At 34.8% G+C, this 121,896-nt stretch overlaps 3 protein-coding genes across 10 annotated transcripts; 2 read left to right on the top strand and 1 right to left on the bottom strand.

Annotated features, from left to right (window-relative positions):
• Positions 1–7,033: 7,033 nt before the first annotated feature.
• LOC131804586 (uncharacterized) lies at positions 7,034–10,321 on the top strand. Its single transcript, XM_059127645.1, has one exon. The coding sequence runs from the start codon at positions 7,034–7,036 to the stop codon at positions 10,319–10,321; it is 3,288 nt and encodes a 1,095-aa protein (XP_058983628.1).
• Positions 10,322–23,253: 12,932 nt separating this feature from the next.
• Positions 23,254–76,507, bottom strand: LOC101894668 (protein dead ringer). 4 transcript variants are annotated; one of them, XM_059126823.1, is made up of 11 exons: positions 75,584–76,507; positions 52,863–53,017; positions 52,635–52,791; positions 52,287–52,566; positions 51,985–52,085; positions 39,200–39,272; positions 33,396–33,579; positions 28,175–28,322; positions 27,615–28,108; positions 25,409–26,028; positions 23,254–25,340 (listed from the first exon to the last, which is right to left on the bottom strand). In XM_059126823.1, exons 1-11 carry the CDS (start codon positions 75,656–75,658, stop codon positions 24,967–24,969), a joined length of 2,661 nt encoding a protein of 886 aa, XP_058982806.1. In that variant the 5' UTR covers positions 75,659–76,507; the 3' UTR covers positions 23,254–24,966. The 4 variants fall into 4 exon arrangements, with proteins under 4 accessions (XP_058982806.1, XP_058982800.1, XP_058982808.1 ...); XM_059126817.1 differs by having other exon boundaries at positions 25,409–26,031; positions 75,584–76,450; XM_059126825.1 differs by lacking the exon at positions 75,584–76,507 and adding an exon at positions 59,581–59,598 and having other exon boundaries at positions 25,409–26,031.
• Positions 76,508–109,644: 33,137 nt separating this feature from the next.
• On the top strand, positions 109,645–112,712 carry LOC131804247 (uncharacterized). 5 transcript variants are annotated; one of them, XM_059126831.1, is made up of 5 exons: positions 109,645–109,917; positions 111,795–111,907; positions 111,974–112,176; positions 112,237–112,387; positions 112,447–112,712. In XM_059126831.1, exons 2-5 carry the CDS (start codon positions 111,850–111,852, stop codon positions 112,593–112,595), a joined length of 561 nt encoding a protein of 186 aa, XP_058982814.1. In that variant the 5' UTR covers positions 109,645–109,917; positions 111,795–111,849; the 3' UTR covers positions 112,596–112,712. The 5 variants fall into 5 exon arrangements, 2 of the variants coding, with proteins under 2 accessions (XP_058982814.1, XP_058982813.1); XM_059126830.1 differs by having other exon boundaries at positions 109,645–111,907; XR_009343019.1 differs by having other exon boundaries at positions 109,645–111,907; positions 111,974–112,712.
• Positions 112,713–121,896: the final 9,184 nt, after the last annotated feature.

Below are 121,896 nucleotides of genomic sequence, written 5' to 3'. Positions count from 1 at the left end.
TTTTATGCGAAGAGGTTCTCTACCCCCTTAGAAACAAAGATGCCAAAAATAGCTTAAATTATACGATGGTTACATAAATATGAAATCGAGTTGTACCCTTATCCGTGAGTTATGATCGATATCATGACCTGCAAAAGCGATTTAAGGTATCCTGAATGTTTGGGAAGAATTTCTGGAAGGATGAAAATCTTTTTCTTAGTAAAAGTCCCATTCGCTTTACCATTTTGCACCCTTTATATGTGGTATTTTATTGATTGTACTCCCAAAGAATTTTGCATTTTGAGGTCTCATTGGATGGATTATTGTCAGGTGAAAGAAGTAGGTCCACGCTTTGAAATGAGCCCCATTAGGCTTTTTCGGTCGTTTTTCTTTTGTTTAAATGTGTTCGCAAGGGTAGATGTCAGTTAACATCCTATTTCGCACTTATTTCACTTTTTTTGGTGAAAAATTGTATATAGTGAAAAATTATTCTTTAGTTTGTTCACAAAAAATCCACTGAATTCAATATGATAATACAAATTGAAAAAAATGACAAAAGAAGAATATCAAATTGAAAAAATCTTCAACTTTTTGCTGATTTTATACAGAAAATGTTTAAAGATCCTTACAAGTTTGTCAATAGAATGTACTATTATTTTAAAATTCGATTCCATTGAATTTTTTTTCGATTTTTTCCCGATTTGAGAATTTTTGCAATAACCTCTCTTTTTGGTGATTTTTTAGCGATTTTGAAAAAGTAATTATCTTTTCACTTTGGTGTGACCGCTTTAAATTATTTCGAAATTATCCCGTTCCGCCACCACATAATTCGGTACTACACTTCCATGCAACCCGCCATCAAATTCAGTTCTCAAGAAATCAAGTCAATTAAATAAATTGGTTTTAATATTCGAATTCAAAAATAAAATATAAAAAAAGACTACAAATGTACATTAGAAGAAAGTAAGTCAAAATGGAAAAATATCATGCAAAATAAAACATTACTATTGTACATTTCAAAAGTCAGAATGAAATTGTTAATATATCACATTTTTACGCGATTTTTTTGGATATTATCCTTTGCGGAGAGGATAATATCCAATCTATCCATCTGGCTTTCAACTCCAGGACCTTCATTGTGCTTCAGCTGGAAGATAGAAACACATTTTAACAAACAGCAAGTAAAAAACACTAAGTCGGGCCAAACTTTTTATAATTTTATTGAATGAAAGCAAGAAATGTCGCCTGTCTGTTATCACGCTATCTTTCGTCCGAATTGAGTGAGATGTCCGCTTGTTCATGTGAATTTGTCATCACGCAGTTATGACGCCATCTTCACGAAAATTTGGATTGAATTAGTGTCAGAATTTAGGTAAAGAATTTAGGGATTGAAATTAACTAAAATATTTTCACCTGATTTTGCATCAAACCATGTTAAAAATGAGTAAAGTTACCTACCACAACCAAATTTTAAGACCACATCACCAATGTGTGACCACATGTTTAAGAAAAGTGGGAGTGGTCGATCCATCCAAAATAAAATATAAGGTCCATTGCGAAAGTTTCACAACATAGTAGACAAATTTCATTTCCGAATGTTTTTTTGAACATTTCAGGACATCGGTTTAGCCGCTTTCGAGTCTATAAGGAACATGCTAACATAATAAAGCATATACAAGTTAAATAGATCGATAGATAGATATAAAAAGTATTGACGGAAAAACTTAATACCCAAACCAATATGAGTCAAGCCCCTGATCACAATTGAATAGACTGGGGAATAGAAATAAACTGAAAGCTGCATGATCCGTTCACGAACTCCACCTCAAAGTACACTAGGGTCCCAATTTGCGTCGATTAGAGTTGAGTAGATTTTTAGAAACTGGCAAAATCCGATTAGCGGTGTAGAATTTCAAATTATGATTGACTAATCAGTTTTCAGCAATTTTATAACGTTAAACAATACTGATCGTCACCTGGACCTTAAAAAGACGAAAGGAATTTTCTTTGTTATTATGTGCTAATTACTCCGACCTTAAGAAAGATAATGCATCTACTTGAAAATTTCCCCCCATTAACTTGATTTCAGTGTATGGGTATCACATAGTCGCCCCCCGCTGCACGAAATTACTGTTTTAGCTCTTGTCTGTTTTAGCTAATGATAAAAAAGTAAAAAAACATTAAGTTCGGCCGGACCGAACTTTTTATACCCTCTGAGTGACGTTCTAGAACTTTTCGCAAATTTATTAAGTGAAATGCAAAATACTCTCGGCTACTGCTTTTTTTTCTCACAAATCTTGGTATTGTTATTACAGAGTAACTGTTTGCTTTGTTGAAATGAAATACAAATATGAATTATCAATAAAATCGAAAACACGCGAAAAACTGTTTTCTGAATAAAATTTCATCTAAAACATGTAAAAAAGCAGCTAATAATACACTTCACCATTTGAAAGAACTTTAAAATTTTCAAAAAAAACTTCCGGAAACTACCATTAAAATGAAAACTGTTGTATGAAGACTATACGAAGGCGTGGACGTGCGTACGAAATTTTTTGTCATAGGCTGTAGTACCCATTACGAACATTAAATACGAAATTTGAAATAATTCCGGTAAATAATGTCGCTGAAATCATGAAAATACCGAATATCGGGAGGTACCGATATATGGGAGATATACGAAGACGTGGACCAGCATACAAACAATTTTGTCATAGGCTGTATGTTTGAATATAGATACCCTTATATATAAAAATGTTTTCTTTAGCTAATGATGGAGGGTATTTAAAGTTCAGCATAGTTAACATGTCGAAACTGAAGGCATATCGGCCGATAAGCCTCGCAATTTTCTTGCTCAAAGCCATGAAACGGACGAAAATGAAGATCAGTATAAACCTCTCTACACAAGGCTGTACACCACATTGAGAGTACTTTCGATAAGAAAATGTACATACACACCTGAAATGTGCATTGATATTGGAGGTACCTTCAACAACGTCAGTGTCGATTCGCTTGTTAGTTATATAATAATCATTTATGTACACATATAGTCTGTAAGGAATTATCCATAGACTAATAGAATAAATAAAGAATAAAATGATGTGATTGCGGTGAAAGAAAGAAAATAGAAAGATTTGAAACACAAGTAGTTATTAGTATTAAATTCTAAATTGCTTCATTCTATATTGGTGTATTATTCTCTTTTATATTACAACAACAAAATGACCTTAGTAATTTGGGGTGGCGACAGAGGACTGGCCAGTATAACCGTGAACGAGGTGTTGGCGCGGGCAAGTGCAGACTTCGACCACAGATTATAGCGGAGATCGGATGGTTGTTCACAAGAAGGCGCTTATTGACAAAGTTTTCCACGCTAAAGGGAAACTACGACTGGTGAGTGGAAATCTCGAAACAATTTTCCCAGCCGGTGGTCTTCTGCATAATGTCTGGAAGGCGCGAATTATTAACGAAGAGGGTGGTGAAAAGATCCCGAAACGTGGGCCAAGACATAAAATCGCCATCGATATCAAGAGGAGGTGCGGAGAAACTATAATGATTGCTAAAAAATATTAGTAATGGACGCGTTTACGGTTGGAAAAGCAGACTGCACAGCAACCGGCTGGACCAAATTGTCCAAAACTAACCGAGATGGTGGCGCTAACGTAGAACTATTCGATATCCTAGGCGTTTGTCTACTAGAATATGGAGAATTTGGTGATAATTGAGGAGCTATATCCAGTGATGTATTAACTGAGACGGGTGATTTGAGTCGATCAAGATGCCGATTTATTGTGGTCAAATACCCATCGACATCAAATTTATCCAACTGAGCAGTCTGGGATGTCGTGAGGTAAGCTTTGCACTCATCATATGTGCACTTGACCTTGTCCCACATTTTTGGAATTTCCCAAAGACAAATTTCGAGATTGAAAATCGAAAATCAACTGTTCGAATGATTCAACCGATTTAGTAGCTATAACAAAACGAGTAAATGGAGTAATCGACATTATGCAACTAATTAGAATTATAGAAGTGGAAATTAAAAGATCAACAAATGTTATTTTAGAATTGACAATTGAAGGAAACTTAAGAACAACTCCTTCTGGGTGAGTTATACTAAGTGTCAAAGGGTGAGAGCGGCCACAAAATTTAAACCGCGCAAGCCAATAAGTGATGGAATCACTAAAAAGTATAGCAAATTCAATAATTTCTCCAAATATTTATTATTAAGGTGGGGAATATGTTAGGGAGTATATACCGAAAGTAGGGTGTATTCTCCAAAAAAAAAAAAAAAAAAAACCCAAACACTACGAAGACTCACAAATAGTACAAACAATTTTTAGTTAATTACCGAAACAATTGCACAACTAATATATGTTGGTAAGGTGGGATGTAGTTAATACTAAATGTTGGGTGAATCTGTCCAAAAAAAATAAATTCTTTAACAAATTACAAAAATTCACAATTTATGCTGTTTTGCACAGTGGGTCGTACCAACAATGGATATCGCACAAGGAGGAATAAAACACAAGCGAGGTCGGCAGAGAAATGACTATGCATAAGCAGCTACGCACCCACGCAACATGCAACGCACCAAACGATCCAAAATTTGTTAGTGTTTTAACTAAATATCAAATCGACGCTTAAAATGGCTTGGGGAACGATGGGGAATTCTTCTTGAACATTTTGGCAATGCAAATTCTCAAGTAAGAATTGATCGATGTTTAAAAACTCGAACGTATATTGAACGTTGGTGAGGATGACAAATAACCAAACGATGAATAGCCGGACGTTTATAATAGAAATTCTCACAAAAATGAGAATTACTAAACAAAATAAACGAATGGACTAGTAACAACATCAACGTCAAATGTTTTTGGTTAGGATTAGGATATTCGATTTTTCATTCTTTCAACATTCTGAGTGAAATCTTTCAATTGCAGAAAAGTAAAAATGTTCAAATTCCAAAATTCGTTTAGTTTTCGAAATAATAAACAAGAATTGAATTTGTTTTTATTAAATTGGCAAAATTTGCAGTTTTACAATAGTAGTGGTTTTTTGCCAGTAGTCGGCACCATTTTTCAATGCTCGGCATGTCTATTTGCCAGTAGTCGGCATATGGTATTTCAGTAAAGAAAATATTATTTTGTATATTCTTTATATTTCAAATAGTATAAAACAATGCTATATTACTAATTCACAGGTTAATCCAGAATTTGAAATTAATTTTGTTTTTAAATGGTGTTTTATTTAATTATCATTCTAAACCAAATATAGGTAAAAAATCAAAAATAGTATTGTTACCTTCAGTAACGCATGGATTTTCAATTAAAATAAAAATGAGACTAAATAAAAACAGAAAAATATTTCTTTCTTATATCTGGAATTCATTTTGTCTTTCAAGCTAGGTACTGTTTTTAATTCATTTTGGTTTAACTTATACCTAAACATTAGGAATAAAATCAGGTAATGTTAAAACACACATAAATATTTTTTTTTTTTTGTTCTATAAACATACTTTAGATTTAATTACCAAAACAAACAATAAATACAAAAATCAAGCACACCTACATATTTATAAGTTTTAAACTGCTTATACAGCATTATTATATCACATATTTGGACTATTTTATTGTTACAGTTAATTTTCTTTATTTTAGTTCATTGGCCATTGGTTCATTCACTTTTGCAATGTTTTTAAGTTTCTTTAACACATTTATTTATTTTGCTTACATAGCATTTAATGTCTACTAGTAACCGACCTACATTACAATTAATTTATATCAGCATTTATCAATAGCATTTTAATTAATTATGTTAAGAAATTATGTATATAAAGACAGCCAGAAATAAAGAAAATTCAGTCGTCTTTTGTAGTGACTAAACTAAGAGTTTTAATTACTATCTAGGCGGCTTCCTTCAAGTTCATGTGCTTGCAAGGAAATTAATTTGGATACTAAGTGTCAGTTCAAATTTATGTGTTTGAATTGAATCGCTCTAGATCCTACTACCGAAACATTTTTTGGTGACCCCGACGTGATCCTGACGGTAACTAATCCGAAACATTTTTTGGTGACGTTATCCACGAGGTGTGAGGACGTAACGCACGCGTACCAATTTCAAAAACCCCCTTTTGGAGCTCTGGAGGAAAACCAGGAGGAAATTGCCTGAAACTAATCATCATACAACAACTGCTGCTACTCGCTGATAAATCAACAAACAATAATGGCAAACGTCCAAGAGCTTATTTCTCAGCAAGAAGAAAGAGGCAGCAATTTCGAAAAATTCGTCTCTACTATAAAGAAGGCACCTCTTGAAAGGAGAACGGAAGAGTTCTACAAGAGCAAACTTGATGAACTAAGGCTGTTATGGCAGAATTTTGAGAAGGCAGAAAACAGAATTCGCGATGATCCATCATTGTCAGAGGATGATCCGTATATTGCTCGGAATCTATATAGAACGATTGGAGAGAAGTTCAGCTCAACAATGGAATATATAGACGCGGAAATGAAGAAACTGAGGTCAGCCAAAAGTAAGCCAGTTCCCACCTTGAGAGAGAAATCGACTGAAGTTGTCGCAGGAGACAAAATACCTTCCCGTGTTGATGGGCTTGTCAGAATGATAAATGCTCGAATGAGTGCCCTTAGTCGTCACTTGCAAGGCTTGGGCACAATCGAAGCGGAACAGCCGAAGCAATTTTATAGCATCAAAGAAGATACTATAAAAAAGCTATGGAATCAAATAACGGAGCTCTACGATGAAATATTGCAGCAGATTGAAGATCCATCGAAAATTGGATTAATTCAAGAAAACTGCGATATGCTGGAAGATTCGGTACAAGACAACTTAATAAAACTAGCAGTCTTGAAAGACAAATGCAGCGAAACCGTGACCATTGCACCTCAATTAGGGAGTGACATTATAGCACATAGTTCACTCCCACTACCAAAAGGTAACAATTCCTCAATTCAATGGGGATTGTTTGAAGTGGCGTCAGTTCTATGAACTTTTCTTGGAGATGGTAGACAAACAGTCTCTTCCAAGTGTTCAAAAAATGTGGTATCTCAAAACCAATTTGTCTGGCGAGGCTGGCAAACTAATCAGTCATCTATCCTTGACAGAGGATAATTACAAAACGGCATGGATGTTGCTGCAAGAACGTTATAACAATAAGCGGGTTCTTGTTTCCACTCTAGTAGAACGGATTTTGAGTCAACCAAATGGAACAACGGCCTCCATCAAGGCTCTGCATGACACTACAAAGGAATGCATGCTAGCCCTCAACAATCTTCAAATCGACACAACGTCTTGGGATGCTCTATTGATTCAATTGATCACAAAGAAATTGGATCACGCTCTGTACATACGATTCATGCAATCACTGGCGAATCCGAAGGAAGTTCCTACTATGAAAGAGCTGTTTTCATTTTTGGAACTGCAATTCGAATCAATGCAATCGATTGGAAAAGCGGCATCTACTCACAAGGGTTCAATCAAAACTGTTTCGTCCGTAACATCAGTGGAGGATCACAGGAGTTGTAAACTATGCAAGAACGACTCCCATCCAATTTATCATTGTAAGAAGTTCTTGGCAATGACAGAAGGTGAGCGATTGAAATGGATACAGCAACATAAATTGTGTGTAAATTGTTTCAAATCGGACCATGCAGCAAAAACTTGTTTTTCTGGCAACTGCAAAATATGTAGTAATAAGCACAATACATTGCTACATTTGCCAAAAAAGTCTCAACCGTCGCCGAAGGCCTCAAATCAATCACCACCAACAAAAATCGATATCGCACCAGTCAACGTTACTGCAGTTTCTTCGGCATCAGCAGAAGATCAGAAAAGGGTAATCCTAGCAACGGCTAGAGTCATCATCAAAGCGACTAACGGTATGTCAGGCGAATTTAGAGCGCTGTTAGACTCGGGTTCGCAAGTGAACATTGTGACGGAAAGACTCATACAAAAATTGTCACTTAGAAAAGCAGATGCCTCTTTATCTATTTCCGGAGTCGGAAGGATTCAGAAGAAGGCTTATCATCGGGTAAACATACAAATGTTATCAAGCAATTCTGAATTTTCCACAAATTTGGAAGCATTTGTTTTGCCCACAATTATACCTCCGCAACCAAATCATGATTTGGATATACAAAACTTGCAAATTCCCAAGAATATTAGATTAGCAGACCCTAATTTTAACGTTCAAGGAAAAATTGACATTTTACTCGGAGCTGAGTTTTACTTCAGTTTAATGCAACCAGGCACGATAAAACTAAATGGTCATCAACCCATACTCCAAAATACTGCGCTTGGCTGGATGGTAGGTGGTTTAATTCAACAATCGTCAACGGACGACACATCAGCAGCGCTAACATGCGCAATTTTTAGTGAAACATCACTGGAACAAGCTATCGAAAAATTATGGAAACTTGAGGAAGTGGAATCAACTGAAAAGGTCATGTCTCCATTAGAAACCCTTTGCGAATCTCACTTCAATCAACATGTTAAGACGGATCAGAATGGTCGTTTCATCGTCAGCTTTCCGTTTCAAGAATCTCCAACAGCATTGGGGAAATCACATGCAATGGCTTATAACCGATTTATGAGCCTTGAACGCCGACTTCTACAGAAGGAAGATATCCGAAGTCAGTACGTTAAATTTATGCGAGAATATGAACAATTAGGACACATGCAAAAGATTGACGTGTGTACCGTATCAAATCCTAAATATTTTATTCCGCATCATTGTGTTCTCAAGCCCGATAGTACAACAACAAAACTTAGGGTTGTATTTGACGCATCAGCGAAAACTTCATCAGGTCAATCGTTAAATGATCTAATGTATACAGGACCAATCGTACAAAGTGAATTGTTTTCTATTTTGCTGAGGTTTCGATTGCCAAAATTCGTCTTCACAACCGATATTGAAAAGATGTACAGGCAGATTTTAATGCATCCCGATGATCAAAGGTATCAGCTAATTATCTGGAGAGAGGATCCATCCCATCCAGTCAGTTATTACAAACTTAATACGGTCACATATGGGACACGTTCAGCACCGTATCTGGCTACAAAATGCTTACAAAAGATTGCAAACGAGAACATGGAGCGTTATCCATTAGGCTCACAAATGCTGAAAGATAATTTTTATATGGATGACGGTCTCGTCGGTGCAGATAGCCTAAGTACAGCTATTGAAATACAAAAGGAGTTAATAGCAATCTTGAAAAAACACGGCTTCATTCTAAGGAAATGGTCATCCAATACACCAAGATTGCTGAAGGACATACCACCTAGCGATCGAGAAGTGAACCTGGATCTCAACGAATCTCAAACAATAAAGACGTTGGGATTATATTGGATGCCGCAAGCAGATCAATTTTGTGTAAAAACGAACATTGATCATAATGAAATCATATCAAAACGAGTAGTTACGTCTGAACTAGCAAAATTATTTGATCCGCTTGGTCTACTTGCACCGATTGTGGTGAAGGCAAAAATATTTATTCAGCAGCTGTGGCAACATACATTAGATTGGGACGAAGCATTACCCGAAAAACTTTGTGCCACTTGGAAAACATTTCGGAGGGAATTGGAAGGTCTCAACAACTTTAAGATACCGCGACATGTATTCTGTGGGGAGATCCCGACGAAAATCCAGTTGCATGTGTTTGCCGATGCATCGGAAAGAGCTTTTGGCGCGGCTATTTATATTCGTTTTATTGGAAAAGATGGACGAGTAGTTGTACGTCTGATCTGTGCTAAATCCAGGGTAGCTCCTTTGAGAAAACAAACTCTACCGCGATTAGAGCTATGTGCCGCAGTGGTAGCAGCTCAACTGGCTACCAGGGTGAAAAATGACCTAAGGCTTCAGAATAATCCGATGTTTTTATGGACTGATTCTGAAATAGTACTCGCCTGGATAAAATCAAGGTCCAACGTATATAAGACTTTTGTGGCTAACAGGGTATCCACCATACAAAACTTAACATTGCCAGAACAATGGAACCACGTTAAGTCAAAAGAAAATCCTGCCGACATTTTATCCCGAGGACTCTCGCCAGCTGATCTTTCTAAATGCCGATTATGGTTTCATGGTCCAGTTTTTCTTCATGGAAAGGAAGAACTATGGCCGACCAAATTCTCTCCGCAAGAGGATATAACAAATAGCATGGAGTTAAAGACTGCAGCTACGACGTCAATAGTAGCTTCTGACATGCATCTAATACATATGATCGAGCACAAAAATTCATTCAGGAAGTTACAAAGAATTTTGGCATACGTGCTTAGATTCACCAGCAATGCACGTATGCAAAAGGTGCACGTAATGCACGTATAAAACAGGTGCATAGGTATCAGTCTTCCCTAAGGAGTTTTAAAATTGATGTTTAGCTTTATTTTATTATCATGCTTCGCATATAAACTCTAGTTCAATAATTTCATCGTATCGACGATTTTTAAATTCGGTACATTCCAAAGACAATAAATGTATAGTCTAAAAAGTTGTCTCATCTGTTATCTACGAAAAAAGTGCTTCAATAGATGTTGGTCATGCTGTGAGAGAGCAAAGACTATTCACTCAATTCTCTCAAAATATTGAATATTTTTATGATTTGTTATTATTTGTCATTTGACTTTGTTTACATTTAAATTACCCAACTATGTCGTGAAATATTCAAAATATAAAACTTAAATAGGAGAAAAATGAATAAATTATTTTCGAAGTAGAGTGATTTCACTAGCCCTGAGTGGCTTCACTGGCCCAAGATCAACCATGTTGTTATTGTTGTTGTAGCAGTTTTACATGTCCCGTTGTTTTTTCCGACTAATCCGGTTCTTTCTCAATGTCCAGGTTTAGGAATTCTGCTACCTTTGTGGGTTGTAGCCATGGATCCTCTGGACGGAGTTGGGTAAGTTTGGCTGGACAATTAAACATCTGCATTAGTATGAATGCTATTCAGACCTGCTTGATAGGCTTCATGATCTAGGGGCTCTCTCTTATATCGCTGGACCGCTCTCTCTAGATCGTGCAGGTCTTTCCTGACACGCCTGGGTGGGGGAGTTCCATCCACCATATGGTGGTTAGGGTGACTCCCACGATAACACCCAAGCAGGTACTGCAACGAAAGCATATGATTATGCTGACGTAAGGGAAGAACCTTCGTCTCCTCATGTAAATGGTCAACAGGAGTCATGAGGAGGCACCCTGTTGCAGTGCTCAGGGCGGCAGTCTGGCAGGTCTGAATACTTTTCCACTGCGTTGCACTTGTATTCGCCGACCCCACTGGAGCCGCATAGCTAACAACAGACCGACTTTTATAACAAGATTTCCTTATCCGCACCCCAAGAGCTGCCGGCTAACGCCTTGAAGCTGTGGCTTGCGCGTATCCAGTTGCTTCAACATTACCATTGATATTTTGTCCGGGCCCAACGCTTTAGCATTTCTGATGACATTCGCAACATCACCCATCGACGTAGTACTCTTCGCCTCGCCCTATCACTCTTGGGGTGCTCGACAAATTGGCGGTTAAAATAGCCAGCGCACCTCTTCGGATCAGTCACAGTTACGTCGTTAAATGTGACTGCTGTCCTATCATCCTTTTTCCAGGGTTCGAGAGTGACTTTACCGTTACCCACAGTTTACTCAAATCGGTTCCAATGTTGCAACACTTCAGATGGTCTAGCCACTTTTTCCGCTTATGCTCCTGTACCAACTGGTTGACTTCCACTGTCAGTTTACTGACTCTGGGATCAGTAGGGTTGGTACGTCGGAGCTCATCACGCTCATTCGCTAATCCCGCTGCCTCTGCTGGGAAATTTGGTCTTACTTCGGGTATTCGACCAGCAGGTATATAGCGAGCGGCTGCAGCTTTGATGATGTCCCGGAAAATCCTTTCAGCTACCCGAACATCAGAAGGATTGGGCAGTTCTCTGAAGCGAAGGTTCGTGAACTCTCTGAACTCGGGCCAGTGGGCTTTACCATGGTTAAGGAAAGTGCGGCGTTCAGAAGTTATGAAATCGGGCGATCTGCTGATGGAGACGATTATCGGGAGATGGTCTGAGCCAAGAGAAATGACGGGTTGCCAAGTCACGCCATTTATCAGACCGGGTGACACGATGGTTAAATCTGGCGAACTGTGACACTCTCCTCTTATTCGGGTGTGGGCATCCTCGTTTACCGTGCAAAATGAGGAGCAGTCAATCTGCTCTGCCAACGCTGATCCCTTCTGGCCATTACCTAGGACGGAATGCCACAACTCATGGTGGGCATTGAAGTCCCCTAGTACCAGGCGGTTATTGCCTTCCAAAAGTGGGCTTATATTAGGCAAGTAACGCTGTTCACAACTATTAACCGGCGGGATATACACATTAAGCACATCTACCTCGGCAGTACCACACTTGACTGCTACCCCCATACACTCCATGTACGGGTCACTAGAGACTAGCTCAAGCGAGATAGGTCTGTATTGAACAGAATGGTGTAACAGGAACGCTAATCCCCCACCTCCACTTCTGGTGCGATCTTTCCTCAATACGTTGTAACCATTGCAACGTTGTAAGCTACAATTTTCATTGAGCTTGGTTTCCTGCACCGCTGCGATCTTAATATTCCTCCGATTCATAAAATCCTCTATCTCATCAATTTTACCTCGGAGTCCGTTGCAATTGAACTGCAAGAATGATGCATTGTCCGGAATTGGAACAGCAACATGTGGTGTCAGGTGCTGCGGTAAAGGTTGCTGTTCTGGAGACTGCGGGGGAGTTCCATACTCCGACGACGACTCGGAAGTTGACGACGAGGTCGTGGACTCACTGGGGACTACGTTGGTACAGCACGAAGCAACATAGTCCCTATCGCTATAGTCTCGCAACCGGGTTAAACCGGAACAATTCCTAAAATGCACCCATCCTCAGCATCCATTACATCGCACCGCACAGAAAAATAAACAAACACGAACATGTATACACTGGGTTGGCAGCCGCTGGCCGAAACTGGAGTGTTGTTGTTTCGGGTCAATCCGGTGTCGTAGAACCCGCTGCCGTGGGATTGAAGATCAACCATAGTGACATCTGCCGGAAGGGGTAAATTTTAAAACTTTTTAGTCTATACATTTATTTGTCTATGGTATAACATCCTAATTTTTTTGAGGGCATCGTTTTCCGTATCACTGTCACGTTCATCGATGCAAGAACTACATATTTCCCTTTACTTTCCTCTTTTTTATACCATCAGCCATATGGCTACAGAGGGTATATATCATTTGATACGGTCAAAACGTGCAAAGTCGAAATAACGGTTTTAGACCCTAGGTCTCTTTGGACCAAATCCGTTTCAGAACATTTGGAGTCGATCTAGCGATGTCCGTTCGCCCGTCTGTCTGTTGGAGATGGGCAATATGGGTCCACTCCTTCTGGTACCTCCCCCACAAAAAGTCGAGATTTCCAAAACAATATTTTTTTTTGCACAGAAAGTGAAAGGATAATCCGATTTTGCTCCAACTTTGCACATCCTAATATTTGCGTCAGTGCTAGGTCAGGTGTGAAAATGGACAATATCGGTCCACTCCATCAAGTACCTCCCCCACAAATGGTCAAAATTTTAAATAATTACAATTCTCATAAAATGTGATGTAAGAGTCCGATTGTCTTCAAATTTAACAGATCCCAATATTTATATTAACCCAAGGTATGGTGTTAAGATGGAATATAGCGATCCACTCCTTCTGGTACCTCCCCCACAAATGGTCGAAATTTTCAAAAAAAAAATACATTTGTTTTGCACAGAAAGAGAAACGATAATCTGATTTTGCCCTAACTTTGTAAATCCCAATATTTGCATCAGTGCTAGGTCTAGTGCGAAAATGGACAATATCGGCCCACTCCTTCTGGTACCTCCCCCACAAAGGGTAAACATTTTAAATAATTACAACTCTTATAAAATGTGATGTAAGAGTCCGATTGTTATTAAAATTCACACATTCTGGTGTTAAGATGGAATATATCGGTCCACTCCTTCTGGTACCGCCGCCACAAATGGTAGAAATTTTCAAAAAAAAAAATAAATTTGTTTTGCACAGGAAGAGAAACGATAATCTGATTTTGCTCCAACTTTGCAAATCCCAATATTTGCATCAGTGCTAGGTCTGGTGCGAAAATGGACAATATCGGCCCACTCCATCTGGTACCTCCCCCACAAAGGGTAAACATTTTAAATAATTACAACTCTCATAAAATGTGATGTAAGAGTCCGATTGTTTTCAAAATACACACATTCTGGTACCTCCGCCACAAAAGGTCGAAATTTCCCAAAAATGTATTTTTTGCACAGAAAGTGAAAGCGAAAAGTGGAGTGTATTTAGTGTAATGTAACGAATCAAAAACACACGCGAAGTGTAATTGAAGATCGACCAGTGCTGTTACTTGGAAAAAACTAAAACGTATGCACTAACAACCGCGTGCAGCTCACTTCACAGGAACCTGAATTTACGTACCCGATTGTTAGTTTGTGATTATGATTATGAGAGATAATCCAAGTAATCTCCATGCAAAGGAAGCGACGACAAAGGAAAGGCAACAGGATTCTATTCGTTTAACAGAGGAGTGGAGGAATGGCAGACAGCGGCAACAACAACAAGATCTCCCTAGAGTTATTATGTGACGTAAGAAGTGAGGGTGATTCGCGTGTATGCTTATTGCGGTGAAGGGAAGAAAATACAAAAAAAAAATAAAACACAAGTAGTTATTAGTATTAAATTCTAAATTGTTTCATTCTTTATTGGTGTTTTATTCTCTTTTCTATTACAAAAACAACATTACCGTAGTAATTTGTAATGGCGTCGGAGGCCTGGATAGTATGACCGTAAACGAGAGGTTAGCGCGCGATAAGTGTACACTTCGACCACTGAACGCAGAAGTTCATGCAATCACAGAGGATCGCGGTGCTCGTCGAGGATCTTTGTCGATTACTACTAATAACAAATAATCCAGTATGGGAAAGGGTAAAGCAAGGAGAGCAAACTCAACAACCACCGTGGTGCCAATCAGCAGCCATGATAGACTGGACTCGGGAAGTTGAGGTGGAACTTATCAAACTTAAACAAATTTCCATCGGATTCTGACTCATCTAATTCTCGAATAAACTGAATTGACGTTTATTATAATCTACAAATTGGTGCTGTGTGTCGTATCTTTTTGGACATTTTTTGTACTTACAATCCACTTTGACGGTGTTTAAAATGTAAGATGTAGCCTTAAAGTGTTCCTCCAATTGCTTTTATATAAATTAAAATCTTTTAACTCCTCGACAGAATAATGAAATTATGGGACCACCCGGTGCGCTTCGCTACCCCTTTTGATTTTATATGCCTTCAAAATGTTATTAACGAATATATGTTGGTGTGCATAATGTGTAAATAAATAAAACCATTAGAAAAGCAGTGACATGACATGCATACACAAAGGGTTTGTCCTTCGGATTTATTTATTTCATAGCAAATACCTGCAATCTTTTGAAGTTGAGTGGCATTTCTATTGCAATTAGTGAATTCGAGGTAGCAACATACTTCCCTGTAATAAGCGTATTTCAAATTAATTGCTGTGTAGTTTTTTACTGTTAGCCTAAGGCGTTGTGTGTCAATGGTTCTTAATAAAATCATATCCCAATCTGATCCGATTTAAATATGATTTTAAAAAAATTACTTTTACACCAAATTCCGTCACACCTTTCATATTTCATTGAAATTGGTGCATCGAATATGTGAAATCGGCCGAGAATATATATGGGAGCTATATCCAAATCTTAACTAATTTCCAATTAATTTGTCACATTTATTATTGTAACCAAATTCCCCTACACATTCTGAATTTCATTGGTATCGGTCATATATATCGTGTTTGGTGCATAGCATGTATGAAATCGGCCGAATTATATATGTTAGCTAAACCCAAACCTCAACTGATTTCAATATAATTTGGCAATTTTTTCTTGTTCCAGATTTTGCTTCTCTCGCTTTGGGTGCATCAAATATGTTAAATCGGCCGAGAATATATATGGGAGCTATAATCAAATCTGAGCATATTTGAATGTAATTTGTAAATTTTATTTTTGTACCAAATTTAGTCACCCATGGCGAATATCATTGGAATCGGAAATACGTATTTTGTGCATCAAATATATGAAATAGGCTGAACCGATTTTAATATAATTTGACTAATTTATTTTCTAATCAAAATCCCGTTACATATTCCAAATTTCTTTGGAATCGAACATACATATCGTGTATGGTGTATAAAATACATGAAATCGGTCGAAAGTATATATGTGAACTATATCCAAATCTGAACCGATTTTAATATAATTTGACAAATGTATATTCGTTTTAATTTCCGCTACACATTCCAAATTTCATTGAAATTAGAGAAACATAGCGTGTTTGGTGCAGCAAATACATGAAATCGGTCGAAAATATATATGGGAGGTATATCCAAATCTGAACCGATTTCAAAATAATTTGACAAATTCATTTTTGCTCCCAATTCCGTTACTTATTTTAAATTTCATTAAAATTTGACCTACATATCATGTTTGGTGCATCAAATACATGAAATCGGCCGAAAATGTATATGGGAGTTATATCCAAATCTGAACCGATTTCAATATAATTTGACAAATTTATTTTCGGATCAAATCCCGTCATACGTTCCAAATTTCATTGGAATCGAACATTCATATCGTGTTTGAGGCATCAAATGAACGAAATCGGCAGAAAATATATATGGGAGCTATATCCAAATCTGAACCGATTTCAAAATAATTTCGCAAACTTATTTTTGTTCCAAATTCCGTTACGCATTCCAAATTTGGAGACTGTATCTGTAATCGATCAATAGATATGTGCACATAAATTCTAAATTTTTGGGAGGTACCTCCGATTCTGATGCTATATCTCCAGTTCCAAGTGGAATTTCAAAGATGTATATAGCCTATGTTACTTTCAGGCGATGTTGCAGTATACATGGAAAATAAATTACAAACAAACAAACATACAAACATTTTCCTCTTTTGGAAGACGCGTAAATTGCGAGACCCACATTAAAGCAATTCTCCAGTTTTATCATGAAATTGAAAAATAGAACTGTTTAAATCATATTTTTGAAAGAAAATACAGACCTTTCATTCATTTTCCCGCTGTTTAACTGAATTTAAAAATTAGGAAAAACATTGAGGGCATAGCCTCAGGGCTGTATTTCCGTACTTTTACGAAGCTGCTTTACCTCCTTATTGTACCATGGTATATATAAACTTATAGTACAGTACTTAACGTATATTTGAAGAACAAATTAAATTACAAAACGTCGCATCGAATATGGCTGATCCAGAAATGTTGTACCGGAGTCTTAGGCTGCAAATACATAAAAAGCTTGAAGTCATGGCTACGCATATTAATGTCAAATTATAATGAAAAACGCCGGCAGGATTTTAGTGCGGCTCTGTAATCCCGTTATGAAATGTATGGTGTATGGTGTATAAAATACATGAAATCGGTCGAAAGTATATATGTGAACTATATCCAAATATGAACCGATTTTAATATAATTTGACAAATGTATATTCGTTTTAATTTCCGCTACACATTCCAAATTTCATTGAAATTAGAGAAACATAGCGTGTTTGGTGCAGCAAATACATGAAATCGGTCATGTTCTATACATGGTACAATGAATTCAAGGTAGGGCAGAACTACCATATGATTTAAATTTTTTTATTTTTCTGGCTTAATATGTCAACTTCATTTGTTTTTGTGTGCATATTCTTTTCAATAATAAAAAATTGTTCAGAAAATATTCAAATTCGGGTGTTTTCAAAATGCTTATTGCAACATATGCATCGACAAAGTCTACAGTTTTTGTCGCGAAATAAACCATAAGAGATATATAGAACATGATTTTGAAAAGAAATGTTGACCTTTCATTCAGTTTTCGCGGTTTTCAATTATTTGTTCAAAATTAATGCAACAAGTTGTTTGATTTTTTATTGTTTCGATACTAATTCTGACATTACAAGCCAAACAGGTAGACCTCTATACTTGCAATTTTTTCAAAGTTGACCTACCTTCTCTTCATTGTATCATGGTTCTATATATCTCTTATGGTTTATTTCGCGACAAAAACTGTAGACTTTGTCGATGCATATGTTGCAATAAGCATTTTGAAAACACCCGAATTTGAATATTTTCTGAACAATTTTTTATTATTGAAAAGAATATGCACACAAAAACAAATGAAGTTGACATATTAAGCCAGAAAAATAAAAAATTTAAATCATATGGTAGTTCTGCCCTACCTTGAATTCATTGTACCATGGTTGTAATGAAGAATTCGCCCTAAATGAATGCAACAACAAATTTGTTTATGTTGTCTTCCCTAAAAGTACCTTTTTATAATATTTCAAATAATTTAAAAGCAAGTTAAGAGTGAAACCAGTAGAAAAATTAAAAGAAAATGAAGGAAGGAGGTTAGAATGGAGTGCAGCTTTAAGAATTAAGTTAGCCTCAACATCTAAGATTCCCAAAGCACATCACGGGAAGTAGTGCAAGAATTCGACTCTTGTCATTTGCAGTTTCGGAAAACTTTCGGTTTATACCAGTAAAATATAGTCATTATAAGTTTCTTGGTTTAAAAAATATCGCAATACTACAATTAATACTTATTTTACTCTTATTTGTTTTACAATAAAAACTTTTATTGCGACGTTCGTTTACGACGAGAGGCACACAAAATAAAATGTAAACAAACACCTCGTTTCTGATTGGTTGAAACAAATTTGCCGCAACCTTTAAATGTCATGGCGAATCTGTGTTTTTCGCCTTAGATGCCAATTTTGACATTTGAGGGGACCACAAAAGTTGCTTTATTGTAGCAATTCGCCGATGCGGTTACCTGTTAGATCTACCTTGGCCTAGCCATTACTTCAAGCTTCTTATGTACTTAGCCCTTTATAGTGTCAAATAGACTTTTAAAATTGTAACAAATGGTTTTGTTTATTTTATATTTTTTACAAAGTTATTAGATTGGGAACCTCATAAAAAACATGAATGGAATCTTGGTGTTATTCCACAAAAATTGATCTAAACTGGTTGGACACATGACATAATTACAGAAGATGGAACAAATTTACCCCCTAAGAACATTTTTGTGCCCCTATTCTGTCTGTGTGTGCATTGTTTTGAATAAAAAATTGGATTTAGGAGGTAGCTTTGTTCTACCTTCAGTTCAGTGCAATGCCATCGATTATGAAACAAAGAAAAATAATTTACCGCACAGAAAGAGAAAGGATAATCCGGTTTTTCAACTTTGCGAATCCTAATATTTGCATCAGTGCTAGGTCAGTTGCGAAAATGGACAATACTCTCATAAAATGTTATGTAAATGTTCGATTGTTTTTAAATGACACACATAACAACATTTTTATTTACCCAAAGTCTGGTGCGAATATGAAAGATGGAATATATCAGTCTACTCCTTCTGGTGCCTCCCTCACAGAAGCGTCAACATTTTGAATTTCCATGAAGCTCATCAAACACGAAATTAACATCCAATTCCATTCAGACTTGGCACATCTCAATATTTATATCAACACGAGATCTGTTATAAAGATGATAGAGATCGAACCATTCCACACTATATTCTTTATTAACCCAAGGTCTGGGGTTAAAATGGGATATATCGGTCCACTTCTTCTGGTGCCTCCCCCGCAAAGGAATCATTGAGTAAATATTCAAATTCAGATTAATCAAAATGCTTATCACAATGTTCTATGGACAAAAATTACACTTTTTGTAGCGAATCTTTAGAAAATATAGAACTTAATTTTGAAAAGAAATTAGACTTTTCATTCAATTTTCGCGTTTTTTATGTGATTTACATATATTATGCTATGTTTATATTAATATATGCTATACAATAAAGCGCTTCCTTTCAGATAACAAATTGTGTGAAGTGTCTCAAAGTATGTTAAATGGTTAAGAGAAATGTAGAAAAAGTAGCTTCAAATAGGATTGTAACACTATGTCTATACCAGCCTTTACTTGCATGGGTCTACTAATCACAATACAATCATATACGACCAAATTCGATGAGCACCATTTTGGAGCTAGAGTCTTGTAACTACAAAATTTGAAAGAAAATTGTATTTTCAGAACCTGCTTTAATCGTTGTTCCAATCCAAAACTTAACAATGTATTCCACACAAGCGCTGTAATCACGAATTTCAATTTTATGCTTTGTTCCAGTACCAGCAAGAATCTATTTGTTTTGATTTTTTTTTTTTTCGATATCATAAAGGGTTATCGTAGTAAAAATGTTTACATTATTGAAGTTCTGGAACAGGCCAATGTTTTGAAAACATAAGAAAATGTCTGGAGTTTTCCCCATTTAATGAATGAGAATCACACTTTTCTATATTCTTCATCCACACATGGTACATATTTATAGCCTCCACCTTGGAAGGGAGGGTATATTAACTTTGCCATTCCGTTTGTAACATCCCTAAATATTCGTCGTAGACCCCGTAAAGTATATATATATCTGCATAATCAGCATAAAAATCTAAAATCACGATTCAACTCACATTATTTGACGTAGATCGCACATCAGAACAATTTGTATTGTGTCTAGGATGGATGGTATTGAAAATTATACATATCGGTCCACGTTTTGGTATAGTCCCCATATAACGGTACCTCCGAATATTCGGTATTCTGATGATTTTTGCCACATTTTTTCACGGATTTGTCTGAAAATTGGTATTTGTAGGTCATAATGGGTCCTAGTTCGTGTGGCAAAATATTGTATGTATAGGTCCACGTTTCGGTATAGCCTATATATAATGGTACCTCCCGATATTCGGTATTTTGATGATTTTTGCCCCATTTTAACACGGATTAACACGGAATTTTGAGGGGTTTCCACAAAATCGAATCCAAGATAAAGGGACAATATTTTTATATTTCAAAATTATCAATTTTGTTGCCCGTTAATGTGAAAATGATGCATTTCTATTGTTCCAGCAGTATCGATCCAGTTCCATAGTGCGGGGTCGACCATGTGATACCCTATGTATGTACAATATGTTGGAAGATAGTGCTTTGAAATAGTGTTATAGAGCCCTGCTCAAACGTTACGCTTATTTACGCACTCCGCTGTGTTGTTATGTATTCGAAATAAATTCACAGAAGTCGTGGTCCCTTTTACAGCTAAATATAATGTAATGGTCATCCAAAATGCTGAACTTTTCCCTGTACCTAACTCTCTCCTCAGAGCGATGGAAAATCAGAAAAATCTTACTATTATTATTTTTTTGTCCATTTCCACCCCTATATTTACATATCTCTGATACTAACGCTACCCCATGCAAAATTTCGTGAGAATCGGACGATAATTGCGACCTGTATATAGTACCTTCAAGACATAGTGTTGGGGGTGTAAAAAATTAGAAAATGTACATTTCAAAATTGTAAGTCAAATTTAAAATATCGCATGCGATAAAAAATATAACAATAATTGAAAAAAATATTACAAAAAATATTCACTTTTTAGCATTTTTGCGACTTTCATAGATTTTATCCTTTTCTGGCAGGAGACCATTCCGAATGGTCCAGAATTCTTTGATATATGAGATTGTAAATATTTTGCTTTGGATATGAGCATCAATGTAACGATCAGAAGTGACATTTTCGTGTATTTGTGATTTCGTCAGGATTAAAAATATTAGAGGTTAAGTGGAAATTTTCGTATTTTCTTATATAAAATTTATGGTATATCTTAGCCGCTAAATATGGTCCGATGACCATCCAAATTAGTAGGCTTCTGCAAAGCCCTTATGCAAAATTCCGCGTCGATTGGTCTATATTTGTGGCCTGTAGAGCAACAGCAAAACCAAGAATTTCTGTTTTTGGTCCATTTCAACCCCTAAATATTTTGCGATCATCTCCAAAACCAATAGGGTTCTATTCTGGCCCTAACCCCACCTCTCTCTTTCGTGAGGATAGGGCCATAATTGCGACCTATACCTTGATTACAAATTAACATGGACAGACGGACTGGCGGACATACATAGCTAGATCGACTCAGCTCGGCGAGATGGGAAGATCCATATATACTTTCCTATGTGGGAAATCAATATTTCGAGGTGCTACATCATTTTTGGCCCAATCAAACTTATAGTACCCCCAACACGTAGTGTTGTACGGTATAACAAGTTAAAAAGCATTAAGTTCGGCCGGGCCGAACTTTGAATACCCTCCACCATTTGGAACGAATTTTCATAAAATAAACTCCTTAAAAAATTCTGTTAAAATTTTAAAAATACCGAATATAGCCGTTTTATTGGGGTCTATACGACGTGGACCTACATAGGCATTGTTTGTCATAAGCCATTAACATATTCAAATTCGAAACTTGAAATAAACGGTAAATAATGAAGCTAAAATCATCAAAATATCGTATATAGGAAGGTAACGTTAGATCGGAGCTGTGCGAACACCTGGAACAGCATAGACAATTTTCTGCCACAGGCTGTAGCATCCATTACGAACTTCAAATACGACATCTCAAACAATTTCGGTGGGTTTTGTGCCTAAACTCGTCAAAATACCGAATATAGAAATGTACTGAAATATGGGACCTATACGAAGACCTGGACCTGCATAGACAATTTTCTCTCACAGACTGTAGTTCCCATTACGAACTTCAAATACCAAATTTGAAACAATTCCGGTGAATAATGTCGCTATAATCAACAAAATACTGAATGTCTGGAGGTACCGTTATATGGGGGCTATACGAAAACGTGGACCTACATGACCCATTTACGAACTTAACCTGCCTACTGGAAAAATAAACATGTGTGCAAAATTTTAGCCTTCTATCTCAATTCGTTCGAAAGATAGTGTGATTACAACAAACAGACAGACAAACATCGACTAAATCGACTTAGAATTTTACGCTGATCAAGAATATAACATGACATGAGTATTTCGAGGAATTACAAACGGAATGACAAAGGAATACCCTCCATAGTATGGTGGAGGGTATAAAAACATGAGGTAAAAACCCATATACATATCAATTCAAATTCTTTAAAATAGTTTGAAAATTGTTTTAATTCCACAATAGATGTTGCATTTGCCATTCTGCGGAATATTAGAGTTTTGAACAATTTCGACTTGTGTCTACAACATTTTTTATATAATTTAAATGAATACAAAGGGATTTTCAGTATTATATTAAATACAGTTTATTGCTATTTTCAATTATTAAAACTACTAAAGTTTAAATAAAATTTATTGTACTACAGCTAAATATACTTTGTAGAGCTTTAAATGTGTCGAATATATTTACACATACGATGAGAGTGTGAAAGGAAGAGGGCAGGTAAAGGGATAAGATCTTAAATGACTATATGTGGAAAAGGAAACTTAACCGATTGGTCAATCGCACGAGCGTTACATGTTCGCTGACAATTGAGTAAATTCAAGCTAAATTCATAAGGAAACTATTTCGATCCTTGGGATGGCTGGCATTTTCACCGCCGAATTCTAATAAAGGTATGTTTTATGTATGATAAGATTATTTGTTTTACTTACAACTTTAATTAATTTGAAATTAATATTTAGTTTGAATATACCTAAATAAGTGTCTTTTCTAGTTGCTGTTTTCAATAACGATCATGATGATGATCAAGCAGTATATTCTATATAATTCAATCTATATTGGAGACCTATATATTTTATTTTAGAAAACAGTATATTTTTTACTTCAGAACAACACAGAAATGGAACGGGACAGAGAAGTAAAAAAAAAAAAACAAAATTTAACATTATCTTCAGTGATTGTTTGTTCATCCCTTCAATTTAAACGTATTTAAGAAAACGAAAGCAGATGTAGAATTGAATAATTCTTTTGTCCTGTAATTTGTCTGTATAAACTAGAGGGGATATATACTACTTTTCCTTCGCTTTTAAATAGCAATAAGTAAATACGTTAGTATGGATGATATCAAATATAAATGGGAGTCTATCAACGATACATTTAGTCTTGTATGTATCCGTTTGGCTGGGTATATCTTATGGCTCCTTACATCTTAATACTTATTTATAAATATACATAAAATGTAACATTAACTTATAATTAGTTAGGTATATGTCGGCAAAGACGTGGGTGTGGAGAAGAATGTGTGTTTACCTGGCCAAGCAGTTAACCGAAACGTCGGGTGTCTGTTAGCGTACGTTCTTGAAACATTTTATGGTTCTTGTCTTACACTAAATACAAATTGCATCGTTTGATTGTTCAAACAAGTTTAAATATTTACAAAAATCGTTGAGAACTCTCGGTGTGCCACTAAGTAGGCTCGCCGGCTTTCTATTTATAATGGACTATGTCTAAATGAAGCTGAAGGTTTAATCAAGTTATTGATGTGGTAGTGTATACGTTATTTATTGCCGTCAACGTCTCCTTTGCTGAGTGCTACTTATAGCTGAGTCTGGTGGTGCGGTTGGATATGTTTTGTTTTCGCCTCCAAAGTAGTATTTATGTGTGCGTTTACGAACGTAGAACTAACAGTTGTAGTAGTTTTCGTTTGGCATGTGGCATATTCAATCCTTCCTTCCGTCATCTATAGTTGAGTAGAAATCACTGCGGTGTGCTAAGCAAACAAAATAATGAAACCCAATACACTTATAGATGTGTAGGATCCTTAGCAATAAGCTAGTAGTTTTGACATCTAAGGTGCTTTCGATTTGTGTCAAAACACTGATAGACAACTGACAACTTGCCCTTTGGATTGTTGTATTTTAACTGTTTTCTATTTACAGGTATTGTTATATCTTTTTAAGACGTTTGTGAGAAAATGGAAACGACATTCAATGTTTCGCTTCATCCCTATTCGACTGGACTCGTGGTAGAGTGGATAAATAATAAATTTGCCTATGACGTCATCACGGTCGTGTTAGGTCCGTTACTCAAAGCAGGATTTATGTGTTTCGACTTCGCGGGTAGAGTGTCAGAATCATGCGTTGTAAATTCATGTTCTTCAGCTGCCGCTGTATCCACAGCCTGACATTTTTCCAAGTTATGTGTCAAGTGTGGAGCTGGACTTGCGTTATCTTTTCTTGAACACAGGTCACCAATGTTTCCATTTATGTTGTCATTGGATTCTTTATCTTTGGTACTGACTGTAGCTGGGGATACCACCGCTGGCGGCACGTTGTTGTTTGTGTTGGCAACAAGGAGTCCCGAGTATTTAACGCCATTTAATTCAAGGTTAACCACCAACTGTTGTTGGCCATTTTCGTTGGTACCTACATTGAACAAGAGAAGGTCATTTGAGTATTTGTATATAAATCGTGCTTCAAATTGATACACTTACCGTTGCGTGTGACGCGGAATTGCATTCCCGACAATAAATTTAAAGCATCGAAGGGATTCAATGAGGAACTGACAGCTGAAAAACTGTTTTTGCCATCGCAAATGTCGCTCGATTCACAACTTTGATGTTGACTATGTTGTTTAGACAGGTGTATCTTTTTAGTAGAGACTGGAGAAATGTGTTCATTACCACCACCCGACGCTGCAGATGTGGAAGGCGAATTTTCTATCGCCGAATCATCAGACTTATCATTGTGAACGCTGCTGTTGCTTCCGTGGTGTCGAGGCCTTACGGACATGCCATTCAATTGTTGTCTTTCCAAAGGGTCGTCATGGGATGAATTAGCCGTTGTATTGTGGTCACCTTCCTCGTCATGTTCATCTTCGCCCTCTGCATCAGAGTCTTGTGGATTGTCGGTTTTATAATGGAAGTTAACAGCCGCTGCAGCAGCGGCCATGTTAGGTGGTAGATAAAAGTTAGCAGGGAATCCGGCACGTTTCGCTGGAGGAGGTTGGTGGTGAAAATCCTGACGTTGAGTTATGTCTGGGCTAGGCTCGCGTTCACGTTCGCGCTTTATAGTAGTTACACCTGGTGGTGAATCCGATAGGTTGAGAGCTTCGCTACTGAAATAAAAAAGCTTCGTTAATTGCCAATCGTAACATGGGAATTCTTTTAGTTTTTAATAGATGGAGCAGATCAGCACTACCACAATACCATAGCAACATTGTCGCGTATTAAAACAATGTCGATGAGACATAATTATTTAAGTTATTGTAAAATACATTATCAAATTCATATTTTTGCGTTTTCAAACTTCTGTTGTTACGATATTATGTCTGTCCGTTTTACCTGTCGGTCGGTGTCCTATAGTTCTGATTACTACCAATTCAAGACTAAGACTAGACTTAGGTTGTCACTTCAATGAATGAAATTTGTTGTCAAGATTATCAATAAAAATTTAATACGAAAATCAAAGTCATGAACAAACTATTACGTATGTAAAATTCACAAATTAGATAGAATATTTTTGACATTTAATATTTCTAATGAAGTTTTTCTTATCGTCACCACTTTTTGATGCAGCAGTGTGTTTAATCTACTCGTGATGACGAGCGCCATCTATATGTTAATCTCAGACCTGTAAATATTTCGTAATTTTGGTCTTTGACACGTTTCCCCCAAAACAATGAGCGACATCTACTGTTTCGAATTGTTCGAAACGAAGTATCGAATTTGGTGAATATGTTGAATTGGATGAGAGACATCTATTAAGAAAAAAATTCGTTAGGCAATGTATTGTGATAATTTAAGCCAGCGTTTCGATAAGAACTTTCCGTTGCCTATATTTTCATTTGTCTATGCTTTTACTACCACCACCAGATAGTAAAGGGATGGAAGACTGGTAAAATTGTCAAAAATAAACGACAACCCTTTAAAATAAACCTATCAACTAACCAGAAGCCGACAATAACGCTTGTATTTGTCTTTAAAAAGTAGTAACAGAGAACATCATATTTGTTTGTGGCCAATAAATATTTACGTCCACGAGGGTATTAAAAGTTCGGCCGGCCGAACTTATTGTTTTTTACTTGTTTAATCTCCTGCGTACTATAGGGGGTATTTTAGCAATTATCACGATAGACCCTACAAAATACATATATTCTAGACCAGCGTAAGATTCTAAGCCGATTTAGCATTGTCGTCTGTCTGTCTGCTGTCTGCTGTCGTCACGCTATCTTTTGAATGAATTGAAATAAAGGGCAACAACTCGAGTTCACTTTTTCATACGACCCCCATATAACGATACCTTTCCGTGGCATTTTTACGATTTAAGCCAAATTTCCTAACTGAATTGTTTAAAATTCGGTATTTAGAGTTCGCAATGGGTTCTACATTGTCTACTTAGGTCGGCGTTTTCCTATAGCCCACATATACAGTACCTCAGTACCTCAGGTTTTCAATTCCCATCTTTCTCAAAAACTCACATTAATAAGTACTAATCAATACGCACTAAACTATTTATTTTTGAACTTTTAGTTGTTAACGCTGACAAGTTAAAATCGTTTCGATAACTTTGAACCAATGATAAAATCATACTACTTATTGGAAACTAACACACTGTCAGGTCATCACGGGCTAATTGCAGCATTTCAACACAAGCCTATTTACATTCAAAAGTCTTTATTATAAAATCTGTGGGACTTACCTGTTGTTCAACGTGATTTGCTCCTTTGGTTCCGATGCTGGGGGACTGCTGTTGTTGTGATACATTTGCCACAGAGCAACACGTGACATCTCCAAAGCATTCAGAGCTTCTGTCGGACTGATCTCTGGGCTCTGTGAACGCTGTCTCTGCTGTTGCTGGTGTTGTTGTTCTCGCTGTTGTTGTTGTTGCTGATGTTGTTGTTGGTGCTGTTGATGATGCGGTGATAAGCCCATGCCAGCCGATCCGTTGGCCATTGCATTTTGCTCTTTCTTAACTTGTATCAATTTCAAATACTCGATCATTCGCTGTTCGATTTCCTGCGTCACCAAATTTGGCACTTGACCAAATGTGGGTGCCATAAGTCTGTGGTGTGCCGCGGCGGCTGCTGCAGCTGCCTGTGCTTGTTGATTGTTAGCCGCCGCAGCATGTGTGACCAAAGCCAGAGGAGACATTTGTTGCATTCCGCCGGGCAGTGCTTGCCGTCCCAATGGAGGCTATAGTAAAAAAATCATATTATTTATTGTAATCCAAATTTTGCCTATCCCACATTTTACACTCACCATTTGCATTTGATTGTGCATTGCCTCATATTGGCCATAACTGGAACGACGACCTTCCCGACGGTTGCCATCGATGGCTGCCTGCAATTCAGCCGGTGTGCTTAAATTCTTCTTTTCGCATTCGTACGGATACAAGTATTTCATATACCTGCCAATGGAAAAATAAAAACACAAAAGATAACACATTAGTAGACCAGTTCCAAGGGATGATCTAATCGTGGATATATCTTATATTCTGTTGGATGGATGCGAATGTGGTGTTGCGGTATCGGTATTGATTGATTCAATGCATTAATTGACAACAAAGGCGTAATATTTAATGTCAAGATATAAGTGGCTAACAACAGCATCGATGCTGGCCGTCTGGCCGGCCAGCTTCAGTATAAATAGCTTGAATCGCGTACCACCTGTAGAGCACAAACAGAACTCACATCGTGGGGCCACTAAATACGGCAATCATAGCAGTTAATGGCCAGAGTTGTACTTGCTCTTGGACTTCGAAAAATACTAATAATTTTCGTGTAAAAATTTCGGAATGTCTAGAAGTAGAGACGTTCGTCGTGTGTCGATACCGTCGACATCATCTTTGTTGTTTGTTTTTCGGCATCTTGATCTACAGATGATATGAGCATTGAAAGTCCATGGGTATGTCCGTATATACACTTTGGTGTTGTCGTAGCTGTTACCACTGTTTATAATTCATCAACACATGCATGCAATATTTTGCATTTAATTCAATAAACACTCAAGAACTCAATCAATAAATAAAGTGGAGAGCAGCAGATATGTTGGCGGTAGGAATTAGTAGGTATGCTAAAGTTAAATGGAAAAAAGAGATGAGTTTATGTGCAAAGCTCTGTCGATATTCCAGCAGAAAAGGTATGTAGATTTCAAACAAATCTGATTTTTTAAATAACGACATCCCTACTTCAATACAAATTTACGATATGCTTGGATTCACATTCATTACCTGCACGGACTCGTTATGTGCTGTTAAACATAACTAAGGTACGTTGGCGTATTAAGATCCTTTGTGTGTCTGTTGGTTTGCTGGCCAGGCGAGTCCGTATATAAACACATTCTGTAAATTATCAAGTAAACATCGCCTTGCATGCCGTGTAATGTAAAAAACAAGAAGAAATAAGGTTTCATCCCGAACTGATGGCATTGTCCCAAACGCCAATAACAGCTAGGCATGATGCTAATTATTACAAGCATGATTACAAATGAGTTGTACCTCATCGTGTGTCTTTGGCAATGCGGTGCGCGCAGCATGATGGACTTGGGAAAAGGTGCCACACGATTCGGAAAAGGTTTTTGTTCACTGAACTTGTTGGAATTCTGAATTGGTATTCGTGGAGACCCGAGAAAACCCAAAATGTGGCAACAATAATAATTGTCCAATAACGAATTCATTGCAAGAGCATTAACTTCGCCTAGACAACTTTTGAAATTTACATTTTCTTACCTACCTATTGTTGGCATGTGAAGAGTCGACTCACTTTCCACAGATGAGTTGTGTACACACAAAAGCAGTGTTCCATTAGCATTTTTCAATTTAATTAACACAATTCGAAGTCAATATTTTTATTGAAATTTATACATCCACCTCTTTCATGCATACATGACCAGAGAAGGCAGGAATGATAGCGGCAGTGATCTACAGAATTGCATGTGCATTGTGTACGTGTGTTAGTCCTTAAAGAAGAGAAGAAGGCCACCACAAGTACGACGTCCATAATAACAGTTCTATTAGCATTTTGTTGTGTCACTTCATTGTAGAGAATGTTTTTCATATGAATTTTCAATCAATGCCTATCAAAATATTTACATTTTTGTTTTAAGGTGAACGTAGGGACTGCAACAATATTTGTTCAAATCTGACGAAGACTGGCTGCGGCATAACAAAAGTTAAATGGCTAACTCTTCTCCAACTGCATGAATTAAAACCAATTGAGATACACTTAAAACTGAAAATCGATTCTAAATTATGTTTCCATATAAATAGTCGCTTCAACAAAAGGGATGAGGAATTTAACGAATAAAATGATAGATGTTCTCATTTTATTTAATTTAGTTTTGAATTATGAGGGCAACTATTTTTTAAAATGGATCCACAGCGAGAGATGAAAAAACTGCAACCAATTTCAGACTGCTGTCATTTCTAAGCCTCTCGCCCGACAGCTGTTAAAATTATTCCAGTGGCATCTCATTATATTGTTTACAAACGTACAAAAGCATTTCCAGAAAAAAGTTATTCCTGATGGAATCCAAGCGTGATAGTGTGATTTCTTTATATTTGGCTGGTGGCTATCGTTAGAGCACTCCAGCATTTAAATGTGAATAAATCTTTCGTACCATTGCTCTTTACCGTGATACTGGTAGCGTAGCCCCACGTCAAGGAAGTGGACGGAAGAAAACAGCAACTTAAGCAGTAATGGTTCGAAAAGTAAAGAAGCGACTTGATCAAAACCCGCGTCGCAGTGGCCGAAAAATGACTCGTGAGATGAACATATCGCAATGTTCCATTCAGCAAATATTGAAAAATGAGCTCGTTGTCCAGCAGTTTGTAAACAAACAAAATGATCGTGTTTACTTGGCAAAGAGGTCAGCTGAAAATGTGCACCTTCGGTTGGACACCAGAACTCAAGCGCCGGCCATGGTGATGGTCTGGGCCATAACAGCCAATGGTCGTTCTCAGTTCAGTTCATCAGTATAAATGCCAAATATTATCGTGAAAATATTCTGGAGGGTGTATTAAAGCCTTGTGTACGAAAACATTTAGGCCGCAGACCTTGGGGACTCCAACAGGACTCAGCACCATCGCACTCAGTACGCGCAACAAAATGAGATTCCTCGCTTCATTTCCAGCGCACAATGGCCACCAAAATCTCCGGATATCAATCCGTTGGACTATTGTGTCTGGAGTATTGTGGAATGCAAGGTTGGCACTAAAAAATACCAAAGTGTCGATCACCTCAAACAAGCGCTTCGCCGGGAATGGACCAAAATACCGCAGAGCAACATTCGGACAGCGTATGACGGTTTCATTGGCCGTTTGAAGGCCATAATTCGTACCAAAGATGACCAATTCGAACAAATCTAAATGTATTCTAAAATTTGATGCTATTTCCGAAATTTTTTGTTTCCATTCAATAAAATTGCAAAAAACCTCACCTCACCCTGTATATTTTCATATTTCACCCACATTACCATAGCTACTGTTTTTTTTTAACGTTTAAAATATTTATATTTTTATCACATTGAAAAATATGAACGTGTCTATATTTGTGTTATGTTTTTTTCCGTTTCACTTTAATAAAAACGTGTATGTGTACCATAAACATATAATTTTTTAGCCGTTAAAAAATTAGTATGTGCCTATGTGTATGGCTGTGTATTTAAACAAATGCGCCATATTTAACACCTTTGGATACGCGCGGAGAGCTACACAACAATACAATACAAATAAAATGAAACTTTTTCATTTTGAATATCAATTGAAGTATCCACATTGAAACCATACTGCAGTATCACACGTAGTTGCGTTAGTGGTTGTTAACCCGGCATCTATGATTGTGAGAAAGCTCAGTTGTACTCGGACTCACGATACGATACACTAACTGTTTTCCAAGCAAATACCAATCGCATGGGAATTCGTTGTGAGTACCCCCCACTTGAGAGATACCCACACACCGCACAAACATTCACAATGCACAGCCCCCACCACTACAATTTGTTTATATTGTTTATTAGATTAACAAATAAAAGTGTTATTTTGCACATCAAGCACAACCATTGGTTGGGCCCCGTCGTCAAGACTTGTGTGTCTCTATGTATGTACTTGGTGTCTCAGAAATGTACGAATTGGACGGGTTAAAAGTAGACGCCATTTTTATTTGCTTGCAAAAATCACCGTTCGTCGTTATAAAATACAATTAAATGCATTTGCGATATAATAGCTTGCGTGTGTTCGTACATACATATATACATACATTTACACATATGGCAAAGTATCGTTTTTATCGCACTCTTACTAATGGTAGTACGAAAGCTTAAAATTAATGTAAAAAAATTAGTCGAACTGAAGCCATTGACATATGCATCATTCGTTCCAGCGAACGAAGCGTGTGCTTGGCGATTATTGGATTAATAAATTTACGGGTTTTCCTACAGAATATGTTTTGTTGACTTTAAGGTGTTGGTCGTGGTGATTTGGCACATTGTGAGGCATAACATTCACGACAAATATGGGATTCCAATGAGATTGACTGTCAGACGGATTGATGGCCGGTGGATCTTGAATGCAACGCTAGCGTCGCCATTCATGCACACAGACGCACAGCAAATGTGTACACCCGAACTTTTCCAATTTGCAAACATTGTATGCTCGCCATTCCGCCACAAGTACCAAACAGCTAATAAATAAGAAACGAATAAAATCTACATATGAACATACATATGTACGTGTAATAGGTATCCGGTTTGAAAATTATATTCCTGTACTCCATACGTGCTATTCGGTTCAGCATAAAATAGTGGCAGTAAAAGCATTACAAGTAACCAAACAATCGTAGTAACAAAATGGGAATGGCGAATATAAAAAAGTACGGTCGAATCCGTCACCAAAATACAATTTGCGACTAGCAACGCCCATGACGAGAATAACAAGCCAAAGCATTTCCCAGTCTTTCGCCTCTCTCGAAAGACAAATTGTCTGGCAAGGGATAGCCAGTTGCTGGGATTTGTTGAATGGCATTCGTCATGGCTCCGACGTTGGTTTTCATTTTCTTGTATTCAATATCTTTATTGCTGTCAATAGATGTGGTCTTGGTTGCGCTATACAATTGCCGTCTGCTTAAAAACCAATTCCACTGTGGTTCGGGAGAAACCCCATAATAATAATAATAATAGCTAGACCCAAACAATTCTGTTGTAACATTGACATCAGTACGGAGCGCGTCTGCATAATTTCTCCCCATTATAGTTGAAAATAATAAAATAAGGAAAACAGCTAATAAAATTAAAACCAATGGGAAGGTAATAATACGTATGTATGTGGACATAGTCCATATACATACATACATGGTCGTGCACATTGACATTATGATTCCAAAAGGCATTTCTTAGTACGTCGGCGCACATACACACATCCATACATATGTATGTACAATACACCATGTCATATTATCTATTACTACACTAATCTGTATATACTTACTGTGTTCTTAGCGTAAAAGCAGCACTTGTAATACTCGATGGCAGATGCAAGCCTTTTATGATTTCTTGCCACAACTTCTTGTTAATAACGTCGACCAAACCACCGCGAGCAATTACCAGGTTATATAACTCATAGAGATCCAAAACGGACTTGGCCATAATTGGCAATCGATTGATGGGAGTACCTGAAATAAAATTGGAAAATATGTTTACTATGCTGAAAATATGCAGCTAAAACAAAGTCAATAAATCTACGAATAATAACTAATTGTTAAAGTCGATCTGAAAATTTAAGGGTGATCCTGGAAAATGTTTACAACGCTTAAAAAAAAAAAAAAAAAAAAAAAAAAAAACAATTAATACTTAATATTATTAATTTCCCCCTGGTGTTGCCCTGCGTGGCTAAAAATACAAAGCGGCCAGAAGGTATATATCTGAAAATTATATAAATACGATTTATTAGACTTTTTGTGTATGCATTGTGGGATACTTATATTTACTCACATCGTTTATCATGATGCGTACGTGGTGTCTAATTCCCGACAATTATTTTTGTACTCTCAGGTCGTTTACGAAAGTAAATGTTTGGCTCGATTTATGATGCAATTCATCAATTTATCGATTTAATAGAAATGATTTTTTAATGACCTTTAAGTAGTGATCTCTAAACACCCTCGCGCCGAACAATTTGTAATAAAAAATCTAATTTGTAGTTTCATAATGAATGATTCTTTTATACACTTAGTGTGCCTTTGCTTAGTTGCTGCTGCTGCTGATGCCGCTACGTCGAAAGAGGATTTTATTGATTGTTTTTCTTATTCGTACATATTTTTATTTCTTTTTCTTGTTTGGCTGTACTGCAACCTGTATCTCGTGTTTCCAATTTATTTTCTTTTTGTTTTAGCATTAGCATTGCGATCGGACCATTTGGATGGGTAGAAATGCCCCAAAGGTATCAATCAAAATATTTACTCGACATTCGACAAACAGTACTCTGGCACATACCAAAACAAAATAAAACTCAAACGGCAATGATGATGGACATGTTGATTGTGGAGTGTAACAGCTATACGGCGAACGAAAAAAAAAAAAAAAACAGAAAAGTGCAAAACCAGGGCGAAGACCAAACAATCCATATCGAGAATTGTTTATGGGTAGGTATAAACAATAAGGTTAGCCCTTTCATAATGACGATACACGGCAAAGGGGAAGTAGTTTAGTAAGAATACTATTTGCATTTGTGAAATGCAACTAAGAACCGGTAGATCATTTAAATTGAATTGACTTTGAATTGAAGGAGAAATTCTAGGACTTCATATTTTACACTTTTTTGATTAAAAATGGAAATTTAATATTCTGTTATAGTCGATAAATAAACATGTTCGGGGACATTGCTGGATTGTATTTCAAATGCATGTTATCGTAGGCAAATGATGAGCGACACTAAAGATGGATGAATGAATGAATTGAGGTACACGTTGTTATTCATTTCAATGAGTATTTAACTAAACTGCTGTCATCATTACCTTGGTGGCCCAACAAAGGGTGGGGAACCCTGAACTACATAATGGCATAAAACAAGATGTGAAACATATGTTTTAGAGTATCTTTCATACGATACCAAGAGATGCATTTGTTACTCGCTTATATTCGATTTTGATGTGGCACACACATCAACTATTTTCTCGGAACACTAGTTTGTATCACCGAAATTACGATGGCCTCTAACAACGTATACAACACAATGCATTGATGATGTGCGGCTCTTTGTCATATCGATCGAAATGTCAAAATGACATTTTGATAGGTGAAAATAATTTTGGAGCTATGACTTGGGGCTGCACCATCAAATAATGCTCTTTCGTCTTGTTTGCTGAGACCGGTGGTCCATGTTTTCCACTTAATGTTAAATAATTTAATCTGCGACACTACGCAATAAACTATACCACAGTTCTTCTATTACGAAAATTATTTTCAAATTCATCAAATGTCATAAAAATTTCAAGATTTTAGAAATAAATGTTTGTGATGTGACACACCAACTGATGGATGCAACATTTAACGTCTGCTGCAAAACGCTGCCATGGTACGCACTTACACGACGACATATGAAACTGAATGGAACATGAAATTAGAGATCAATTTTGTAGTGGATGTAGACGAAACTGTATGTACACATGTCATTTTCTGGAAATTAGATTTTATGGTTCCTCGTTCTAAACAGCAAAAATGAAATAAAATTGAAATCTGTACAAATGATAATAAAAACTGCACACAGTTTGTCAACTAAATGTTTGCAAAGGATGAATTTTTATTTAACCGTTATGCAATGCGACAGAAAATAAATGCAATTGGTGCAAAAATCAATAAAAAATAACAACAAGTAAGTTTGTCTGATTATTTGAACAATAAAATAGCAAATTTATGAGTTTTATTGTACAAAGAGAAGTACACCTAAGTCTGTTTTTACACGGTCTTTTTGTACACGGTTTTGATATAACACGGTTTGAAAATTGAATACTTTTAATTTATTTACACGATTTTATTCCATTTAGCACGATTTGAAATTTTATGTACTTAAATTTTTTTGTCAAATTTAATTTTTGCGAAGTATGCTCATATCACAAAAAAGTATTTATGAAAGAAAAAAAGTCTGAAACCATCGATAGTATCGATAGTTTGCGAACACTAGCTTAAAGATTTAAGTGAATTCCTCTTTAGCGCGTACAAACAATTTTTACTGGTCAAAGCAAATGTGAATAGCACTATGTGCATACAATAAAATTTACTGCTCAGAGCAATTGAAACGTGTTAATATTTTGAGAACTGTTAATGCAATAAGACGTGTTTGGTAAAGAAAAAAATAAAACTTCTTGTTTTTCACTCATTTTAATAGGTTTTAGAGATTAGGAACAAATCACCCATTTTTGTATAAGATCAATGTCTTTTTTACACGGTTTTTTTTACACGGCTTCTTCTGGAACCAATCTACCGTGTAAAAACAGACTTAGGTGTAGTGCCTTTGCGAGTAATCGAATAATTAACTGTCGTGGGTGTGACAGCGACTTTATATTTTATGACGCGAAACATATTTCGGGTAATATGCAAAAAAATGAACCAGGAACCTAATAAATAAATTAGAAATCTATGATAGGCACCATGGTACAATAAGGAGGTAGAACAGCTTCGTAAAACTACAGAAATACAGCCCTGACGCTATGTCCGCTTCCTGTCAAATTTGCACGTAAGAAGTTGTTTCCATTTATTGAATATTTTTCCTCATTCTTAAAATAAGTTAAAGAGCTGGAAAGATGAATGATATGCCGGGATTTTCGATCACAAATATGATCTAAACACGTCTATCTTTCAATTCCATGGCAAAACTGGCGAATAGCTTTACGCGTCTTCCAAACATTGATTTTGAAAATTTTCTGTTCTTATTTTCAAAACAATAAATACATACATAAAATTGGCAGAAGTCGGGCACACTTAAAAAAATTGTAGTCAGCTGGTAGCTCTACCCTACCTTTTTATTGTACCATGGATAGACCCCAGACCAATACCAGAGCACCGGTATAAGCGAAATTTAGGTTATTCGATTACGACGGCTCTCAATAGTGTGGTGTCATGCGTAGGTGTTTCAAACGACAGTTTTTACTTTTTCACATTTTTGTGATCTTCCGGTATGCATTTCTGAATTGTTGGTTAGTTTTCAAATATCTGGGACATCCACGTAGTGTCGCAAAAAACCAGTTCAAAAAACCGAATATTATTATTTATTGACAAATTAAAATTCATTATCTCAAAGATCAGCAAAATTTGTTGAAATTAATACACAATCTTCTACAACTGTATCTAAAGTATGGGTATGGAACAATTAAACGATATCCATCTATAAGGTTCGTTTCAAACATATTCTCATCTTAAAACTTTCCACTCAAACCTATCAGTCATCTCCAGACAAATCGAGACGCTAGTCCCAACTAGTAGGAACTGTAAAATTACATTAAAAAGTAATGATAAAAACACTATTGGAATGTGATGTACTTTAACATGTTTATTTAATTCCAAGACGTTTTAAAGCTGTATCCGAAGCTGAAGCGAGAATACTTTCAGATATACATGAACCAATTGTACAATAAGGAGGTAAAACAGCTTCGTAAAACTAAAACAGAAATACAACTCTAGGATTAAGCCCGCATACTTTCAGAATAATTAATTATAATATGCAACAAGTCGTTTTCATTTATTTGATATTTTCTCTAATAATAAAAAATAAAACGCCTGAATTTTGTTTTGAAAATTTGATCTAACTGTTCAATCTTCCTACCTACCTCCAAATACAATTTTTTTCTTTTGGTGCCCTTGTTCTGTCAATATAAGAATTGTGTTAAAAAATGAAAAATAAACAAAACCAACTGTTGCATATTTAAAAGTCTATTTGACATTATAAGACTTCAGCACAGAGTTGAATTTTTCTAGTTTCTTTGAAGTTGAGCAATCTTTCTTATTGAGCCATGGGTACACTTAGAAAAAAATTGAAATCGTCTGGTAGCTCGAACCCAAATAAAAAATACGACTTTTTATGTGGCTTCTATAAAATTCTATTGACTTGGAGAAGAAAATAATAACAAATTTAAATAATTGAATTCCGAGTTGCGGTTCTTAATAACTTAACGAATATTTTCCACTCAGAATTTTCAAATGCCACTGTGTATTTGTACGAAGATCGTTCATTTAAATTTGATTTCAAAATGTGAATTTGACATTTAATTAACATAATTTGTGTAATTAAAACACCCACGAAGACAGAAAAACAATAAATGGAGAACGACGTTCCTGATTGTGTTTTCTTTATTTTCTGTTTATAGTCAAAGTGCCACCGTTCACAAACTGGGTGCATTTTCGGTTGGCTGTTATGTTAAACGCGCTGCCATGACAGGCAGTGGCAGTGTGTACGCTTGTGTTTTTATGACATGCCTTGTGAAGTGACGAATCGTTCAAGTGTTGATCATGTCATTAGCAATCATTGTGACGTTAATATTCTTGAGAGTTTAATGAAATCGTAAGACCGAGCCCCCTTCCTCTTCTTCCAACAGATACCATGAGCCCAATCCTGCCTGTCGCCCCAATAATGATGGTTTGATGAATTCAAATACAAGACCAAAAAAGATCTTGCGGGGTAAGAAAGCCATGCTGCATATGACCAGAGTGGTAGCAGTCATGATGTTGATGATGATGATTCGTAAATAATAAAAGTGCCCCACCACAGTCACTGTTTATTCGATGTCGTTGCGATGCAATGCAGTAGTCACTCGTGTGTCTTAATATGTGGCTGCGATGTATGGTTTTCGAATGCATTATGCGGTCCTCCTTAGATGGTTTTTGTTTATTGTACGAATGCAACAACAATAATATTTAATGTATTTATAAATAATTTTTATTGCCAGTCATAACACTCACAATAAAAGTCCAAGAAATGCTTCAGAAGACGCCATTAAATAAACAACATTAACGTTTACTCATATTGATATTTCCGTGACATCACTCCCTCTGCCTCCCTCCCATGCTGGCAATCGGTCTTTTTGACACTTTGTTGACAATTAATTAAATTAAAGATTCTCCGTCACTCAAAATGTTTTATGTATGTCGAAAAGCCCCTCAACACGGCCATTGTGTAAATCTATGCAAAGATCTGATACACAATATTACAACAACGAATGTTGGACAGACATTGAACTCAATACTCTCGTGTACACTACGATTCTATTAGTTAAAACAATATGTTTATTAGCTTTAACTTACCTCTTTTTTGCATAAACGAAAATAAATCATCAAGGAACTCTTTACGTTTTGGATCATCGCTGATTTCGTACAACTGCAAAGAAGGAATAAACAAAAAAAGAGTATTATTCGAAAGAAAATAGGTGCAATTCAAATATCGAAAAAAACAATGCATTCAAGGGAGGGCCCAAAACAAATAACATTTTGACACTACGTTAACATCCTCCATAGCCGAAAACAAAGACTTCATAAATCCCAATGTGTTTATGGGTTTGAGACAATGAATTCACAATGAATCGGCATTATCCGTCTCGATTTCCTAACAAGCTAAGCCGTCGTTGTTTATGCCGATAACAAAGATACCTATCAATCGGAGTGGCATATAATGTGTGGCGTGTGCTTCAGGTTACATTGTTTGTGCCCACAAACACCCAGGGTGGTGTTGATAATAAGATCTTGAATAGCCAATGTCATAGCATGAGATCATCGCACCCGGCACAGTATAGGACACGGAGATCTTTCATCTCGGTTGGTTGTCAGCAACGAATGTCTCTCAAAGGATAATTATGCATTCAATAACAACATTATTGTCTCTAATTAGCTGTGTGTGATATTCGCCACTGTCGGCCTGACCAGTGTGGTACGATCTCCCAGGTACAAATGGTTTATTGTGTGATAACAGCGTTTTAAGAGGGATATACAAGATTACCAGCCCAGCCACAACACTCCACACACATATTTGCATTTAAAAATTTGTATACTTTTAACACATGGTACTGATTCCTAAAAAACAATTCATGTGGCTCATTCTGTTCAACAAAATCGAAAACCTGTGCTTAGCTACTGGTCATGAAAAAGAGTTGGAATGCACGCACATCATTATGTATATTCAGATGACTATAATTTTGCAACCAGTGTTTAAGTTAAAAAAAACGTACACTCTTCAACAAAAAAACGTACAATCTTCACCAAAAAACGAAACAGAAGACAACAACGACGAAACATGGCATTGGGCTAAGACCTTTCGAAGCGCCAATAAAACGTAAAAAAGATTTTATATAAGCGTTTAATGACGTGAAAAACGAAAGTATTTAAGCAATTGTAATTGTTGTACAACTTCCATTTAATTAATTTGATATCAGGACCAGACGAAGGGAGTAAAAGCGTTCATAAAGAATTTTATCATAGTTTTCTAGTCGAGATTTAAGCCTTTCTCACTCCATGTTTAAAACAATTGTTCACTATTATTTTGAATAATACCAAACTAACAAATTAAACCATGTGCTCTGAGTATTCATTGTGTTAACGACTTAAGATGGATGGCAAATGGTTAAGAAATAATCAATATGGAGGCCTTAACGGATGAAAATAAATTAATCAAATGTAATTTTTAACCGGATCCCAGACCTGAACAAAAGAAACGTTCAGTTCTAATCTTCAGAGTGCCTTTGGGTGGAGTCATCGCATAAACGGCTAGATGTAGAATACCAATGAAGATGCGTTGGGAATTTAATTAAAAAATGAAATAAAAATGCTTCCACTGCCTTCAGGAAAAAAGTGTGTATGGGCATGTTTGACTTGATCGATCGATTGCTGGCCTGTTTGCTTGCAGCCGCCATATTTAGGGTTAAGAAGATCAATAAAACATTTGAGTGTAGTGGAACGCAAAAATATTGTGCCCATGAGGACCATCGTTAGAGCTGGATTTTTTAGGCGAATGATTGAATGCTTTCAACTCCCTCTTAATGATTTTTTAGAAAAAAATCCACAATTTTTTTAACATGTGCTTTTGTTTCCTCGCCTTAGCCCAATGTAATGGATTCGCAATGCAAGAAAATCGCTTAACATTGTTGAGGTTGTTCCGTCTAGACCACAGCATAAAACGTTATTTATTTAATGCACCTCAAAAACTGCATCTGCCGGTGTAGATGATAGCCATAAAGCCAAATGCAGTTGATGAGAAAAGTCTGGATGTGAATCCCAGTCAGATGGATACAGAATTTGGCCGCATACGCTCGCAAACATCGTTTTACTTCTGTTGGTTTTGTTTTATACATTATTTTTACTATTTACCGGCTACATATCCTGCTTTGTAGGCGGAACAGTGTGATATCAATCAAAAGTGGGTAAGCATCCATCTCATTCGAAAAATGCTCCAAAAGATGTTAATGGTTTGGATGTGCCCCTTTCTTACCTCTTGAATTTGATCCTCAGATATCAACATTTTGTTTAGGAGAGCTTATTAAGGTTTTGGAACAATGGAGTTAATATAATGTAAATCCAACAAAATATAAAAACTTCGCGCCTGGTTTTGCTTAATAACTGTGTTTTTTCTTCTCCTTCTTCTTGGTTAAATGTAAAATCACATATTTGTCCAATCACTTAAGTCAATCAATGTCTTTTATGCACCATAACACGAATTTAATTTTTTTTTAACGTTTGGCTTATTCGCATCACTTGGTGATGCTCTCAAAATATTCGTATTTTTATTTATTGTCGCGCGATTGTAGTATTATCCGCTTTTAATGGTCCAATGATGTTTCAATATCAAAGGTCTTTAATCGACTAAAAATAGAGAGACATACGCACAATCAACCAAATATCACGATGACGACGTCGACGATACTCTCAGTGCCTTCAAAGAGCAGGCACACAAACACATTCACACACACTTTAATGAGCGCACGCACTTTCCATTCGATACATAACCCACACACACACTCGCATGTTTCATTTTCTTTCTAATCGCACACACACACAATCGGACAAACTGAAAAATATTCATGTTTGACCTGAGTTTAGTTGTAGTGGTGTGAATTTATCGAATCGAAACATTATTACTTATTACTTTTTTTTAGGAATCGACGATGGTAACGGACAAACAAGCAGGGGACAAATGATATTAATGATCTTGCAACAACAACCCCTGTTGTATGATAACGACACACTAAACCTGCTTTTGAGTACAGAGTATGACATATCCCAACAACAACAGCAACAACAAAGCAAACAAAATAAAAAGAGCAGAGAGGATTATAGCGACAACAACAACAACGATTTTATGTATCAGAGATAGGGGAAAATTTAGACCAATCATAAACGAATCAAGTAATAAACGTGTTGATTGTGTGTATGTATGTTGCATATATGTGCCCACCTCTTACGTATCTAAAGGGAGTTATTGTTGTTATTGGTTTCATTTCAAAGCCACTGTTGCTACTTAACCACTCAACCAGACAAACATCGTATATTTATGTGTATTAATGTACAGCCGCTAATCTGGGTAATTCGCCGCAGAGGATCAAGAGAAATATTTAACCATAAATGTGGTAGATATGAATATTCTTGGAATATTCAAATAATAATCCCGTTTGCTCAGTCTATTTATTTTTTATTAGAGCCTACCTACTCTGACACTCTAGGTTGTTTATGTACATATGTGTGTACATAAAATGGACTCACGCACATGTTATGGATTTATGACCGTTTGCTCAGTAAATTAATTGATGTCCATATATGTATGTACCTACATATCCTCTAGGGGGTTGAAATTTTGTTACTTATTTACACACACACACAATGTTTGTTAGATGTAGATCGTCATGTATTAACATGTGTCATTTGTGCATATTTATTACGCTTTCATACGAATTCAAGTAGCAAATTGTTACCATTCCCTGGAAGTCAGTCTGTCCGCCCGCTCATCCTTGCAGTAAGTATTTGTTTTATGTTTTCAATGAGCAGAAGGAAGAAAATAATCAGCAATGATAGCAAGGAGTGGGAAATGTGTTACAAGATTTTGTCAGTAAATGACCAAGTCCGCCACTTCAACAAGATCATTTTACCCGTACAGATTATCTAGACAAACATGTGTTGGATATGCCTTGAATCGGAAAAATCTAATTTCAAAAACATATCACAATCATTCTCACTATAATGGAAAATTGAGATCATAGAAAGTTGTTATTGAAAATTCCAAAGGTTGTTGATTGAAATTCGATATCAATAACAAAACTCAGCAAACTGTAGTTCACTTTAAACGTTTTATTTATTGGGTTTCCTGCTGCTGATGATGGTTCGGCCGAAAGTTGTCGGCAATTCAAACAATATGTAAAGTTCTATGGTCATTTTGTATTGTACCTTTATCAAAAGCTTATGGTTGTCATAATGTGTTCACGTTACTGAAAATTCACCGCTCCTCAATAGAATGTTTTAAAGCTACGATTTTAAGAATTTGAATAAAATTTGAAATAAAATTATTTAAAATGTTTTGTCAAATTTTATTTATTTTTAATTTTGGCAGTTTACGTGGGTTTGCAACCAAATCGATAAGAAATTATAGTGAAATTTGAAATTTCAAAATGTCAATAGATCACTCACTATTACATATAGACTAAAGTAGTCATTTTATTCTTGCAACAATTCAGTTTTTTTATGCAACAATAGCTATATTCACATTGTTAATTTGACAAATTTGGCACAAAATTAAACATTATTTGTGGTATTTCCACTGGTTCAAAAAATGTTAAATATATTTTCATAAACTGAAAACATCTATTTTATTTGGTTCTTCAATAGGTTTAAACCGTATTTTGAATATACATGTACAAATATACGTACATTAGAATGATTACTATAATTATTAACCCCGTGAATTTAGCAGAAGAGAAAGGGTACCTTACAATTAAATATTAGCGGTACAGCCCATGGAAATTCCACGTAAATTCTTTGCTATTTTAACAAACAGACACTTTAATGCAAATGTACATTCTAAAGACCATTGAGGAAATTCCATATTTTATAGAGATAAGTAAACAAGTTAAATTTGTGTAAATTTTTGGATGTATGTATTTAAATTTATTGGCTGTTTTCGTGATTACAACGTAAATGACAAATTTTATTTTTATGACAATTTTAAATTGTAAGGAGTTGTTCAACTCGCCCAAAAAACATTACACCAAGTTAAATTTGTGTAAATTTTTGGATGTATGTATTTAGATTTATTGGCTGTTTTCGTGATTACAACGTAAATGACAAATTTTATTTTTATGACAATTTTAAATTGTAAGGAGTTGTTCAACTCGTCCAAAAAACATTACACCAAAACCTTTTTCTAAATTTGTACATATACATTCACTAATGCGTGGAAATTTATCGAACAAAAGTTGAATACCCGTAAGACGCATAACCGTGCTCGCTACAGCCCACAAAATGTTCGCGGAATTTAAATCTATCCACCATTTCTGAATTCTACTCAGTCTAATGCAAGTGTTCACCAAAATGTATTGAATTTTAAATCATTTGAATCTATATATTGAACAATATAATTAAGGGGAAACATAATGTATGTACACATATATGTACCGTGTGAGGATGTGTTGTATATGTGGAATGGGGATTCAAAACTGGAATACTTGCGCACATAATTACTCTGAGGCAACAAAGAAATGAATAAAATATAACAATTGACATTGATTAATGAAAGTCAAAATCTAAAAATAACTACGAAAACAGAAGAACAATGCATATTTCAATGGGCGGCGATGACTAAATGGATGACTCTTTCATAGTTCTCTCCCTTTGCAAGATTAAATATGAAATTTTCAATTCAATTTTACTAAACTTCAAAAAAATCAACTAAAAATAAGTAACACGACAGATCCAGGGACAGACATCGAACCAATGCACAGTGGTCCCACTTGCATATGACATGAAACTTGAAAAATATATATTCACTGTAGGTCCACGTCTAGATATAGGCCACATATAGGGGTGCCTTGTCTATTTAAGAAACTTTGTATATCTATGCCTTTTTAAATTGTCATTTATTTCCTAGGAAAGTACCGTTTTAATTTTTGATAACAATAGTGATGGGTACGCTCATTTTCAAATACAGATAATCGTGCTTTTACAGGCGGGAAAAGCAATTTACAAAGAATTTACTTTCAAGGAAGATATAAAACGAGCTATTATTATAGTTTTTTGTGCAGTTACGTTTCCAATTTTGTATAATTTCACTCAGGAACTATTTTACGTTGTTAAGGCACTGCATTCAAATCACAACTTCTTCGATTCAGCTTTGTTGAAAAATTAATACTGGATATAGAAAATTTATTGCATTTAGAGAGAATTTATTTATTCACTGTGCAATGCCGTCAAAAACAATGGAAATATGCGCTGTCTCAAACATATAACAGTGCACAAGTGAAAAAAGCGATGTAACAACAAACAGAAAAATATGAAAGAAAGATGTATGAATGTATGTATGCGTGTATCTCATCCAGGACCCAGCCCTTTGCATATAGAATTTGCAGAGCCATTGAACGACGATTTCAAGATGTACGTGTATTTGTTTTGCCTGTCCCCGCCGCTGTGATTGCCGTATGCGAATTTTTAATTTGCAATGTGCCAAAATAAATAATAATGCAGAAATGAGACTCATATTACTTTTGTGCAATTACAGAGTGAGATGAAAAAACTGCAACCAACTTCAGACTGCTGTCATTACTAAGCCACTCGTCCGACAGCTGTTTAAAAATATTCCAGTGACAGCTCATTATATTGTTTACAAGCGTACAAAAGCATTTTGGTGAGAATTTTTCAAAAAAAAAGTTATTCGTCACCTCAAGCAAGCGCTTCGCCGGGAATGGGCCAAAATACCGCAGAGCAACATTCGAGCAGCGTGTGACGGTAGTATTGGCCGGGTCAAAGGTGACCAGTTCGAACAAATCTAAACTTATTCTAAAAGTTGATGCTATTTCCGACATTTTTTGCTTTTATTCAATAAAATTTAAAAAAATTTGAAAATTATGGAGTTTGACTTTGTTGCAGTTTTTTTTATCTCATATGAATTCATGGCATATTTTTTAGAAAATGCTTAGGCACAAGGGACGTATGCAGGTTTATATGATTGAGGGAAGGAATAAGTTTCCTATATTGCACTATTTTTTAACATTAAAAATTGATCTTTTCAAAAAAAATCGATAGTAACTCGAACTTCGGAAAATTAAGTTTACACTCTTTTATATGTGGACCAAGTCGGAAAGTGCATTACCACGAGGTTTATAGGATGCCAAATATTCTTAATACCTTACATGATTTTTTTTTTATTTTTTATGTATAAAAATTGTTTAAATCTAGCGGACATTACAAAAAGCCTCCAAAAACCTCATTTGTGTATTTTATTGATTGATAAATCAAAATGTCTAATTAAAATCGATTCGGTTTAAAAAGATGGCTATAACTGGATATTTTAATTTGTCAATGCATCGCCATACTATGGTATTTTGAACCAAATTTCCAACCAATCTAGTTTGGTAATTTCCCGTTTCGGTATGAGATAAACTAAAAACTGATTTATAACACTGCGAGATAACTTCAGGCTCTCCCGATTGAGCGTGACAGAAGTGTCCAGGAAAATTAATTAATAAAAATGTTTCAATAAAACACTACATTGATGAAATTTTAAATTGTGGAAAATGGTTTAGGAGAGTATGATATGCTTATGAAAATACTTTTATTTTTTAAGAAATAACAAATCATATTAGAATATTATGCACAATGGAGCACATCCATCGTATTTTGGCGCAACCAGAAAAATGAGTTGACGCTCAAATTGATTTCAAACACAAAATAGAGAGACAAAAGACAAATTTCAAGTCATGCGTTCCCGTGCACAGGAAATGTCATCATTAATTAATTTAAAGTAGTTTTAGTTTTGATTGATAAGTTATTTGTTTTAAAAAAGCAACCACGGACACAAAGAAAAATTATAAAAAAATAACCAGAAAAATCAAACTAAGATGAGCATGGAAAAAGTGCTTCAAAATTTTCCCAGCGTTCAAATGGGTTATTTCCCCCATCCCCCTATAACAACGATGCTAAATGACTTTAGGCTCTATTCGAACATAATTAAGTTTATTTTTAATATTTGGAGCACTCGTTCGTGTGAATAATAAACATCCATGACATTAGACTACGAACGAGTCAGTCACTCATACCAAATACCAAGTGTATGTACACACATACATATACATACATATGAGTAAATATTAAAAGATGAAATACGAATAATTAATTATGCGGTAACGCCTTCAAAAATAATTTGTTTGTGATCGACGTACAATATGTTTTGTCAATGTATTCGTTGTATATGTGAACATGCACACATACAGACATATTTTATTTTTTGACCAACCGGTCCGGTCTCTATTGAAAAGAGCCGAGTGTATATAATAATTAAGTTGAGAGACTTATACAGTCCTTTTGGATTATTATTTTTTTCAGTATTCATTAGACTGTGGGTAGCCTCTACTTTGTACTTTGTAAACTACTTCAAAAATATCACCCCTTATTTCTTAAAAACAGTAATACACATTTTAAGATTATTTAAAATACCAACCGCTTTTGTTCAAAGTAAACAATTTCAAAAGTGTGTAGTATGATTCTTCTCTAATATTTTTTGTTATTACCGATAAAAATCGGGAACTTTCATGCAAAAGTTGAATAAAAAGTTGTTAACTTTTGTTATTTAAATCAGTAAGTCTTTGCGACTTCTTCTTTTATCGAAATAACAATTTAATAAGCAGTAAGTTTGGCCGGGCCGAACTTTTAATACCCTCCACCATTTGGAACGAATTTGGAAATTTTCAAAAAATAAAATCCTTAAAAAATTCTGTTAAAATTTTAATAATACCGAATATAGCCGTTATATTGGAGTCTATACGACGTGGACCTACATAGGCATTGTTTGTCATAAGCCATTACCATATTCAAATTCGAAACTTGAAGTAAACGGTGAATAATGTAGCTAAAATTATCGAAATATCGTATATAGGGAGGTACCGTTATATGGGGTCTATACGATGACGTGGACCTGCACAGAAAATTTTCTGTCTTCGGCTGTAGTATCGGACACGGACAAGAATATATACTTTGTCGGGTCTGACATGAGTATTTCGAGGAGTTACAAACGGAATGATAAAGTTAATATACCCTCCATAGTATGGTGGAGGGTATAAAAAGCAATTGGACTTTTTTGTGATCCATAATTGTCATTAACTAGTTACAGAATCGCACAATTGATCTAATGAAATCTGAATAGTTCCTTTATGCTATGTATTTTCATTAATTATTAAGTTTTGCTGACTGATTTATCCTTCAGCCTATGACCGATGTGTAAAATGTCGTGTAAAATGTGTTTTTTTGCTTTGTGAGTTTTATGGCTGAAACACGTTAATAAGTTTCCCAGATGAAGTGAACCAATGTAGCCCATCTTCGGATGTAGACCAGACAGACAGTTGACCGAACTTGGATTCAGACTACTTTGACAAAAATATGCTAGATTCACGAATGTTCAAAAATTTGAGCTTTTGTAGGGACATTGAAATGACCTTCGGAAATTGCATTTTGTGATATCTATTATATTTAACAACTTCAGTAAATCTGGTTAATATTAAGGTTAATGTTATTCTGTGGAAATACAGTGCCTTGACATGAGTCTCATGGTTATAACTCCAATATGATTTAATCAGTTTAGTCCGCCACCGTAAATTTTTCTCGCAAATTATGTTCACAGAGTACTCTAAAATACCCTCCACCATACATAGTATGGAGGGTATATTAAGTTCGTCATTCCGATTGTAACTCATCGAAATAATCATTTTAGACCCAACAAAGTATATAAATTCTTGACCAGCGTAAAATTCTAAGACGATTTAGCCCTGTCCGACCGTCTGTTGTAATCACGCTACAGGCTAAACGAATTAAGATAGAAAGCTAAAATTTTGCCCAGATCTCTCTTTTGTCTGCAGGCATGTCAAGTTCGAAGATGGGCTATATCGGTCCACGATATCATATAGCCCCCATATAAAGGTACCCCCGATATCCGGTATTTTGATGATTTTAGCCACATTTTTTAATGGAATTGTATGAAAATCCACACAAGCAGTTCTCTAAGAGCAATTTATCTCTTGGCAGAGAATTATCTACATAGGTCCACGATATCGTATAGCCCCCAAAAATAACGATACCTCCCGATATTCGGTATTTTACTCCCTGAAAGAGAATTTTCTATATAGGTCCACGATATCGTATATCCCCCATATAACGGTATCCCCCGATATTCGGTATTTTGATGATTTTTGCCACATTTTTCAATGTAATTGTCTGAAATTCTACACAAGGAGTTCTTTGTGAGTACTTTATACCTTTGGGGAGAATTATTTTTGTAGGTCCACGATATCGTGTAGCTCCCATATAACGGTACCCCCGATATTCTGTATTTTGATGATTTTAGCCACACTTTCTAATAGAATAGCCCGAAAATCCACACGAGGAGTTATTTGTGAGCACTTTACCCCCTGAAAGAGAATTGTCTATATAGGTCCACGATATCGTATATCCCCCGTATAACAGTACCCCCCGATATTCGGTATTTCGATGATTTAAACCGCAGTTTTCGAAGGAATTGTCTAAAATTCTACACAAGGGGTTACTTGTGAGCACTTTACCCCTTGAAAGGGAATTGTCTATATAGGTCCAAAATATCTTATAAACCCCATATAACGGTATCTCCCGATAATCGCGATTTTGATGATTTTAGCCACATTTTCCAATGGAATAGTCTGAAAATCCGCACAACGAGTTCCTTGTGAGCACTTTATTCATTGAAAGAGACTTATCTACATAAGTCCACGATATCATATATTCCACATATAACAGTACCCCCCGATATTCGGTATTTTGATGATTTTAGCCACATTTTTCAACGGAATTGTCTGAAATTCTACACAAGGGGTTCTTTGTGAACACTTTACCCCTGACAGAGATTTTAACAGAATAATGAAAATGTCCTGATTCGTTCCAAATGGTGGAGGGTATTCAAAGTTCGGCCCTGAACTTACTGCTTTTTTACTTGTTTATATATTTTTAAATATCACAATCACTTCTGGCACTTTTTACAGAAAATGTCAACAATTTTTACTAAATCTTGGAAATATAATAACGTAATATTCGCCAGCGACGCTTTTCAAAGTAAACTTCATAATTCATGTTCTAATTTTCGCCTCTTTATTTAACTTACAGCCTGTTTTTGTAACAAAAAAGTTACTTTCGAATCGTAGTATGGGTTTTCATAAAAATTGTAAGAATTATTTTGTTATTTTTTTATATAATTTAATTAAGAGTTGTGCTGATTGTGCCAACCCCAATAAATAATAATAAAATAGAAACATATTGAGTAAATATTTAAAGAATATGGTCCTACAATATCCGCTAACAAAAAGATTTTTTTCAACCAGCCAATTTCTGTTCAAACCAATGGGTCTTCTCTTATCGTTTGTTATTCTGACAGTTTCGTTACAAAAACCAAAAATACAAGGGGAAAAAAGGTTTATTGTGTTTTTCACTCACAGAAAAAAACATGCACTACAAAAACCTAAAATATATTTTCTTTCGCCAAAAATTCCAATCGAAAGGAAAACTACTGTTACAAAAAATATGAATTGTACACATGCTTGACATCTTACAAGGGAACTTACTAATTTTACTTTCTTTATTTTACATCCAGGGCCTCAATTCTTGTTCTATGAAAGTGAAATGAAAACTTTTATAGAGGAAAGAAATGTCAAATGAGAAATATTATAAAGGAAATATTTTTCATTTCATATTTTCATAGAACAAGAATCCAGCCCCAGGACACATAGTTCACATAAATGGATACATTTTTATGTACTGTCTCTTTTACATCAGTGGTTTAAATGTATTTCGTTATATTTCGTTATTTTACAACATTTTTTGACATTTTCAAATGATCTCAATTACTTTTCCTTTGATATCATGCCGCCGTATAAAGGAGTACTGTTATATTCTTGGTATTGTGAATTTTGTTGAATACTAATTGAATGTAAATAAAGATTCTCCGAATTATTTATAGTCGACGAAGACATTTATATCTGTTTAAAAATTAACTCACAACCTTAAAAATGCAACAGTGCAACAATTAACGAAGTCTATTTAATTGCACATCAGCTACATAAACCGTTATATTATCCTTGATTTGAAATAATTTATTTCCTACCGACAAGTGTTGCAATAAACGAAACCGATTTGCCTCGCTTGGTCTTCGATGTCTTTCACATAGGCTGAATGGCTGACTTTTTGTATGCGCAAGCTGCTGTGGTTCACACCATTTATGCGTAATTTTATATGCGGAAAATTGGAGAGCGTAATTGTGTTTGTAACAACAATTTGTATCTCGAATGAGAACGATAATAGTTGCAATAGTCCTCTAATGATTAGGGAAAAGCAATTGGAAACTTAATTAAAACAGGTGAAGAAATTTTTGGGAAATAACCTCAAATTACTTGGCCAGCAAATATTCGTAGAAATGTTAAGAGCCAACAAAAAGTATCTGAAAGAAAATTTTCATAGACAACAATTTTTCTTTTACTAAATCGAATCGTATTCAACCCCTTTATGCCAACTTGCAACGTGGATGCAAATAGCTGTGTGTGTTTCATTTATCACGCTATTAATGACAAACAGACGGCACATTTAGATGTTACAGATTGTGAAGCTGCTGGTCAAGGAATCCTAATGAGCGTGTTTCCATCTTTGGCGTGGCATTACTGTCTTCAATAATCAAAGAAAATTTGACAATATTTCCGGTTTTCTTTTTCAAAAAAAAAAAAAAGAAAAAAAATTGACATATTTTAAGGAAAATAATGCTAATGATGATGCTGGCTGATGACAAACACCGCACAATTATGGAGGAATAAGAAGCTAACCGCATGAACTTCACTTACCTGGCGGACTTGTTTATACTGCTCCTCAAAACTCCATCCGTTGTTCTGCTGCGATGAATTTGAAGTTTCACTGGATGTTGACGAATTCGAGGCTGGATTTCCTATATGAAAGGACACAAGAAAGCAAATACAAATATTCTGTTAATGAGAAGAAAAAATAATTAAACACTACAACGGGGCGTCTTAAACGAGTTAGAAGCTTTGGAGAATTTGTTTATGCTTTTGATTGAAAATTTCGTTGGGATTCGAATGATTTATTAGTCATTGAAGATGTGTGTGTGTGTGTTTGGTGTGTTACTTACCGTCTTTTGGATTCGGCACCGTAGGTGAGGTAAACGAAAAGTTGGAACTGTTATTGTGGTTTCCATTAGGCAAGCATCCGCCTGCAGCAGGCGTTGAAGCTGTCGGTGTACTTGCACTCAAGTGCGAGTTTAGGTTATTGTTAGCCTGTGCCGCCAACGTCTGGGCGGCATGCGTAAAGGAAGCCATTGTTGTGGGTGGCAAAGAAAACGCCGAATTAATTGGCGAGGACAACACATTTGCTCCAAAAGCTGCCGCATGTGCAGCAGCATATTCCTGATCCTAATGTGCGGGGAAGAGGAAATATTTACCGATTTCTTAAATCTTTAAACACCACCTTCAGTTCTTACCATCAAGCCCACTTTCATGTCACGCACTTGCATTTTTAGCTTTTCCAATACATCGTTGTGCTGCAGACTGGGTATTCCATGCAAACCACCCATACCCATAAAATTGTTGAGAGCGTTCAGAGGATGATTTGCTGGAAACTGATGATGGTGGTGCTGGCTGTGGAAGTGAATAAAAAAATTTCGACGGTCACAAAAATCAACAACAGAGCTCTCTTAAAAAACACAAACCTCATTTGCATATCGCCGGTGTGTTCATGACCACTGATGTCAGCACCGCCATTGCTAGTCATGGACGCATTTAGGCGAGATCGAACTCTTGTCATGTGGTCTCCTTCATCGGAATCGCAATCGCGCAGTTCATCATCCGAGTGGAGTTCATGCGACTGTAACAAGCAAGAAACAAATAGAGAAATGGTTTCAATCACAACTGCAATGACAATTGTACAAAAAAAAAACGCGATGCAAATGCAAAGCAAAGCAAAATGAGCAGTATTTGTTAAGCAACACTATGCCACACTCCATGCGAGATCATGCGTTTCGCCGATATTCCGATGTTTGGCATATGTATGTGAATAGCTTTGGTTTTAGCTGAGATAAAGTATTGATATTGAATAACAACAAACAGGCTCATAGCCAGCTAAAACCCGTACAACACGACACTAGTAGGCTCTGTCATATATGCTCCCTTCATCGTCCAGCTACACAGCTGCTGACTCAAAAATTAAATACATATGTACATAAACATGTACGAGTGCATGGTATTTGCAGAAGTTGTAAGTTTTGAAATTATTTACTGTTATGTGTCACATTGGGAGCAAAACGTGCTTATTGCTGAAATTGATTTGGTGGCAAATCCAAGTGTGCGACCACAATTACTAATAAAATTACTTAAACATTTATGTCATGCCATGTTGATCCATCCAAACGCGCTTGTTCAGAACATTCGAATATCAGTCAATAGATCTCCTATAGAGCAGGGCAAATTCTTGATACTATCAACATCTACTAAAGGTGCTGAGTCTGCAGTTAACACATGACGAAATGTTTGTCTGTTATGGATCGAAATAAACGCAATTTCCGCTATATCGACTCTAACGCCCGTTGCTCTTAATGTTGATAACGAGAACGTGTTCACAACATCATTTCCTGGCCGTTGAACTTTTTTGGCAGTTCCTATAGTTTGAACAAAACAGACTGCTGGCTCGTTCGGTTAGCTTTGCGGTCTGAAAAGCTATCCATTCATTCATTCATTAAATCGATCAAATAGATGATCGATTGATCGCTTACAAATGTCGATGCCGATATTTGTGAATGGTGTTGTCGTTTTCATAGCCCAATTGATTCAGTATTTGCTGCGAAATGTTCGCCCATTTGCCATTTCATTCATCCATCCATCCATCCATCTCTCCATTCATTTTGACTTAAGTATGAATGAAACTATGATAAATGATTCCATCGAACCATATTTCTTAGATTTCGGTATACTTTTTCTCAAACTCAATCCAAAATTGTGATTGCCTTAAAAACATACACATGTGCACGTACATACAGACAGACAGCTTTGACTCTGATGATATTTATTTTCTCCGGGGCATGTGAATGCTTTTGATTTAAATGAAGACTACACCATTAAAAAAAAACATGTTTTGACCCGTGGTCGTTTATAACAACCCAAGTATATCGCTGCGAACAATTTAACCAATCGCCATAATTTTTAGGAATGTTTTAAAAGGTCTCAACACACATATACGTCCATTCCGTGAGCGCTTGTATCTTATAAATTCAGCTTAAATATTTAATTATGATGAACGTGTTTTTATTATGCTAAATTAATGAATGCACGGTTCGATGTTTGGATTCAGATATTTTCCAATTAGAATCGATGCTAGCTGTAGCCAATAACGGGCCCAAGCATTTACCATTAGCGACTGCCGTTCACTGTATTTAACTAACGATTTGTCAAAGATTCATATGGATTGCTGCTTTTCGTCGTATTCTTGGTCGAGTAAAGGAAGCCAAACAATATTACATCGGTTTGATTGCATTTTTTAACAATAAGAGTGCAATGAAATTTCTTAGTAACAGGCAATAGGGACAAGACAGGATAGAGGACAACTATTAAGGGAAAAGAAGGAGCAGGTTCATTGTCAACATGCTCCAATAAAATAAAGGTAACCCCATTTCAAATTAGCATTCCCAGCTCTGCATTTTTTTGTAATTTACCTTGTCAAATTTCAATGCATAAAAAACAGTTCCATCTCTGATTTTTGACAATGAGATGTTGCCAAATGCATATATTTGAGAAAATTGTAAACATATGATTACATTACTTTACCTTCTTAGTTCTTCCCCATGGTTCTACCCATGGAAGAACTAAGAAGGTAAAGTCATGTGACTATATGTTTATAATTTTTTTCAAATTTACACATTTGACAACAGCTCATTGTCAAAATCCATATACATAAATCCATTGTATACACACAAAATCAGAGATGGGGACTGTTTTTTATGCATTGATATTTGACAAGGTAAATTACAGAAAAGGCAGAGCTGGGAATGCTAATTTCAAATGAGGTTACCTTTATTTCATTGTACCATAGTTCTACCATGGTAGTCAGATAGGTACCAGCATCTTCGGAGTAAGTAATTGAAGTTACTGATATTATAATATTCGGTGGTTTCACAAACTCAACAAAAAGGCTTTCATTTTGCAAGTATGCATAGACCAGATTTCATGGTCCCCTATTGAGGCGAGTAGGACAGACAAGATCCGTCCCCAAAAGGCTATCTTCTCCATGGCCATAATTTCGGTATTGAAGCACGCAGCGGTTCTTGTTACATAGCTCTTTAAGCATGAACAACTGACCTGAAATCCGGTCCGCCAAAGTTACAAAGTGGTTGTTATAATCATAAAACAATCAACAAATGCGGATGACACGGATGAGATGATCATATACAATATTTTTGCACCTTTCATTAAAGTTGCATTTGTAGAATTTGTTAATACAGATTGATTTTTGAAATAGTTTTTGATTTTGAATATGAACAAATTGCTTAGATTTGTTCGTTGGACAGTTAGGTAAATGTGACTAAAATCATAGAAATTCAAAATAAGAGGAGGTACTGTTATATGGAGGAAATGGAAAAACGTGGACCTATGTAAACAGTTATATGCCACAGTGGTTAGTATATATTGCGAAAAACAAATATCAAATTTGAAACACTTCCGATGAAAAATGTGGCTAAAAAACCCGAATATTCGATTGTGCTGATGTATGGGTGATACAGGAAAACGTGAAACTAAATAGAAAATGTTATACTGCAGAATGTAGAACCCACTACAAATTTTAAATATCAAATTTTAAACGAATCCATTAAAACATGTAGCTTATATCATGAGAATACCTAATATCGGGAGGTACCGATATAGGGGGCTACAGCTAAAAGAGGAACTATATAAGCAGTTACTTTCCATAGTGGTTATCTATTGTAAACATGAAATGCCCAAGTTGAAAATACACAATATCGGGAGATACCTTAATATGAGGGCTGTAGAAGTATGTAGACAATGTTCTGCCTTCTTTTGTAGAAACCACTACAAACTCTAAATCGTCACAATACCGAATATTTGTGCGGTGCAGTTATATGGGGGTTATACGATAACGTGAACCGAGATTTAAGAAGTCGTGAACTTTCATGAGACTGTCGCCTAATAGTTCTTTACCTTTAGATATTGGGGACACACGTTACAGTTTTTGTGATTGTTCTGTGCTTCAGAAATAATGCCGTACATTTTATTCTTGTTTTTGTTGCAAATTTCATATCGTTATTTAAAAAAAACCTATAATATTTAATAATTCATTAAAAAACTCATTAAGTAAACTCGTCAGCATTTTTATCAAAAGTATATAACTTCAGTTCTACCTATAATTATATCTGTATTGTATATATGTTTAAGTGCAATAAACCTTGCAAGAGTAATTACAATATAATGTCATTCTGGCTGTTTAACGTCTATTACTGTCATACATTTGAAATGCTATGCAATCTACAAAATTTTACAGACACACACGCGCGCAAACTGCGTTCGACCTGCACTTTTTTAACAGCACGATACACCAGCCTGAATTTCTCAAATCAAGAGATAGTACTGTAGCTAACCGACATATGAATACTTGTTAGGAATATTTGTGCGGTACGGTACGCCTGCCCTGATAAAGCAATTCGTTTTGAACAATGGTGGCAGCCACTATAAGTGGTTGGGCTTGATTGGCACAGTGGCAAATATGAAAAAGAAGTGTGTGTTTTCTTCGCGCTTACCACTGCGCTACCTGCAACTTACATAGTAAGAGTGCAGAACAACTGTCAATCTTTAAAATATATACATACCTACATTAAACCCGCACCGTTGTCTTTACCTAATTGCATGTACGCCATTGCACACATATCACTTCCAACCTGCCCGCCAACAAACCCATGTAGAAAAATACTTTATGGCTCATATACATGTGTTGCTACAAATGTAGTTGTGTCGAACAACTTGCTACGTGTTTACGAAATGTTTGATAAAATTTCAATTAAAATTTTCCATTACTGGAATATAATTTGTCGTTATTGTTATGCATTTCTAGCAGAGCCATAAACAAGAAGCAAATACAATAGAGGTTCCGACGACAGGAAAGTCGTTGGTGACAATGAAATTATCTATTTAGCTTCTATGCATAGAATTTATCGGGGACATATAGATTTATTATTGCCTCTAAAAGTGGTTTAAAAATATAATTACTTTACATTTTTTGAAGGCAGTGATACGAACTGATTTTCGTTTTACAAATTTCCCATTAGACAATGTTAAATATTGGACACGGAATACATTTTGTTATAAACTCTAAGGACGGGAGTCAAGCCTAACTCACTTTGAATGAAATCCTTGCAATGTATACGAGAATAATATGGATAATATCTATGCACATATTTAGCTCATTGTCTCCCAAAGTGTCATATTCATAAAAAATGTTTTCTTGTTTTGACATTAGAAGGAAAAAATGTTTCGTTTAATGTACGAAATATGGCAAATCGTATAATATTTCAAAATTTTATATTTTGCATAGAGTTTTAACCATGGTTAAGGTCATATGTTTAAGAAGGTAAGGTCATATGTTTACAATTTGTTTCAAAATTATTCATTTGACAACATCTCATTGTCAAAACGTGTATTCATAAATCCATTGTACATACACAAATCAGAGATGGGAACATCTTTTCTATGCAGTGAAATTTGACAAGGTAAATTACAGAAAATGCAAAAGATGGGAATGCTTATTTGAAATGACCATATAACCATAACCATATAAATTAAACAAAGAGTTTTCAAGTTATCTGCAAGCAATTTTGACTCAATTTAAATAAAACAAGTAAAAAAGCAGAAAAACTCGGCCGGGCCGAATTTCCACCTCCACCATTTGGAAGGAAAACTGTTATATGGAGACTATACGAAGACGTGAACCTGCTTACGATTTTTTTTGTCGTATGCTGTATTACCCATTACGAACTTCAATTACCAAATTTCAAACAAGTCCGGTAAATAATGACGCTAAAATCATTAAAATACCGAATATCAGGATGTACCGTTATATGGGGATGTACGAAAAAGTGAACATATACGATTTTTTTTTTGTCATAGGCTGTACTAAAGCGAACTTTAAATACGAAATTTGTTAAAATTCCGGTGAATAATGTCGCACAAATCATAAAAATATCTAGTATTGGGAGGTACCGTCATATGGGGGCTATACGAAGACGTGGACCTGCATACGACATATTTGCCATAGGTTGAAGTGTCCATTAAGATCTTCTAGAACGTAATTTGAAACGATTCCGGAGAATAATGTTGCTAAAATCATCAAAATACCGAAAATCGTGAGGTACGGTTATATGGGGGCTACACGAAAATGTGGACCGACATGGTCCATTTACAAACTTAATCTGCATGGTGGAAAGTATGCATGTATGCAAAATTTTAGCCATCTAAATCAATTCGCCCGAAAGATAGCGTGATTACAAAAGACGGACAGACAAGCAGACAGACCGACAGACGGACACCGCTAGATCGACATAGAATTCTACGCTGATTCAAAATATATATATACTTTGTAGTGTCTATTATGAATATTTCGAGGAGTTACAAACGGAATTACAAAGCTAATATACCCTCCATAGAATGATGGAGGGTATAAATAATATACCCTCCATAGAATGGTGGAGGAAAAATGGATTGTAATCTTTCACCGCTAACCTCTCCAGTTGTTCCAACTTTTATCTTTTTAGCAAACCTTTGCCACAAACCGTTGTTTTCGTAACTAAAAAGCAACCAAAACTCAAACGTAAAATTACGAGAAAACTAACAAAAATTGCGGTTGATTGAGCACTTTGATTTTAAGTTTAAGTTAAGTTACCGCCAAAGCAGGTCTCTAAAAGCGATTTTTTATTGTTTTACATGCATTTTGAATATTTTAGCCTATTTTTTTTTATTTGACCAAAAACTAACAATCCTTCATCAGGGTATATTAACTCCAGAAGAAGAACGCTTTAAACAAGATTATTGTTATAAAATATTTGAAATCATAAAAGTGAAGAATCCTCAAAGTCGCCACGTAGATGGAAAACATAAAGTTAAAACATTATTAATATTAATCAGAAGAAGTTTCACATCTGAGAAAAACTGATTTATTTATATATTTATACAGGTTGACTATGTCGTATGGATTAAAATCTATAACAACGTCGAAACGGCTTTATCAAATAAGAAATGAACGTTTTTTAAGAAAGGTTAAAAAATTTCTTCAAGGAAACGCTTTTTAATCAATTTCAATAAAAACTATTTTAAAGATTGTTGCGTTTATATAAAACTGTAAGAAATTTCAAATTACAATTAGTTTTCACTTACCATATCAGACAAAACGAAGATGCACGTTTATTGAAAACCTTATTCGAACATCCAACAGATCATACAAGATAGGCGTGAAAATCTTTTTATTATAATCCATTTGTCATGGTTAGTTGGACAAAGGAGAAATGCAATTTTCCAAAATCTAATCTGTTTATCATGTGACTACCATATGCACTGATTTTAGCCTTTACCAACTATTGTTGTTGTTAAATACAGCCGTTTACAGTGCCAACTTTCTAGATGGACAAGCAAAACTCATTGAAAAAAAAAACAGGCGCAGCATGTTCAGCTGGATTAGGATACCCAATCTCAACATGCGCACTCAGATACTAGATTAGGAGTATTGTCGCCTTACGAGTAGCTACCCGAATCTAATACAGAGCCACCACTTCAGTTCCTGGAATGTGTCGGTAATCACGGTGACACAAAAACAATTTCAAATAAATACATGGACGACAAATATTTAGTCCGACTTTAGTAGGTACGAAAATTACAATGACACATCATCCGATCCTGCGCTCTTTTCACTCGGCGAGCGCAGTAATGATCAAATTATGATGAGTGTGTTTTCCCAGATTATGGGCGCATGCGCTCAGCGTTCCTTACATTCTAGTGTACAGGGTTTATGTATGTGTGTGCCACATGTAATATAAATTCCAGGCATACAACGCATTCTACATACACATATGTATCCATGCGTATGTTCATCTTTATGTGATTTTATTCCCTGTTTATGATTTCCTGACAAATTGTTTTAAAACCCCACTTAACGCTAGACACACACACGCACACAAAGTATATCATTCATGGAAACAGTAGATGTGCATACAAAGATCATCAATTGGCCTTATGAATACGCAATTTATTGTTGTTTTATTATTTACAAAATTCCAAAAATACAATTTTAGTTTGGCCTATCGCACAATGAAACAAATGCAGGCAATAACTACAAATATATTCATATGTGATCTTCCCATATGTTGCAATCATGCTCGCTCCTATACTACTTCAGCCTTTTGTCTGCACGCAGGTCAAGTTCTAAGATGAGCTATAACGGTCCACGATTTCTTATAGCACCCCATAATGCTACCTTCAAATATACTGTATTTAGACGTTTTGAATAACTTACTAAAAGGGAATTGTTTAAAATTCAGTACTTGAAATATGGTCCACGCTTCGATATAATTTTATTCAGATTTTTCAATTTCGAACCTTTCGATCCCCTTCATATGGAGGACCTGACATCTTTATACCATCCGCAATAAGATAGAGAGTCTTCTAACCATTGGACGTTTAAAAATCAAAACTACAGCCTATCTAAATGATAAACGCAGTCCCAATTTATACGAGGCGGTTTTAGTACAACATTTTGCAAAAGCACAAAATCTGGCCGCCCGCGTTGCCAGCCCGTACTTTTAGTCTTTAATGCATATTTTTTGAAGCACAATAAATCACAGACCTGACTAAATAATAATAAGTAATAAGTAATGACTCCATAGTAATTTCTAAATACAAATAAATATTCCTGGCATAAATTATAATAGATGTTCACCTACCGTCGGCGTTAGATATTTTGAAAAGCCTGATCTTATTTTTCAGTTGTAGACTTTAATTTGAGTGTTAAAAACCTATATGATAAAGAACATCTATGATAGCCCCATGTGACAACTCAGCTAAATTGTTGGTATTGTAAAGAGCTTAGCAAAATGTTCCATTCAAATGAGCTGTAATTTGAAATTTGTATTTGCGTTCAAAATACAGTGTTACATGGTATTTACTTTTGATCACCTCGTGAGGGCATAATGATTTCAGATTAGTCAAAATTAATTACTGTTTACTGTTTTAAATACTGTTTTTTTAGGAATTAAAGACAATATTTTTCATCTTAGTATAATTCCATAACAATTAAGCAAATGTTCGGTCCTATGTTACTTTCTAATATTCGTATTATATTATTCATTCGGAATTCAAAACAATAAAAATGTACACTTTAATATATATATATATATATATATATATATATATATATATATATATATATATATATATATATATATATATATATATATATACTTTTTTTTTTTTTTTTTTTTTTGCCAAGGTACCATTCCGAAATTGTATGAATTGTTAAAATCCGTCAAGCCGTTCTTGATTTATAAGTGTAGTACTAATATAACTTTCTTTTATATGGTGAAAATAATTCTATATTTTGTTCAACAAAAAAAGCGATTGAATTCAATATGATAAGTCAAATTGAAAAAATCGTTCATTATATAAAATTGACAGAGAAGAAAAACAAATCTTCAACTTGTCCGCTTGTTTTTTACAGGAGATGTTTAAAGGCCCTTACGAAGTTTGTTAATAGAATGTACTATTATTTTGAAATCCGATTCAATTGAAAATGTTTTCTTGACATCTTCTCGATTTTAGAGTTTTTGCAATGAGATACTCTTTTTTTGATTCATTAGCAATTTTAAAAAAAGTAATTATCCTTTAACTTTGTTGTGGCCGCGTTAAATTATTTCGGCACCATCTATTCAGTCTCGCCACCACATAATTCGGTACTACATTTCAATGTAACCGGCCTGCAATTTCAGTTTTCAAGAAATCGAGTCAATTAAATTAAGTGGTCAAATATTGATTTCTTTTGTTCATTGCGTATTATCTTCTTCTATGATATTATTCGTATAGTTCCACTTACTCAATAAATACATAAAATCTATAAATAACAGGTTTGTCCGTTATCGCTTTGTACTCCCTAAAAAGACTTCACGTCAAATTACAATTCAAAAAAAAAAAAACTACAAATGTATATTCAAAACCAGTAAAGAAAGTCTTAGAGTCGGGCGAGGCCGACTTTATGATACCCTACACCACTTTGCTAATTTAGTAGAGCTGCGCATAACAATTAAAAGTTTTTATGGGAGAATTCAATCATACACGCTATGATTATAATTATAATTTAAAGTTCAAAGGACTAAATATGCTGAAGCATTTGTATCTTTTAAATTCGGACTTGTATAGTCCATTTGATGCACAATTAATTTGAAATCGGATAAAAATATAAATGGGAGCTATATCCAAATCGGAACCGATCTTCATAAAATTTGGCAAAGATATTTCTGAGCTGTATTTGATATATTTCCCTGAATATCGTTGTGCATATTACGGCTGAGGGTAACAAATATGACAAATCGGATGAACAGTATATATGGGAGATATAGCTATATCTGAACCGATCTTCACCAAATTTGACATACTAGCTTCTAGACTCAATTCGGTCGTATGTGCTAAATTTCATCCAATTTGGGCAAATATTAGACGTTTGTTGCACAATCAAAAGTAAATCGGACGAAGTTATATATGGGAGCTATATCCAAAACTGAACCGATCTCGATAAAATTCAGCAAATGTATTTCTGAGCTGTATTTGATATATTTCCCCAAATATTGTTGTTACAGAGTGCATATTACGGCTGCGGAGGACAAAAATAACAAATCGGATGAAAAATATATATGGGAGCTATAGCTATATCTGAACCGATTTCGATCAAATTTGGCATACCTATTTTCAGGTCCAATCTGATCGTACGTGCAAAATGCCATACTATTCGGACTGATATTACACGCTTGATGCACAATAAAAGGCAAATCCGACGAAGATTTATATGGGAGCTATATCTATATTTTGACCGATTATCTCCAATTTCAATAGGTTTCGTTCTTGGGCCAAACAAATGATTTGTGCAAAATTTCATCTGGATAGGGCAATAAATGCGAACTGTACTTTGTTTACAAAAATGCATGGACAGACGGACGGACGGACATGCATAAATCGACTCAGAATGTGATTCAATGCAGATCATCTAAATGAACTATGGGTCTATCTCGTTTCCTTTTGCCTGTTACAAACAAATGCACAAAGACATAATACCCTGACCACCTTGTGGTGTAGGGTATAAATAGTGAGTCAAAATGGAAAAAATCATGCAAAATAAAATATTGCAATTGTACATTTCAAAAGTCAAAATGAAAATTTTCTTTTCGGTCAAGTTACAATTCCGAATTTGTCTGAATCGTTAAAATCAGACCAGCGGTTCTTGAGATATAAGCGTAGTAACTAATACAACTATCTTTTATATATACAAATTTCCTCAAATGTTTATGGCTCTGTCTTCTGTGTTTTAGTCACAATTTTAACGTGCTACGGCCTATGATAGAACATTTCATTTGCAGACTCAATTCTTCGTATAGCCCCCATATTACGCTACCTTCAGGTATTTTGATGATTATTAACCGGATGACATTATTAACCGGAATTGTTCCAAGTTTCGTATTTGAATATCGTAAAGGTATATGACGAAAATTTCATTTACAGGTCCTTGTCTTGGTATAGGCTCAATGTAACGGAAACTTCCTATATTCGGTATTTTCATGATTTTAGCAGAATTTTTTCAAGGTTTTTTTTTTTGAAAATTTCTTCCATATGGTGAAGGGTACTCAAGGTTCGGCCCGGCAGAACTTACTGCTTTTTTACTTGTTAATTTTTGAAATATATATACGAACTATGGTTGAATTAAAAAGGTAAAGTCATGCAATCATGTGTTTACATTTTTTTTTCAAAATATTTATTCGTTTGACAACATCTTAATGTCAAAATTTATATTTTTAAATCCACTGTATACACAGAACCTCTTTTTATTTCAGTGTAATTTGCCAAGGTATATAATAGAAAATGCAGAGATGGATATGGTTATTTGAAATGACTTTGCCTTCTTAATTTTACCATGACATGAACAAAAAATGAATCAATATAATACTGTTTATCACTAGAAAATTATATTTTATATTTTTACAAAGATCCTGGCAAATATTTCTCCAAACCCAGTACTAAAGTCATCTAGCTTTTGTGGAAATCGTTCTGAATGTGAGTGCAGGAAACGGGGTTAACCTACTTTAAGAGGATTTATTTGAAGTATAAGTAATGGATATGACAATCTTAATCCAAATCCAGTGGGTTAACCCATTTATATGTAAACGTACTAACATATTTCGTAGGAATATACTCATATCTAATGGAAATGATTTCCATGGTGTCGTTGGCATTTCAGAAGTAGCATTCATTAGCAGATTTTAAATTTGTGACACATCAAAATGTGTGGACCTAAATAATTTGGCTTCGAAAGACATAAATGTATTGTGTTGTACTTCTCAAATTTTAATTACTATTCATATATTTTATTAACGCACATGGAGATATAAAATTTAACTTAAATATTTAAAATATTACTTTGAACAATAAAACAAAATGAATTTATCGGATATAGTAAAAATTACAAATTAATTCCAAAAACAGAGGAATACTACCAGTAATTTGCCGCTTATCAATGTTCCAACACCGATCGTCGCAGATGTGGACAAAACAAACTTTACTGGAATACCTTGTAAGGAACTAATGAAATGTTCTTACGGCCTAATCGTCACTTAAAGTCATATTTAAATGACCAATTTTTGAGGTATATATTTGCCCATCATAACATGCCCCAAATCTTATTCGAACTAACCTTTCACTTCAATGTTTTTGTAATTCCTTAAATATTTAGTTAATTAAAAACAACGCATTGTATTTTCAATTCAAGTACCATTCACATTGTCAAACGTTTGGACGCAATTCGCAGAAAGCAAGCAACCCCTCAACAAAATACGCTACAAATAAAGCAATGGCATCAAAGGCTAAGTTGTTTGTTTCTTTTGTTCAATGCAGACCATGAAAGTTACCACCACCACCTCTCACCTCATTGCCTCGTCGGATAGTTGCTGATCATGCTACAAACCGAACGATGTTGCAAGCGTTGCAATTTTATGCTGGCGGCACAAGAGTGCTGTTTTATTTTTATGTGCTTTTATTAACCACGCCCATGGCCATTAATTTCAATGCATATACATACACATGTGTACGTACGTATAGGTATGTATTGCATGACTGAATACATGACTGCAAAAATGAGACATGCCACATGAGTGGATGTGAGTGAAATGGGTAAGTGTGAGCGAGCGTAATAGCATATAGAAATTCATGTTTATTTTATTAGCATTTTGATAATTGGTTTTTTAATGATTCCGTTTTAGCAGCTGATTCCGTCCTTTTCTTTATCTTCGATTCGCTTTTTTCTTTGACTGTTTAATTAACATTTTTATTCCCTCGTTTATTTTGAAAATGGAAGAAACAAAAACAATAGGGATGGACTTGAAAATTCGTACATATAACAGGAATAAACCTCGATACATATGTATATATATATGAGTCTATGCTATTTATTATTCTTTTCAATAATATTGGTTTGTGTTTTGCTTTGCAGTTTTGTTGGGGAAATGATTAAATGTGTTTTTAAAATATTTAAACCGAGTACATTCGAATTGAGTTGGCCGACCGAACTGCTCTCTTTCGAATGCCAATAAAAACTAATGATTTAACTATTTAATAAACAAAGGTCCATCTATCGAAAGCTCCATCCTTGAAAAATAGATATGCAGCAAAACAATTGAAAGCTTTCCCAAAATTCGTCTTCGAAGATTGAGTTTTTTTGTTTGGGTCACTTCAGTGCTGCGATGTTGAGTTTTATCTTCGTCTCCTTCTTTATTTGTCTATGCCGTTACACAAATTTCGGAAAAAATCTGCACGGCAAACGTCTTACCAGTAACATTATAAAGCAAACAAACCACGACATAAAATCTTTTTTCGTGCTTTAAAAATTGTCCAAAGTTATTGGACTCTTGATTTGGTTAGCATTTGTTATGAACTTATTCATTTATTTATCTTCATTAATAAATCTTAAGATATAAAACTCTAAAATTTCAGTGTTCGCACAAATACTCCTTGGAATCGTCTTGACAACTTAGCCGACATATAATTTTACTCTAATCAAGAAAAAAATGCCTTATGAGTCACCAATAATTTTTTGCAAAGTATTACAAAGTGAATGGCAACAAGTAAAAAAGCAGTAAGTTCGGCCGGGCCGAACTTTTAATACCCTCCACCATTTGGTACAAATTTGGCAATTTCCAAAAAAAAAAAAAAAAAAATAAAATCCGTTAAAAATTCTGCTAAAATTTTAAAAATATCGAATGCTTATACGACGACGTGGACCTGCATAGGCAACTTTTGTCATAAGTTATTACAATATTTAAATGCGAAACTTGGAGAAAAATCTGTTTATAATGTAGCTAAAATCATCAAAATACCGAATATGTGGGGTACCGTTATATGGGGGCTATACGAAGACGTGGACCTGCACAGACAATTTTCTGGCATGGGCTGAAGTATTCAATAAGAACTTCACATGCGAAATTTGAAACAATCCCGGTAAATAATGTCGCTAAAATCAACAAAATACCGAATATCGGGGGTATTGTTATATGGGGGCTATACGAAGACGTGGACCTACATGGCCTATTTTCTGTTTTATGCTGCAGTATCTATTACGAACTTCAAATACCAAATTTGGAACGATTCCGTTAAATAATGTCGCTAAAATCATCAAAATACCGAATATCGGGGGGTATTGTTATATGGGGGCTATATGAAGACGGGGACCTACATGGCTCATTTTTTGACTTAGGATGTAATATCCGTTACGAACATCAAATACCAAATTTGAAACGATTCCGGTAAACAATGTCGCTAAAATCATCAAAATACCGAATATCGGTGGGTACCGTTATATGGGGGCTACACGAAGGCGTGGACCTGCACAGATAATTTTCTGTCTTAGGTTTTAGTATCTATTACGAACTTCAAATGCCAAATTTGAAACAATTCCGGTGAATAATGTCGGTAAAATCATCAAAATACCGAATATCGGGAGGTACCGTTATATGGGGGCTATATGAGAACTTGGACCTACATGGCCCATTTACGAACTTAACCTGCCTACTGGCAAAATATACATGTGTGCAAAATTTTAGCCTTCTATCTCAATTTGTTCGAAAGATAGCGTGATTACAACAGACAGACAGACAGACGGACAGACAGACAGACAGACACACAGACAGACAGACGGACATGGCTAAATCGTCTTAGAATTTTACGCTGATCAAGAATATATATACTTTGTTGGGTCTGACATGAGTATTTCGAGGAGTTACAAACGGAATGACAAAATTAATATACCCTCCATAGTATGGTGGAGGGTATAAAAATAATATAGTCCCATCGTATTGAAGGGAAGGAAAAGCCGGTATTTTTTTTTTTTTTTACTTTGGGCATAAGTATATGTTAGTCTAATTTAATCGTGTTATTTCAGACACAAGTGGAAAAGACTACCGACTCAAAATCATTTAATAATTGTTTTACTTGAGTCAAATCGTAAAAAATGATTTTGTGTCTATTAAAATCTTTCAAAATTAGGAAGACATCAGACCGATTAAACTTTGTTGTACCCTACATCATGGAAAGAAGGGTTTAATAAATTTGTCATAATATCGTCGGCGATCAGCGTAAAATTATTAGTCGGTTTAACGATCTCCCTCTGCCAGTCAGTCTGTTTGTCAGTTTAATTAAGATACAGACAATATTATTTATCGTAGAGCTTGGAGTGTAGGATAGTTGGTATTGAATATGAGGTATATCGGTCCACGTTTTTGTATAGCGCGCACTTGATTTCATTGGCATTTAAAATTGAACTTTTATTTATGCATGGTTTCTTTATCTCATGTTGGAGAGTTAACGTTTTCTTACTTGTTTATTGCTACAAGTGTGCTGTTGAGAATTGTCATATGCTTCAAAAAATGTAAACAAAAATTATTTAACGAAAAATTCATACAAACAGATTGTAGCATTGATATATTAAAAAATAAGTTGAAAAGCAGTAAGTTCGACCCGCCGAAAGCCTTCCGCCATTTGGAACGAATTTGCAAATTTAAAAAAAGAATAAATAGATAAATAAATAAAAACCGTTAAAAATTCTGTTAAAATCTAAAAATACCGAATATAGCCGTTATATTTAGGTCTATACGAAGACGTGGAGCGGCATAGGCAACTTTTGTCACAAGTCAATCGTCAAAATATATGAAGACCTGTTCTATGAAAATGTGAAATGAAAACTTTTATAAAGGAAAGAAATGTCAAATGAAAAATTTTATAAAGGAAATATTTTTCATTTCATATTTTCATAGAACAAGAATCCAGCCCCTGGACCTGCATAGACAATTTTCTGGCATAGAAATTTAAAACAACTTTGGAGGCTATACGATATCGGGGACATATATTGACAATTCTCTTCCAAGTGCTAAGAAAGAACTTCTTGTGTCGATTTTCAGAAAATTCCATTGAAAAAGGTAGTTTAAATCGTCAAAATACCGAATATCGGGGCTACCGTTATATGGGGGCTATATGATATCGTGGACCGAGCGTAAAATTCTAAGACTAAATGAGCTCTGTCTGTCCGGCCGTATGTCCGTCAAAACGAATATAGATAAATATAATATAACGAATAGATGGACTATATCTAGACCTGCATGCAGACAAACGACTGATGTGTGCACATTTTTAGCTTCCTATCTTTATTCGTTTTGAGAAATAATTAAGCAATACACAATACCGTCACTGTTTTTTTTTTTTCGAAAAGTTAGAATCATTTATGTCGGATAAAAAATAAAGAGTTCATCAAATGTGTGCAATTAAAATGTGTCTTTCCTTCTGACTGTTTGCATAGATATGTAAAATATTATTCTTTAATCACACGCACACAAAAATAAATATAAAATATTAGAAATTCAACAATCGTCTTCGTTTCAGCCGCTGGCAGTCATATATTCCCAAACGTATTTACGGTCCACCCGCTAGCGGTTTGTTGCTTGATCTAATCGCTTGGCCGTCAGCATCTTTATTAACGCTTATAAATGTGTTTTGTTGCTGTTCTTGTTTATTTTCATCTCAAAATGCCACAGTTCATAAGCTGAGTATTGAAATATTTCCCCACAGAATTTATAGCTTTTTAAGTGCCACTATTTTATTTTACAGTAAAATCATGAAATTAAATTAAATTTTGCTAGGAAAATTATATAAATCATTGGATTTGATTTTCAATTAAAATCAAATGAAATTCCATGAAGAGAAATGTTGAGGGTAATACCCGTATCATAAAGGATGTATTTCAGTTTCACAATAAAGAGATTTCATAGTTTAATGTGGGCGATGAAAATAGTTAATTAAATTGGATCTACATACACGCATAGACATTAATCGGAAATGTGTCAATGATTATGCTGTTAACGAACGTGATTAAAAACTAATAATTCCTTGGAAGTTAACAGCCTCTTTTTTTGTTGGTGTGTACAAGTTAATTAAATTTTGAATAGATTTGATCTTGTGCGTGTGAATTAACATTTATATTTTGTTTGAATCTCATTGTATAAAATATTCTGATCGAGGTAATCTAGAAACATTTAAACTTAAGGATCGGAGATTTTTTGTAAAATTACTTAGCTTCGAACACTTATAGCAGAGGTGTAAACTTAAGTCTTTGAAAAAAAATATAAACACAAGGACAAGAATAAATAAATCATAGAAAGTAGAATCTTCCAAACAAAAAGGGAATATGTAATGATTTGTCGCAATATCCAAAAATAATATAACAATTTATAAGACAGAACTATAAAAAATTTCGTCTGTCAAACCAAAGTCAAAATTAAACCAGTAAATAAGTCTTAAAATCGGGCGGGCCGATTTTATGATACCCTACACCATATTTACTTCAATTAACAAATAAAATTATTTAAGGAGAATTTGTGAGAATTAAATCATACAAACTATGATTATAGTTATAATTTAAAGTCCAAAGAACAAAATTAGTCGAGGCATTTGTGTCTTTTCAATTCGGGGTTGTATTCGCCATTTGGTGCACAATTAACTTGAAATCAGATATATCCAAATCTGAACCGATGTCGATGAAATTTGTCAAAGGTATTTCTGAGCTGAATTTTATATTTTTTCCTGAATATCGTTATTACGGAGTACATATTATATATATATATATATATATATATATATATATATATATATATATATATATATATATATATATATATATATATATATATATATATATATATATATATATATATATATATATATATCCAATCTCTATATGGATTTGATTGGATATATGAATAACGTCGTCTAATGTTACTGAAGATTTGAAAATGTTATTGGATGGAATTGCTAGATCGACTTGAAATATCATACATTTTAATTTATTTCGATGACACATTTTGACCGTTACAAATGATGTATATCGAAATAAATCAAATTAGATTGACAAAGCTTCTTTTTCCTTCTCCTTTTCGTAGTGCACGATATCCTCATTCGAACGAAATATAAAAAGTCTCAGCAAGACAACATTCAGTAGCACTCCATACCAGTTTTCCCACCTTATTTTTACCTTGTTAGGCGGCTATGATTGTGGCTAGCCGTGTCTAGCAAACACATATATCGTCAACACATTCACATAACTTCACATCGATAGCAATCAACAACAAACACGCAATTGAGTATCTCCCACTCTTCAATGCGATGAAATGAATCTGTGAGATTTTATTTGGGATTTTATAAACAACGACAAACGTTTATTAAGTCCCAAATGCCGTTTAATATTCATTTAAGTCGATAACAAATAATGCAAATATTTGAACAATTAATTTACGTGTGAACACCATCGAAATGAAGAGAAAACCTCGGTAAAGGGTGGGAAGACAAACGCCGAAAATCAAGTTAAATTCGAGGCGAACACAATGTAAATTTTACATTCTATGCTTTCGCGTGACGTATAGACGTCTCAATAAGCCGATTGATACATGTACGAAAAAATCAACGCGAAATGTGCAACTAATAACCGGGGAATTTCAAAAATATTGAAGAGGTTTTTTCATTCACTCAGGAACATCTACAGTTAATGGCCGTATGCAAATACGTTAAAGACATTTAAAATAACAGTTCCAGTTCAGAATTGTTGATGAGAGCCGACGGTCCGCCATTGTTTATTCGCTTTCGACGTGTCCGTAGTTGTTTGTGCCCTTTTATTTGTTTCCATATCTAAAATATCTACATTAAGACGAAATTTACATTTTTATAAGCACATCGAACGATGATGTAGGTAGACAAATGTAAATATAAAACGACGATGCAGCAACAACTCCAGTGAATAGAGTTTATTTATCAAAGCAATTTTCATAGAAATCATCACTGATTGTTTACCCCCTTCCTTAGCTGAAGTGATAATTTCTTCAAAATACTTCAACAATACCCAATTATTGTCAGGCAGTATGGGAATCGTTTCTAATCGTTTTTATTTGTATGTGACTGGTAATTGATATTTGCTTAGCTTTAAAACTATACATGACAAGGAAAGACGAGGCACTGTGCGGTATAATTTTATTTCGTATGAACGTTATTTTATGAATATTTGGATATTTAACACTTCTTTAGAACGGGAATAGCTTTCTTAAGAGCTCTAGATACCAGGTTGTAAGCAATGTATGTACCGTGATACTGGTAGCGTTTCCCGACGTCAAGGAAGTGAACGGAAGAAAACAGCAACTTCAGCAGAAATTCGAAAAGTAAAGAAGCGACTTGATCGAAACCCGCGCCGTAGTGGCCGAAAAATGCCAAATATATATATATATATATACCGAACCGAATTTTCAGCTAACCTCTTTGGCATTTTTCGGCCACTACGGCGCGGGTTTCGATCAAGTCGCTTCTTTACTTTTCGAATTTCTGCTGAAGTTGCTGTTTTCTTCCGTTCACTTCCTTGACGTCGGGAAACGCTACCAGTATCACGGTAACGAGCGTTGGTGCGAGACACAAAAGATTTATTCATATTAAAATGCTGGAGTGTTCTAACGATAGCGACTTGTGGTTTTCCGGCCAAATATAAAGATATCACACTATCACACTTGTATCACAAAGAAATCGCACCAAAATACACTTGTAAACAATATAATGAGCTGTCACTGGAATAATTTTAACAGCTGTCGGGCGAGTGGCTTAGAAATGACAGTATTTTGAATTTGGTTGCAGTTTTTCATCTCACCCTGTATACATACATATTTTTTTCATATGAAGTAATCGATGGCAGGTAATGAAGTGGATCGGAAGTGAAATGATTTGTCATAGGACCCGTTATAGGTAAATCCCAATAATTTTAATACTGGCACGACAAATTTTATAACCAATGCCTTGTCAAGACATCATCAGTGTTTTGCCATTGAGTTCTGCAAATACTTTTCATATTACTTTCTTACGGCATTTGTACAGAATTTTCTTATAGACAATAGGTTGTTTTCAATTTTACAAATTCATATTTGGTTAAAAATTGGGTTAGTGATAGAGAAACAGTGTGAAAAGACCTAAATCGAAAAAAAAACTATAATAGATGAACGAGAAAACTCCGGCTCTAACAAAATCTCTTGAGGAGACCTTTCATTTTCAACTCCTCCATCCGAATTCTGATTAAAAATAGTCTCAGTGAAATTAATTACTGGTCTTGGTCTTGTCCACATGTATCAGATTTGTTGTTGTTTTTTAGTGAAGAGCTAGAGTGTCTTATGCCTTTAAAATGCAAATGATAATTGACTTGAATCCGTTCCGTTTTAATTAAAATAAAAACTAAAGCAACTAGCGAAACCCATCCAATTTGGTTGGAAATAGTGGAAGAAACCTTCAAAATACCGAAAATCTTTGCTTTAAGTGGACTTGAATCGAAATTTGGAAATTTCGTTATATGGAGGCCATACCTAAACGTGGACCCATATAGCCCATTTTCAATAAGAATCAGCCTGCATATAATATAAACCTTTTTGCCAAATTTCAATCGTGATTTCAACAGACCGACGGACATCGCTAAAATTTTATACTGATCAAGAATATATATCCTTTTTGGGTCTCCGGCGAATATTTCAAACGGAATGATAAATTTAATATACCCTCCATTTTATGGTGGGGAATAGAAAAATCCAAGATACGTGGACTAGACAAGGACCTGAAATAATATTGTTGAATATACTACTTTCACCGGGAGGTTATGGTTAAGCATCACCTTTTTTATACCCTATGTCACACTGTGGTACAAGGTATAATGTCTTTGTGCATTTGTTTGCAACATGCAGAAGGAAGCGAAATAGACCCTTAGTTCCTTTTGATGTTCTCCAGGGAATTACATTCTGAGTCGATTTATGCATGTCCGTCCGTCTGCCCATGTAGTTTCGTAAACAATGACCCGGTCGCATTTATTGTGTTGAGATGCAATCGGTCCAAATTTATATATGCCTCCCATACATTTAGGTATCCGATTTCAGTTTTATTATGCAACCAATGGTTAATATCACCAACGTACAACCGAGTTCAGCCTTGGAGCAAATACGTTAAGACATAGCTATAACTCCTTATATCTCTTTCGTAATATGCACTCTACAACAATGATATATGATACCAGATATCATTTCGGTAAATATTATCGAAATCGATTCAGATTTGGATATGGCTTCCATATATATCTTCATCCGATTTCACAGTTATTGTTCATCAAATATGTAAAATCAGCCCAAATTGGCTTGATTTTTTGAACATTCAACCGAATTTTTCCATTTGGTGAAACTCTGTTCCTATATATCCATTGTCCCGATACATTTTTTTAAAATAATCCTATTTGAAGTCATATCATGCAGATACAAATCATGCATCAAATTTGATGGAAATAGATTCAGAGCTGGATATACCTCCGACATACTAGTTACTACTGCTTCTAAATAATGACTGCTCTAAAGCATTAAAGAAGATTCAAAGCTGGCATGATCTACTTCGCATACATTCCCAATACAAACGTTTATTTGTTACGGGTAGCTCTCCTAAATATGTTTTGTGGTGTAGGGTATCATAGATTCGACCCAAAAAGAATGTTGACCTTTCCTTTGCCGGTTCGCTCTTGTGAATGCTTATGAAGGGATTGTTCCAGGTATACTTCTTTTGATATCAAAACAATGTACAGCGTATGTGTAAATGTATATTGTTTTCAGTTTTTAGTTTTAATAGTACACTTGATACTTATTTTATAAACTTTATTTTATAACACGCCAAGTAAAAATATTAAAATTATTAACATTAAGATTTACAACAAAGCTTAATTTTCTAACTATCTACTTTTATTATTACTGTTCGGGCTAAGAGCTCTCGAGATTTGCTGAATCAAGTTGGGTTTTACCAGTTGACAAATACATCAATAACAAATATGTTTTTGTTGTTGCAAAATATTGTTCTAACAAAATCCTATGAATTGGTAAATTCCTAGCAAACATATTTTTGATGGCAAGAGAAGACTAGAAAACTGAATTCGCCTCCTGACTGGCTCTGTTAAAATGGCCTTGACGCCATGATGAGTTATCAGGTACGCGTGAATTCGAAGCCCAATATGACTTTCAAAATAATGTTGATGTTTTTATTAAAGCAAATGGTTTCATAGGCTTAAATAAGATCGGCGATGTTTTGCCCTCTCAGTTTTACAGAACTATATGTTTGCTTTTTTTTTGTAGAAATATCTACATACATATATATTTTTGAGGAAAATTGGTAAAAAAAACTCTCGCCTTTTTCATGTGCGAGACAAACTTAACAAAACAAAAGGGTATGTGCAGATTACTCTGAAAAAAAATTAGAATATCTTGACAAAAAATCGGACATCAGAGCCCTTGGAAAAATTGTTAGCTGGGTACGTACATAAAGGTGTTAGCATACACTTGTGGATGCTTTAAAATTGTACTGTCATATCAATATCAACACACCTACTTGAGGAAGGCAGGTCAGAATATCGCGAATCTAGTTAGAATTGACATATGTAGATACGAATCAGATATTTGACCAACTATGTACCGACGGAATTCAAAATACAAAAGCCAATTATACCGACGGATATTAAAATAATAAATAAAGTTTTGCTTTGCATTCTTACCATATCGTCAGCTAGATCCGTCTCACGTTCAGGTGCATTTGAACGCCCTGTACAGTCCATGGTATTGAGTTGCATTAGGTGCAAAATTTTGAATGTTTTCTCTCCTGTAGCACAGACAAACAACAAAAATAACACTCGACACTGACTGACAATAAAAAAGTGTGTATATTTCGTGACGTTTTCTTGTTCTTTTATTTTTGTTTTACAAATTTAAAATTGCGCCAATTTTTTTTACGAAACACACCAAAACACAAGGCGGCTGACTGACAGACTGTTTGCCATTAAATCATTGCCAACTAATCAACCGGTTAAGAATCACAAAATGTTCACCACTCGCGAGAATGGGAATCGAATCAGATCACTTGGAACCCGTTAGACATTGCTCAGTTGTTGTAATATTCTTCTTGTCGTGGACAAAATGTGTTTATGTTTCAATATTTTTGTGACAACTTCTGCACCGAACCGTTGCCTTCGCAATTCTTTATGTGCGCTTCATGAAAAAAGTTGCGATTTTGACAAAATAATTTAATTATTTAATTTGCGGCCGAATTGCATCGAGGAATAGATATTATTCTTTGTTTTTATTTTGCTTTTGTTGTTGATTTCTTTTATTTTGTCATTAATCAAACAAAAATACTTCGATTCCGCACAAAAACGACGCCGTTGCGTGGACAACGACGATCACAATCCAAATGAGAAATGGAATTAAACAAGAAATTAACCACCAGCACACCAATTGTTGGAGCAAAGACGCGAGGGCTGAAGGTGAGGTTGAAATGGATTGCAGCAACAACAACAACAATAACACAAATATAACAACAGCTACCACCACATCAACGAAAACCGACCGACCGACAGACAGACACACCAATAACACAATTCATTTTATTCACATTGAAATCGAATTGAGAAATAGACTCTCCCATGCTCACTCGCGCAACCGTCTCCGATAAGTTTGATTTCTCTGGCTGGCATTTATTTATGTTCTTGTTGTTGGGTGCAATGTTGGTCGTGAAAATGGAAGGGAGGTGCGTGTACTTATCGAATTATAAAACAAACGAAGAGCAATATGAAATGAATTCCACGAATTCCAATTGGATTTGTTTATTTCAAATGATTTTGAATTCAATGTTTGCACGAAATTCTGCTGTTTCAATTCCATTCATTTCGTTTCACGTTATTCCTTGGTCCGCACCACTGCTGACTTGGGAGTTGCAGATGTGATGATGTATTAGATGAAACACAGTGTCTCCAACAAAAACCCAATTCTGTCTTGACTTCGTTAAGAAAACATAAGTTTTCAATGTCGAAGGTTTGTAATCCACACTACTTGTCAGACATAAAATGTGGTACTTACATCTTATGTGTGCAAATTTACTTGCGAAATTATGTTGATTCCCGTTATATGGGGGCTATACGAAAGTATATTATTCTTCTATCTCAATTCGTTCGAAAGATAGCGTGATTAAACAGACGGACATCGCTAGATCGTCTTAGAATTTTACGCAGATCCAGAATATAGGGTCTATTATGAATATTTCGAGGAGTTACAAACGGAATGACAAGTTAATATACCCTCCATAGAATGGTGGAGGTTATAATAATTGATTAAAAATTAATTGTTTCGTTTACATTTTTGGACATATAACTCTTAAACTTGTTATTGTGCGAAGGGTACAACCATGGTACAATAAAAAGGTAAGGTAGAGCTAACATCTGATTATAATTTTTTTGTAAGTGTGTCCGACTTCTGCCAATTTTGTGTATGTATTTATTGTTTTGAAAATTAAAAACAAAATATTTTCAAAATCAATTATTGGAAGAAACATAAATTGCGGTGCGCGCATTAATGATATTGACCATATTTGCAACGGAATTGAAAGATTGAACACTTAGGATCATATTTTTGAGAGAACATATAGGCATTTCATTCATCTCTTACGCTTTTTGACTCCTTTTTAAAAATGAACAAAAAATATCAAATATATGAAGACAACTTGTTGGATATAATTTTGAATAATTCTGACAGGAAGCGGGCATAGCCTCAGGGCTGTATTTCTGTAGTTTTACGAAGCTGTTCTACCTCCTTATTGTACCATGGGTACAACAACCTATGATAGAAATTATTCTATGCAGGTCCATGTCTAGCATATAACACAACAGCACCACATATAAGGTCCGCGAAATCGTATATATCCGATATAACGGTAACTCCCTTTATTTGCTTCTTGATGATTTTAGCGACATTATACAAATTTCGTATTTGAAGGTGTTAATGGGTACCACAGCCTTGCGTGTGAAGGTCTTTGGTCTTTGTTTAGTCCTCATATTACCATACCCTCCAATATTCGTTATTTCTGATGATTTTAGCGACATTTTTCACCGAAATTGTTTCAAATTTCGTATTTAAGGGTCTTAATGTGTACTTCAGCGTATGACAGAAATTTGTCTATGCAAATCAACCGAATATAGGGAGGTACTGGTATATGGGGCCTATACGAAGGCCTGTACTTGCATAGACAATTTTCTGTCACAGACTGTAGTTCCCATTACGAACTCTTAATACGTGATTTGAAACAATTCCGGTGAATATTGACGCTAAAATCATCAAAATAAATTTTCTGTCTTAGGCTGTAGTATCCATGGTACAATGAATTCAAGGTAGGGCAGAACTACCATATGATTTCAATTTTTTTAGTTTTCTGGCTTAATATGTCAACTTCATTTGTTTATGTGTGCGTATTCTTTTCAATAATAAAAAAATTGTTCAGAAAATATTCAAATTCGGGTGTTTTCAAAATGCTTATTGCAACATATGCATCGACAAAATCTACAGTTTTTGTCGCGAAATAAACCTTTAGAGATATATAGAACATGATTTTGAAAAGAAATGCTGATCTTTCATTCAGTTTTCGCGGTTTTCAATTATTTGTTCAAAATAAATGCAACAAGTTGTTTGCTTTTTTATTGTTTTGATACTAATTCTGACATTACAAGCCAAACAGGTAGACCTCTATACTTGCAATTTTTTCAAAGTTGACCTACCTTCTCTTCATTGTACCATGGTAGTATCCATTACCAACTTCAAATACCAAATTTTAAGCAATTCCAGTAAATAAATAATCGCTAAAATCATCAAAATACCGAATATCGGGAGGTACCGTTATATGGGGGCTATATGAAAACGTGGACCTACATGGCCCATTTACGAACTTAACCTGCCTACTCGAAAAATAAACATGTATGCAAAATTTTAGCCTTCTCAATTCGTTCGAAAGATAGCGTGATTACAACAAATGCAGACGGACATCGCTAAAGCGACTTAGAATCTTACGCTGATCAAGAATATATATTCATTGTTGGGTCTGTCGTGAGTATTTCGAGGAGTATACCCTCCATAGTATGGTGGAGGGTATAAAAACTGAAACTAGAACAAACAAAGAAGTTCTGCAAAAGTCAATATAGTAACAATTTCGTTCTCCACCCTGCACACAGCCCATATTCTGCCCTAAATCACCACGACATAACATCTAGATTATGTGCTGCATATTTTGCTTCAAAATATGGCAAAATCAAAAAAAAATCGTATTCTTTTGACACATTTAGCGGAAAGTTTTGGTTGTGTCAAGTTAATTTATTTTACTGAAATGTACTGAAATGTGCATGAGCATTAGAGCGGGGAAATATATATTTGGTATGTTGCAGAACTGCAAGAATGTAAAAGATTTTTGTACGATAATCGATATTCCCTTTGTGATACCGAAAAAAATGAAAATCCTTGTAACTAACAGCATGCGGTTCAATGCAAATTCTCCCGTTTTTATTAGAATTAACCAAGTTTTTCACTAAGTATTTTCAACCTTTAATTCATCATTCAACATTCTTTCAATTTCGCGACTTTTGTTGGGAATTTCTCAAAATTTTCTTTCTTACTGCAAACAAAACAATTGAAAGAAAATTTAAATCAAATCGGCCCAGCCGTTCTGAATTGATGAGTTAGTAACAATTTCCTTTTTTAATTATTTTCATATAATTGAATGCTAAATATCTAATTATTATTATTAAATAACTAATTTTTGACAATACAAAATTTAATTTTGATTCCTTCTTCTCAACAATTTAAAAAGGTAACGTAGCTATTTTCTACTCAGACCCACTGAATGGTGTTTGACAACTTTTTGTCAATATTTGTACGTCAGAGAGAAAATTCTTTAAAAAAAAAATTTTCTGAGAAAGTTGTCGTACATACCTAATATTTCGTTTACTTACTTATTTATATGGTCTTGTTTTTTTTTCAATACTTTTGACAAATATTTTTATTTGCAGTGTTGTCTAATTCGGACTATTGCCCACAATTCCACAATGTGTTTAGGTGCTATTACTAGATATTCCGCAAAAATATAGCGAAAATCAAATAAACATGCATAAATTGATCAATTCAATCAAACCCGCCTTGTCAGCTTCGTGGTATTGGGCGGAGAAATAAGGTTTCATTCCATTGTGCCCACTTCGGTCAGTTGTTATTTGACATGTTCCTATCCATTGCGTTCTTCATCATAGTTAGAGAGAGGGAGAGAGCGAGAGCAGTGAATACGAGAGAGCGCAAGTATTTCTTTTGCTCGTTGCGTTTTTTTATTCGGGTGTTTGTGGCAACGAGTGTCAACACGAGTGTGTGTATGTGCGGCGTTATTAATTAATTTCAGCTATTCTGTTCCCTCTCATGAAACATTCTCGCTCTTTCATTTCTTCTTGGCTCTGGGCTTATCAAAATAATCATTACTCAGTTTTTCCCTTTGCTTTTGTTGTTATATATAAAATTCATTTGAACGGTGTTCAACCAATCGGAATTCGTCGTTGAGTCTCAGTTGGTGGTTGAGATACCTTATTGTTGTTATATAAGTGTATTTCTTTTATATGGGTACGACGAAACAGTATGTATGCATAACTGTGTGTTGTGTGTTCTTCTCCTCATCAATTCAAATTGGAAATTGTATCTCGTTATTATAAAGAGGGGAATGTTGTTGGTTCGCTAATGATTGTGCGTCACACAAGTTTCGTCTATGCTTTCGTTCGTTGGACTGCTTTGCATTTTGATAGGGAGGGTTTAAGTTTAAAACTACATACATACATAGGTATCTACAATGTAATACTACATGGCGAACAATTTGGTATTTTATCAGTGTTTGAAATGTGTTGTATTTTATGATGGCATAGGAGGAGGCTCAGGGGCCCGATTTGAATACACTGAATGTTGTTATCGATAAAACTCATATGCCAAGCTAGGTATTGCCCATTGGTGGGTTATAAAAAATACTGCTTTTCAACATTGTAATGGCGCAACGCCCATTGCTAAGTCAATGTTGGGGCAGCTTCTTGGATTACTGTGAGTGTGGCAGCGAGTGATTGAGAATTGTTCAAACATTGTATAGTATTATTAGTTTATTATAGGTAGGTACTTATTTATCGCTGCAGTCACCGACGAAGCCAAGGCACGGCCTGGCCACTTCGAAATGTTTTTTTTTTAATTTTTTGTCTTTTAGCCCTCCAGAAATGGATTCGAAAGTTGTTGTTGCTAAATGGGCATACGTTTATTTTTTCCATAATGTTTTAAATTTTTTTAATTTTAAAAGGACTGGTCGAGCTTAACTTATGGCCAAAGGAGTTAACCTATGCACAGATAAGTTGACATGTAAATTACAATTTTTTTGAAGTCCAAAACCTTCAATACTGATTATCAGAAGATACGGAGAAACAAAAGAGTCAGTTTAATTTTTAATATCAAACATATTTTTTTAATTGCGCTAGCTCTATATATTGGCTTCAACAGACGGACATGGCTAAATCGATTCGGATTGGGTTCAAAACGGAAATGGTTTCATGTGAAGTAAAGACTTCACTGTTTGTTTTCTTGGCATAGTTTAAATGAAGTCATTAAAAATCATTTATATGCGTACATATGTGGTGGTCCGAATATATGCAACTAAATAAAATTTGTTCCTCGACTACTGTATATGCGAATATTTGAGTTGATACTGCATATGTTCAACAGAATATACTAAACTCGAAACCCATTATGTGGGCTATAGGATAGTAAATGATGGCGACCATAAACATAACGCACCTACTGACGTAATGCACGTATGATCAAATTGTTCAATTTCTTTCAAAATAGCGCGATTACAACAGTCAGACAGATAGACGGGCCTCGCTAAATAGAATAGATATATACTTTGTAAGGTCTAACGTGAGTATTTCGAGGAATTACAAAGAGAATAACAAACATAATGCTGAGGGGTACAATAATAGATACTTTTCTCCTCATGGTTTGCAAAGTTCTGGCTCAATTAATTGGTGTGTTTTTGTTTACATTTTTACAGAGTCAATTTTTTCCAGTCTGATTTTACAAACTTTCAGAAACTCAAGTAGTAGGTAGTCTTGTCGTACCACCAGTTCATGAGCTGCCAAAACGAATTTAAATCCGCCGAAAACCAAAATTTAATTTAACCAAAATTAAAATGCGATATATAGGCAAAAGCTACTTTCGGTCGGGCCGACCATGTGATAACTATAAATTACGGTAATACACTATTATATGCGGTAACTTCCTGTGGATGTGATATCATTGGAATAGAAGACACGCATGACAATGGGTTTCATAATATGAGTACATAAAAAATCATTCGAAAGAAACTCTAATTGTCGATTAGCAGGCTCTATGAGTACAGTGTTCATTTCCAGTTTATAAGCATGATCGTCTATGATTTGGAGCCAATATTTAGACATATTCGTGCAAAATACCGAATATCGGGAGGAACCGTTACACTGAAAGAAAAATGCTTCGTTGTATCAATGAACCGGTTTCGTTGATTTTTTTATTGATGCAATAAAAAACTACATTAATATAATAAATGTTTTGTTCATGCAATGAGAACTTACGTTGCTTTTAAAATCAATGATTTTTGGTTTCATTGAATATATTAAACGGGTTTCATTAATGTTACAAAACTACTTATTTTTACAAAATTCATTAAAAAATATGAATATAGAAATGATACATAATAGCGTTGTCTTATACAAACAAATACGCTACCAAAGTATTTACAATTAGAGGGAAAATTGTGACAATTATTATATTTAAATTTGTGCTCCACTTTAATGAAGCAGTTTCATGAAATTAATGAAACGTTACGTTATGGAGTTCGTTCTTATGCCAAATAAATAATACATGTAAAAGTTCATCTCAATTGGACAATAAAGGCGATCTGCATTTTGTTCATAAAAATACATGGCAGACTTGCTGACATGCATAAACCGACTCAGAACTTGATATTATAAAGATCATCCAAAAAAGTAGGGTTTATCTCGCGCATTTCAACCTGTTACAAACAAATGCACAACGACAAATTACCCTCTACCACAGTGTGGTGTAGGTATAAAGAAGTAAAAAACAGCAAAGTTCGGCCGGACCGAACTTTTAATACCCTACACCATTTTCATTTCACTGAATCAAGGAAGAATTTTCATTGTTCATTAATGTACAATTTCTTAAATTTTACATTAATGAAACTCAATGAAACTTTTTCATTTCTTCAATGAACCTCTATGTTGCTTCAAAATCAATAACAAAATTCATTGACGGAACGTAGGATTTCATTTATGGTATTAAGCTTTCAGTGTATATGGGAGCTATACCAAAACGTGGAACTATACATACAATGTTTCGCCACAGGAGTTGGAAACCATTATGACCAACAAATACAAATTTTTAGACAAATCCGTGTTAAAATGATTGCAAGGTACCGAATATTGGAAGGTATCGTTATATGGCGGCAATACCAAAGGTTGGACCTATACGTACAATGTTTCGCCACACGAACTAGGGTCCAATATGACCTATTGGTGCCTCCCGATATTCAATATTTTGATGATTTTTGCAACATTTTCCACGGATTTGTTTACAAATTGGAATTTGTGGGTAATAATGGGATCTAGCTCCGGTGGCGAAACATTGTATGTATAGACCCACGTTTTGGAATAGTCCCCATATAAAGATACCTCCCGATATTCGATATTTTGATAAAATTGGTATTTGCTGTACATAATGGGTTATAGCCCGGTGGCAGAACATTGTATATTTAGTTCCCCGTTCCCCGTTTTCCTATATATAACGATACCCATCGACATTCGGTATTTTAATAATCCTAGTCACATTTGCCCACATAATTGTTTCAAATTTGATAGATGACAATCCTTGAAGTATCAGATTGTCTATAGAGGTTCCCGTTATGGTATGGCCTGATATAACGGCATCACTCACTTTATGGTTTTTTGATAAGTTTAACTGGATTATGCAAACGGTATTACTGGTATATGAAGTTTAAAGTGCAACACGTTTGAATTTAAATACGCCTATATAAGAATATTTCCTTTAATGCCATGTTTACGTTAGAACTTTTTGTAGGGTTAACCTACTTTGAGAGGATTTATTTGAAGTAAAAGTAATGGTTATGACAATTTAAATCCAAATCCAGTGGGTTAACCCTTATATACATAAACGTACTGTAACCTAAGGTGGAGGGCATTAAAAATTCGGCCGGGCTTGTTTTATTTTATGTGCCTTCATTGTCAAATTGATGTTTTATTGTTTTTCCTTAAAAATGCAGGAAAGAATTTTGTATTTATTTCAGACCAAATAATTTGTATTTTTTACCCCTTTTAAAAGGCATAAAAGCCAAGAAAAAATATAATCGAAACGAGAGACCTAAAATATGATAGGTCTTGTAAGCATAGGAGCATAGGACCAAAATCGAACTAAGTCAGATTTTGGTCCTTTGCCCTTTGTTTTTTTTCGAAAGAAGCCAGCCGATGACTTCAGGCAGTCAAAAAAACGTTTTATGTATTCTCGCCTTAAGACTTAATTATGGAATGGTTGAATTTGGTTTCGACCAGGAAAAGCATGAAGACAATATCACACCATGTTTGTTACTATACTGGTAAAAGATTTTCATCTCTGTACTCGTCGTACGAAAATATTTTAGAAATGATAATAGATTTTATTTAAAAAATGACAAGGTCGAGTTCGTCAGAAAAGGGTTGCCATATTCAATTTAGCCAAAGAGTTTACCCTTTCTGTTTTGCCATGCTTGTAGAAACAGTTAGCAAAAGTACTATTAGTTTTAGTATATCTATATCTAGTCTATTTTATAGCTGTGTTGTGTCAATTAATTACTTTACTGTATAACCGGCTGATATTTACTGTAGCCGGTAGTTTCCATAGTCTACTAACCCCATATTCTTCGGACCATAGCGTGTACGCGAATTTTTAATCGAGAAACTGCTTATGATTGATCTCTAAATAATTTCTCGAAAAATGCATAGTTAGTTGAAAATCATTTCTTTGTAGTGGACGATTGACTGATAAAAGTTCTGCAGGGATTTTTTAACATTTGTTACATTTCGAGTAAATAGACGTACATACGCAACCACATATACAATTACAGCCTATTCAGGGTTACTTGTTGTTTGATATAAACGTTATACTATTGACTGTATTTGTTTTTAGTAAAAGGTAGATAATTTACGTTCTGCTGCGGCAGAATTTTATAAACATGTTCTCTAAATAAATCGATATTTTAATTGGAAAAGTGTTCTGTTTCAATTACTAGTGATAAATTCCACAGGGCTATTATTGAATCAGGATCGCATTGTATAAGCTTTGGAATTTTTGAAACGAAGGGAAAATTCACAAGTCATCATCTTGATCCAAAAATTCAAAATTTAATTTTAAAATATCATATTTCACTACTAATATTTCTGAAAATATTATGTCGTTATTTGCAAAATGTTTCGCTTTTGTAACTACAAATATCTTTTAAACTTCAATCTTATTCACATTATTTTTATATTTATATTCTACTTCCATATTGCCAACAATTTCAATTATGCCAAAAATTTCAATTTCAATTTCAAATTTTTCAATAAAATTGCTTAAATTAAAAAAAAAAAAACAAGTAAAAAAGTATCTGTCGGTTTTGCCGACAGATGTATACCCTCAGCCAATGTACGATTATTTAAAAATATTTTGACTTATGATTATTCAAATGTTTAACCCCTTATGGAGTTGGTTCCGAAGAAAAGGGCCAAAATTGGCCATTTCGTATCGGACCTAAATAAATATGATATAACTATTGCGACGTGGGTTTGTATTATATTAGTAACTTCCTTCACTTTACATGACATATATGATAATTTTTGGAAAATGTTAACAAGTGCGTGAAGTACCAGATATTGTCGACCGAAGTATTCCATTTTCATGCTACATCTAATACATATAAAAAATATTGGGATGGGCAGTATTACAAGAAAATCGAACATTTATATCTATTTTAAACGAAATCATAAATTCCATATTCATCTCAGGTTTCTGGCAAAGAGAGATATATTTAGATATAGCAAGTTGTAAAGAATAGCTGACTTGTTTCGCAAGTTATGACAGATAAAAGTATTGAAAATTATGACCCTTTGTGAGTGAGGTACCAGAAGGGGTTCGCATATATATAAGATCTTCACAACAGTTCTTGTGTTAGCAAAATGGTTGCATGTGTGTGGATATTCAAAAATTTGACCCTTTGGGGGGAGGTATAAGAAGGAGCCGACCGATATATTACATTTTCACTCCTGACCTAGCACTGGCACAAATATTAGGATTTGCAAAGTTGGAGCAAAATCGGATTATCGTTTCTCTTTCAGTGCAGAAAATATTTTTTAGAAAATTTCTACCTTTTGTGGGGGAGGTACCAGAAGGAGTGGACTAATGTATTTCATTTTAGCGCAATAATAATATTAATAATATTGAGATATGTGAAATTTGAAGATAATCAGGCCCTTACATCACATTTTATAAGAGTTACAACTATTCAAAATTTTGACCCTTTGTGGGGGAGGTACTTGATGGAGTGAACCGATTTTGTCAATTTTCGCACCTGACCTAGCATTGATGGAAATATTAGGATTTGCAAAGTTGGGGTAAAATCGTATCATCCTTTGTCTTTCTGTGCAAAAAAATATTTTCTTTGAAAATTTCGATGTCGCCTATCTCCGAACTCGATCTAAGCTTAACAATAGTATTACGATGTACCAACTTTGGATCAAATTGGATACTCCCTTCGAGAGTTATCGTGGGCACCAGCCAGCCAGACAGACAGACGGACGTACCGACATCGCCAGATCGACTCCAAATGACCTGAAACGGATATGGTCCAAAGAGACCTAGGGTCTAAAACTACTACGCACGTTTTGACCGTATCAAATGATATATACACTGTGTAGCCATATGGCTTCATGTTCGAGTAACAATAGGGCAAATGCGAACTCTCGGATTGAAACCCTTGTTCAGAGTGGTTATTATGTGTAGAATGTAAGCTAAAAATAAGAAATAATATTTGGTTTAGCTATTAATTTCTCCTGGAAGTATTCTTAACATCAGTGCCTCTAGTGAAATCTATCTTGTGTTACAGATACCCATGGTAAAATTAAGAAGGTAAATTCATTTCAAAAAAGCATTCCCAGCTCTGAATTTTCTGTACCTTGTCAAATTAATTGACATAAAATTTGGCATACTTATTTTCAGGCCTAATTTGGTTGTATGTGCAAAATTTCATACTATTCCGGCTGATATTACACGTTTGGTGCACAATAAAAGGCAAATCGGACGAAGTCATATACGGGAGCTATATCTAAATTTTGACCGATTATCTCCAATTTCAATAGGGTTCGTCCTTGGGCCAAACAAATGATATTTGCAAAATTTCATCTGGATAGGACAATAATTGCGAACTGCACTTTGTTTACAAAAATACATGGACGAACGGATAGACGGACGGACGGACGGACATGAATAAATCGACTGAGAATGTGATTCTATGCAGATCATCAAAAGGTACTATGGGTCTATCTCGTTTCCTTTTGCCTGTTACAAACAAATGCACAAAGACATAATACCCTGAACACCTTGTGGTGCAGGGTATAAAGATTCAATTCGTTGCTGAATAAAGCTTTCAATCCGCCAAACTGTCCAAAGTAACGCACGTTGCATTTTTTATGGGCAAGTCCATTGTTTCATCTACTACCAATGAACATTTTTTATTTTGCAATGCAGATATTATATTGTCTCTCCAATATAAACCAAATTTGGTCGGAAACTATCAAAACGGCAACACTGTTTACACATTAATATTTACTTTTGGAAATTCTCTTTTGTGTCGCGCCCGATTCTATTAAACAGTCTCCCGCCGCTATATTATTACAGATTGGCTGGTAAGTATATTAGTATTGAAGGCTGTAAAAATAACTTCGATAAAATTGTGAAAGGGAGATCTAACTGTTCTCTCAATTCTCACAGACATATTTGCAACAAGTTTTTTATTTGATTTTTAAGCAACTACACAATATATTTTGAATACAATTATTTATTTGAACGTTTCCGAAATACGTTGAACATACAAAATTTTAAAGTTGAACAAGTGAAGAAAACAATAATGTGCGCCATAGAAAAAGAGAAAATAAAAATAAAACCCATCATGCCTTTCTTTCCGTTCGTTCTAAACTTTCGAAAGGGATCGTCCTTCATTACCAAATTACGTTTGTAAGTTTTTTTGAGAAAGAAAATGAAATATTAAGGACCTCTTCTTGGTACAGCCTCCATATAGGAACGTTTTATTATATAACAGTAATGCCCGATTTTACGTGTCGCTTTACTTTAAACCACATTATTTAACATCATAGGACAAAGCTTTCCCTTGTTCGAGGTAGAGGTAGTCCTCATACTGTGGTTGTCCTTCTTTTCATTACGTGTTTTACTCTCCACCATAAAATGGGTGGCATACTAAATATATCATTATGTTTACAGCACCTCGAAATATTCCTTGGAGACCACCATTTGTCAGTCACCATAAGATGATAAGGTATTGAAAAAGCACTTTATCGATCCGCATTTTCGCATAGCTTTTCTATAGCCAAAATTTTAAACTGAATCAGTTTTGCAAGAAAGTTTCGATAAGGCACTAGTTTTTGCTATAGACCCCAAATAACCGTACCTCCTGATATGAAATGAAGAGTCGATTTGGCGATGTCCGTCTCTCGGTCTGTCCGTCCGTCTGCATGTCTGTTGTAATCACGCTATCTTTCGAACGAATTATTGTCCCACGGTACCTCCAAATATTCGATATTTAAATGATTCTAGATACATTATGGACCGGAATTGTTTCAAAATTTGAATTTAATGTTCATAATGGGTACTACAACTCATGACGGAAAATTGTCATGACATGTCCACGTCTTCGTAGAGCCCACATATAACGGTACTTCCCTGTATACGGTATTTTGATGATATTAGCGACATTATTAACCACAATTGTTTCACATTTCGTATTTGAAGTGGAAAATCTTATGGCAAAAAAAAAAAAAAAACTTATGCAGACCAACATCTTCGTATAGCTCCATATGACGGCTTTCTTTCAAGCGGCGAAATTATGATACTTAGCACCCTACTGGCAGCTTTATTTACTTTGAAGAAATGTTATCAACCACCGGAGCTAGATCCCGATACGGACCACAAAAACAGGGTTTCCCATATTCGACGGACCCATCTGGCAACGCCATAACTTTTGACAGAGATGTCATATCGCTTAATGACATACCGCGTTTGAAGCGTCAGTCCAAGCAGATTTTTACCATGAACCAATACACGCCACGCGAGCTCTCTGAAATAGTTGAAATTTACATTCAACAGAAGAAGTCAATTGTGAAAAAAAGTGAGAAGTGCGCTTTCTAAGAACACCATTAAGCGTTTATACGAAAAATTTTCGACTGGTAAGGCTATTTCTAATCCGAAGAGGCCATATAAAAGTCGACCAAGGCGATCGGCCGAGAATATCGCTGCCGTACGAGCCAGTGTTGAGAGGTCCCCAAGAACATCCCAAAAACGCCGTTCTCAGCAGTTGGGCATGGCTCGGTCCACTTTACAACGGATTATTCGCATTGATTTGCATTTGTTCCCGTACAAAATTCAATTGACGCAAAGAATGTTGCCTGCGGACAAGCCTCGTCGATTGGAATGGGCCCAAAGGGCCCAAAGGTCCGTCGAATATGGGCAACCCTGTACACAGTTTAAGCAATTCCAAATATTGAAGGCATACAAAAACTTAGACCGATATATTTTCAATACCAACCATCCTAGACGCAATACAAACTATTGTGTCAAAGCTCTATAAAGCTATAAGACAAATAATGTCTGTTTGTTGAAATCGTTATGGGATCTCCGACAAACCATTAAAGGTGTTACAAACCAAATGACATATTTAATATACCCTCCATTCCAAGGTTAAAATTAAAAACTGACCAGGGACTTAAAAATGCTACTATTGAGGCAGAAGTCTTCAAAGTATCGAGTTTGTAGCAAATACTATTCAGAAACTGTTGTATAAATCTACATGACTATAATTGAAAGTTTCGTAAAAAACAAATAGTATCTCCACTTGAATTGACTTTAATTCGAATTTGATCAATGTTGCAATTAAATTCATAACATTTTCGTATATTTCGGTCTTGCCAAATTGCCTTTTTGGAGTTGGTTAATTGAGCTCACTGATTGGGTACAAACCCCTGGCAAAGTCATCCATATGCCCTTTTCTTGATTGTTGTTCACTGAGACATTGTATTTTTTGCCCATTTTAATATCTGACGTACATTTCCTGTTGAAATGTTTTGCGTCTGAATGAAAATTCCCCACGAAGATTCACACCTCATTTTTATTTAAATATGTAGTTGTGTCCATTGTTGATATTGTTAGATTGGAATCAACTAATCCCATATAATAGGCAAAGTACTTTTTGTTTTTGCCATTGTGTACGGCATTTGAATGTAAATAAGTTGTTTTGTGGACATTTGTGGCGCGCACTTCCGCCTAATGTTCACAGTATTTGTTTATTTTTCACCTTGTCAAAAGTTCGGCAAGATCTGATTTAAAGTTAGCGACAATTGGTCAATTTTCAATATGAACAAGACTTAATTATCACAAAGGTGCTGAATTGATATATGAGGCTGAACGAAACATATTTGAAATCACAAAAATGTCTGTTTGGAGTTCAACTTATTGAAAATATAAGGATAGTAAAAGTAATGGTGAAATGTGAAACATTGGGTATATATTTCACCTATGCGATGTGTTGTTCCTAACCAAAACCAAAGTGATTAACACCACTGAGCGCCGTGTCGTCATTTATTGTAAATGTTGACCAAAAAAGAGTAGTGAACGTGAGTGTAAACATTTTTTTTGAGAAAAAAGTGGGCAAAATTGTTCCACATCCATAATAGGCTCCATATAATGGCTGAAAGTGGTGAACTGTCGAATTTGGTTTTCTCCGATGAGAAAACATTCCTTGTCCAGCAGATTGTAAATAAACAAAATGATTTTGTTTACTTGTCAAAGAGGTCAGCTGAAAATGTGCACCTTCGGTTGGCCACCAGAACTCAAGCCCGCCTGGAGGGTGCATTAAAGCCATGGATACGCAAACGTTTTGGCATTCCAACAGAACTCAGCACCATAGCACTCAGCACGCGCCACCCATGAATGGTTACAAACTGAGGTTCCTCGCTTCATTTCCAGCGCACAATGGCCACCAAAATCACCGGATACCAATCCGTTGGACTATTGTGTCTGGAGAATTTTGGAAAGCAAGGTTGGTACTAAAAAATACCCAAGTGTCGATCACCTCAAGCAAGCGCTACGCCGGGAATGGGCCAAAATACCGCAGAGCAACCTTCAGGCAGCGTGTGACGGTTTCATTGGCCGTTTAAAGGCCATAATTCGTGCCAACTGTGACCAATTCGAAAAAATCTAAATTAACTTCAAAATTTGATGCTATTTCCGACAATTTTTTCTTTCTTTTTCTTTTTTCTTTCTTTCAATAAAATTTAAAAATAAATGTAAAAATAATGGCGTTTGACATTGTTGCATTCTTTATTTTACTCTGTACAATTTTTTCTCATAAACTAAAAAAACAAGTTTGGTATTGAACCTGGCAAATTTTTCGCATTCGATATGGAAAAAATTACGATCGAAATGAATTTTGTCTACGCTCATTTTCAATAGAGAGAAACAAAAACGGTAACAGTGACAAGTGGGGTCTAACTCCCATATTCCTTATCCAGATTTTTTTAGCGAAAATGTAAATGAAATCTAGCTACAATCCACATATTAAAGTTTCGGAACCAGAATTAATATTTATTCAGAATTTTTGATAGGCCAAACATTACCACCTATCTAGACTTAAACGAAGATGTATATTTCTATTAAAACTATCGGTTCTTAGAACTGCCAAAATGTGAGAAGTCATAAAAAATGTCGTAGCCTCTAGTTTTTTTATCCATCGACTTTCCTCAAATGTAAGACATGGGGGTCACTTACTTATATTAGTATAATCTTCAAACTTACCGCATTTCCAACAAGTGCATACATATCAAGGCAATTTTTTATAGTATATCCTACCGTTTGCCTGTGCCGATAATAATTTTTCGAATCTGCTGGAGATATAATGTACATAAGTTAGAGTTTTTTTTTCATCACTGTCATACTATTTTCAATTCTGGCCTCAACGAATTCTATTAGTGAAGACGTAACATATAAAATAGTCAGAAGTGGTAAGAAGTGACCATTTTTTAAACATATCATACTTTTTAATGACAGCGGATCAAAATTGTATTTGTTGAAGAAGCCACTTTCCACGACACAAATCAAGAAAACTAGGGCGCTTTTTAAATTTTTTCTTCAAAAACGACAATTGTTTAAAATTATAAAATATTTGAGCAGAATTAAATTTTTTAATATTCTGAAAGTAGAAATTCGAAATATCAATGTCTCCAATCGATTCCCATTAATCAATTTTTACTCAAAGTACTTAGGTTTGGCCATTTCTAGCATCGGTTATATGAACTTAAGTTTCTGTTCTTTATATCGAAAACATTTTCGTATAGATTTCATTGGCAATTGCAGTTGAAATCGATATAGATCGAATTGCAAACTTTGGAGGTATATTTTCGGTGGTGAAAATTAAACCTCCATTTTAGTCTCAAAGTTTGCGATTAACCCCCAATATAAGTATATGTTCATCCCTACATATTAAACAAGATTTACCTACAAAAGAAAATCTTTTAATGGTAAGATTCATTTTAAATCTGACCCGGAATCCGGTAACAATCCAACGTTGCAAGTGTTCTCACAAAGACGATGTCTGCATTTTCCGCCGAGAAACAAACAAAAAACGTAAAATTGTATTTGCTTATTATAATTTTGAATGCACCATTTTCCTTGCAGTCGCTCATCAAAGTTAATGAACGATTATTTTTTCCAAATGCATTGCCTCCATATTAACTTGATCGCTAAATGAATTTTGGCAATTATTTGGATTCTTCTTTGTTTGTGAATGTATTTATTAACGAACATCAGCTGATCGTACATCTATAAACATTCAATACTATCAACTTTAATACTTTATTTCCATATACAAACTTCACATATGTAGATCAGAACATGGAGATGTGCGTGGATATGCATTGTCGAGATAGTATGCAATAGTTGAGAGTTCGTCATAAAAATGGAGTTGACAACATAACCACTAAGTATCCTAAATTCCATACCGAGGTAATCTTATTTATGGTATGGTTAAATGTCCAAAATACCTTGCATCGGTCGGTACTGTTTGTGGCTATTAAGACGTTTAGAACTGGCAATACCATATTGCTGTCTTTTTTCTTGAAACTTGTTCTGAAAACATATGGCACACTGTGCACAAATAACACATTAACAAAACAAATATGATGCTCCGCCTTCGAAGAGCATAGCTGATTGCTATCGAACACGTTCACAGTGGTATCGCGGGGCATACTGACTGGTCATTGCAGTATCGAATATCTGAGCTCAAGATGGGACAACAGAGTTTCTGACTACTGTAGACTATGTGAAGATGAAGAAGAAGTAGTTTGGCTATTTGGCAGGTGTAGAGAAAGAATCTCTAACGTCCTTCTCAGACATAGTTCTCATTATCATTAACAAGTTTGCTGAAGGCATTCGCTGGCTAGGCGGACAACCCCTCTAACTACGCTTGTCTCCACAAATTTGTTCTTGTCCTTCTCGATTCTTAATGAACACAATAGACCAAGGCTGTGCATCCTTACATCAAATCAAACCATTGCAATATACGGTCATTTGTTTATATCTTAAATTTAAAATAAAACAAGTAAGCAAAGGCTACAGTCGAGCGGGGCCGACCGTTGAACACCCTACAACACTATAATAAACAATACAGTTTATATAGGCGAGATACTCGAAAGAATTCCACAAGATATTGTGACAAATAATAAAAGAAAATCATCAGGTTCCGTTCTCTAATTTTCGAATAATAGCAACTTAAACTAGATCTGGAACTAATATTTCCCAAAGACCTATAATCTCTCAGAAGTGGCAAAAGATTAACATTTATTATTGGTTTTTGACTGAAACGTATCTATATGAGATACAGACATTTGACTATATTCTTCAACGAAATCAGCGTTATCGAAATAGTCAGAAGTGCGTCTTTCCTGTATTTGTGGATTCTCCAAAAAGTCACTGGAATGGACATTTTCGTATTTTGTCTATAAAAGTTGGCAAACTCCTTCACACATTGAATATTTTTTGATGGCCATCCAAAACTGTTTGGCTTTTGCAATGTCCGGCAACCCCCAAAATTACGACCTGCTGACAATTTTGCAGTTTTTTGGTCCATTTCAACCCCTAAATATATGGCGATCATCTTCAAAAAGAATAGGTTTTTATTCTGACCCTCATCTTTTCTCCATGCAAAATTTCGTAAGGATCGGGCCATAAATGCGATCTGTATATGATATCCTGATATCCTAACTACTTAGTTTTGTTAGCTGTAGAAATATTACCAAATGTTTAATTCAAAATGAAAATATGCCAAAAATATGACAAAATTGAAAAAATATGAGAACATTTTACAAAATCAATATTTTCATCTTTAGAAAGATATTTTTATGCGATTTTTTAGACGTTTTTTCTTTCCTATCAAGAGGCCATTCTGAATTAATGAGAACTGTCGAAATCAGTTCAGCCGTTCTCGACATATATGAGATCTTTCAAACATATCTTCTTTTATAAACATATATATATCGCACATATTTTCTATATATCCGTTTTGTTGGATGTTAACATCAATGTAAAGATCAGAAGTAACCTTGTCATGGCTTTGTGATTTCGCCGGGATTTAAAACTTTCGTGGTTTAATGAAAAATTTTGAATTTTTTCAACAAAAAAGATATGGTCTATTTTACTCGCTGAATATTATCCGATGACCACCCAAATGGGTAGGCTTCTTGCCAGCCCTAAACTCTAGCTACATGCGAAATTTTGCGTCGATTGGTCTATAATTGCGACCTGTATAGCTACTGCAAAATCCCACATTTTTTCAGTATTTGGTCCATTTCAAGTCCTAAACATTTGGCGATCATCTCCAAAAGCAATAGGGTTCTATTCTGGTCCAAGCCCCACCTACATTCTAAATTTCATGAAGATCGGGCCATAATTGCGACCTGTAGAGTGATTACAAATTAACATGGACAGACGGACAGACGGACAGACGGACGGACGGACGGACATACATAGCTAGATCGACTCAGCTCGGCGAGCTAGGAAGATCCATATATACTTTCCTATGTGGGAAATCAATATTTCGTGGTGTTACATAATTTTTGGCCCAATCAAACTTATAATACCCCCAACACATAGTGTTGTAGGGTATAAACATAAGCAGCAGAATAAATTCTTTTATCAACAGAACTTGAACAATTTTACAGAATTTTGTATTTTGGATAGGATATTTGGTATTGAAATGTGGGCCAATTCGGTTGAGCCTCGCAATGGCCAAAGAGATTTTCTAAATGGTAACAAAATCTTCATTTCGAGCCCAGATTTTGTATAGATTTTGTTTTCACTATAATATATTCAAATATCAATGTGGGTGTATCGTTAACCCATTCTCATTATGAAGAAATTTCCATTCGGAAATTTGACAAAATAAGTGAAGTACAAAATAGCTATTTACTGCATTTCGAAGGCAATTATAGATGTATTTTACATTTTTATTGCAGAAAATAGAAAAAAATCTTTGAGTTGAATTTGAGTCATTTGATCCAAAAGTTTTTATTTGTATTTAGAAATATATCTTTTTACAAAACTTTAATAAAACATGTGTAACACATTTTACCATATACATCATATAACATTTATACACAGCTACATTCCTAGACTCTTTCAAAATTTAAAATTATTGAGTTATATTTTGAAATCCAATTATGTCAGACTTGTCAGAAAAGGAAAAAACTTCAAAAGTGTCAAACGATCATATTAAATATTTTAGACGATTCTCTTGTTTTAGACTTTTTATTTTATTTGTCTCAACTGGGTGACAAGCTCTCTTCTATCATTGCGTGCGTATCAAGACACATTTTTGTGTACTGTTGCGGAATGGTGGCGTTCTAGTTTCTCATTTCCGCCTTTACCCATGTGTAGTTTACTGTCAATTTTTCAAAATTCATTTCAGATTTCCACTGTTTGTCACTTAATCAATCACACAAGTTTCGTGATTGACAGGAATCCATTAAAAATAGACAAACTATGGAAATCATGCTATAAGGAAAATCATTAAATCCACAGACATAGACGTACACACACAGGGGCTCGTACGTAGGCATCATTTACGTTATTGTGTGCGAGTACCTATGTACAGACTCACATACATGTATGCATTTACTCATAATTGTTAATATGGGGCCCTGTGTATAAATTAAAAATGTGTTGTAGGTGCTGACGAAGCACATAAATAAATACTCAATATACTCGTCTCCAAATTATAGAAACAAATACAGTTTTCCAAAATCATCTGTGTATTTCAAATTTACGCCAAAATGTCAATTTAGTGTACAAAATAATGTGGTACACATTGATTAGTCTTCACGAGCTGAGTCGATCCATCTAAGTGAGTCCGTCCGGTCCTTATCTCCAAGCAATTTTACATACTGTCAGAGTTAGAATAGAAGCCTAAAATATTGGGAGATAATGCAATAACTATGCAGAATGAATTCATAAAAATTCGTCGTAGACCCTATAAAGTATATATATTCATGATCAGCATAAAATTTCAAGTCGATTTAACCATTTCTGTCAGTATGTCTGTTGAAAACACATTATTTGACGTAGAACTTCAAAATTTGGCACAACAATTTGTAGTGTGTCTAGGATAGTTGGTATGGAATATGAGATATATTGGTCCACGTTTTGGTATAGCCGTTATATAACGGTACCTCCAGATATTCCGTATTTTGATAATTTTTAGCATATATTTCAGAGATTTGTCTAAATAATGGTATTTGTAGTTCGTAATGTTTTCTAGCACCGGTAACGGATGATTGTATATATAGATCCACTTTTTCGTATAGCCCCCATATAACGGTACCTCCCGATATTCCGTATTTTGATAATTTTTAGCATATATTTCAGAGATTTGTCTAAATAATGGTATTTGTAGTTCGTAATGTTTTCTAGCACCGGTAACGGATGATTGTATATATAGATCCACTTTTTCGTATAGCCCCCATATAACGGTACCTCCCGATATTCCCGAAATGACTATTTTTTAATTCTTAGTGGAAAAATGAAAAGAATTCAAAAAATTTTGCATATTGTCGCATGATATATCTTGCTGTATACGATGACTTTGGCTATACGAAATGTTCCTTTTTTCATTGTACACTTACAACTACACCACATAGTGGTAAGGTCTGTCTTTGTGCATTTGTTTGTAACAGAGATGGGCATAGTGCTCTGTATTTTTAGTGCACTAATAATTTCACTATCACTATTCATTTAGTGATAGTGCAATATTTTTTAAATATCACTAAATGGTTAGTTGTAGTGCACTTTAATTTTTCACTACCACTAACCCTTTAGTGGTAGTGGAATAAAAAATTGCACTACCACTAATTATTTAATTCTTAGTGTACTAACAATTTAGTGCAATATGGCCAACCTTGGTTTGTAACATGGAGAAGGACGAATCATAGAATTACTTTCTGAGTCGATGTATGCATGTCAGTCCGTCTGTCCGTCCGTCCGTCCGTCCGTCCATATCTATTGTATTCTTGTGAACAAAATGCAGGTAGTATTTATTATCCGATTGAGATGAAATTTTACAAATGGCCCAAGGACGACCCCTATTGATATTGGGATAATCGGATCAGATTTGGATGTAGCTCCCACATATCTTCAACCGATTTCGGGTTAATTGTGCACCAAATGACTAATATAAATCCAAATAACCTGTATTTTGGTAGATCCAACCGAATTCGGTCTAGAAGCAAGCAAATTACATTTAGAGAAAATCGGTTAAGACATAGCTATAGCTCCCATATATATGTTTCATCCGATTTGGGTTTTAAGTCCCTCACATGCGTAGTATTCACCCCAGAAGAATGATATTTGGTACCGGACATCAGATACTGCTCGAAAATACCTATGTTTATTCTGCACCAAATGGCAAATATCAGCAAAAAAACACTGAATTTTGGTAATTACGATTCATCCTATAAACCAGTACTTCAAATTTCAGATATTGTTATAGCTCCTATTTATATGCTGTATACGATTTGGGATTTAAAGTCCCTCACAAGCGTAATATGCATTCCACAACAATGATCTTTGGTACCAGATATCGAATACAATTCTGAAATAAGTGTATTAAATTTTGTCAAAATCGGTTCAGATTTGGATATAGCTCCCATATATCCTCAATCGATTTCGTGTTATTTGTGCACCAAATAGCCAATATCAATCCAAATGACCTGCATTTTGGCGTAGTCCCCATATAACGATAACTTTCGATATTCGGTGTTTTTTTAATTATTTCCACATTTTTTAACGGATTTGTCTAAAAATTGGTATTTGTAGGTCATAATGGGTTCTTGCTCACGTGGCGAAACATTGTATGTATAGGCCCACGTTTTGGTAGAGCCCCCATAAAACGGTACCTCCCGAAATTCGGTATTTTGGTGATTTTTGCCACATTTTCCCACGAATTTTTCTAAAAAGTGGAATTTGTTGGTCATGATGTGTTCTAGTTCCGGTTGTGAAACATTGTTTGTGTAGGCCTCCCGATATTCGTTATTTTGTTGATTTTTGCCACATTTTTCACGAATTTGTGTAAAAATCGGTATTTGTGGGTCATAATGGGTTCTAGCTCCACTTTTTTTAGGTCCACGTTTTCTATAGCGCACATAAATCGACACCCACCGATATTCGGTATTTTGATAATCCTAGTCACATTTACCCATGGAATTGTTTCAAATTTGGTATTATAGGAGATTTGATAGATGACAATCCTTGAAGTATAAAATTGTCTGTAGAGGTGCATTATACAAAAGGTCTTACTGGTATTCGTAGTTTAAAGTGGAGCACGCTTTGATTCAGATACTTTTTTATAAAAATGTTTCCTGTACCCTAAGGTGGAGGGTATAAAAAGTTCGGCCCGGCCGAACCTAATGTTTTTTACTTGTTTGTAATATAATCCTTCTCCCAGTCATATCATACCCTCTATAGCAACCTATAACTGCTCTGAAGCCAAATGTTGATAGGTGGTATGATCTACTTGAAATAAATTCTTTTGTTATGGGAGTTCTACTAAATCTGCATAGTGGTTTTTCTTTTTTCCTTAGTGGTTTTTTACGTAGAAGAACAAATAAGTCATATAAGCTGTAGTTTAGTAACTTCTAAACAGTTTGCCTTCATTCATCTTATGTTACGTTTTAATGTTCTAGCAACATTTAAAATTTGTTTTGGAGATAAGCTTTGCTTGAAGACTGAATGAGTAGAAAACTTTATCCAAATTTGTCTCAAATTAGGTTCACTATTTGGCGTAGCCACTATTCGAAGGTTCCTTAACAGTTATCAGTTGTCATATTCAACCAAAATCCACTTATTCGTTTTATTTCCCAACTCAATTATTTGCTAATTGTAATGCTAGGTTCACTGGTATAGACTTCCACTATTTTTAAAATTTCAGTGTAATTTGGTTAACATAAATCTATAGTTTTCATCACATTTTCTAATCACAGGACTCTTAAGCAACATTTTGAAATCGGAATGGGCATTACTCATCTCGGAAAAATGTATGTTCTGGCTTTGAAATATCGCCGCTCCATTATTACTATTTTGAAGGCTTTCGGTTTTCGGTTCATGCATTATGGTGTAGAGTATACCCAAGTTTGGCCTGATTTTCTAAATATGTTATTGCAGCTTTTCATTTTTATGGCGTAGAAGGAATATAGATGCACTTTATACGGATTCCCGAACAAATGATATTCCAATTTTGGAAAATAAAATTTTGTTTGACAATTCTTATGCGTAGGCAAAATTGAACATACTTAAGCGATTTTAGGACATAATGTTTTTTTAAAGTCAATCTCTTAAATTAATTTTCGATCTTACGCAAATTAACAAATGACGCAAATAATATCTAACAATCGGTGCCGAATCCTTGACGCAATGTTGACGACATTGGGATATAATCAAAAGACCACAAGTTTCATTAAAGAAACAAGATACAATTATTAGACATATGTATGTGTGTTTGTGTATGTATATGCAATTCGTTTATCTGCACTCACACAAATCTATCGGAAGCATCGGTTAGCTGATTGTAGGTGTGGAGCATAGTGTGGGAGATTGTTTTTCTTTGGCTAAGGCAGATGCCCCGTTGATGGCTACATTTAATATTGGTTTGCCCTCCTCTGGCGTGTTGGCACATATCTACATTCACATGTATTATTCCGAAGACTATATGTGATTGTGTACAAATGTAGATTAAAGCTGATGACCGTTTTTGTTTTTCTTTTCGTTTCATAAGTCACCTGTCAAAACAAATTAATCGGATTTTTGGCAAGGGAGACACAAACATAAAAGGGAGAGGTAGGTTGTATTCTTTTGATTTGATGTTAGCTGGCCTTTCCTCTCGATAAAATTATGCTTGAAATGTTGGAAAATAAACGGAAAAGCTTGTTTCGATTTATAAAATTTAAACAGAAATATTCTTCTTTGTATTTAATGCTAAATAGACAGCACCAACTGGAAAAACTGAAAGCATATTGGCTTGTTCCAAATATTTTGATTACAGTGAGGTCGGATATTCTGAATGATATTAGGAATGAAGTATTAGCTAAGTGTGAATTAATTATATCGGTATGATAGACAAAGAACGACACATAACAAGGGCAAGAACAAAACACAATGTAAATATGTAGTTGCACAAGGCTATATTAAGCCTTGTGCAACTTAAGCTGTTATCAGACGATAAGGTTTTTACATATGTGCTGTCAATTTTATTAACCATGTGTATGTCAAAATTGCCATTTTACATACGACTCATAATTCTTGCTATTACACACTTGCATATGTCTTTGTTTATTTTTTTGGTTACATTGTGATTATATTGCATTTTCTAAAAATTATAATCTATATATATATAAATCAATTGTTGTTTGTTGGTAATGGAATCAGTTGAAAACGGCTGGACCGATGTGTATAATTTTTTGTACAAACGTTCGTCATACCCCGAGTTAGGTTTTTAAACAAAAAAATATTGACCATGCCTACTTTTACGTCCACTATCTTGATTTATCTAAAATCTGTATATTTGCCTGATATGAAGTACACAAGATACTTTCCCTCCAACCCTAGGGATTTATTTGGGGGCTGAGGAACTGACCACGCACACTTCTAATCTATCTATATATATAAAATAAAGTTGTGTTCGTTACTACGCTTATAACTCAAGAACCGCTGATCTGATTTTAACGATTAACACAAATTCGAAATTGTCTCTTGGCAGAAAAGCATAAAATCCAAAAAAAAAAAAAAAAAAAAAAAAAATCGGGTAAAGATGTGAACTTTGAAAATTTTCATTTTGACTTTTGAAGTGTACAATAGTAATGTTTTATTTTGCATGTTTTTTTTTTTTTTGCGTTTTGACTTACTATTTTGGAATGTACATTTGTAGTGTTTTTTTTTTTTTAATTCTAATATGATGTGTAGTCTTTTTGGGTTGTATAAAGCGACGAAAATTGCTAAAAATTCAAAAAAAGAGCCTATTGCATTGCAAAAACTCTAAAATCGGGAAAAATGGAGAACATTTTTTTAATGGAATCAAATTTCAAAATAATAGTAAAGACCTTTAAACATGCGCTGTAAAAAACCAGCGAACAAGTTGAAGTTTTTTTTTTTTCGATTTTTTTATTAGTTACTTTGCTTATTACTCAAGAACGTTTTTACGGATTTTCACAATTTATACAACTTCGGAATGCGCAAAATATGCCAATAAAAATATAAAAGAAAACATCCTTTTGGCGTGAATTTTTTTCAATTTAAAAACTATATAGAAGTGTACAATTTTTATTGTTTTGAATTCTGAATGAATATTATCCAGGATCTACATCGTGCTTTAGTTGGAAGATGCGAACACATTTGAACAAACAAAAATAACCAACAAAACTTTATAGGGCTTATTTCAAAACGTGGACCTACCTACTTCTTTCACATGGCAATAATCCGTCCAATGAGAACTCAATATGCAAAATTCATTGGGACTGCAATCAGTGAAATACCGAATATAAAGGGCGCAAAAAAGTAGAGGGAAAAGGATTTCTATAAAATACCAAATTTGAAACAATAATGTGCGTAAATGTGACTAGGATTATCAACATACCCGATATCGGAAGGTATCGTTATATGTGTTAGACAAATCTGAGGAGAAATGTGGCAAAAATCATCAAAATACCGAATTTCGAGAGATACCGTAATATGGGGACTATACCAACAGGTGGACCGATAGATCATTTTCAATACCAACCATCCTATACATAATACAAATTGTTCTGCTAAATGTTGATTCTCTACGTTAAATAATGTGGGCTGTATCGTAATTTAAACAGACGGACAAATCGAATTAGAAGTTTATGCTGATTATGAATATATATATATGTGTATTTTATGGGGTCTATGACGAACATTTAGGGATGTTACAAAGGAATGAAAAAGTATGGAATGAAATAAGCATTAAAGACTAAAAACCGGCAACGTGGACCGGGCCAGCTAGTACTTTATAGATTATGATTATAATACTTTAAGATAAATTTAATTTTATATACTGTCACACAACAAATAAACAACACTTGATTAAATTATATCTTTCCGTTAAAAATAGGGCTCGCTGTGATCGAAAAAGCACATACTAACTTTACTCATGTATTTCATAACTGATATGTCGTTCTTGTATCACACAAGGTTTGCAACTTTTACATATGGAAAATTCGACACTATATATGTAAAATCCTTATCATCTGATAGTAGATTTACAATTCATTTAATTCAGCATATGGAAAAATAAGTCTATATTTCAAATATTCTTCTTCGGAAAAGAACAAAAAAGCGTAGGGCCAAAATCGATTTAAGTCAATCAAAAACAGTCAAAAAAGCGACTTATGTATTCTCACCTATAACGTTGTTATAATTGAACCAGTAAGGAAAAGTCAAAAGTTGGGAGGGGCCGACTATATGATACCCTACACCACTATGCATATATAGTAGAGTACCAGTAAAAAAAGAATTTATTTGAAGTAGATCATACCACCCATCAACATTTGGCTTAGAGCAGTTATAGTTTGATTTCAGAGGGAACTAATATATGGGAGACATATCCAATTCTGATTATATGCTCACTAAATTTGACGGAGACATTTTAATCTTTTATACCAAATAACATTTCTATAGAGTGCTTCGAGAAGGATTATATTTCAAAAACCAGTAAAGAAAGTCTTAAAGTCGGGCGGGGCCGACTTTGTGATACCCTACACCACTTTGCTAATTTGGTAGAGCTCCGCATAACAATTAAACGTTTTAATGGCAGAATTCAACATACACTAATCATAATTATAATTATATTTATTATATTTTTATATATAATAATAATTGTAATTATAATTATTTAAAAGATACAAATGCTTCGGCATATATAGTCCTTTGAACTTATAATTATATTTATAATTTAAAGTTCAAAGGGCTATATATGTCGAAGCATTTGTATCTTTTAAATTCGGACTTGTATTGCCCATTTGGTGCACAATTAATTTAAAATCGCATAAAGTTATATATGGGAGCTATATGCAAATCGGAACCGATTTCAATAAAATTTGGCATAGATATTTCTGAGCTGTATTTGATACATTTCTCTGAATATCGGTGTTGAGGAGTGCATATTGCGGCTGTAGGTAACAAATATAACAAATCGGATGAACAGTATATATGGGAGCTGTAGCTATATCTGAACCGATCTTCACCAAATTTGGCATACTAGCTTCTAGACTCAATTTGGTCGTAAGTGCCAAATTCCATCCCATTTGGACAAATATTAGACGTTTGGTGCACAATAAAACGTAAATCGATCGAAGTTTTATATGGGAGCTATATCCAAATCTGAACCGATTTCGATAAAATTTGGAATACTTATTTTCAGGCTCAACTTGGTTCCACTTGGTTCCATGTGCAAAATTTCATACTATTCGGGCTGATATTACACAATAATAAAATAATAAAAAGCAAATCGGGCGAAGATATATATGGGAGCTATATCTAAATTTTGACCGATTATCTCCAATTTCAATAGGGTTCGTTCTTGGGCTAAACAAATGATTTGTGCAAAATTTCATCTGGATAGGGCAATAAATGCAAACTGTACTTTGTTTTCAAAAATACATGGACAGACGGCCGGACGGACATACATAAATCGACTCAGAATGTGATTCTGTGCAGATCATCAAAAGGATCTATGGGTCTATCTCGTTTCCTTTTGCCTGTTACAAACAAATGCACAAAGACATAATACACTGACAACCTTGTGGTGTAGGGTATAAATATATATCGGTGCCGAGTTCCACAAAATGGAAACGTACGACCCGAAATGCACTTCATTTCGACCGATGTAAGCCATTATTTGCACAATAAACCTGAAATCGGATCTCGATAAAATTTGGGGAAGGCATTTCTGAGCTCTATATGATATCTGATACCAAATGCATATTATGCTTGTGAGGGACTTTAAACCCCAAATCGGATGAAACATATATACGGGGGCTATAGCTATATTTGAACCGATTTTCTCCAAATTTAATGTACTTGCTTTTAGACTGAATTCGGTCGGATATGCCAAATTCAGGTAATTTGGACTGATATTAGCCATTTGGTGCACAATCAATCCGAAATCGCTTGAAGATATATATATGAGCTATATTTTAATCTGATCCGATTATCACCAATTTCAATAAGGTTTGTTCTTGGACCAAACAAATATTGTTTGGAAAATTTCATCTCAATCGGATAATACATGCGACTTGTTCACAAGAATACATGGACAGACAGACGTGCGGATGGAAGGACGAACGGACAGACTGACTGACATGCATAAATCGACTCAGAAAGCGATTCTATTACGATCTTTCTTCCTTCCTTCTCCATGTTACAAACAAATGCACAAAGACATAATACCCTTACCACTATGTGGTGTAGGGTATAAAAATTCGTCTCAGCACCGACGCAAATAAATAAAAGAAATAACCATTTATTATTTTCTTGTTTATTTTGGCCCCTTTGAAAAAAAATCAATGAAAATACTTACAGTCTCATATATAAATGTATACCACAAAAAATTGGTACAAAATATTCTCGAGCTCCTCTTGTTTTATCAACATTTCTTGCAATAATATATATAATTTGTTACAAGATGAATGACCTCTGTCTATGAGGAAAATTATTTTCGGTAAAAATCATGATTTTTTGTGGCAGAAGTACCAGGGGGTGGGGGACGATTTTGCTAATCTCAGAACTTGATGTACCACGTTTGCACGTCATTGGATATTCCCTTCGAGAGTTATCGTCTCCAAATGTCTTCAAAAGGATTTCGTTCCTCTGTAGCCATTTGTTTGAAGGTATACAAATATTGAAACTTTTTGAAAATACTTACATTTTTGTAAAATAAAACCGCAAAGAAAGGGTCCTATCTTTATGTTCAAAATTGAAATCATTTTATTTTGTTGTTACAATTTTTTTAGGATACCCATATCTTTCACCTTTTCTCTAAACAGAATCTTCAAATATTTGCAATTGTCGGCAGCACTTTTATGAATTTTTGTCCCTGTTTAAGCGCCACATTTATTGAACATATTGAAAAATGCAAGATACACAAGTATCTTGCCAAGTCTTTTGTTTTGAAGACATCATTCAAAACATTTCATCTAAATTAATAATAACCAAATGGAAAGGAGCTTTAGCACAAATGAGCTAAACTAGTTCACAAACTACTTTCTATATGACAGCGAAATAATCGATTCGCACGCGAACTCTCTTTTAAATAGTTCGCGTAAGAGTCGAATATTTTGGATAAAACCAAGTAATTGATTAAAAAAGACCAATTTTACAATCGTTTGAATTTGTATTTCTTAAAAGACTTTTCTTATATGAGTTGGGCCCCAGTGGGCCCCACGAAACGAAATGCTGTGCACGTTCCCGTACACATGTCTGTATGTGTGTATGTATTTTCGTGGCCGGACATTTGTTATAAATTGATTATTCCACACTATGTGTATGTGTGTCTGAAGCAGAAATGCGTTCTCATGATGAATTTGTATCACAAAGATTTTTTACTAGGAGACAACAACAACTTATCGTTTTTGCCCACGAAAAATATAAAAAAATATGTCATCTTCTGTGTGGATTAATTAATCAAAGCGTTCTGTTATGTTTTTTGTTTTACTGAAGATCTAAATACGAATCCATCACATTTCCAATGATATTTATCTTTGTACGAATGAAATATTTGTTCCGACGAAAATACACCGAGTGAGACACAAAAATATTGAAACAGTCAAACTTTCATTTTTATTTTCTAAATTTTTATTATTTGTCTGAATAAAATAAAATCTTTTAGATACAACCGAAGCGTATTTCAAATTTCTTTTAAATACGATGTGGTATAAGTGTATATTGGTTTCGGAAGCTTAAAATGCTAAATAAATTACAAATTCAATAAAATATTCTAAGTGTCTGAAAAGAGACATCATAAATTTTAAAGCGTTAAATGGTACATATTCTTAATTCACAATTCGGCTATCCCGTAGAAAATATCGGATATCTGAGGAAGTCTGTCGGATTAATTGACATCAATGGATAGATCATGGGTTCGGGAGATGTTGCTACGCCAACATTTGTGCAGCCGAAATAATGATATGGAGCAAAATGAGGAAATGTTGATTGATTTACATAAAAGTTTTAGCCCATTTCACCCTCTAAATACTTGTCGATCATCATACAAAATGGTAGTTGTCTTATTTGTCCTAATTGAAATTATTCGCCTATCGGACTAAAATCTTGTATTTGGTCATCAACAAAAACGATAGTCGTCTATTCTGGTTGGACACCGACCTTTGGTGACAGTTTCATCTCGTCGAGATATGAAGATTGACATACCCTTCACAAGATGCATGCAAGATACAGCATTTTTCAAATATTTGCCGTTTATTGTTATAATCAATAGGAAGAAAGTCATTTACATTCCTCCAAATATACAGGGTGAGATGAAAAAACTGCAACCAACTTCGGAATGCTGTAATTTCTAAGCCATTCGTCTGACAGCTGTTAAAATTATTCCAGTGACAGGTTACTATATTGTTTACAAGCGTACAAAAGCATTTTGGTGCGAGTTTTCCAGAAAAAAAGTTATTCGTGATGCAATTCAAGCGTGATAGTGTGATTTCTTAAATTTAGCTGCAAAACCACTAGTGGCTATCGTTACAATTGAATAAATCTTTTGTGTCTCGTACCATCGATACTGGTAGCGTAGCCAGACGTCGAGGAAGTGGACGGAAGAAAACAGCAACATCAGCAGAAATGGTTCGAAAAGTAAAGAATCGACTTAATCGAAACCCGTGTCGCAGTGGCCGAAAAATGGCTCGTGAGCTGAACATTTTACAATATTCCATTCCACAAATATTGAAAAATGAGCTCGGGGTAAAGCCATTGAAATTCCAAAAAGTGCAAGAACTTACAGCTCAACAGAAAGATAATAGACTCAAAAGAGCTAAAGAGTTGCTTCGCTTGGCCGAATTTGGTTTTCTCCGATGAGAAAACATTTGTTGTCCAGCAAACAAAATGATCGTGTTTACTTGTCAAAGAGGTCAGCTGAAAATGGGCACCTTCGGTTGGCCACCAGAAGTCAAGCGCCGGCCATGGTGATGGTGTGGGCCGCCATAACAGCCGATGATCACAGCAACATCAGCAGAAATGGTTCGAAAAGTAAAGAAGTGACTTGATCGAAACCAGCTGAACATTTTGCAATATTCCATTCCACAAATATTGAAAAATGAGCTCGGGGTAAAGCCATTGAAATTCCAAAAAGTGCAAGAACTTACACCGCAACAGAAAGAAAATAGACTCAAAAAAGCTAAAGAGTTGCTTCGCTTGGCCGAATTTGGTTTTCTCCGATGAGAAAACATTTGTTGTTCAGCAAACAAAATGATCGTGTTTACTTGGCAAAGAGGTCAGCTGAAAATGTGCACCTTCGGTTGGCCACCAGAACTCAATCGCCGGCCATGGTGATGGTGTGGGCCGCCATAACAGCCGATGATCGCTCTCCGCTCGAATTAATCGACCGTGGCATCAGAATAAATGCTGAATATTATCACGAAAATATTCTGGAGGGTGTATTAAAGCCTTGGGCACGCAATCATTTTGACCGCAGACCTTGGTCATTCCAACAGAACTCAGCAGCATGGCACTCAGAACGCGCCACCCAAGAATGGTTACGAAATGAGGTTCCTCGCTTCATTTCCAGCGCATAATGGCCAGAAAAATCTCCGGATACCAATCCATTGGACTATTCTGTCTGGAGTATTTTGGAAAGCAAGGTTCGCACTAAAAAATACCAAAGTGTCGATCACCTCAAGCAAGCGCTTCGTCGGGAACGGGCCAAAATACCTCAGAGCAACATTCGGGCAGCGTGTGACGGTTTCATTGACCGTTTGAAGACCATAATTCGTGCCAAAAGTGACAAATTCGAACAAATATAAACTTATTCTAAAATTCGACGCTATTTCCGACGTTTTTTGCGTTCATTCAAAAAAAAAATGGAAAAATTTTGGCGTTTGTCTTTGTTGCATTTTTTATCTCACCCTTTATTGTATGGTATACAAATCAATGGAAATATAAACAGAACTGCTTAAAAATATGTACCCTCCACAAGATGCGTGCAAGATACAGCTTATGCGTAAGGTGAGTACACAACGTTGACAACATTATCGAATATTTGCATTACATTATTATAATCAATAGGAGGCAAGTAATTTTTATTCCTCCAAATAATTTTTTATCATAAATGAAAGATAAACCTACAAAACGTATGTAATCTCATATATTTCCTAAATTTGTGATTCTAAAAGATGAAAGATACAATATTCAATTTTCAAACACTTAGCTCAATAGTGGAATTCCTGTAAAAGAAATTGATTCAATAGTTTCATAACTGAAGCTAACAATATGGTTATGGTTTTAATGGGCACCTCATGCCAATTAGGCTAGTTCCAGTTCGTTGTGGGCATTAATCGATACAGGTGTTGGATACTCGCACACACCATTGACATTGTTGTTAATATTTTATAAAACAAAATTGAAAACCAATATTTGTATAAAACTAATGCGACAGCGACTGAATACTTTGTTCGACGTAGACTTGTATGGCTTCGAAATGCCATTGAAAGAACGAAATTAAATAAATAAAAATAACACAAATCGATTTTAATAACAACAAAATCAATTGCGAAACAAAACACATACCTAGACGCACAAACGGTTCCCTGCTGCGAGCAAAGAACCATGTATCTTATATTACCACTTTATTTCTACAGACAATTGTACTAGTTCAAATTTCAACAATTTACGAGTAGAGTTTGGTTTGGGACACTGATTGTAGTGTATTTCTACTGACAATGTCGACAGTTGGCTTTTCTTTTATTGTCATTAAAACATATTGAATATATACACATTTTTATGTAATTTTTTTGTAGATCGCATCGAAACAACGCGTTTTTATCGGCAATTAATTTGTTTTGTGTGTTTTATTGTTAAAAAGGTGATTATTTATTAAATATATAAACAAAATGAGTAAAAGAAATTATAAAAGATTAATTAAAAAACAAAAAATATTGTATAAAAACAGAAGTTTGCAATGTGAACAAGAAAATAGTGAAAGTGAATTTGTGTCAAACGGTGGAGATTTTATAAATGATTTCGTGGAAAATGGAATGGAAGATTTTGCAGTTCCGAAATTAATGTTGCGGGACAAACTTAAAAAGTGGTGCATGGAAACGAATCCTTCAAAGAAATGTTTGGAAAGTCTTTTATCAATATTAAAGGAAGAAGGTCTAGATGTTCCGCTCACTAGAGAGACTTTGGTGGGCAGAGCAAAAAATATGTTAACGAGAAATGTTGCCCCTGGAATTTATTGTCATATTGGCATAGAAACACAACTACGAAAAGTTGGTCACATTTTGGAAAAGTATGAGGAAGTCGAACTAGATATAAATATCGATGGAATTCCACTGTTCAAAAGCTCTCGTGTGCAATTGTGGCCAATCCTTTGCAGAATCGTTAATATTCAGGAGAAAACAAAACCGTTTGTTGTTGGATTATACTTGGGAAACACCAAGCCGGGTAGTGTGAATGTGTATTTGAAAGACTTCATTGATGAAGTGATTCTACTAAAAGGTCAGTTTATCATACAACAAAAACATTTAAAATTGAAGTTTCGTTGCTTAATATGTGACGCACCAGCAAAAGCTTTCGTTTGTGGAGTTCCTGGACATACATCAACACATGGCTGCACCAAGTGTACTCAAATTGCGAAGAAGGTAAACAATGTCTTGACTTATAGTAGCGAGAGTGGTTCCCTAATCTCCGATGAGGACTTTGCTGTGCGAAAGTATCCATGCCACCATTCCCAAATGTTCAAAGAAGAAAAAACTCCTCTCGAAGAAATTGGATTTGGTATGATAAATCAGACTCCTTTAGATAGCATGCATCTCATTGACCTCGGAGTCACCAAAAAAATGCTAACCAGAATAATGCATAATAAAACTGAAAAGAAAACCTCAAAACAAAATATTTCAAAAATATCTTCTGAATTGGTGAAATTTAAAAAATACATTCCAAGGGAATTCCCAAGAAAACCCAGGCCTTTAGATGATCTTTGTCATTGGAAAGCGACTGAATTTCACCAGTTCCTTGCTTATACAGGAATTATTGCTCTTTATAATAATGTACACGAAGATATTTATTATGAATTTTTAACTTTACATTGTGCTTATCGACTTCTTAACAATGCACGACATATGGATCAAAATATTGTTCAAGCTAATAATTTGCTTCAATTATTTGTCGAGAACTTCTCAACTGTATTTGGTTCGAACAGCATTTCTTTTAACGTTCATAATCTGCTTCATTTGGCTTCTTGCGCAGAAAAGTATGGTCCCCTTATTTCGTTTTCTGCATATGCATTTGAAAATAAACTGCAAACACTGAAAAAACATGTTCGAAAACCATCACATATCTTTCAACAAATTATTCAAAAGGAAAAAAATTGCATGATTGTCAACACTATTCAGGATGGGTTAAAATATGAAAAAGGTGTTATCGTTGGAGCTTTTGTAAATGATTGCTACATATCCTGCAAAGAACCAGATAATATTTGCGCGGTGAATTCATGCATTCCAATAAAAATTGATAATATAAAGAAAAAGGGCGAAATATATATTGAAGGCAGTCGAATTTTGGCATTAGAAAGTTTCTACGAAGAACCGGTGAATTCTTGTGAGATTGGTATTTTCAAAACGAATCTGACTCTAGGGGAAAAAGAGACATTTTGTATTAAAGACATTCAGTTCAAATTTGTATGCTTGCCAATTGATTCTGATTTTGTAATCGTGCCCATTTTACATTCCTGCTTTCCAGAGAAATATCAAGCACAAATTTTTACCTCCTAAGTACACAACTCCCGCACATAAACATGTCGAACGAAAATGCCAACCCTTCCAAAGGAAAAATGAAATATTTTGCTCCACAAGGTAATCTCCAAAGATTATCACTAAATTTTTAACAGTATAACAAAATTGAGTTCATATTTTTGATAGCTAATGCAAAATGTTCTTCCTGCCAAGAAAATGCCAGAAAACTAGACACGATTATTGATATTTTGGCGGAGCATAAAGTTTTACTGGATCGTGTTATTTCTCAGAACGCATTTGTGGACAATATTATGACAATTTTTCCAATTGAATCGGAAGAAAAACTTCGAGAATTTGATCGAATTCTCGCAACACAAGCAGATCTATATGTACGTATCTGCGTTTTGGGAATAACAAATTCATAACTAAAACAATTTTTACAATTGCAGACTCGACAAATGAAAAATCTCATTGCAGGTAACGCTGAACGTAATTTGCATAAAGTATTTGGAAGAAATATTATTATGGATTTTAATGTTGACGGAACTTTCGGGAAAAAAGGTCTACGAGATTTTGGTAATGTACTTGCCGCCATAATAGGTAAAACGTGTTTGTTTTTGTTTCAAATAAGTAATGCTAAAATATAGTTTATAAAACAGAAGTTATATCAACATTTAATAAATTACCTGACAAGACTTTACGAGCAGCGTTCCAACGCCAAAAGAAAAAGTATTTTAAGATCAACAAACGAAGCAGGCGCACCGAAGAAAAGGAACAAGATGAAAATGATGAAGAACCACAAATTTAACTGAATGTTTTTATGTTATACTATATAATTTTAAAATCCTAGTTCTAACACTATTCAGTTTTATTAAAAATAAGACAAGGTTTGGCCAGCCTTGAAAAAAGTGAGCTATATATGTAATCCATTTCTTAATTTATTACCTTGCCTAAAATTCGCAGACTGTTTTAGATTAATTAAATATATTGTGTGTAGATTGAACTGTGCTTTACTTTTGTTTTTGTTACTTAATAACTGCGTTAAAAATGTAACGTTGTTAAATACTTATTCTATTACAAGCATTTTCCTAAAAATCTCAAATGACTATTTGGTTCGAATGCCTCCATATGATCTCGAAAGGACTAATGGTCTTCTAGTGTTTATTTGGTTCAAATGTCTACATATAGCTCAGGATACCCAATAAAATGCAGTGATTATTTGGTTCAAACGTCACCATATAAACTTAAAAGATCTAATCTTTTTCTAGTGATTATTTGGTTCAAATGTCTACATATAGCTCAGGAAACCCAATATAATGTAGTGATTATTTGGTATACACGTCATCACATAATCTCAAAAGATATAATCTTTTTCTAGTGACTATTTGGTTCAAATGTCACCATATAGTCCCAAAAGAACTACTTAGTCAATATAGTCAAGGTCTACTGGTACTTCTCCTATGACAAGCCTATGTTAAATGTCCATAGGAAATTACATTGGTTGTGGTATACTTTTTCACTAGTACTAGCGACAATGTCACCAGTAAAACACTACAATTTTACTAAAGCTGCTCGCTGCAGGGTTATACACCTCTGTACATGTATGTGTGTAGGTTTATATAAATGACACGTCCTAATCAGATTTAGTAAAACACACGATCTTAACAAATAATTCACACATAATCCAACCACAATCCTTTATAAGCAACAGGGAATTCCGAAACAAACTCAATTGAATATGTGCGTGTGTGTGTTTGCTGCAAACCCCATGAATTGGAGAGGGACCAGCAGTCGGCGAACATTCGATTGTGGTGTTTGAATATCTGGGGTCAACTTGTCGAAAAGGCAAGAAAATAGAAATGACAAAACAAAGAATTATAAAAGGATATTACATTGTCAGGAATCCTTACAAGCTCTTAAGAATGGAGTGACAATTACAGACAGTATCCCGGTAGACAATTCGAATAACTTGACTGGTTTTTTTGTTTCCCATTCCAGAAATAAGAATTTGTGCACCCCACTAGAATTTGTGTGAATAGGTATTTCAAAAGTTTGCTTGTGTCATAAATGACAACGAAACGTTAGTAGACGAATAGGTATACAGGGACTGACAATTTCAGGCCTTAATTAATTAATTATTAAGGCAATGAACGTCTTTCCTTTTTAAATTTTCCCTATGCTCGGGTAGCAAAAAAGATATGAATACCTTCCGTTCAGATGATTATTTTCAATCAATTATTGTAGCATAATTTAACCAGTAAGTAACAGTTAAAATTCGGTCGGGGCCGACTATATGATACCCTTCACCAATATGAGTATTTAGTAGAGCTCCCGTAAAAAAAATAAAATTGAATTTATCATATCAATTATGAACCAAATACCATTGCTGTATAGTGCATGACATGACTTCGATAAGTATTATGTTTAAATAATAATAATAAAAAATATTTATTGGAGCAATAGATGTACCGGACGAGTATCATCAAATGGCAAAATTCGGTTGAGTATTAAAAATTTATTCAATTTGGGCTGATATTACTAATTCGAGCAATATCTGATGCCCGGTATCAGATGGCATTGTTGTGGAGTGCACATTATGCATATTACATACTACGCATGTGAGAGACTTTAACACCAAATCAGATACATCTTACATGTATATATATTATATATATATTTCATATAGCCGCACATCACAAATGTATGTTCCCGACCAATATTCTCTTGGGGGTTTGTGAAAGTGGTTGTGAAAGTGAACTTGGGGGTACACGAATGTGGGGACTATACTTAACTAAATACCCATGTGGACAATTATCTTTAAGATGTTTCTCTACCCGAGAGTAGCCTAAATATAATCTGTTAGCCAAATCAATTGATATATGTGGTCCAGACCAAGATGGGCTCTACTCCGAAATTTCCAAATTTTATGTGAGGAGGTTTACTACCTCCTTAGAAACAAAGATGGCAAATTAAATAGCTTAAATTATACAATGGTTATATAAATATTGTTAAAATGTAAAATATGCTTGGTATAGGGTTGTACCCTTATCCCCGAGTTATGGCCTATATCATGACCTGCAAAAGCGATTTAAGGTCTCTGGAAGGATATAAATCCTTTTCTTACAAATGTCCAAGTCGCTCTACTATTTTGCACCCTTTATATTCCGTATTTCACTGATTGCAGTCCCAAAGAATTTTGCATTTTGAGCTCGCAATGGACGGATTATTGTCATATGAAAGAAGTAGGTCCATGTTTTGAAATGAGCCCCATTAAGCTTTGTTGGTCATTTTCGTTTGTTTAAATATGTTCGCATCTTCCAGCTGAAGCAATTTTAGACATGAACAAGTAAAAAAGCTGTAAGTTCGGCCGGGTCGAACTTTGAATACCCTTCACTATTTGGTACAAAAAAAAAAAAAAAAAACAAGTAAGAAAACATTAAGTTCGGCCGGGCCAAACTTTTAATACCCTCCACCTTAGGGTATAGGAAACATAGAGCTCATTATGACACACCAATACAAATTTTAGACATATTCATGGGAAAATGTGCCAAAAATCATCAAAATACCGAATATCGGGAAATACGGCTATATGGGGCTATACAAAAACGTGGACCTATACATGCAAGGTTTCTCTACCGGAGCTAGAACCCAATATGACCTACAAGTACCAATTTTCAGACAAATCCGTAAACAAATGTGGCAAAAATCATTAAAATACCGAGTATCGGGAGGTACCGTTATATGGGAACTTTACCAAAACGTGGACCTATACATACAATGTTTCGCCACACAAGCTAGGACCTATTATGACCCACAAATACCAAATTTCAGACAAATCAGTGACAAAATGTAGCAAAACCCATAAAAATACCGAATATCGGGAGGTACCGTTATATGGGGGCCATACGAAATGGTGGACCTATGCATGCGATGTTTCGCCACCGGAGCTTGAACCCATTATGGGCAACAAATACCAATTTTTAGACAAATCCATGAAAAACTGTGCCAAAATAATCAAAATACCGGATATCGGGAGTTACCTTTATATGGTAGGTGCAAACGAATAAAATGTGCATAATATATTCAAGCGGACAATAAATACGACACAATAAAAATACATTGCATTTATAAATATCAAATTATTAACATATATTTACTGTCAAAAATTAGATTTTTTTGTAAAGATGTGCTAGATTTTTTTGCGTTTTGCCAAGGTTGTTTGCTTCCACATGAAAATGTTCTTTGTCATAATCTGTATGTACAGATATATGTGCAATGGATTTTCTATATCCACCATATATTCAAAAAGCCGAAAATCGTTTGGTACAGTTACCAGATATGACCCAATGTGGACAATGTTTTGACACCCATTATGAACTACAAATACCAAATTTTACACAAATCCTTTAAAAAAGGCGGCATAAATCAGCAAAATAACGAGTATGCCAAGGTACTAGGTACAATTTACGAATAAACCATTACAAGCTACATATATCAATTTTTAGACAAATCGTGGAAAATGTGGCTACAACCATCAAAATAATGAATATCGGTAGGTACCGTTACATGGGAGCAATATCAAAACGTGACTCAGTATATCTGATTTTGAATACCAACCATCCTAAACACTATACAACGAGTTAGATAATGTGGGCTGTATCTTGATTTCAACAGACCGGCGGACATCTTTAAATCGACTAACAAAACATATGGAAATATGACCATATTATATAATTTTACATGTTTGCTTTTCTATTCCTGACATATTTATTTTGATATACTTTTCAAGAAAGACAAATTATACATGTTTTCTTATTTTGAAACTCGCACTGCTCTTTCTTGAGGCCCCTTTTGTCCTCCTCTGGCGGCAGTCATGCCTTCGTTAATAAAAAAAATATTAATACCTTAACAATTCATATGAAAACTTTCATTCTGTGATTACTACAAGTACAGGAACTTTTGTGGATGCCAGGTCATAATGAATGTAATGTAATCCGATATTGTGTTGAGTGGGAAGAGAAGGTGGTGTTTGTGTTGGTACTAGACAGGACTGTCTATAATTACAAAAAGAGATTGAGTTCTAATAGAAAATACAAATTTTAATATCGTCATGTTTCGGTTGTAACTGAAGGTAAATATTCATATTCTTTATACCAACCACAAAAGTGGACGTTGTTTCTACTCATGTAATGAGTAATCAACACATTTTTATTCAATTGGCAAAAAAATGTTGTGGATGTCAACCATATATTTTGATTCGATTTACAATCACCCATTTAAAATTATTACAATGATATAGAAAAGGAACAATGGAATGAAACATAAAAGGAATAACATAAAAAATATCACATTTTTATACATTCCACCATAATATCCTCGAAATAGTCATTTTAGTCCATAGTCCGTAGTCGTTTAGCCCAGCTGACATTTGGGTGCCGCGTGAGCTGAAGATCATATTAAAAGGTAATGTATACAACCTTGGAATGAAGCATATATTAAATTTGCTATTCCTTTTGCAACACCTCTAAATATTCGTAGACCCCATAATGTATATATTCATTTTCAGCAAATATATATACATACTAGCTGAACCGGTGCGCTTTGCTATATATGCATTCAAAATTGTATATACGAATATTTATTGGTTTCAATTCAAATTTATTGAAAATGGAGGTACATACCGTGTTTGGCGCATCAAATATGTGAAATCGGCCGAGGATATATATGTTGGAGCATATCCAAATCTTAAGCGATTTCTAACTAATTTGTCAAATTTATTATTGTAACCAAAGTTCACCACGCATTTTGAATTTTATTGGAATCGGACATATATATCGTGTTTAGTGTATAACATACATGAAATCGGCCAAAATATTTACATTTATATTTTATATTTTTGGTACCAAATTTAGTTACGCATGCTAAATTTCATTGGAATGGGACATACGTATCGTGTTTGGTGAATCAAATATGTGAAACCGGCCGAAAATAAATATAAGAGCTATATCCAAATATGAACCGATTTCAATATAAATTTATAGATTTATTTTCTGATCAAAACTCGTCCCACATTCTAAATTTCATTGGAATCGAACCTACATATTGTGGTTGGTGCATCAAATAAACGAAATATATATAAGAGCTCTATCCAAATCTGAACTGATTTCAATATAATTTGGCAAACAATTTTATATTCATATTCCAAATTTTATTGAAATGTGGCGTACACAGCGTGTTTATTGAATCAAATACATGAAATCGGCCGAAAATATATATGGGAGCTATATGCAAATCTGAACCGATTTTAATAGAATTTAAAAAATTTCAAATTTGGAGACTGTATCTGCAATCGATCAATAGCTATGTGCATATAAAATCTAAATTTTTGGGAGATACCTCCGATTCTGATGCTATATCTCCAGTTCCAAGTGGAATTTCAAAAAATTATATAGCCTATGTTACTTTCAGGCAATGTTGTAGTATACTTGGACATTTTCAGGAAATCTGTGCAGCAATTTTCGAGTTTATAAATTACAAACACTCAAACATACAAATATTTTCCTCTTTTATAGATAATATACATGAATATAAGTATGTAATAATATATACACATAATAGAATAGAGTTGGCATGTTTATTCCGTATACTGTAGTATTTTTTTGTTACAAAATAGTGAGGCTTTATCCCATTATTATTGTTTTTGTAAAAACAACGGTTGTTTATTAGTGAAGAATAATTGTAATGTTTACCAGGGGTAAGGCAGGGAATACCTTGGTTTCGAAAAGATCCACCAATCCTCATCAGTTCCCTTGTTTTTTTGTCTGGGATATTCTCCCCCGGAGTTATTTTCTAATAACTCCTATGGTCGATTAAGGTTCCATGTCTCAATTACCAGCACATTATCCACTTCAAAAACAGCATTCAAAATTTACAATTCAATGTTACAGCGCTACCTAAAATTCAACGTACTAGGTCGACGTAGTTCACCACACAAATAAAACGCAAGTTGAATTTTTAAACTTTGAAAATTGAACAACTTCTTTTTTTGTGAGTTGAAAATAGAAAAGAAATATTGAACAAGTACAAAAACTGTAAGTTCGGCCGGCCAAACGTTGAATACCCTCCATCATTTGGAACGAATTTGGAAATTCTCAAAAATAATAAAATCCGTTAAAAATTCTGTAAAAATCTTAAAAATATACGAAGACGTGGACCTACATGGCCCATTTTCAATACCAAAAGTCCTGCAGACATAGCATATATATGAGTAAAATTTTATCAATCTACTTCAATTCGTTCGGAAGCTAGAGTGATTTCCACGGATAGACGGACATACGGACGGACATCGCTAAATCGACCAAGAATTTTATGGTGATCAAGAATATATACTTTGTGGGGTATAAAATATATATTTCGAGGTGTTACAAATGGAATGACAAACTTAATATAACCTCCACACTATGGTGAAGGGTATAAAAATGCAAAGTTTTGTAATTGGAAAATATTACAATTGGGTTAATTAAAAAAGTAAAATTTTTATAACCTTTTTATTTGGCAGATTCTGCCGTATTTGGGTAATACGGACGTTCATTTTACCATAGTGCGGAATTTGTATATCTAGTTTTAGGTAACGCTGTTAAAAGTTAAAATGTAAAAATTACAAGCAATAAAAATTACAAATAATGTTAGTAAACAATTACTATTATTTTATTTTTATTGGCATATGTTTATGCAATTCTTTTAGTTTTTATCCGTTTATTATTCCGAATTGGTGGAAATTATCAAAAATAGTCCAGTCGTTTTGAGTTATACGTTTAATAACCAACATCACTTACTTTATTATATAGAACAATTGTTGAGCCAGATATCCTTGCTAATTGGATGCCTCAAAGTGTGGAGTAAGGAATTAATTTTTCATGATTCCGTATGGACAGCTTCAACATAATAGTAGAAGTACTTCTTCACATCGAACAACTTCAACTTAACGATGCTGTGGATGTTTGAATTAGCCTTTTAAAGGGCTAAATGACTGCTTCTGCAGTATTTTTGCAGGTTCTTGCATATCTCACAAGTAAATTTATTTCAAAATTTTAGGAATATTTAATCTAACCAATGTTAACCAAACCAAACCAAATTAATGCTACTTTTATATGTAAAATCTATGAGCTGCCACGAGCGAAGTTAATTAAATTCCAAATGTTTTTAAATAGACACAGCTTGTGTGGACATTGGCCGACAGCAAGGGTGGTTATCGTTCTTTAATTTACAATTTCGAAGATAACTCCAATAACAATTGCATTGGTTAAAGGTCACAAATCTGGTCAAGTTATGCTTGATTTGTCACATGGCATCAATTGTGTCTTTTCCCCACAAATTTTAAATCAGTTTAATTTTATGGTTTTTTAAATATCAAAATTTATAAATGTTATAAATTGAAAACAGCCTATCGATTGTGTGCTGGTGTCTGAATGATTTCAATAACACAATGCGGGTGATACATTGAAATGTTCAATTACGTAATCAGTTCACCCTTAATATATTTCCTTCAGTTAAATTTATTTAAGCGGTAGTGTTATTCTGTCGACCTTTAAAACTTGGAATATTCGGCATAATCATTTTTGAAATAACAAAATAAGTACGTTATCGAAAATAAACTCCAACACATCTTTGGACAATGAAGTACAAAAGGTAAGTCCACCCATTAAAAGTTTACGTCCGAACCATGTCCTAGGAATCATTTAAGCAGTGAATTTTTCCTATTCCAGAGAGTCAGTTAAAATCAAGAGACAAGGATTGGAAATACCTTTAGTAAACTTTTTTCCCGTTACCGAAAAAGTCGGTTCAATGACGATCATAGTTCTTACAATTTATTTTACACAAATTCCCAATATAAAAGTGTTTTTTGTTTCTGTTCTTCCAACCTCAAAGGTTTTCAATGAAAAACGCCAGAACTTTTTCATGAATCGTAAATAATCCATGGAACAATGCTTGTAATTTGATTTTACAAAGTCTATTTATGTCCTACAACATTTTGTGTTAGGACATTATAAATTTGGGCTGAAATAGACACAGCACGACTACAGGCTTTGCTTACTTGTTTTCAATTACCAAAAGTCCAAGTCCAACTGAGTTGATTCAAGGACTAAACCTGGACTTTTTTAAGAATATTTATGAGTGTCGGACACACAAATTTTCGCGATTTTTTAAAGTCTACAGACCAATGTTCGTGATTTTTTGAAGGTTCTTTTGCAAGAGCCTCCTTGAATTTTTAAGGAGTTTTTTTTTTGATAGATGAGTTGATTTTGAGTAAGGAAATGTTGAAGTACATCAAAGACTGGACCTTAAAACACTTCTTTGAAGCCACATATTTAGGCATAGCTTTAGACCGGTAAATGAAATGAAAAAAAAAAAAAAAAACGTTGCAGAACGTGAGAAGTAAAGCCTTTGTGCACTCTATTCCTGTCAGGGGCCCAATAGATAAAAGTTGGGGTCTCTTCGAAACCTTAAAGCCTTAAACTTGGTGAACAATACTACGCTGCACGAAGTGTAATGAGTGCATCAGAACAAATTATACGCCGGGGTCAGGCTGGTGTAGTGCACATTTTAAGAGCTCAGGTAAGCTTCAGCGGTCATGAAAGTAACAGCGATTACATATCTCCAAAGTTGGATAAAAAGGAGATACTGATTCTATACTGAGATGCCTCTTATCGGAATAAGAAGATAGAAGAAGGTACGCTACACAAAAGTCTTCTGGGAGTAACTAGGACTAAGTCTGGCTTATTTCTACAGTTATTTTCAGACAGAGATCTTTGCTATTATGAATGCAGCAACAATGATTAAAACTCAATGGATAGGCACACAGCTCTTAAGGCTATTGACTCTTCATAACTAAATCTGGGTCATTTAATATTGAAGGAAATGTGAAAGCTGATGAACTGATAAGAAAGGGTCAAAGCGAGCTGGTACAACGATCAAGGTATCAAAACAAATATGGCGTAGAACACAATATCTTCACAGTATGAATAAATCAATGTTACGAATTATGATAGGATACTAACAGGTCATTGCAACATGTGGTCACCGGAATAACTGCAGGCTGTGAGTATGAG

This window comes from Musca domestica, unplaced genomic scaffold (genome assembly GCF_030504385.1).
Source record: "Musca domestica strain aabys unplaced genomic scaffold, Musca_domestica.polishedcontigs.V.1.1 10, whole genome shotgun sequence".
In the NCBI taxonomy this organism is placed as follows: domain Eukaryota; kingdom Metazoa; phylum Arthropoda; class Insecta; order Diptera; family Muscidae; genus Musca; species Musca domestica.
This window is presented reverse-complemented; position numbering and strand designations above follow the sequence as displayed.

Excerpts from the sequence above, each read along its gene's own strand:
- LOC101894668 (XM_059126817.1), bottom strand. The coding sequence starts at position 75,658 with ATGCAACTCAATACCATGGACTGTACAGGGCGTTCAAATGCACCTGAA. Across the intron at positions 53,018-75,583 it reads CGGATCTAGCTGACGATATG|TCGCATGAACTCCACTCGGA; the intron begins GTAAGAATGCAA and ends TGCTTGTTACAG. Across the intron at positions 28,109-28,174 it reads TGCACAATCAAATGCAAATG|CCTCCATTGGGACGGCAAGC; the intron begins GTGAGTGTAAAA and ends TTTTTACTATAG.
- LOC131804586 (XM_059127645.1), top strand. The coding sequence starts at position 7,034 with ATGTGGTATCTCAAAACCAATTTGTCTGGCGAGGCTGGCAAACTAATC.
- LOC131804247 (XM_059126831.1), top strand. The coding sequence starts at position 111,850 with ATGTCGAACGAAAATGCCAACCCTTCCAAAGGAAAAATGAAATATTTT. Across the intron at positions 111,908-111,973 it reads GAAATATTTTGCTCCACAAG|CTAATGCAAAATGTTCTTCC; the intron begins GTAATCTCCAAA and ends TATTTTTGATAG. Across the intron at positions 112,177-112,236 it reads CAACACAAGCAGATCTATAT|ACTCGACAAATGAAAAATCT; the intron begins GTACGTATCTGC and ends TTACAATTGCAG.